At 39.4% G+C, this 144,179-nt stretch overlaps 2 protein-coding genes and 1 pseudogene across 2 annotated transcripts; 1 reads left to right on the top strand and 2 right to left on the bottom strand.

The window, feature by feature from the left end:
- Nucleotides 1–46,862: 46,862 nt before the first annotated feature.
- Nucleotides 46,863–116,325, bottom strand: Iqub (IQ motif and ubiquitin domain containing). The gene is made up of 13 exons (XM_036181808.1): nucleotides 116,260–116,325; nucleotides 111,517–111,914; nucleotides 105,519–105,653; nucleotides 102,676–102,837; nucleotides 102,419–102,591; nucleotides 101,597–101,752; nucleotides 87,289–87,499; nucleotides 73,160–73,335; nucleotides 62,437–62,607; nucleotides 57,211–57,387; nucleotides 53,769–54,017; nucleotides 53,053–53,238; nucleotides 46,863–48,892 (listed from the first exon to the last, which is right to left on the bottom strand). Exons 2-13 carry the CDS (start codon nucleotides 111,908–111,910, stop codon nucleotides 48,710–48,712), a joined length of 2,373 nt encoding a protein of 790 aa, XP_036037701.1. The 5' UTR covers nucleotides 111,911–111,914; nucleotides 116,260–116,325; the 3' UTR covers nucleotides 46,863–48,709.
- Nucleotides 89,231–89,876, top strand: LOC118579445 (annotated as a pseudogene).
- Nucleotides 116,326–120,792: 4,467 nt separating the features above from the next.
- On the bottom strand, nucleotides 120,793–130,656 carry Ndufa5 (NADH:ubiquinone oxidoreductase subunit A5). The gene is made up of 5 exons (XM_036182248.1): nucleotides 130,558–130,656; nucleotides 130,271–130,315; nucleotides 124,932–125,048; nucleotides 121,336–121,401; nucleotides 120,793–120,954 (listed from the first exon to the last, which is right to left on the bottom strand). The coding sequence occupies exons 1-5, from the start codon at nucleotides 130,576–130,578 to the stop codon at nucleotides 120,853–120,855; spliced, it is 351 nt and encodes a 116-aa protein (XP_036038141.1). The 5' UTR covers nucleotides 130,579–130,656; the 3' UTR covers nucleotides 120,793–120,852.
- Between the last annotated feature and the right edge of the window lie 13,523 nt (nucleotides 130,657–144,179).

Below are 144,179 nucleotides of genomic sequence, written 5' to 3'. Positions count from 1 at the left end.
AGAGAAAACCAGGAAGTCTCAAGATTGGAAGCTTTGATCAAAGCTCCAGGTAGACATGGTATGTCGGAAGTCAGCATCTTGTATAGTTAACAGTAATAACAAGCAATGGTAATAACAGGGTCTGGGAAAATGTATCTTGCAGAAGGCTCACATGAAGGAAAAGGACTTGCTCTTAGTGCACAGCCAGCACTTCTGAGAAGCGGTTACTAGTGACTGGTGGCTGGAGTCCACTTTTGTGTGAGGCCACAATCTCCCTAGTTGAAAATCAGCTTGGCTGTTCCTCCAGTACATGGCAGGATAAAAAGTAATTTCTCTATGAGGAGAAGGATTTCACTTTAGGCCACTAAAATCTAAATTCAGCCAAGTGAGAATTTATGAAGAGACTAGAGTTAGAGATTTTAACATTGCTCTGTGTGTGAGCAAGTGATTTGGGCCATGGAATTCTACAATGTGAAAAGAAAGGGAAAGAATCCAGACTCCACAGAAGGGCCCTTTAGTGAGAAAGTACAGGCTGAAAGAAAATCTGCCTACATGAGACAAAACCTCACAAGGAAAAAATAAATAAATAAAATAAAAAATGAAAAACAAAAATTTATTATGGTTCAAGAAAGTGGGATACTAGAAGTTTTAGAAATGTTTGAACCACAAACAGGCTCACATTGAGCCTGGAATTTACATGTGACTTGTTTACATGGTCATGAGGGTCTTCCATGAAAAAGAAATAAAGTGTTGGTGGAAAGGCTCAGCTGGGAAGGGTGCTCGCCACCAAGTCTGAAGATCTAAATTCAGTCCCCAGAACCCACATGCAAGAAAGGCAGAACCAACTATTGCAGTTTTTTTCCAAGACAGGGCTTCTCTGTGTAGCTTTGCGCCTTTCCTGGAACTCACTCTGTAGACCAGACTGGCCTCAAACACACAGAGATCCACCTGGCTCTTCCTCCTGAGTCCTGGGATTACAGGCGTGCGCCACCACTGCCCGGCTTGTTTCTGATTTTTATACATATGCCTTCTGTGTGTACAGTGTACATACACACATGCACGTGCATGCGCGCGCACGCGCACACACACACACACACACACACACACACACACACACACACACACACAATGTAAAAAATAAGAAAGGAAGAAACTTACAAAAATAGCAAGAAGGATAAGCAGACTGAATTCAAAACATGTTAAAAAAATATCTTCAAAGAACTCAATGGTATCTACAGATAAATAGATTGAGTTTTAGTAAGTATACAGCAACTGAAATACTAAGAAGAAAAAAATATTAAATCCATTATTCACACTATACCAGGATAAAGGGAAATAGGTCATATATCTAAGCATGAACAGCATTTCTAATGTACCTGTACTATATCTATAACATTGAATCCATTATTTACATTATACCATGGTAACATGCAAATGGTTAAGAATGAACAGCAATTCTAATGTACAATGTATATTTATTGTACAAATCTATATCTGTTTCCAGATTTCACTAACAACTGGTTTGATAAATAAATTAGTCAAGCAAATAAAATAAAACATTAAAGCTGATCAACTATCACATCTTTATAACAATTTGATTATATGATATATTTCATAAACCATTACCAATGAATAAATTTGAAGCATAGTAGTTGTACAAGTTTGCACTCCCACCAGCAACAGATAAGTGTTTCGCTTACTCCACATCCAGCTAGCATGAACTCGTGTTTTTTATCTTAGTCATTTTGACAGATGTAAGATGAAATCTCAAAGTAGTTTTGATTTGCATTTCCCTGATGACTAAGGATGTTGTACATTTTTTTAAGTGTTTCTCACTTTCTGAGAATTTAAGTTTCCTCTTTTGAAAATTGTCTGGTTAGATCTGTATCCTATTTTTAACTGGGTTATTTGTTTTCTTGATATGTAGTTTTTTGAGTTCTTAGTATATTTTGGCTAGTAGCCCTCTATTAGATGTGTAGTTAGTAAAATTCTTTTTTCTACTCTGTAGGCTTCATGAGGTCCAATTTATTAATTGTTGATCTTAGTCCCTGTGCTAATTGTGGCTAGTTCTGGCTTATAATCAACCACCTGGTAAGGATGGTGCTGACCACAGTGGGCAGGGCCCTGCTATGTGAACTAACATGACAATACCTTATAGATGTGTTGACAGGACAATTAACTCTCAGATGACTCCAGGTTGAGTCAAGTTCACAGTAAAAGCTAAAAAACATTATCATTGATACTTTACAGATTTTTGTACTGCTCAAAGTAAATTACATCTTCTTGTCTGTTATGTTTTGGGATAAACTGTGTACCATAGGTTGGTTTTGAACTTGAGAACTTTCTGCCTCAGCTTCCCTAGTTATAGGATTATAAAAATGTACTACTGCAACAGGCTATAAATCTTGAGTTTTAATAATCACTTCTCTATGGTTTAAACAAAGCCTCAAATTAATTCAAACATGGTAGAGACAGTTATTGGCCTGTGTTCTAAAGGAGCTTTCAGGGGATAAGAAATTCAAATGAAATCCTGCCATGATCTCAATCTTTGGAACTAGCCAAAAAATGTGAAAGAAATGAGACATCCTTTCGCACAGATCTACAATAGCTGAGTCTACACAGAATATAATCCTCAGAAAGATACAAAAAGCAGACATTGGTTTGCTTGTTGATATTTTGAATAATTTTCCACACAAACCTCAAAAAGATTCATGCTTAAATGTTCCAATGCTCATCCCATCATTACTCATAATACCCTCATCTTGCAAGCAAATTTTCCATTCTAATACAAGCCTCCCGCCTTCTCCCTACTTAAAACTGTAATTTGTGAGCATTAGAATTGCTAAACCTGGAAATTAGCAGTTATAGACAATTCCCACAGTAGGAGAAAAATCCCTCGGCATGTCTACAGACTTCTAGATGCTTTTGAAGTAAATCGTCTTTATTATGCCTTCCTGAATTTCATGAAGCCTATTGTCCTTGCTTCAAGCCTTTGCAGGTGAGAAGCCTCTGTGAAACTGTGTGTAATGGGCTCCTGAGAGGGAGTGAAGATGGATGCGTTTGCATACGGCACAGGTAATCACAGCTAACCAATTCAGTAGCAGATTTTTCCATTATTAGTGAAGAGAATTGTTGAAATTCATTAGAAACTCCTGAAACCGCAGGCATTTAAGACACCCTAGCTCCTCCTTCCTACACCTTTGCTGCTCTGTACATCCTCCCTATTTTAACAAATGCAGGCACCTGGCTTGAAGCTCATCTTTGGCTCTTCCTCACCACCTCTGTAGAGATTGACCTGAATTTCTTATCTAGAATTTTATTATCTTATTATCTTGTTCTGTGCCTCACATCTAGACCTCTTTTTAGCACTCTGCAAACCTCATTCTGATCTGGCAGCCCTTTTCATTTCTTCAAGTGTCTGTTAAGTTGGCTCTAGCTGAAGTTATAAGAAAAGTTACTGTATTAACTGTTCTTTTTCCCTTTTGCAAACTGCACAGTACTTATACACACAGAGACAGACAGAGAGAGACAGAGCACAGAGACAGACAAAGAGAAAAGCAAAGGAAATTGGACATACAAACTTGTTTCTTTTGACTTGAAAATTTTGGCAGAATTTTATAATTCTCCTCACCAACTACTCCTAAAGGGGTTTCCATTTGAGAAGGCATAGGAATAGACTTTTTAAATTTACATGAGATCCCTCAACTTCTGTTATGTATTTTTCCTGGTACAAATATACTACATATTTGGATTATTGATTATAAGAAGAAAGGAGAGATAAAAGGAGAAAAAGAAGGAAAATACCAAGTGGGAAGAATCAAGGATTAATATTTTTAAACTCCCTCTCAGCTGCACATCCAGTGTTAGCTTGGAAGTGTGCTAGCTTCACGAATTCCTGATTCGTCGTTTCGCAGTAATAAGGTGATAAGCGTGTGTGCATCACCAAGGAAATTGAACCACTTCTCTCCATACCGTGACTCCCACCTTTGATCACCCACCTGCTATTCATCTACAAATAATTCTGTCCACCAGAACTGTACTCCCTGAAGGCATGATGGCTCAGTCAGACTCCATGGCCACGAAGCTAGTTAAGTGGTCCCTCGTCTACTGATGTCCAACATCTACATGCAGGAGAGAAGGGAAACTCACACAACATTTCACTTCCATCCCCAGATACCAGATAGCTAGATTTTGGTGAAGATTTGTCAATCCAGAAACATGATCTACCCCATGTCTTGTCTGTCAGTATGAAATGGGAAAACTGTAAACTACTTACTAAGAAACTAACTCAGTTTGGGGGGGGGGGGCGGTGATAATGGATGTGTTATAAAGGATGATAAAGAAAAGATTCCCAGGGAACCGAGAATTGCCACCACTGCTAAGCAGAGCTAGGGGCCTAGACTCTTCACTGACTGAGAAGGAACTCTTCTCACTGGCCCACACTGGATAGACTGGTGTTCACTTGGCACCAAAGCAGCTGTGCGGGGAAACCGGGAAGCTTCCTGGCATGGGAACAAGACCTCCTCCACTTCATTCCATATGGGACATTTCACACTCGATCTGCTAATTCAAGAGGTACTTGCAAAACCAACTAATAAGTGACTGAACAAGGAAATGGAGGAGTAGAGGAAGGTGCCCAGGAGTATCAAAGACGCTGTTCAGTAAGGCTTTCCACAGACAAAGGGAGATTGCCAGAGGCCCAGATGGGATGGCGGTCCTGTTTAGGGGGCAATAGGAAGATGAACACGAAATCAGAAGCCCTTGGAGGAAGAGAGACAGTAATATTAGGATATCAGGCTCTGATGTTTGAAATTAAAGATGTTCCATCACTGAAGATGAAGGCAAAAGGAAAAGGTTGTGAATTTTGCCTAGAACTAGCCTTCTGGCAAATGACTGGCTTTTATGTTCAATAAGAAACACTTTTGGTATGCCCATGAGATTTGCAAGGAGGAAATTTGACATAGGATCAATCAAATTTGAGCCAAAAGGAAAAAAAAAATGGAGGCAGCCACTTTCTTCTAAATACCATGGCCAGAATAAATTATGCTAAAGATAAATATATCCCAGAACTCTGGCTGAATGACTGACTTGTGAAATCCCCTTTCCAATCACAGTCACCCACAGTAACTGCAGGGAAATCTCCTGGAGACATGTGTGGTGATCAGGGTGTCAGTTCCAAACAGGGGGTGGTAAAGGGGGGGAGGAGATAAAAATAGGAATGATGACATGGCAAGTAAAATTATCATCAGAAAGAGAAAAGAGCTGGGAATCTAAGTGTACATAACCAGCAGAGGCAGCAGCAGCTGTTCCTTGGCTGGGTGAGGAGATTGGAGAAGGCAGGCAAAGCCCTTTTCCCTTCCAAAGAACTTCCAGATGGCCACCTGCCGTTTTTCCACTATCCCTCCTACCCATCAGCCCATACTCTTCCACTCCCTCCCTACTGCATTCTTGACCTGGACTTGATTTCCTTGGCACCTTGCCAACAAAAGTGCAGATTCCACATAAACGTTAATATGGCACACAAATGCAACATCCTCCTTGAGAATGAACCCACCTGAGCAGCTGGCTTTCCTGAATGCTTACTTAACACGATCAGGATCTAGATGCCATCAATGTATTAAAATTTAGTGCACTTAACTGAGGCCATTAGATCAGGAAGCAGTATGCCTTCTGCTGCTACTGGAGCAAGGCATTGCCAGTTGGTTGGAGCATAACACAGGCAGCTTGTCTTTCCACAATCACAACAGTGGCATAAATTATTAATGTGGATAAGCACAGACAACGCCGAAATTAAAACAGCGTTAATGAATTCCACCTTGTTCTGCCTGGTCTTTATTGGCCTGTGCTCTAAAGCTTTTTGGGAAAGAAAGGCATGTAGGAGGGAAAGTATGTTAGAACATAATAATCTGAATAGTCTTCCTGGTTCAAGTCTAGTAAAAGTTCTCTTCAATTCTCTACCCATGGTGAGATAAATCAGACAAGTCAAGTTCTGTGGAGCAGTTGCCAGGTTTGACAGATAAAAAGTAGAACAAAAGACACGGTCAACAAGACAAAGCTACAGCCTACAGAATGGGAAAAGGTCTTCACCAACCCCACATCTGACAGAGGGCTAATATCCAGAATATATAAAGAACTCAAGAAATTAGACATCAAAATGCCCAACAGTCCAATTAAGAAATGGGCCATAGAACTAAACAGAGAATTCTCAACAGAGGAAGTTCAAATGGCTGAAAAAAATTTAAGGAATTGCTCAACATCCCTAATTATCTGGGAAAGGCAAATCAAAACAACTCTGAGATACCACCTTACACCTGTCAGAATGGCTAAGATCAAAAACACAGAAGACAGTTTATGCTGGAGAGGATGTGGAGCAAGGGGAACTGTCCTCCACTGCTGGTGGGAATGCAGGCTTATACATCCACTTTGGAAATCAATATGGCGCTTCCTTAGAAAATTGGGAATCCATCTCCCCCAAGACCCAGCTGTAGCACTCTTGGGCATACACCCAAGGAATGCTCAATCATACCACAAGGACATTTGCTCAGCTATGTTCATATCAGCATTGTTTGTAATAGCCAAGGCCTGAAAACAACCTAGATGCCCTTCAACTGAAGAATGGATAAAGAAAATATGGTACATATACACAATGGAGTACTACTCAGCAGAGAAAAACAATGACATCATAAGGTTTGCAGGCAAATGGATGGATCTAGAAAAAATCATCCATCCTGAGTGAGGTAACCCAGACTCAGAAGACAAACATGGTATGTACTCACTCATAGGAGAATACTAGATGTAAAACAAAGATGACTAGACTGCTATACAACTCCAGGGAGGCTACCTAGAAAACAGGACCCTAGGAAAGACACAGGGATCACCCAATGGCAGAGAAATTGATGAGATCTACATGAACAACCTGGACGGCAGTGGGAGTAATGAAGGGCAAGGTTTGAGGGAAAGAAAGCTTAGGGGAGCAGGAGATCCCAGCTGGATCAAGAACAGAAAGGGAGAACAAGGAGTAACAGACCACAATAAATGATGACCACATGAGAACAGGAATAGGCAGAGTGCTGGAGAGGTCCCCAGAAATCCACAATGATATATCCTCTGTAGACTACTGGCAATGGTGGAGAGAAAGCCTGATCTGACCTAGTCTGGTGATCAGATGGCCAAACACCCTAACAGTCGTGCTGTAACTCTCATCCAATAACTGATGGAAGTGGATGCAGAGATCCTCAGCCAGGCCCCAGGTGGAGCTCCAGGAGTCCAATTGTTGAGAAAGAGGAGGGACTGTAAGAGTGTGAATTGTTGAGACCAAGATTTTCCCAAGCACAGGGACAAATAGCCAAACTAATGGAAACACATGATTTATGAACCAAAGGCTGTGGAACCCCCACCTGGATCAGGCCCTCTGGATAAGTGAGACAATTGAATAGCTTGAACTGTTTAGGAGACACCCAAGCACTGGGATCTGGACCTGTCCTTAGTGCATGAGCTGGCTGTTTGGAACCTTGGGCTTACACAGGGACATATGCTCAGCCTGGAAGGAGGGGACTGGACCTGCCTGTACTGAATCCACCAGGTTTAAATGAATCCCCAGGGGAGGCTTGGCCCTGGAGGAGATGGGAATGGAGGGGAGAGGATTGGGGGAAGGTAGGGGTGGGGGCGGGAGGGGGGAGGACAGGGGAACCCATGGCTGATGTGTAAAATTAAAACACAAATATAATTTTTAAAAAAAAGAAAAAAAAAGAAAGAAAAAAAAAGTTGAAGAAGTAAATACTTGGGCAAGGAAAAAAAAGTACAACATATAAATACAAATATATAAACATGCACAAATACAACTGGGCATTGTGAGTGTGTGTGTGTGTGTGTATGTGTGTGTGTATGTGTGTGTGTGTGTGTGTGTGTGTGTGTGTGTGTGTGTGTGTATGTATACAACTCTGTCCTATGGACAATTACATTTAATGTCATTGTGAGGAACATAACTTCAAAGAAAAATAACATTGTAAGCTTAGTAAGTAACACAACCTTTTTAAAGCCTGTTTCTTTATAGAATCAGCTAGCAGTAGCATATACTCCATGTAATTGTTTTGGTAATTATATAATTCCTTTAATTTACTATGGAACATCATGGTGTTTCCCATATAGAAAATGTTACTATTATTTAAAAGATGGTTATGCACTGCTCAGGTGCAGGCCATACCAGTCAGGAAAAAAGTGGCCCTCCTGCATGTGGAATGGGCCTACTCCCTAGATTTAGTCCTGAAAGATCCAATCCATTACTTTACCTGCCCCCAGTACTGTCCCCTCCTGCTGCTGTACCTCTGGACCCAATTCAGGTGAACTTCTGCTGTCCAGGGGCATGCCACACCAATCAGAAGAACAGCTGCCCAGTTGTAGGCCACACCGTAGGAAAGAACTGGTCCAGGCCAAGCAATCCAGAAAAATAGATAGGCAAATTCAAACAGAAACTCCCTGCTGGACCAGAGACCACATCAGTGCCAAAACCACAGATAGGTAGCCCACCAGTGGCCCTTCTCCACTCACTCAGTACCCTCAATCCCCATTGCCCTCCTCATCCCTGTAACCAACTCCCAACTTGGCAGAGATGCAATGCTTCATGCAAGGCCAAGTTAGCTACCAGAACCCAACTTGGACAGAGACTTCCTACTAGACCAGAGTTCACTCTGGTCACCAGAAATGCAGGTCACAAAGACCAGAAAACCAAAGAGGAAACAGAAATCAAGGAACGAAACACACATCCAACAAAGACAAACTCAGAAATCAGCACCTAGATCTATAAGCAACCCAAACCCAGATGTCTAAATGCCAGTGTAAGAATTCAATCAACCACAGCCAGGGCAATATGATACCACCAGAGCCCAGCTATCCTAGTACATCAAGACCTGAATATTCCAACACAATTGAAGCACAAGAAAAGAACCTTAAAACCAACTTCATAGAGATGATAGAGCTCCTTAATGAGGAAATGAAAAATTCCCTTAAAGAAATCAAGGAAAAGACAAGCAAAAAATTGGAGGAAATCAATAATAAATCTCTTAAAAAATGCCAAGAAAGCCAAGGAGGTAGGCAGGTGAAGGAAACTGTTCAAGACCTGAAAATGGAAATAGAAGCAATAAAGAAAACAAAAGATGAGGGGGTTCTGGAAATGAAAAATCTAGATACTTGGACAGAAACTATGGACACAGGTATCACTAACAGTGTACAACAGATGGAAAGAAGACTCTCAGGCATTGAAGATACCACAGAAAAAATAGATCCATCAGGAAAAGAAAATGTTAAATCTAACAAATTCCTGACACAAAACATCCAGGAAACCTGGAACACTATGAAAAGACCAAACCTAAGAATAATAGGAATAGAAGGAGAATGCCAGCTCAAAAACCCAGAAAATATATTTAACAAAATCATAGAATAAAATTATCCTCACCCAAAATAAGACATCCCTATAAAGGTACAAGACTTGTATAGAACCCTTAGCTTGGACCATAAAAGAAAGTCCCCTTATCACAAATAATCAAAACACTAAACATACAGAACATAGAAAGAATATTAAAAGCTGCAAGGGAGAAAAGCCAAGTCATGTATAAAGGTATACCAACCTATTAGAATTACACCCAACTTCTAAATGTATACTCTAAAAAACAGAAGGATCGGACAGATTGCTGAAGACTCTAAGAGACCACAGGTGCCAGCCCAGACTACTATACCCACAAAACTTTCGATCACAATAAATGGAGAAAACAAAATATTACATGACAGTCAAATTTAAGCAATAACTATCCACAAATCCTTCCCTACAGAATGTACTAGAAGGAAAATTTAAACCCAAGGAATTTAACTACACCCTTAAAAAGACCAGAAATAGATAATCTCACACTAGCCAAACCCAAAGAAGGAAAACACACACAAATACACACACACACACACACACACACACACACACACACACTACCAGCACCAATAAAATAACAAAATTATAAAAATTAACAATCATTGGTCATTAACATCTCTCAATATTAATGGACTCAATACCCCAGTAAAAAGATACAGGCTAAGAAAATATATACTAAAACAGGATTCATCTTTCTGCTGATACAAGAAATACACCTCAACATCAAAAATAGATATTACCTCAGAGTAAAGGGTTGGAAAAAGGTTTTCCAAGCAAAAAAAACCAAGAAGCAAGATGGTATAGTTATTCTAATATCTACCAAACTAGACTTCAAACCAAAATTAATCAAAAGAGCTAGAGAAGGACATGTCATACTCATCAAAGAAAATATCCACCAAGATGACATTCCAATTCTTAACACTGACACCCCAAACACAAGGGCATCACATTTGTAAAAGAAACATTCCTAAAGCTTAAATCACATATCCATCCTCACAAATTAATTGTGAGGTTGTATTAAATATAAAAAAATAGATCTTGACACAAAAATTCCAGGATATCTGGGATACTATGAAAAGACCAAATCTAATTATTACATGAGAATTATTATGAGATTTAATAATACCCATACAGATAAAAACTAAACACAGAAATAATGGAGCTAACAGATGTTATGAATCAAATAGATTTAACAGATATCTATAGAACATTTCACCCAAATGAAGAATATACATTCTTCTAGGCACCTCATGGAACATTCTCGAAAGTTGACTATATACTCAGTCACAAAGTAAGTCTCTACAGATACAAGAAAATTGAAATAACCCTTGCATTTTATCAAATAATCACCGATTGAATTTCAACAAAAACAAAAACAACAGAAAACCTACAACTCATGGAAACTAAACAACTTTCTACTGAACAACCACTGGGTCAAGGAAGAAATAAATTACAGACTTCATATAAAAGCCCTGTATAAAAATAATTAGAGAATTCTCATACCAGTAACTTAACAGCATACCTGAAAGCTCTAGGAAAAAAAAGAGGAAGAAGAAGCACACACCCAAAAGGAGTAGATGGCAGGAAATAATTAAACTGAGGGGGCTGAAATCAATAAAATATAAAAATAAGAGACCATTGCAAAGAATTAAACAAATAATTTGTTCATTGAGAAAATCAACAGGAGAGACAAACCCTTACCCAAACTAACTAAAAGGCAGAGAGAGAATATCCAAATTAACCAAATCAGAAATGAATAGGGGAACATAACAACAGACACCAGGGAAATCCAAAAAATGATTAGGGCATAGTACAAAACCCAGTACTCCACAAAATTGGAAAAATCTAAAAGAAGTGGACAGTTTTCTCAACATATACCACTACCAAAGTTAATAAGTTCATATAACCAACTTTGAAAGAACTATAACCCCTAAGGAAATAGAAGCAGTCATTAAAAGTCTCTCAATCAAAAATGCACAGGTCCAGACGGTTTTAGGGAAGAATTCTACCAGAATTTTAAAGAAGAGCTAATGCCAATACTCCTCAAATTATTCCACAAAATAGAAACAGAAAGAACATTGCCAAATCATTCTATGAGGCCAGTCACACTGATACCTAAACCACACAAAGACTCAAACAACAACAAAAAAAGAGAATTACAGACCAATTTCCCTCATGAACATTGATGCAAAAATACTCAATAAAATACTCACAAACCAAATCCAAGAACAGGTCAAAATGATCATCCAGCATGATCAAGTAGGCTACATCCCAGAGATGCAGGTATGGTTCAACATATGAAAATATGTCAATGTAATCTACCATATAAACAATCTGAAAGGAAAAAAAAAAAAACACATGATAATCTCATTAGATGATGAAAAAGTCTTTGACAGAATCCAATATCCCTTTATGATAAAAGCCATGTAAAGATTAGGGATACAAGGAACATACCTAAGCATAATATAAAGGCAATTTACTGCAAGCCAAAAGCCAATATCAAATGGATAGAAACTCAATTTTGAATGGAGAGAAACTCAAAGCAATTCCACTAAAATTGGGAACAAGACAAGGCTGTCCATTCTCTCCATATCTATTCAATATAGTACTTGAAATTATAACTAGAGCAATAAGACATGTAAAGAGATCAAGAGGGATATAAATTAGAAAGGAAGAAGTCAAAGTATCTTTATTTGCAGATAATATGACAGTATACATAAGTGACCCCAAAACTTCTCCCAGAGAACTCCTTCAGCTGATAAACACCTTCAGTAAAGTGGCTAGATACAAGCTTAACTAAAATAAATCAGTAGCTCTCCTATATACAATTGACAAATAGGCTGAGAAAGAAATCAGGGAAACACCCATCACAATATCCACAAATAATATAAAGTATCTTGGGATAACTCTAACCAAGCAAATGAAAGACCTGTATGACAAAAACTTCAAATTTTTGAAGAAGGAAATTGAAGAAGATATCAGAAGACAGAAAGATCTCCCATGCTCATGAATGGGTTGGATTAACATAATAAAAATGACCATCTTACCAAAAGCAATCTGCAGATTCACCAGAATCCCTATCAAAATTCCAACACAATGCTTTACAGAGCATGAGAGAAGAGTATTCAACTTCATATAAAAAACAAAAAACCCAAGATAGCTAAAATAATCCTGAACAATGAAAGAACTTCTGGAGGTATCATCATTCCTGATCTCAAGATCTACTACAGAGCTATAGTATGGTACTGGCATAAAAACAGACAGATGGGTCAATGGAATTGAATCTAAGACCTAGAAAGAATTCTGTACACGTGTAGACCCATGATTTTTACAAAGAAGCCAAAATTATACAATGGAAAAAAAGAAAGCATCTTGAATGATATTGGTCTAACTGTATGTTAGACTGTATAAAAATGCCAATTAATCCATATCCATCACCCTGCACAAAACTCAAGTCCAAGTGGATCAAAGGTTTCAATGTAAAATCAGATACACTGAACCTGATAAAAGAGAAATTTGGGAATAGCCTCAAATGAATTGGCACAGGAGTCAACTTCCAGATCAGAACAGGCACTAAGATTGAAAATTAATAAATGGGACTTCATGACAGTGAAAATCTTCTGTAAGGCAAAGAACACAGTCAATAGGACAAAATGGCAGCTCACAGAATGGAAAAAGATTTTTACCAACTCCACATCTGAAAGGGGCCTGATATCCAAAATAAAAACTCAAGAAACTACACATCAACAAACCAAATAATCCAATTTAAAAGTGGGTTACAGATATAAACACAGAATTCTTATTAAAGGAATATCAAATGGCTGAGAAACACTTTAAAGAGATGTTTAATATCCTTTGCTATCAGGGAAATGCAAATCAAAGAGACTTTGAGATTCTATCTTACACCTGTTAGAATGGCTAAGATCAAAAACACAAGAGACAGTTCATGCTGGATAGGATATAAAGCAAGGGGAACACTCCTCCATTGCTGGTGGGAATGCAAATTTGTACAGCCATTTTGTAAATCAATATGGCAATTTCTCACATAATTGGGAATCAATCTACTTCAAGGCCCATCTATACCACTCCTGGACATATATCAAAGGATGCTCCATCCTACCACAAGGGCACTTGCTATGTTCATAGCAGCTTTATTTATAATAGCCAGAAACCGGAGACAACCTAGATGTCCCTGAACCAAAGAATGGGTAAAGAAATTGTGGTACATTTACACAATGGAGTATTATTCAGCTGTTAAAAAACAATGAAATCTTGAAGTTTACAGGCAAATGGATGGGACTAGAAAAAAATCATTCTGAGTGAGGTAACCCAGACCCAGAAAAACAAACATGGTATGTGTTCACTTATAAGTGGATATTAGCTATAAAGCAAAAAATAATCATGCTACAATCCACAGACCCAGAGAGACTAAGTAACAAGGAGGACTTGGGAGAACACAAGAATCTCTCTGGGAAGGGGAAATAGAGTTCTTGGGTGGAATGAGTGTGGGTATGGTTGGGAACAGGGGGAATCAAGTGTAGGGGGAATAATAGAGGAAAATACTGGGAGAAACATCTGGAATTGGGGAGCATTTGGGGGTGAGGTGAAAAGCTAGTGCAATGGAAACTCTATGTAATCTATGAGAGTAATCCTAACAAAGACTCCTAGTAATGGGGGCCATGGAGCCTGAACCAGTCACCTTTTGTAACCAAGGAAGGCTTCAAGTAGCGGGATTGGGACACCAACCCAGCCACAAAACCTTTGACTTACAGTTTGTCCTGCCTGCAGGTTGTTCTGGGACCAGAGCCTAGGGTAATAGTCATCAGAGAGACCAGAGAGACTTCATCCAGCAACTGATGAGAGCAAATGCAGAGTCCCACAGTCAAACATTAGGTGGAGCTATGGAGTCACAGGGAGAAGGGGAAGGAAGGATCTGAGGAACCAGAAGGTTCAGGGACACCAGAAGAACACAGCCCACAGAATCAACTGACTTGGGATTCATGGGTGATTTCAGAGATGGGAGACTGTAGGGGTCAGACCTAGATCCTCTGCCTATTTGTTATGGCTGAATAGCTTGGTGTTCTTGTGGGATTCCTAAGAGTGTGAGGGGGCACTGCCTCTGACTATTTTGCCTGTTTGTAAGACCTTTTTCCTCCTGGGTTGCCTTGTCTACCCTTGATGTGATGGCATGTACATAGTCTGATTGTAGCTTGTTATGCTGTATTGGTTGATGTCTCTGGGAGGCCTGCTCTTATCTGAGGGAAGGCAGAAGCTGGGTGAATCTGGGAGAGAGGGGAGGTTGCAGGGAGACATGGAGGGGGCCAGGGAGGAGCAGCAGTCAGGATGTAATATGTGAGAGAAGAATAAAGTAAAATAAAATCAAAGATGGCAATTTTTTAAATCAAAACTGAAGCTATTAAATTATTTGCAAATAAAATACAACCAAATTTCACTGGTTTTGCTTTGTTTTTTGTTGTTGTTGTTGTTTTTTAACTTTAAGAATGAGTTGCTGGTTGGGGATTTAACTCAGTGGTAGAGCGCTTGCCTAGCAAGCACAAGACCCTGGGTTCAATCCTCAGCTCAAAAAAAAAAAAGAATGAGTTGCACATATAAATATCACACAAATAACAAAAATATCTATACCTAAGAGGTATGCACTGGTTACCTAAGAGGGCACAGGTAAAGAAAATCAATAGTTGCCCTCCTTCCAGCACACTTCCCTCCCCTAGGGACTCTACCTCTTAGTGAGGACCCAGAGTCCCTATTCTTTCCTGTCACCTTTTCAGCTTTTCCTTCTAGCCTATCTCCATTGTTTTGTGACTCCTGACTACTAGCAGTGACCCCCAGTGGCTACACTCACTTGGTACTCAGGTCAGAGCACTACTCAACCTTCACCAGAGAAGCTCTTCTTTCAGTGATGGTATTTAACATAGAGATCACAACTGGACATGTCTGGAGTGAGAAACTTTGGTGCACTCACTCCTACATGGGATGTCTTTATCTTACTCCCACCTCAAGGCTCACAGTTCTATATGAAAGAAGAGGCAGAAAGGTTTTAAGAACTAGAGGTGATGAATAACTCTAAGTAAATAGCATTTCACACACACAACACATGACTGATACACATATGAACTCACAGAGACTGTGACAGCACACATAAGACCTTCACAGATTCAAACCAGAAAAAGTCCTATCACTGGGAAGGGAAGGTGCACATTAACTCTCACCCCTAATGTAAATGCTATTTTCAATTGATGCCTACTAAAAACGGGAAAATCAACGTTCTCCCATGGCATGCATGTCACTGAGTATATCAACCACACTCCAAGGCAGGCCTCATGCCCAGAAGTAGCTGACCAACACAAAATAGATTCCACATTTTGTTGCAGGTTTTTGTTGGAGAAGGCATTATCTGGTTTTGTTTTGCTTGGGTGTTTTATGTGCATACATGCATGTGTGTGTGTGTGTGTGTGTGTGTGTGTGTGTGTGTGTGTGTGTTGTTTGTTGGTTGATTTATTTTTGATTTTCATGTTTGTTTTGTTTTGGTCTTTGTTTTTGTTCAGAGATTGAGAATATGAAGTTGGGTGGGATGGGAGGTGGGAAGAATTTGGGAGGAGCTGGGGGAGAGAAAAGCATATGATCAAAATATATTTATGAAAAAGAATTTTAATTAAAAAGGCAAGTTGACAATGGAAAAGAATACAAATAAAAAATAACAAGGTCAAAGACAAGCATGTGGGATTTGTTTGGCATATGTGGCATTTTACAGGGGATTGTTTTCCAACATTTAAACCTGAAAGAATGTAAATAAACATATGCCATTTGGGCTACTCTGGACAAATTGGAAGTTTGCCCCACCACTACCAAGCTATCAATAGCAATTGCTGCCTGAGTTTCAAGCTGGTTCCACTCTTGCCTGATACCGAGGGTGAGTTTGTTCACGTTGATCAATGTTCATGCACTGTTGCTATTTTTATACTTCATCTGCCTGGTACAATAGTGCAATCCCCATGTGGTTTAGAATTGCACTTACCCTACAAAAAGTCTCCAACTGCAACTCAAGCCACATAAATAAAAATGCAAATGAATAAAGAAATCATGGAGTGGGAGAGGTAGAGACAAATCCTTTAAGCGAAGAGATTTCAAATGTTTATGCTCAAATACCACCTCAAGGAATGTTGAGAACTTTGTTCTGCTTAGCATTTTTATACGGAAATCTAATTATTTTTTTACCATATTATTAAGCAGTTGAGATGATATAAGTTCTCACGTGTCAGTCTAGCCCTCCTCTTGAGACTCCTTCACGTCTTGGTTAGTTGTCTATTAACATACAGTAAATTCTATCTTGGTAATAGAGCTGTATGAATTTTTACCCTGCCATCTACTGAATGCCACTGTTCCATCCCTCTGAGGCTGAACAGTCATCATCCCCCAAGTTCCTGTCTGATGTCATTTACCATTAATCCTTAATATGTGTTGTTCTGCAGAAGAGAAACACTTGGAAAGCAGTAAGTGCAGAAATGAGACTACAAAGCAAGAAAAATTGTATATCACGTATGGCAAACAGTATCAGTTATCAGCTAATAGACTCTGTCCCCTCTCCTATAGTAGAGAACTGCCAACTTTAGTGGGAGACTCCATCCTTTGGAATGAAGTTTGTTCTTTCCATGTTGCCTTAAATCTGGGCTTCTCCATATCACTAAGCTCTAGTCCAAGAGAGAAAGTAGAAATAATGTCTGACAACATAAACAGATCTTACTTATAAGGTTGCAGCTATACCTTCTTCCTCTCTCCCTCTATCACACTAGCTAAATCTTTGACATGATATGGCTGTTGCCTCTCTAGCTGCCATCCTGGCTCACTGGGGCAAGAATCACACTGTCCAGAACCCATGTTCCAAAGGATGTCTGTCTTAGTTAGGGTTTCTATTGCTATGAAGAGACACCATGACCACGACAACTCTTATAAAGGAAAACATTTAACTGTGGCTGGCTTCAGTGGTTTAGTCCACTATTGTCACGGTAGGAAGTGTGATGGCATGCAGGCAGATACGATACTAGAGGGGTAACTGAGTTCTACATCTGGATCCACAGGCAGCACATGGAGCAAAAAAGCCACCGTAGATCTAGCTTGAGCATCTGAGACCTCAAAGTCCACCCCCAGAAACATATTCCTTTCAACAACCCCACAACTACTCCAACAAGGCCACACCTCCAAATAATGCCACTCCCTGTGAGCCTATGGGGGACGTTTTCTTTCAAACCACCTCAGTGTCTTAGAGCCAATCTACCATTTTGATCATCTACTGTTTGTAAGCCTTTACATGAAAAAGGTGTATTCCTTATTGAAGACACTGTATTCCATTTTATTTAAGTTTTTGTTTAATTGTAGCTGAGTCTAACTATGACTGTTGTTCTAGTTGTGTTTCAAGTAATATTAATTTGAATAATATAATATCATCATTCAATGACAAGTTATTGAAAATTCCTTGGGTTCAGCCTAAGGAGAGAGGTATGATGACAAAGAACCTTAACTATATAAAGAAAGGGAGAAAAATAAGTTTTGGCTACATCACTTGGAGATAATCTTAACATTTCCCACACTTGCTAAGCTATTTCAGTGCCTGTATGTGCCAAGATTAACTCTGTATTATTATTGTCAGCCTACTTAGAAGACAACACACAATTAGAGTGAAACAATTATTTTCCAGATTGTAGCCATTGTTCAGAATTTCTTTGTTCAATTGTTTCCCCAAAAGGTCAAACGAGACTCTCCTGTAACTTTAAGCTTGGTAGCAAAAAAATAAAATAAAATTGGCTTCTAGCTTTGTTTTATCACACATGTCCTCCTTCCATGGAAATACAATTTTGGCTCCTGAGGGAATTAAAATTTATAAATTCATCTTCACAAATAAACTGAAATAAAAATAAGCAAATCTTCCATTATCCAAGTTTATTATAAGCGCTCTGTGATCCATATGTTGATTCTAAAGATATTTCTCAAAAGCCATACTGGTACATAAATTTACACTGCAGCATTTCTTTCTTCCTGCTTCAATTTTAAGATTCAAATGCAAAGAGACCATCCTTAAATTATCTCGCCTTGTGAGTGACATCCTCCATTAAGGCCTAAATCTACCTCCAGTCCACATAGATGCAGCGTCCACAGAATCGTCGCTGTGAATTCTAATAGCTGGAATGAAGAATAGGCAAATGGAGGTTTGAGAAATTACTTCTGCTGGAAAGAATTTGCCTCGTGTCATGTTAGATACTCTTTCTGAACAATCAGCCTCTGGGAAGGAGATTTACCATGGAGCCGACTCTGACTCGGTACTCCCAGAAGAACGGAGGCACAAGGCAGTCAATGTCCCACCAGCCTGTTTTGCCCTTTGAGATGTGGCACAGCCCTGTGGCATCTTTAAGGTTATAAAGCTGGACTGGGTGTGTCCTACCCAACGTCAAGAAAGTTCAAAATGAATCATGATTGCATCTATAGGAATGAGGGGAAATATCGCACCACACAAGAAAGGTAAGAGTGAATGAGGAGAGAGCTGTGCTATCAGGAGCAATGTGCAGACAAGAGAAAGGCCCTGGGAATGGCAGCTTGGATGGGATGAGGGCAGGGATGGACCCAGGTATGCTGCTCCTCCTGGATCAAAGTTCGAAGAGAGGAGAGGCAGAATGCACTGGAAGGTGTAGCTCTAGAAATGTCTAGAATGAGACATCGTGTGCTGGTAACACAATATGCCTTCTAGTCTCCTCTGTCTTTCTGCCTTCTGACTGAGGTCCTAACCCTCCTTGCCAGCCTCCCCATCTCCACTTCTGGGATCTATTTACTGGTCACTTGTCCCTGAGCCCTCTGACACACATGTTTAAATGCCCCTTGTAAATATAATTCTGAATGGTCTTATTAAATAAGAAACACAGAGCCAAATGCAGAGTTAAAAGCCCAAGAGGTCAGAACACTAGAAAATACCCTTAGCTTACCAGCAGCTGCCGTCCTTCCCCTGAGAAAAGAGACCTACTTCCTGTGTTTCTGTATTTTTTACTGATTTTCTGTTCTGCCTTCTCATTGGTTCTAAACCCAACCACATGACATCCTTGTCACTGCCCGTCTATACAGACCTCCTGGTCTCTATGGTTGGTATTGAGATTAAAGGCATGTGTCTTCATGCTGGTTGGTATTGAGATTAAAGGCATGTGTCTTCATGCTGGCTGTGTCCTTGAACACTGAGATTCTGCCCGTCAAGTGATTGGGCTTAAGGGCATGTGCTACCACTGCCAGACTTGTGTTAAATGGCTTGCTATTGGCTCTGACTCCCAGGCAACTTTATTTATTAACATACAAATAAAATCACATTTCAGCACAAATAAAATATCACCATAGCCCCTCATGTCTAGCCTTCAAAACCCACAAAAAGAAGGGGATCTACAAGCTTATGGGTCTCTTCTTGGTTCTTTTCTTAAATGGGCTTTGGAAAAGCTAGTCTATCATTATTTATTCATTTGTTAAATCCTAGATATTTCTGGTTTCCCCCTTTCCCTGACAATCTCCTCTAATGTCTCTACACTGGGATTGCAGTCTAAAAAAAAAAAAGAAAAACAGGGCATTTTCTTATTGTTGGCTTGTTGTTATCCCTTCCATATGTATATTATGGGTATTATTTTCTCTCTCAATAAATAAATTGATATCTGAATATTATCATGTTGTTTTTTCTGTCTGTCCATTTCTTTTTTTCATGCCTTACTGTATTTTGGACTTACAAGCTTAAATTTCTTCTTTACATAAGAGTAATTAAGGACCAGCAAAAACATGAGAAATGGCAATAGGAAATTTTCTACCCTGGAATGCGCAGCCCAGGGATGGGGGAGGGGCACACAGGGAGACTTTTTTTTCCCCAGTTCTTTTTTTTTAATTAAGAAATTTTTTTCATTCATTTTACACACCAATCAAAGATCCTCCTTCTTCCCTCCTCCTGCACCCCCAGCCTTCCCCAAAACCAACTCCCCTAACCCCCCACACACACAAGAAGGCAAGGCCTCCCATAGAGAAGCACATCCTGTAGAGAGAGGCAAGTCCAAGCCCTTCCCCCACCACAAAGCTGCATTAGGTATCCCATCATAGGTAGTGGGCTCCAAAAAGCCTGCTCATGTACCAGATGGATTCTGGTTCTATTGCCAGGGGACCCCACAAACAGATCAACCTAAACAATTGTCTCACCATGCAGAGGGCCTAGTCCAGTCCCATACAGGCTCCATAGTCATTGATCAAATGTTCATGAGTTACCAGTAGTTTGGTTGGGTCATCTCTGCAGGTTTCCCCATCATGATTCTGATGCACTTACTCATAGAATCCCTCTTCTCTCTCTTTGACTATACTCTTTGACTAGCCTGGTGTTTGGCTGTGGATCTCTACATCTGCTTCCACTAGTGATTGGAGAAAAGCTCTGCGATGACAGTTAGGGTATTTACCAATCTGGTCACTGGGGTAAGCCAGTTCAGCTCAGGCTCCCTCTCCACTATTTCTAGTAGTCCAAGCTGGGATCATCCTTAGGGATTCCTGGTAACTTCCCTATCACCGGGTTTCTCTCTATCCCCATGATATCTTCCTCTATCATGGTATCTCTTTCATTGCTCTTTCCTCCATCCCTGTTCCAGCTTGACCATCCCATTTCCCTATCCCCTACCTTCCATTGCCCACCCCTCATTCCCAGTTTACTCATGGAGATCTCATCTATTTCTCCTGCCCAGGGCAATCATGCATCCCTGTTTGGGCTTTCCTTGTTAGCTAGCTTCTCTGAAGTTATGGGTTATAGTCTGGTTATCCTTTGCTTTACATCTAGTATCCGCTTATGAATGGGTACATACCATGTTCATTATTCTGAGTCTGGGTTACCTCATTCAGGAAGATAATTTCTAGTTCCATCCATTTGTCTGCAAATTACATGATGTCATTGCTTTTTACTGCTGAGTAGTACTCCATTGTGCATATGTAACACATTTTCTTAATCTATTCTTCTGTTGAGGGACATCTAGGTTGTTTCCATGTTCTGGCTATTACAAATAATGCTGCTATGAACATAGTTGAGTACCCGTCCTTGTAGTATGATTGAGCATTTCATGGTTATATGCCCAAGAGTGGTATAGCTGGGTCTTGAGGAAGATTGATTCCCAATTTTCCTAGAAACCGCCATACTAATTTCCAAGGTAATTGTACAAGTTTGCACTCCTACCAACAGTGGAGGAGTGTTACCCTTGCTCCACATCCTCCCCAACATAAGCTGTCTGCATGCAGTGCTTTTGATCTTACCCATTCTGACAGGTGTAAGATGGTATCTCAGAGTTGTTTTGATTTGCATCTCCCTGATGACTAAGGATGTTGAGCAATTCCTTAAATGTCTTTCAACCATCTGAAATTCTTCCTTTGAGAATTTTCTGTTTAGCTCTATAGCTCATTTTTTTAAATGGATTGTTTGGTATTTTTATGTCTAGTTTCTTGAGTTCTTTATATATTTGGAGATCAGCGTCTGTCAGATGTTGGATTGGTGAAGATCTTTTTTCATTCTGTAGGTTGTCATTTTGTTTTATTTCCTGTGTCCTTTGCCTTACAGAAGCTTCTCAGTTTCAAGAGGTCCCATTTATTAATTGTTTCAGTGTCTGTGCTACTGGTGTTATATTTAGGAAGTGGTCTCCTGTGTCAATGAGTTCAAGAATAGTTTCTACTTTCTCTTCTATCAGGTTCAATGTAACTGGTTTTATATTGAGGTCTTTTATCCACTTGGACTTGAGTTTTGTCCATGGTGATAGATATGGATCTGTTTGCAATCTTCTACATGTTGACATCCAGTTATGCCAGCACCATTTGTTAAAAATGCTTTCTTTTTTCCATTGTAGTTTTGGCTTCTTTGTCAAAAATCAGGTTTTTATAGGTGTGTGGGTTAATATCAGGGTCTTCAATTTGATTCCATTGGTCCACATGTCAGTTTTTATGCCCATACCAAGCTGTTTTTATTACTATAGCTCTATAGTAGAGCTTGATGTCAGGGATAGTGTTGCCTCTAGAGGTTGTACAGGATTCTTTTAGCTATCCTGGGTCTTTTGTTTTTCCAAATGAAGTTGAATATTGTTCTTTCCAGGTCTGTGAAGAATTGTGCTGGTATTTTGATGGGGATTGCACTGAATCTGTAGATTGCTTTTGGTAAGATTGCCATTTTTACTATGTTAATCCTGCCTATCCATGGGCATGGGAAATCTTTCCATTTTTTAACATATGAAAATTTGTCAATGTAATATACCATATAAACAAATGAAAGAAAAAACCACATGATCATTTCATTAGATGCTTGAAAAGGCCTTTGACAAAATCCAACACCCCTTCATGATAAAGGTCCTGGAGAGATCAGGAATACAAGGAATACACCTAAACATAATAAAAGCAATTTACAGCAAGCTGATAGCCAGTATCAAATTAAATGAAGAAAAACTCAAAATGATTCCCCTAAAATCAAGAACAAGACAAGGCTCTCCACTCTCTCTCTCCATATTTATTCAATACAGTAGTTGAAGTTCTAGCCAGAGCAATAAGACAACAAAAGGAGATCAAGGGTATATAAATTGGAAAGGAAGAAATCAAACTTTCACTATTTGCAGATGATATGATAGTATACATGAGTGACCCCAAAAATTATGCCAGGGAACTCCTACAGCTGATAAACACCTTCAGTAATGTGGCAGGATACAAAATTAACTAAAAAAAAAAAAAGTAGCCCTCCTATATACAAATGATAAACAGGCTGAGAAAGAAATCAGAGATACATCACACTTCACAATAGCCACAAATAAGATAAAATACCTTGGGGTAACTCTAAACAAGTGAAAGACCTGTATGACAAGAACTTTAAGTCTCTGAAGAAATAAATTGAAGATATCAGAAAACAGGGAGACTTTGAGGAGACATAGGAAGCTGGTGGTTTAAAATGATTTCTCATACTCCTGAATTATTCTTGTATTTTTTTCTTACCAAAAAGTGAACCTATTGCTTTCGTTTTTAGTAACATTCCCTATTCTAAGATAACTTTAGCCATTAGGAATCACACAGTAGGGCATTTCTCCAAAATCCACATTATAAAAACAATGCATAGATAAATATTTTTTAGACTGCCTAAAGGTAAATTAGAAACATTGTTATCAGGGAAGCCCCTCTGAAGAGCAATAAAAGCAGTTTCATGTCACTGTAAATAACATTGTTTTCCTCTATCTCATGTGAACATGCACCAAGAATGATAAAAGTAGGTATTTTTCTAGCTTATTATGGTTGTCTAACATTATATATATTGTAGATTATTGCTTTTCTCTTCATAGCTTAATCCTAATACCCTTATGATGCTATCAGCAAGTAATTGTTCAGGGAAGCAGAAACGAACAGTATATGTATATACATATATAAACTTTTAGACATGATTACATTGATATTTTTTTCCTCCAGTCATGTTTGATTCCATCCTAGGTCTCTGGACCATCTCATCTCTGGGTCCTGGCCCTCCAGGCAGTATCAAGGGTAGGCACACTCTCATGGCATGGATCTGAGGCTGGATCAGTCATTGGTTAGCCATTCCCACAATTTCTTAGCCACCTTCACCCCAGCACATTCCAAAGGTTATGTGGCTGTAGGGTCCCAATCTCTACACTGTAAGCTCTTTGCCTGGTCAGAGGAGATGTTCCGTTCAGGCTATGTATCCCCTATTGTTAGGAGTGTAAGCTGGGGTCATCCTTGCAAATTTCTGGGAGTTTTCCTTGCACCAGGTTTCTGCCTCACCTCAAAATGCCCCCCTTTCCAATTATCTCTTTCAGTACTCTCCTCCTCCATCCCTCCCCCACCATCCCTAGTGTTCTCATCCTCACCTGCTCTCAGTCTACCTATGAAATCTCTTCTATTTCCCCTTCCCAGAGAGAACCTTGCATCCTTCTTTGAGCCTTCCTACTTGCCTAGCCTCTCTGGGTCTGTAGATTGTACCATGGTTATCCTTTACAGCTAATAGCCACTTATAAGTGAATACATATCATGTTTGTCTTTCTGGATTTGAGTTACCTTACTCAGGGTAATTTTTTTCTATTTCCATTTATTTGCCTGCAAATTTTATGATGTCATTATTAACAGCTGAATAACAATCCATTGTGTAAATGCAACGTATTTTCCTTATCCATCCTTCGGTTGAGGGACATCTGCTATACTCATAGATTGGTGCCTAGCCCAATTGTCATCAGAGAAACTTCATCCAGCAACTGATGGAAATAGCCATAGAGACCCATAGTAAAATATTAGGAGAAGCTCGGGAAATTTTGCTGAAGAGAGGGAGAAAAGATTGCAGAAGTCAGTAGAATCAAAAAAAAAAAAAAAAAAAAAATCACAAGAAAACACACAGAATCAACTAACTTGGACTTATAGGAGCTCAAGAGACTACTAACAACCAGGAAGCATGCATGGGACTGACCTAGGCACTCTGCATATGTGTGACAGTTGTGTGATTTGGTCTTTTTGTGGGACTCCTGACAGTGGTATCAGGTGCTATCTTTGACTCTTTTGCTGACTTTTGGGACCCTATTCCTCTTATTGGGTTACTTTGCCCAGCTATAATACAAGGGGAGTTGCTTAGTCTTACTGCAACTTGATATGCCATGCTTTGTTGATATCCATGGGAGGCCTGCCCTTTTCTGGACAGAATCAGAGAAGGACAGAATAGATGGGGGTGGGGGCGCTATTGGTGAAATTATTAAGGCCACTCCACGTAGTTAAAAGGGAGGTTTATTTTGTGGGGGTAACTTACAAATGAAGGGATAGGTTGCAGGGTCTGGGAAAGATATGGCGCAGTCTGGTGGTGGTCTCTGGAGAACTCTGCTTGGTCTACCTCAAGCGTCCAGGGTCCTGGAACCAAGAGAAGCTTCTCCTCTTGATCCTGGGTCTTCAGCGTCCTCCCTCAGCCCCGTCTTGTGGGTGTGACCATTACCGAAGCCTCAATGGGGGTTGGAACTTCCAGGCCATGGTGGACTGGCTACCCACTACAGGGGGCACAGAGAGGAGGTGGAGGACAGGAAGGAGGGGAAACTGTGGCCAGAATGTAAAATTAATAAATTTAAAAAATAAACTCATAAAAGTAATGCATTTTTCTTCCATTTTTCTCAGTCTTCATCTTCAGAAAGCTTGTTAGCCAGAATAGGGAGAAACCCCAAAGAGTGAAGGACAGAGATATATGTCCAACATTCTAATCACACCAAAAACCTTACAGGTGCAAATGTAACATGAAAATACAAACTTGATAAAATTAAAACACATTAATACTGTTAACTTTTTATTAGAAAAAATTTGTCTAGTAAAATATATATCAATATCATATATGTAATATTTATGTAACAAACTCATTATTCCAAATATAGTCATTCTTCTTTTATCTTACAAAGCATTTACTCTTTACCATGCTCTAGTAATAATACATAAAAATACTAGTAGCTGCTGAATGAACATTTTGGAGTGCATACTTTTTCGCTTTTGACTATGTAGAGAAGTTAATGATAACATCTTCTGAAGTTAATGCACTTTTTTCTGACTTTTCATACATAATTCTTTTTAATTATTCCCTGAAGCTGAACATCACCCTGATATATGCAAGTGCACTAATTTAGTTGAGAGAGAGCATGCCTTTTATCATGATCTTTGTGTTGTAAATAAATGATTATTTTAATTACTTATACAATGCATTATTGAAAGTTAGGTAATGAATAGTAACATATATTTATCAGTGTTATTTTTATAACAATAGTCTCCTCAAAACATGAATTATGACAGGTGACAGAAGTACTAATTTCCATTAGTTCCTGTATCATATAAATTGTATTTGCTATTTTAACATTATCTTATAAAATATAGCCCAAAATTTATCTTAGATGTTTTTATTACATTGCAAAAGTCTTATTAACAATTTTATGTAAAATGGTGAGCTACACTTTTCCGAAAGATATAAATTCCAATTTGGCTGATTAAGTTGAATATGAGGATTGGCTTTTAAAAACCATGTGATACAAATATACATTTTACAGCAACTAATTAAAAAAAAAGAGGCCATGAATTTGAATTAAGAAAGGACTATGTAGCAAGGTTTAGAGGGAGGAAAGGGTAGGGGAAGATTATATATTATAATCTTGAAAAATAAGAAATTAAAAATCATATTAGACAGTGGAATATGCAAAAATTTGTGTGAGTTAGGGTTCTCCAATGAGCAATGACAAGACTAGACATGTAGGAGATTGACTGGGGGAAAACTCCTATGGAGATGAATGAGAAAGGGTCGGGCGATGTCAGTGCAGCCAGTATACCATAACACACTCTAACACACGTGAAAGAACAGGAGAAAGACACTGAATAAGCAGTCTCCAACAGTGACTCAGCAGTGAGAAAGTCTGGGCTACAGTACTTACATATATTGCTTGGGGTCAGCATTACTAATCTTGCCATTGGTTGAGAGCAACTCAAGGGCAGGGCAGCCAAAGTGTAAACATTCCACTACCACCTCCTTGAGGTGTGTTCCATAAGTGTCTTAAACTAAGGTAAATCTATACTTTTAAATTTTGAAAAGAGTATTTTACAACATGCCTATATGAAATTTTACATATTACAACATGTACGTACAACATATTTACAATATGTCTATTGTTGGTGTCTTTGGATACTGTTTGAGCAGACACAGTTTTTTGAGAATTCGTGGCCATAGCTTCCCTGACAATTCTAGGGGACACAATCTCACAGTAGATTCCCTGTTCCTCTGGCTGTTAGAATCTTTCCACATCTTCTTCTGAGATGTTCCTTGAGCCTCACATGAAATAACTATGTTGTAGATCTAGCTCTCAGGACTGGGTACCATAAGATCACTGGTTCTCTGCATTTTAATTGGATGTGGTTTTCTGTAATGATCTCCATCTGTGGCAGAAACAAGTTTCCTTGATAAAGCACAGGAGCTACATTTCTAATTCCAAATGAGATAAACAAGAGAGAGGAAATGAATAAAGGTCACAAGGAAGTCCAAAGCCCCAGGGTTATTAGAAGGGTACTGGACAAGAAGCCAAAGAACAGGGCACTGACCACCCACACCAGTTAAACTATCCCCTCTTTGAATTGTTCTAAAAGAAATTGCTTTTCCTGTCTAAACAAAAAGGAAAGTTTTCATTTCCCTGGATCGTTGAAATCACTACCAGCCACAAAGTCACAAATTTGTGGAGTCCCTCAGATTCCCACCAGAAGACAAATACATGTCTTTCCATTGATGGTGTTTGATCCCACTGGACATGGCTTCAGATGTCAATCACCAGAACCCGTGATTTTGGTTAATGTAACCTTGATACAATCTTAAGACCTAACTCTACCAGAATACTACTCAATGTACCTTCCTAACTCATGACATGTTCATCTCTACTTTCCACAGTACTGTCCCATCCCTATGTCATCAGTCACTCAAGGTCACTGTCAAGGCTCTCCAGTGTACATACGTTTGCTTCCTCTTCTAAGTAAAACATTTGTTGGCCAGCTGGGACAATCTGTAAATTCCATTACTGATGAGACTAAGAACCTGGACAGACTTCCTCAGGCAAACTTCCTCTATTAGTCAGGGCTCTCTCTCTGTCTCTCTGTCCCTGTCTCTCTCTTTGTCTCTGTCTCTGTCTCTGTCTCCCTCTCTGTGTCTCTCTCTGTCTCTGTCTATCTCTCTCCATCTATCTCACTTTTGCTCTTGCTCTAGCTCTCTCTCCATACATAAAGGGCTTTATTAGAATGACTGTGGTCCAGTTAGTCCAACAATGCCTGGCTATGAACAGAAAGTCTAAGAATTCAGTAGTTGCTCAGTCCACAAGGCTGGATGTCTCAGCTGGTCTTCAGTGTACACTGGCATCCCAAAGAATTGGGTTCTAATGCCATTGACAGAATGGACTTGCTAACAAGGCAAGAGCAAGCAGGCGAAGAATAAAAGCTTCATTCTTCCATATCTTTATGTAGGTTCCAGCAGAAAGTGTGTCACTGATTTGAGGTGGGTTTTTCCCAGCTCAAATGATCTGGATTAAAGGCCTGTCTTCCTACCTCAAAGATTCAGATTAGAAATGGATCTTTCTACTTCAAATTAAGCAAAAATCCCTCATAGATGTGCCCTCCATATTGGGGTTTTAGTTAATTCCAGATGTAGATAAGCTGACAACCAAGAATATCCCTTACACTTCCCTACAACAAACCTAGGAAGGCAAACTTGTTCAATCTTACAAGTAATAATACTGTTGGTTCAATGTCCCACTTTGTTAACCCATTAAGATAGTGGCCCTGTTCCTATTCCCACTAACAGCTTCTTCATGCCTTTGTATCTCAAAACCCTTCCAGGCTTTACCCACCAGCCAGTTCCAAAGCCACTTCCATACCTCTATCTGTCATAATAGATTTCCCATTTTTGGTACCAGACTCTATATTAATCAAGGTTTTTCCAGAGAAATAAAACAAAAATATATCCCCCAACATAATTATATCTGTATGTTAGGAGAGAGACAGAGACAGAGAGACAGAGACAGACAGAGAGACAGAGAAAGAGAGAGAGACAGAGACAGAGAGAGAGAGAGAGAATGTCAAACAGGAGCAGTAGTTAAAACAAGTATTCCCAAATAAGAAATCTCCAAGTGTTCACACTCACATGTGGAAATGGCCCTTCTCAGGGTGGTGAGATGGGGCTGCATTTGCTTTCCTGAGGAATACTAGAAAATAGAAATCCAGACCTTTCACAGTTTGTGGCTTTGTCTCTGACTGGAATTGCCTTCCCAGGGATCTAACTCATCTTTCCAAAAGGTCTGAACTTCACCGAGGCGTGTTTAGCCTTTCCCACAATGCAATATAAGATCAAGCCAGAGAATAGGAGAGAACAAGGAGTGAGAAGGGAAATGACAGTGGTCTGGAACATATTGATATGATTTTAAAACATTTCTCATCTAGATTTATAGTTGATTAAACTTCTAAAATAAATCTACTCTGAGTTAACATTTTTATTTGAGTAGTTTTAAAATCTAATAAATTCAGTCAATGATACTCTTATAAATTATTTCAGAGGAAGTCATTTTATGCCAAAAATTAAATTATGCATTACACATGTAATTGCATATGAGGAAAACTCTGCCTCAAATTATCCTTCCCAGAAATATGCCTTTAATTCATATGTGAATCTGAGGATCATAATGTGTACAGAGCGAATCTGAGGACTCAGCTCAAGCAATTAAAAATGTTTAATTAATCATTTTTTATTTTTGAGTTACCATACCGTTCACCCTGGAATTTTCACATATTTATGTCACTACACGTTGTTCCTTTATCTTAGCTTCCTCTGCCATCACCTTTGCCCCCTCTTGCTGGTCTGCTTCTTCCTACCAGAGTTGCCACATCTGCCTTAGTCACATATAAGTCATATATATTCATAACCCCGTTCTCTTTCCTTTAAGATCTCCTCCTCCTCTCATTGATTCACACACACACATACACTTGTTTGAACACATACAAGCATACACACAATTATACACTCAGACATACAATCACATACACACATTTGTACACTCATTCACACATACATACTCACACACACTAAAGCATACACTCATATATAAACAAGCATATACACAGATATACACACTCATAGATAGACACTCACAAACATTTGCACACATGCATTCATACACATACACACACATGTACATACTCACATACACTCACATAAAGACACACATACACACATTCACACACATACACATATTCACACACACTAAAACATACACATACTCACATACACAAAATACACTCACACATACTCAAACACACATATACATACATACATACATACATGCACATTCTCACACACATTTGCACACTCACAAATAGACACACTTACAGACATTAACACACTCACATACACTCACACAAACACACTCATACATACACATGTTTACACACACATATACACAGAAATACATACACTCACATGTACACACACACACCAAGTCTGCTTTGTTTCACATAAATTAATGATCTCTGAGCAGCCTTCTTTTCCTTCCAGTTGACATGATTTCACATGTATTACTTGAAATATACACACTGCATTAATATTATTTAAACAAAGTGGTTTTATGATGTGTCAGATACTTAGAGCTACTTTCTCCATTTCTATCCTCAGGTACCTGCTGGAGAAAGCTGGCCAGCCTGACATTTTAGCTTACATAATGTTTTTTTCCCCTAAGAATCAACTCAAGACTAAAATACAAAGGATGATTAGAAAGACAAATAAAAGGGGCTGGGAAGGTGGCTCAGAGGGTAATAGCACTTGTTCTGCAATAATCAGTGCCTGGGTTCCAATCCCCAGCACCCACAAGAAAAAGCAACAACAACAACAAAAATCATCATAGCTAATGGTGACTGTAAAGCAGTATTACAGAGTGGAGGCAGTCAGATCCCAAGAGCTTGCCCAGGCAGCCAGCTTCAGGTTCAGTGAGGAGCTCTGTCTCAAGGCAATACTCGAGGCAGAAAAACATGGGCATATGCACCCATGTACTCATATACAGACACCCAATGAGAGCAAAGTACACATATGTACCCCACACACAAAAGGCAGATCTAAATGAGTCAAATGACGTAACGTAAAAGATGAAAACAAATTTCAGACATCAGATTTATTGGAGAGATTGCTAACATCTCTAGAATTTTCTTCATTAAAGATTACTGCAAAAAATGTATTGTTAATATAAAATGGATGAGATTTTCTTTAGCAGGCAGGAATTCTATATTCTTTATTTTAGGACAAATGAAAAGGGCTTTTTTCAATTTCATGAATCCACTTCTTGGTATTTGTGGTACATAATAGAGTAAACAGTTTCATTCAATAATCAGGCAGCCCTGATGGATGGATTCTGTTCAACTTAGACACAGCCACAAATGGAACTGGATATAATGTATATTCTGATCATATATATATATATATATATATATATATATATATATATATATATATATATATATACACACACACACACACATTGTTACAGAATATTTGTAAACTAGTAAAGTCTAAGAAAGTTTAAGATTATAGTTCTTTGTTTTGAAAGGAAATCAGTCTCCTGAAGTTTGAAAGAATTACTTGCTTTGCAAATTAGCAAAGAGATTAGTGAGTTGTTGTCTCCAAAAATTGCCCAGCTGCCTCTAATTAGGGAAAGATAAATGCAGGTTGGGAGGCCACTGGAGGCCACCAAACAGAAGCATTAGCAGGGAGCCAAGCTGAGGGGGAGGAGAAACCAACAATCCATTTGCAGATAAAGTTCTTGAGAAGCTGAGGAAGTTTTTGCTGAGGAAGTGCTGTAGAGAGTTCATAAAAACCACTTTCGTCTGTATAACTGTCTTAACTGTGGACGATGGGCAAGTCCTTGTAGCTAGTTCACCTGAAGCCTCACTTCTCTTTGAAACTTACTGTCTCTTTTCAGTAGTTTTTGTATATATTGAAAGGACAAGGGAGGACCCTCAGGTGAAGTAGGACACAGGTTCTTTGGGGGAAATTTCCAGGATGCCATGGTATGAGTCTGCAGTAGGCAACCACACACATCACTGAGTAGGTCACCAACCACTGGAAGGTGAACCCAACATTTCACTTGAGTCTATTATACACATGCTGTATATCAAACAATGATAATTATGCCCAGCAGGGATGGCTCATGCCTTTAATCCCAGCACTCAGGAGGCAGAGATGGCAGATCTCCAAGAGTTTGAGGCTAGCCTTGTCTACAGGGTGTGTTCCAGAGCAGTTGCACAGAGAAACCCTGTCTCAAAACAAATAAACAAACAAAAACAAAGAAACAAAACAATAAAATTATTCTGACAAGAATATAGTCATTCATTTAACATATATAATATATGGCATGTGTCCATATATATGCATATATACATATATATAATATTCTCTAACATTTTTATAATCTTGATGCTAAAGTATAACCAACCTCACATCATAGATAAGAAAGTATGGAAAGAATGCAATTTTTTGCATGAAACTGTCTACCTGGTTTTCTTTATCATATGGCTAATATATTACTAGACATCACAGTCAAGACATAATTGCTAGTCCATGTAACAGGAATCTTAAATGGTCTTACTAATGAAATCAAACCTAAGGCCAGTTATTGGGGTGAACGCTGGAAGATCAGAGACACAGAACAAGCCACAGCTACCTCACCTTGCTAGTTCCTCAGGTGATCTTGTTTCCTCAGACTGCAAGCTTCTGTGTCCTCATCCCAATGGCTCTCAGCTGAACTATGTTGCTCCAAAGCCTGAGTGCTTAACCAGCGAAAGCTTAACCTGGTGCTTGATTTTCACGCCTTATATATCTTTCTCTTTCTGATCCACTCCCTGGGATTAAAGACTTGCTTTCTGGGATTAAAGGCATGTGTCTCCATGCTGGCTATATCCTTGAACACACAGAAATCCGCCTAGCTCTGCCTCCCAAGTGCTGGCATTAAAGGCATGCACCACCACTGCCCAACTTCTGCTAAGGCTTGCTCTGACCCATTTTCTAGCCACCATTTCTGGCTCTGTTCTAGTGGCTGTCTGTTCTCTGACCCCAGATAAATTTATTAGGGTGCACAATATTGTGGGGAACACAATACCACCACAAGTCCATACTACATACATAAAATATACATGCTGTGTAGATGGTCTATCCTTGACAGACCCATAGGACTAGAATGAGCAAAGGCAGAGAAACAATAATCCCAGAATGCTGAATTCACCTTACTGTGCTGTGTATTTCTATGTTCAGTTTATATCTCTGAGAGACCTGCTCTTTTCTAAGGGGAACAGGATGAGTGGAACTGGGGAAAGGAGAAGTGGGGAGTGACAGGAGGAGAGGAGGGGATAAGGAAGGAGGGAGGGGAGACTGTGGTCGGGATATATTATGTGAGAGAAGAATAAATTTAAAAAATAAATAAATAAACAAAAATAACAACAACAAAAAGCAATCCCAGCATGCCTATGATAACAAGACTACTGTTGTTTGTTTGTTTTCGAGACAGGTTTCCTCTGTGTAACAGTCCTTGCTGTCCTGGAACTTGCTTTGTAAACCAGACTGGCCTTGAACTCACAGAGATCCACCTGCCTCTGCCTCCCAAGAGCTGGGATTAAAGACGTGCACCACCACCGCCAGACAAGACTATTAACCGCAGCTTCAAACCCCGAGTCTCCTCTTAATAGTTGGGATGTGTCTAAATCAATTCACAAGTCAAATATTGACATGGAATACCAAATTCCAACAAACTGTTTCATGTGGAGCCTGAAACGTAGGAACTGCTAAGTTGCACAAGACTTTACTGCAGCACTTGTCTGGTGTTTCCACACCCCTCATATTCTGATTCAAACCAAGTCAGTTAAGTTATCAATGACTAAACGTTTCTGAATTCAGCTTTGATACACTGTTGGTTTGTTTTGATACCATATAGATGTGTCAGCTCCCTGGAATTTTAGAACAATCAGTGTTGCTTATGTGCATGTTGGGGTTGTGTTTTAGTTCTGCTCTGTACATAGGAATGAGGAAATTCAAATTCAGCCTTTGCTTCATAAACATCCTAAAACAGCTATCTTCATCATTCCTTGGAAGACATTGATTCTGTCAATGTCATGAACTGGTCGTATCTGAAAGATTTGGCTCACAGTTGAGTATGTGTTTTCCTAGCTGGGTGGTGGTAGCACATACCTTTAATCCCAGCACTCTGGAGGCAGAGCCAGGCAGATCTCTGTGAGTTCGAGGCCAGCCTGGGCTACCAAGTGAGTTCCAGAAAAGGTGCAAAGCTACACAGAGAAACCCTGTCTGGAAAAACCAAAAAGAAGAAGAAGAAGAAGAAGAAGAAGAAGAAGAAGAAGAAGAAGAAGAAGAAGAAGAAATCTCACACTAGTGACTTAACAGTACAACTGAAAGCTCTAGAACAAGAAGCAAAATCACCTAAAAGAAACAGATGCCAGGAAATAATCAAATTGAGGGCTGAAATCAATAAAATAGAAACAAATAATCAATGAAACAAAGACTTGGTTCTTTGAGAAAATCAACAAGATAGATAAGCCCTTATCCAAATTAACCAAAAAGCAGATAGAGAGCATCCAAATTAACAAAATCAGAAATGAAAAAGGAGACATAACAACAGACAATGGGAAAATCCAGAGAATCATCAGGTCATAATTCAAAAACCTGTACTCCACAAAATTGGAAAATCTGAAAGAAATGAATAATTTTCTAGATAGATACCTCATACCAAAGTTAAATCAAGACCAGATAAACTATTTAAATAGACCAATTGTAGTTGGAGAGCTTCTCTCCAGCCCCCACCAAGCCCTGTTAGTCCAACAACCCACTTATAAAATAAACACACAGACATTCATATTATTTAAACTGCTTGGCCATTAGCTCAGGCCTACCATTGTCTAGCTCTTACTCTTATATTTAGTCCATTTCTATTAATCTATACTTTGCCACGTGGCTCGTGGCTTACCAGTACCTTATCTCTTTCTTGTCATGGCAGTGGCTGGCCGTATCTCTCTGCCCCAGCCTTCACTTTCCAGAATTCTCCTCCTCCTTGTCCTGCCTACCCTATCCTTACTGCCTGGCTACTGGCCAATCAGCACTTTATTAATTTTAACCAATCAGATCAACACATTTGACATACAGAACATCCCACAGCAGACCAATAATCCCTAAGGAAATAGAAACGGTCATTAAAAGCCTCCCAACCAATAAAAGCCCAGGACCAGATGGTTTCAGCACAGAATTCTACCAGATTTTCAAAGAAGAGCTAATACCAATAGTTTTCAAATTGTTCCACAGTAGAAACAGAAGGAACATTACCAAATTCTTTTTATGAGGCTATAGTTACCCTAATAACCAAACCACACAAAGGTGCAACAAAGAAAGAATTACAGACCAATCTCCCTCATGAACAATGATGCAAAAATACTCAATAAAATACTGGCAAACCGAATCCAGGAACACATCAAAAAAAAAAAAAAAAATTAGCCACCATGACCAGGTAGGCTTCATCCCAGGGATGCAAAGATGGCTCAACATATGAAAATCTGTCAATATAATACACCATATAAACAAACTGAAAGAGAAAGAAAAAAAACAACAACACATGATCATCTCATTGGATGCTGAAAAAGCCTTTAACAAAATCCAACACCCCTTCATGATAAAGGTTTTAGAGAGATAGGAATACAAGGATCATACCTAAACATAATAAAGGCAATTTGTAGCAAGCCAACAGCCAACATCAAAGTAAATGGAGAGAAACTCAAATCTATTCCACCAAAATCAGGAACAAGGCAAGGCTGTCCACTCTCTCCATACTTGCTCAATATAGTACTTCACGTTTTAGCTAGAGCAATAAGACAACAAAAGGAGATCAAGGGGATACAAATTGGAAAGGAAGAAGCCAAACTTTCATTATTTGCAGATGACATGATAGTATACATAAGTGACCCCAAAAATTCTACCTGGGAAATCCTACAGCTGATAAACTCCTTCAGTAAGGTGGCAGGATACAAGATTAACTCAAAAAAATCAGTAGCCCTCCTAAATACAAATGAAAAAGGGTCTGAGAAAGAAATCAGAGAAATATCATCCTTTACAATAACCACAAATAATAAAAAATACATTGGGGTAACTCTAACTAAACAAGTGAAAGACCTGTATGATAAGAACTTTAGGTCTCTGAAGAAAGAAATATAAGAAGATAATCAGAAAATGGAAAGATCTCCCATGCTCATGCATAGGTATAATCAACATAGTAAAATTGGCAATCTTACCAAAAGCAATCTACAGATTCAATGCAATTCCCATCAAAATACCAACACAATTCTTCACAGACTTGGAAAGAATACTTAACTTTATAGGGAAAAACAAAAAACCTAGGATAGCTAAAAGAATCCTGTATAATAAAGCAACCTCTGGAGGCATCATGATCCCTGACCTCAAGCTCTACTATAGAGCTATAGGAATAAAAACAGCTTGGTATAGGCATGAAAACCGACATGTGGACCAATGAAATCGAATTGAAGACCCTGACATAAATCCACACACCTATGAACATATGATTTTTGACAAAGAAGCCAAAAGTGTACCATGGAAAAAAAAGAAAGTATCTTCAAAAAATGGTGCTGGCATAACTGAATGCCAACATGTAGAAGATTGCAAATAGATCCAAATCTGTCACCATGAACAAAGCTCAAGTCCAAGTAGGTCAAAGATCTCAACATAAATCCAGTTACACTGACCTGATATAAGAGAAAGTAGGAAGTAGTCTGGAACAAATTGGCACAGGAGACCACTTCCTAAATATAACACCAGTAGCACAGACACTGAGAGAAACAATCAATCAATGGGACCTCCTGAAACTGAGAAGCTTTTGTAGAGCAAAGGACGTGGTCAATAAGACAAAGCGATAGCCTACAGAATGGGAAAAGGTCTTCACCAACCCAACATCTGACAGAGGGCTGATCTCCAAATATATAAAGAACTCAAAAAGCTAGACTTCAAAATACTGAACAATCTAATTAAAAAATGGGCTATAGAGCTAAACAGAGAATTCTCAACAGAAGAATCTCAAATGGCCGAAAGACATTTAAGAAATTGTTCAACATCCTTAGTCAACAGGGAAATGCAAATAAAAATGACTGAGATACCATCTTACACCTGTCAGATGGTTAAGATTAAAAAACAAAAAAACAAAAAACAAAAACAAAAAACAGGATGGAGAGATGGCTCAGAGGTTAAGAGCACTGACTGCTCTTTCAGAGATCCTGAGTTCAAGTCCCAAGCAACCACATGGTGGCTCACAACCATCTGTAATGAGATCTGGCGCCCTCTTCTGGCCTGCAGGCATACATGCAGACAGAACACTGTGTACATAATAAATAAATTAATTAAAAAAAAAACCCACTGCAGACAGCTTATGTTGAAGAGGATGTGGAGCAAGGGAAACACTTCTCCACTGTTGGTGGGAGTGCAAACTTGTACAGCCACTTTGAAAATTAGTGTGGCAATTTCTCAGAAAATTGGGAAACAATCTTCCTCACGACCCAGTATATCATTCTTGGGCGTATACCCAAGGAATGCTCAATCTTACCACAAGGACACATGCTCAACTATGTTCATATCAGCATTATTCATAACAGCTAGAACCTGGAAAAAAATCTCGATGCCCCTCAATTAAAGAATGAATAAAGAAAATTTGGCACTTATACACAATGGAGTACTACTTAGCAGTAAAAAACAATGACATCATGAGGTTTGCAGGCAAATGGATGGAACTAGAAATTATCATCTTGAGTGAGGTAACCCAGACTCAGAAGAACAAACATAGTATGTACTCACTCATAAGTGGATACTAAATGTGAGGGAAGGGATAGCCAGACTGCAACCCACAACTCCAGAGAGGCTAGCTAACAGGAAAAGACCCTAAGAAACACATAGATGACCCAGCAAAGGAGAAGTGAATGAGATCTACATGACCAGACTGGGTGTGGGGGGAATGACAGAGGGCAAGAAGTGGGGGATGAGAACATAGGGAAGTGGGAGGGTCAAGCTGGAACAGGGACAGAGTGGGAGGGCAGGGAGGAAGATACCATGATATATGAGGACACCATGGGAATAGGAAGAGGCAGGGTGCTGGGGAGGTCCTCAGGAATCCACAAGGTTGACTCCACCTTGGTCTACTGGCAGTGGTCCAGAGGGTACCTGGACTGGTCTACTCTGGTGACCAGCCTAGCAAATAACCTAGCTGTCATCATAGAGCCTTTGTCCAGTGACTGATGGAGGCAGATGCACAGATCCACAGCTAGGCACCAGGCTGAGCTCTGGGAATCCAATTGATGAGAGATACTGCAGGTGTGGGACGTCAAGATCATGATGGGAGAATGTGCAGACATCTCTAGTAGTAGACCAACCACACTAGTAGAAGCCCATAAACTGTGGACTGGTGGCTGTGGAGCCCCTATGGGACTGGAATAGGCCTTCTGAATATGAAAGATGGTTGTTTGGCTCGAACTGTTTGGGGGGCACCCAGGCAGGGGCATCAGAATCTGTCCCTGGTCTATGGGCAGGCTTCTGGGAATCTGGTGCCTGAGGTGTGACACCTTGCACAGCCTTGGTGCAGTGGGGAGGGGCTTGGACCTGCCTAGGCTCAGTGTGCTGGGCTCTGCTGACTCCCCATGGGAGATCTTGGTTGGGGAGATGTGGGGATGTGGGGTGGCTTGGGAAAGAGGGCTGGGGAGTGGGAGGAGGGAGGAGGAGGATCTGTGGATAGTGTGTAAAGTGAGTAGAAAATTTCTTAAAGAAAAATGAAAAATAGATAGATAGATAGATAGATAGATAGATAGATAAACAGCATAAACATAAAGAATTTAATTCTAAAAAAAAAAAAAAGTTCAAACTGTGAGCTAAAATAAATCCCTTTCCCTTATGTGGTGGTTTGAAAGAAAATGATTGTTTCCAAAGAGAATAGCATGATTGGGAGTTATGGCCTTGTTGGAGTAGACTTGATGTTGTTGGAGAAAGTATGCCACTGTGGAGGCAGGCTTTGAGATCTCATATATGCTCAAGCCATGCCCAGTGAGTCAGACCACTTCCTATTGTCTGCAAGTCAAAATGTGTTAACTCTCAGCTCCTGCTCCAACACCATGTTGCCATGATGATAATGAACTGAACCTCTGCACTGTAATTGAGCCACCCTAATTAATTGTTTTCCTTTATAAGAGTTGCCATGGTCATGATGTCTTTTCACAGCAATAGAAACCCTAACTAAGATACCTTATCTTTCTTTTGTCAGGGTGTTTTTATCACAACCAAGACATAGGTCTGTGTTCTGAAGAAGGCTAGAAAACAACATGAAGTAGAGAGCTTTGCCCATTGTGCACTATGTATTGAGCCATGGTTTCAGCCATACACAGCCTCCTGTAAGACAGAACTCCAGTTCTGGGGTGTTGACATCTAGGTTGTGCAAAATTGGCTCTCTAGTGGACTATTTTACTTCCTTTTGTCAAGACTCATATTTCTGAGATACGCAAGCAGAGTAAGATTAGTAATTCTGTGCAAGAAGCCTAGTGTCTCACTTTTGTCTCTGTAGGATGAGTTCTTTGTCAAAGGCAATGCAACAGGAGACACAATCATAACTAACAAGGCTTTCTGTAGGTTACCATGTGAACAGAGATACTGTAAGCTGATAAGATAAATCAGTGCATATTAAATATTTTATGAGTAAAAATTTTTATCCAAGCTATAATGGAAAAGATTTAATAAAATCAGCCACCAGATTACATGCTAGTTTCCATGGGAAACAGTATCATCATGTGGTTTATTACTGCCCTGTGTTGTGGGTAGAGGGTTACCCAACTGTGACTGGAGCAAAGTCAATCATTGTGAAGAAAAACTCAAATTCTCTGTTCATCCCATGAACAAGTTCCATCTATACTGGCAGACTGACTTTGCAAATGGGCCAAAGAACAAGTACTAGTGAACAACATTGCTTTATATCACAACACAGCTTCCTCTGCTTACGTGGCCTCTGAAATACGTTTACATAGGGCATGTCTAGCCCCTGTTCCTCAACTCCTTACCCGCAATTTTCTGGCTTTCTTTCCACAACTGCAGCCAGTTCATCCACTGTCAATCACTGTCACAGATCCCTATAGATATATACCAACAACCACTTTCCATTCCACAAAAATATAGGAACCAGATATAGAGACTGGCACTCTGTCTCATGAAAAGATTCTCCTAAAGTCTTTGTCTCTGTTTTCCATGGTCACCTCATGTGTAGATGAAGGTAATAGCCGGCAGATGTGCAGGCCCAACCCTAAACCAGACCTTCTCTGGACAGAGTATGCAAATCTTCTGCAAAGCAATTCATTTTCATATTTTCATTAAGGGGCTGTAGGAAGCCATAGCTACTATTTGAGAAACAAATGAAAACTGAGAAAAGAGCATAGTATGCAATGAGACTCTGAATTATTTGCTTTTTGCAATTTACCTATAACTTTCAGACCTAACAGAGCATCAATGAATCTATATCTATGCCATCTAAGGTATCATCTATCTGTTTATCTACAATATACACACCAATACACTTTTTCTAGATTATATGCAATGACACTATGCATAGCCAGTGTAATGATTAAATAATCTGACACAGCACACAGTCTCTTATGGGCATTGTGAGTAGTGCAGTCACTCAGTGAATCATGACTAGGTATTGAGTTTCTATCATGACCCAAAAGAAGACCAGAGAAATGAGAATGTTTGTGGGCAACAGAAAGCAGGGCTTCCACTTGTATCCTATTGTCCTTATTGGAATTTGTGAGAAACTCTGCTCACCATCTCCATCTTCTACAGATTATGGCCAAAACTATTTCATCTGCTCAGCCACGTGTCCCAAATGGTAAGAAAGCTTGTGTGGCTACGACACCTTTTCCTTGCTTGAATCCAGTCTTAGCTGAGTATGGCGGCATATGCCCAGCTAATATCTATAATGTCCTCTTTCCACAAACTGTTCCATATTTTCTTTGTCCCCAACCATCCACAACAGTCAGAATCCTCTGCCTGCTAGTGGAAATAAAAATCTTCATTTCTGAAAAATTGGATTCCCAGTGATCTTGTTTTATATTTGGTCACTGTAGTTTTCAATTTACCTTTGCTTTTGGGGGAGAAGTTTTTACTCTGCTTGCCATTCCTCACTGTGAAACATCTACATGATTTCTGCCTAAAACTCAGTTTTAATCACTCCAGCCTGTGAAGTAAGCTGTGAACTCTCATGATATTTATCTCCCACTTTCTAGCATCCAGACATCTTACTAAGACTTGAAGGGTACTTGTTGTTTCAGGATTAATAAAGCCAATATAGCATGTAATATAATGGACCAGCAGGACATTCTGTGGGATATGAAGTCAATCAAAATCCCTCTGGATTATCAGAAGAAACGGGGAAATTGAAAGAGACCTGAGATAATGTAATAAAAACTGGTTGGTATCTCTGCCTCATGGAGGCTAAATATTTGTGATACATTTTAAACACTGGAAACATTCATTATCAGCAGGTATATGTCAAGTAGTGGAGATATTGTTGGCTTGTTTTAATAAAGGTGCCCCATCTGTAAGTGTAACTGAAGTTAGCACCATAATCTGAATGGCCCTTGATACTCTAACTTCCCTTTGAAACCTGAGTAGGATTTATATCAACATAAGACATAGGTTGCTGCGAGTCTTTCTCTGTCCCACTAGCCAGCTTCCAAATAATGACATGGAGACTTATGATTGTGAAAGCTCGGCCTTAGCTTAAGCTGTCCCACTAGCTCCCATAAATTAAATTAACCCATTTAATCTACGTTCTGTCACATGGCTCATCACCTCATCTCTCTGTACAGCTCATGCTGCTTCTTCCACTCTGGCTGGCGACTCCACCTTCTTCCCAGAGTTCTCTCTGCCCAGAAGTCCCACCTAGACCAGCTGCCTAGCTATTGGCTGGTCAGCTTTTTATTACACCAATCACAGCAATACATTTTCATACAGTGTACAAATATTCCACAATGATAGGAAGAAGGAAATATGGTCAGAATCATCACCTATCCTGTCATTGATGGCATCAGTCATGCCATGGACATGGTGCTGTTTTGGCTCTTTCTACAGAAGCAGATGCAGGATGCAGGGGTACTCTCTAGGATTTCACTGGCATTTCCTATTTTAATAATAGGAATGTTCACCACAGGAGAGAGAAAATATATACAGGCATATTGCCAGTGACTGCAATTATTTCTGCTTTGTATTCTAGGAATGGGAAAATGAAAACAGGATGAGTCCACCACTTCATTAATGAAGTCATTAGGCCAGTCAATGCCTTCAACTATCTATTAAAGGCTGATACTCTGACCATAGGACCCTAATACTTCAAATCTAGGGATCAGAGTCATTTGAAAGCCAATTTCTAAAAATCCCCAGCAGTTCTGGGCATTTACATTTCCCAAGGGACTCCCACCTGGTAAAGAGCACAGCTTCTGCTGGAGACCTGGATGAGCATTCACAGTAAACATCCTTCAATGCCTCTACATCTGTCTGTGAAGAGGCTTCCACCCGAGAATGTTGTGAATGGTTGCAATTCCTCCACTCCAGTATCTTGAACACATTATTTGACCCTTCAGAACTAAAATATTTTCTGCTCAGATACATTAATAGAACTACAGCAGGTTGTAATTACATGTTTTAGCACTCAGACATCATGAATGTAACCTTATTTTGGATAAAGGGTCTTTATAAGCAAAAGGAAGTTGGATATCAAGATGGGCTATCAGGACTCAACAGTTAAGAACATATGCTGCTCCTGCAGAAGACTGGGGTTTGGTTCTCAGAACCCACATAGAGCTCACTACTGCCTGTAACTTCAGTTCAAGGGATCTGATGACTTTCCCTAGCCTCCTCAGACACCAGGTACGTAGTGCTATGCATGCATACATGCTTGGAAACATTTATTCATGTCAAATAGAAGTAATAAATCTTTAGATATGAAATCATTCTAGATTAGGTAGGTAGACCCAAAATCAAATGAGAAGTGTCACTCATTATAAGGCATAAACATGTGGAAAGAAGGGTGCACTTTGAACAGAGAAGAAGGCCATCAAGGAAATACAGCAAGTAAACAAAGAGATGTTGAAAGCCACCAGAGAGTGCCAAGAGGTAAAGTTTGATGTCCCACATTGGTTCCACAGGAGGCCTGAGGTTGAGAGAAGTGTGGAGGGCTCACTTAGATCCACAAATGCCTGAACTTGATTCCTAACAACTCAAAAGTAAAATAAGATTGCAGAGGGAATGCAATTCTGCAGATACCTTAAGACCTCTGGATTCTTATATTTTTGGTTGTGAAACTAGCGTTTAACAGCTGAGCTATCTCTCTAGCCCTGGATTCTTAAAATGAAAAAAAAAATGTTTCTGTTGTTTTAAGCTGCCAAATGTCAGTTTACTGTGATACCCCTAGGAAACTGATACAGCTACTCATTTAATTTGTGTGGTTCTGATTATCAGTCTTATAAGTAATCCATTGTCATTGTTACAAGTCTCAACAAAGCCAAATCACTCTGCCTCTGGGGCCTCGCTTTTCATTTTATTTTGATAATTAGATCTTAATGTAATTTTAGCTATATGATATTATATTGATAATTACAGGGTCAATGTAGTATAGCTAAGATCTAGAAATTATTTATCTTTCATCAATGAAGTTCTGCACTCATTGATTACCAGATTTAGTTTTCCACTCCCTCCTCCAGCATAGGACAACAGCAGTGCTGTACTTTGCTTGAATGTAGTTATTTTAGATACCTCATATGGTTGGAATTACATAATTTTTGTCTTTTATGAATTACTTTTTTCACTTAACAAAATGTCATCAAGGTTCATTAATATAGTTGAACATTGCAGAACATTTTTAAAGGCTGAGTAATTGTCCATTGAAATTATTCCCTAATTTTAACTACTGTAGATAGTGTTTCACTGAATTTGGAAGAACCAATATTTCTTTGAGATCCTAATGATCTAGAAATAGGATGACTGGATCAATCTTCTCTCAGTTTTGGAGAAAATGTCTCACTCTATAGTCTAGACTGCCCTGGAACTCACTGAGCAGCCCAGGCTGACCTCAAACTCATTGTAATCCATTCGGCCTCAGACTGATTGCTGGGATTGCAAATGTGAGCCACCATACCTGGCTACTTCCAATTTCTGAGGGCGTTTCATATTGTTTTTTGTAGAACCATTTTGCATTCTCATTACAAGAGTTCAAGACTCCAATTTCTATATAACTTTCATCAATACTGGCTTTGTATTTATTTGCTTTTTTTACTTTTATGCTTCAGGTTTCTCAAAGCTCCTAAGATTCTCTCTCTGATATTTGTTTAACCTCCCTGTATTCTAGCATAAAGCATCCCCCATCGAACTAGATTATCACATTCTCTTCCTATTATCACCTCAAAAATATAGGGACCAGCACTCCCAGAGATTTTCTATGATGCTAAAGATCTACTAACCAAACCCCTCTTCTTCCCTTCTCTCTTTCTTCCCTTCCCTTATTTTTTCTTCCTTCCTTCCTTTTTTTTTTTTTTTTTTTTTTACAAGGATTCATTATGAAGCCTACCTACACTGGAACTCGTTGTATAGCCCACATTGACATCAAGCTTGCCATCTCCCAGCCTCTGTACCTTGAGTGTAAATTGTCTTAAGAAACCATTTGAGGCAATATCTAAAGTTTGTATATTATGGTAATTTGAATGTAATTGGCCTGCACATGCTCACAGGGAGTGGCACTATGGGAGGGGTGGCTTTGTTGGAGTAGGTGTGGCCTTGATTGAGGAAATGTGTCACTGTTGGGGTGGGCTTTGAGGTCTCATATGCTCAAGCCACACTCAGCATCTCAGTTCACTTCCTGTTGCCTTTGGATCAAGATGTAGGACTCTCTCTCTGCTCCAACATCTTGTCTGACTGCATGCCGCCATACTCCCAGGTGCCTTTCTTCCCACCATGATGATAATGAATTAACCTCTAAAAACATAAGTCACTCCAATTAAATTTTGTCTTTTGTGAATTGCTGTGGTGGTCATGATGTCTCTTTACAACAATAGAAACCATAAGACACACATATAGAGCCATTCCAATCCACACATCATTGGTAGAGGCCATATTTAGTATAAGATTCAGATAAATACAACACATCAAATCCTGATTACGAGACAAGAACAGAGCTTGAGCTTTATTTATCTTTAACTTTATATTTTACAGTTATGAAATCCTTATAAAATGTACTCTTATGCATACTCTTCTCTTACTTAATTTTAAAAAAAAATGTCATGATTCTGCAACTCCTCCAGTGTACAGGCTAATTCATAACAGATCACACATTCATTTTCCTACCCAAGATCCTAATCTTAGTATCAGCTCTAATGTGTATTCATTTAATTAATGTACTGCTTTGTAAATTTTACAGTAACATTGCAGGTTTAAACTTTAGTCACATCTTTCCTATATAGACAGAAGATAGGAAATTTCTCTATAGCTGCCTTCTAAATGTTTGACAGGGCATTAATTTGGTCATTAAACACATCCAAGTTATCATTTTTTCTATGAATCTTGTCTAACATAGAAGATACTCATGCTATGCAAGTCTTTGTCATCAAAGCAACTAATATGGTTTAATTGAAATGCCTTTGTAACTAGTTGATGGACGTATGGGTAGTGACTGAATTGTGTGTGCTCTAACAATCAGTGCAGTGATCCATTGGTGAAATCACCATGTAATGGCACAATCAGCAGGAATCTAGGAAGTAGGGCCTGGCTGCAGAAAGTAGTTCTTTGTCTGTCTGTCTTTATGTCTCTCTGTCTGTCTCTCTCTGTCTCTGTCTCTCTCTCTCTTTCATACACACACACACACATACACACACACACACATACAAACATACACACATGCTAGACTGAGGTAAGCAGCAACATCAACAATACATTTCCTTCTCCATGATGTTCTGCTCTCTACAGGCCTATAGTAACAGTGCCAACCAAACATGTGATGATGACACTTCTGAAAACATGATTCCAAATACATATATCTCCTGATATGATGTGGTTTTCTGAAGTATTTTGTCACAATGATGGGATGCTAACTAACATAGTTACTAATTACTTCATCTCTTATATCTCTGTTTATTCCTCATCCACACTTCATACTGCACCAGCTGGTGATAGTCTGAACAATTGTTAATGTTACCCTATGCTGCATATTACCTTTGTCCTGTTCCTCCCTAGACAAGAAATCAAACACATGAACAATCTAAGCTTAAGGTTATATTTTTAGTTGAACTTCTTGAGACTACTCATAGGGGTCAATGATTGCTGTGGTCACGGCCCAGCAAGAATATTGGTACACAGTTGTGATTTGAATACAAATGTCCCTGATAGACTCATGTTTCCACATTTGGTTCCCAGCTGCTGGCTTTGTTTGAGAAAGTTTCAGGACCTTTAAGAGGAAGAACCTTGCTAGAGGTGGTATCACTGGGAGCACTTTGAAGTTGTATAGCCTAGCTTCACGGCCTATTCTTTTTCTCTGGTTTCTATGTGGGAGAGAAATGTGACCATCCAGCTTCTTGACTGCTAGGCTGGCTTCAGACTCCTGCTGCCAAGCTGTCCCCACTGTGATCAACTGAACCCCCCTAGAACTGGAAAACAAAATATCTCTTTCTTCCATAACTTGCTGGGAATCCAGTATTTTATTGCAGCAACAGAAAAGTAATTAATACACATGTTCAAACTGTTTGATTTGAGAAGCATTTAATAAAAGGACTGTCTAAAAAGACAGGACACTAAGAAAATTAACAGAAGCAAACATCCTAAAATTTCTTACAAAAATGAAAGCAGACTTTCAAGTGGAAGACGGAAAAGCAGGAAGGAAATTGAAGGAGAGTTGCACCATGCTGGAGGCAGATCCAATCAAAGCCATAATCTTAGAGAAACACAGCCACTTCCAACATACCAAGAAAGAAACAGAATGATCGGGGGAAATAAATATCACAACCTCCAGTTACCAGGCTTTGGATGCCTATTTCTTCTCTCTGTTTACTCCTTGTCTTCCATTCCTAGGAGCCAACATTCTAACCAACTACTTCCCCAGTGAGTCAAGAGGGCCCATAGAATCTTTCACCTGATCCTAACTGGCTATTTCTCTCTCACTGCCTTCTCAGTTCTTCTCAGAGATGACAAATTCTCTTGAACTATGTTGCAAAAAATCCAGTTATTCCCACTCCTGTGTAAACCTGCATGTGTTCATGATAAACTGTTCCCATTATATCAAATATCAGTCTAGTTCTATTCTAGTCTTAACTGGAAAGTTTTTGTTATGAAAGTTCTCAAGCTGTCTGGACTATTAATCAACAAGGAAACAGTACTATAGAATTTTCTTCTAAATGTTTGGTTCCTTAATGACAATTGACAAATGCCATGCTCTCACTATGTAAGGAAAATTGTAGATATGCTAGATATAGGTTGCTAAAATATCAAATGTTTATGTGGAACAAATATTTACAATGAATTTATTAATCTCTAAACTTGAAAGGACAACACAATTTACAAAAGATTAGAACAAAATACATGTTTTTATGATTCTGTGATGTAAGTGAAATATTACTATCTGATTCTTCTCCCACTTTCGGTCATTTTCTTCTCCAATGTTTTTCATTTAGTCCTCCATACCTGGTTAACCACTATCTACCCTGTCCTTTACTCTAAAGCCATGTGAACTTTGAGTCTCTGTTTCTTTCCTTTTGAGATTTTCCCCATTAGAGAAGGCAACTGGAACAAAGCAGAAGTGTGAAATTGAGGGCTTATTTTCTGATTCTTGGGATCATCTTAGGTTGGTTGATCCTCTCTACTTATCCCCTTTCCACTCTGTCCGGGTTCCCTGGCTTCTCCCTCTCCAAGTACACTGGGGACTGTGGGATAGATTCAGTATGTCTGGATCTGGCCCTGGACTCCAGCACTGTTCCTTCTGTTTCCCTGCATCATGTATGTCTTAGAACAGGTCCCTTGGCAAATAAACTCTTTTTGAATCATGCTATTTGGGGTGTGCCATCGCTGGATGTGTCGGCACTCATCACATCACATATTCCAGACAGATATAGAGCCAAGCTTATTGTTGAGTTTATTGAGAAGTAGGCTGGCAGTTGATTTGATCAAGTTCATACTTCTTACAAAATTTCAACATTGCCCCACAGGAAGTCTCCTCCATAAATAACATTTCCACTGTTTGCCTTATTTCATGGCATGTAATGCAGATTTTTTGTTTGTTACATTTTCTTTTCTTGGATTATGCAAATAATAGGTAAAAGTAGACAATAAAAGAAAAAAATTCCAAATACTTATACCAAAATACAGGTATGTATAAAGAATAATTACACTCATAAAATACATGTTAAATAAGCTATTTTCATTGAAACTTAAGGCAAGGTTTTGTTTGGCTATTGTATTTTGACTGTAAATACTAATCATCCAACAATGGTTCATGTATACAGATTTTTTTCTAGTCATATAGCTTAAAATACTGTGAATAAAACAAATACAAATGAAAATATAAAAGTGGTTCCCATATTACATGACCTCTGTATTACTCTCTTAGTAGACACAAAACGCCTATCATCAGATTGATATTCCTGAACCTCCTAAGGTCGAGTCCCATGGGCTTCTATAATTTTAGGTGGCTTTTCTGTGCAGTATTTACTTCTAATATCATCTACTTCCCCATCTTGAAGCATAAGTGAAGCAAGCATTGGAATCTGTGAAAAATAGTTTTTAGCCAGGATATGCTTGTGTTTGATCTTGTGAATGAAAAGACGTCCATACCCCTGCAAATAAAAGAAAATAAAATTCTATGGAAATCCATACATATATATTTTGCCTGATGAAACATGACTATGTCTTAGAAACTTGGCTTTATTATTTATTTAGTATCAGTTTATTCAACCTAGGATACAATTTTTTTCTCACTATGTCTCTTATCTTTCAGAGCTTAGTTCTTGTGGTGCTTTAATGTAAAATCTACCAGGGGACTAACTCTCTCTCTCTCTCTCTCTCTCTCTCTCTCTCTCTCTCTCTCTCTCCATATATGTGTGTGTGTGTGTGTGTGTGTGTGTGTGTGTGTGTGTGTGTATGTATATATCTCAAGTCCAAACTACTGTTATTAATTCTATACTCTTTCTCTCCTCCGATTGTATATATACTAGTTACCTGATATGAGGTAGAATGTACCCAGGTTTCTATGTTTTCTTTCAGTTGCATGTAACAAGTGACAAACTTACATATACTTACATATACATACATTTGAACAAAGCTTACAGAAAAGCATTTTACGGTGATGTCTCAGAAAGACTCACATATCAAGCAACTTTACACTTTCGCCACACCTGGGCAGCAGATACAACACTGATGAAGTTACCATCTTTCACTGTGAATCCATATGCATGAGGGGAAAAGCCAGAAGTTAGAGGAAGCGGAGGGAAATGCTGGAGGGCCTGAGTTTCTGAAAACATTGTGGACACACCATCCTAGCTGGGAACTGCCAACCCAGCCTCCTTGTTATACAAGAAAAACCCTGATTTGATTAAGTTATGACACATTTGCTCACTCTCTTATTATAGTTGAACCCAAATGCAACTGAAACAATGAAAAATTATGTTCATTTCATTTCTTTGTTGTTGTTTTTTTCTTCTAGCCACTTTACACAGTGTTTAGCATATCCAAAGTAAGTTCTGGCTAAATTAATAAATATCAGCTATTCTGTTCAATGTTCACAATCAGATGTCTGTTCACCCAATCACAATGCTACTTAGGTCTCCTTTAAATTTTAAGTTCTGAGAGTAAGACATTCTGCACTGTAGAAGCTTTTTCAGGGTAACCAGGAAAATCAAAGAAAGCCCTGAGAACACGGAAGTGTGCAGTAGAAACAGCCTGGTTCACAGTGCTTTCATAGACATGAGTATTACCCAAAGTAACCAAGGCCAGACACTAAGTGGAGATCGTTTAGTGGCCTATTCATTTCTGAAACTTCACTGGGGTGAGACAGCCTCATCCTTGCTATAGAGGAGAAAATGAGAGCACAAAAGCACTAACAAATGTGGCCATCCTACTTCATGAGGCCAGTGCAACTTCCACTCTTTCTGCTAACTCTACATCGTTAGCCAATCTTCTCAAATTTCATAATGCAAAGAGAGTAAGTCTTCATGTGCACAGCTTGACTGTGACCAAGACTGGAAAGAAACATAGCAAATGATTTTTAGTGAGTCATTGGCCCCCTGTGAGCCAGTCTGTGTGCTATGAGAGAGAGCCTAGTCCTCCTCACTCTGCCCTCTTAGAACAGAGTCCTTCTCCTCTGCCTTACTGCAAGGAATGGAGATAACTTTATACTTGGTGGTGGTGGTGGTGGTGGTGCTGGTGGTGCTGGTGGTGGTGGTGGTGGCTGGCGGCGGCGGCGGCAGTGCTGGCTATAGCACACAGGGTGGGGGTTGTTGTGGTGTTAGGTTGTTGTTGTGGTGGTGTTAGGTTGTTGTTGTTGTGGTGGTGGTGGTGGTGGTGGTGGTGGTGGTGGTGGTGGTTGCTGTTTTGAGGTTGTGTTTGCTTCTTTGCTCTGTTTCTTATCGCTTCGGGGAAAACAGGTGTCTATATCTTTAAGAGGATTCTGGGAATGCTTTGATTTGCTGCAAAAACTTGAACTGTTCAAAGTGGAATGGACAGTAAGGCTTGCAGGACGGCGCAAACTGGGGGCCTTAGAAAGAGACAAAGGCTTGGCATTAGAGAGAGCCTCTGCTCCACTTGCAGAATTGAGAACGACTGGTGTCCTGAGATTAGAAATGCTCCTGAATGGAACATTTAATTTGAGACTTTGGTGATTTGATTAGGTACACAAAGGAGTTGTGTGGATTAATTGAAGAAGAACTGGAATATCAGCTTTGGGAATGAATTTCAGTTTCATCGTGGGTCCTAGATGAAATGATATTGCTAGTATTGGCTGTGCTGCCAGCGATTAAATATTTATGAAGCAGCTTAGTTTACTAAATATAACATTTAGCACAGCTTCAATTTCTTTCTGTCCTTTCTTCCCATCCCTAGAGTGAATTTTTTCATAGCCTGGCTTTTTAGAACTCAAAAATTATTGGAAAAGGCTGAAATTGTAACGAGTTTCCTCTCCTTATATAATTCCCTGAACCTTCCATTAAAAAACAAACAAACAAAAACAAGCAGCAAGAGCATCTTGGGACAGCAGTGTTCAGAATGGCTGCATCTGATGTCACTGCTCTGTCCCCCTCCAGCTGCAACTTGTGTGTCGAGTTAAAGGTGCAGCCGTATAATAAACTGGGAGAGAATTGGGCCAGCTCCTGGATTTGCACTTGCTGAGTATAAATGGAACCCTCCGGGAATGCTCCAGGAGCCCCTCGAGTTGATTCATCAGAACACATTACGGATTTCATCCTGTAAAGCGCTGAAACTAAGTAGCAGCTAAGTTTTGCCATGCTCTTTCCACTCCGAGTTAGGTGGAAGCAAATGGGGGGGATGGAATCTCGTCAGCATGACTGCAGTAGATCACAAAGTTGTGAATGGAATTGATTTGACAGATGAGTACTTTTTTAGGCAGATTCCTGCTAATAAATCAAAGGACAAACTCTGGGATCCATAACATGTATATATTAATAACAGGCATTATTCATTATACAGATACTTCTTTGGGGCCTTTGTTTTTCACAACATGCAAAATAATAAATTTCATCATGACATCTTCAGACAAGAATATCACATACTTGGCTGATATTCACGCCTTCTCTGTTCTCCTCTTCTCTAGTAACTGCTGCCTTCTCCCCTCCGCTCAAATAATCCCTCTCCTACTTTTATGTGGTTTTTACTTTCAAATTTTAGATTTCATATGTAGAAGAAAACATGTGCTATTTGTCTTTTCACATCTGACTTACTTTAACACTATGTTCTGAATAAAACTAAAACACCCAACACAAATATATATATCCATTCATCAGCCAATTGGACCGATGTTAATTCCATGTCTTGTCTGTGGTGAATAGTACCATAGAAAAATTGTGTACAGGTCTCTCTGTGGCATTCAGACTGAGATTCAGAACTTATCACAGCTGCATTATATAGTAGTTGCTGTGGATATCGCTCTGTGTAAATAAAATGCTGTTTGGCCAGTGGCCAGGCAGGAAGTATAGGTGGGACAAGAGAGAAGAGAATTCTGGGAAGTGGAAGGCTGGGGGAGAGACACTGCCAGCCGCTGCCATGAGAAGCAACATGTAAAGACACCGGTAAGCTACAAGCCATGTGGCAAAGTATAGACTAACAGAAATGGGTTAATTTAAGATAGAAGAAGTAGATAACAAGAAGCCTGCCACGGCCATACAGTTTGTAAGCAATATAAGTTTCTGTGTGTTTTCTTGGTTGGTTCTGAGCATCTATGGGCCTGGCGGGTAAGAGAGATTTGTCCTGACTGTGGGCCAGACAGGAAAACTCGAGCTACAAGTAGTTCTATTTCTAGGATGTTGAGGATTTCCATACTGATTTCGATAGTGGATGCACCCAGTTGACATTCTACCAGCTGTGCCCCCTACACCCTGGCCAACAGTTATTCAACAAATACTTATCAAACTTCTGGTCTTCAAAAGATACTATTATAGGCACTAAAGGGATAGAAAGACGTAAGTCAAACAAAGTCCTTCACAGAACTCGCTGTGAAATGAATGTGCTTGAACTTGTTAGAAGAGAGTAAGATTATGTTAGATGCTTATATATTCAAATCTCTCATCTTTACCCCAATATACCTTAACTTTCTTTGAATTTTTGCACCTACAACACACACCATCCAAATGTTTTGATATTGTTACCCCATATATGGGGCTCTTGATTCACAGACACTCTTCAGACAGTCATTGGAATATTAGAGGGCATTCAAAATGCCTGCTATAACCAATTGGCTGAATTAAGATTTCAGAGTCCAGCATCTTACCTGCTCAATACTCTGTAGCTTGAGATGAGCTACCCCTTCATCCTTGGTGAGAAGAATGCAGTTCCAGGGAGACCATTCCACGTTCTTATCCCACCTGACCATGACCAGGTCATTGAGATCATCCCAGGCACTGAGGATGGACTGAGATGCCCAGATGTTCTCTGTCAAGTACTTAATATCTTGGAGCTACATGCCAAAATAAGTTTGAACAGTAATTTTGTTTTCTTCTAAATAAATGGTTTAAATATCATATTATTGGGAAAACAATTAAATCATGTTGAATGAATGTTTAAGGGGGAACATCATTCAAAAGACTTTCCTTTCTTGTGCCACAGCTCAGACTGTGTCATCTTTCAACATCACCCACATGAAATATGCTATCAGACACCTCATTCCCTGACTGAGTGCCAGTCTCCGGTAGCTCGCATACTCTACTGCCCTTGTTATCATCCCTTTTAAACATCTGCCTTCTTTTCCAGGATGTGATATCTGATTTACCAGTGAATTTTCAGAGCGTAGCACAGAACTTAAATACCAAGAGCACATCTGTGCATGAAACTCAGGAATGCAATAGCTGTCTGCTCTAGAAAATTCTAAGTAATGTTTCCCAGACAAAACCATGTTCAAATGTATTGAACTTCATGTCAAGACAGCCCCCGAGAAGACAACCTCTCTGCCTGGTACGTTTCATGATCAGCATCCTATACAGGTCATACCTGCATGAGGAAAGCAATCTGAGAGTCATCCCCATAACCAGCTTCTGAGTAGTAGAGCCTCTGAAGTAAACACTTGTACTTCAAAAACGACTCCCGTCTTTGAGTCTCATTTTCAAGGTTCACACAGTGCCGGCAGCGGTACACACGATGTGAGGTGGGTGACACAGAAAATTCCACAGAAGGCAAGTACAACTGGCAACTGTGGCAGAAATAAATCTTATCATAAAACTTCAGTGGGTCTTGAGGAACCTAAGTAGAAAAAAAAAAAAAAGATAATGAAAATCTAAGCCACATACTAAACAGAAACACTGAGGACTGCTTAGAATTAATTCTAAAATTGGTTACTTAAAAAGTCCTATTTTCCTTTTAACTGCCTATTAAGTATAAGACTTAAATTCCAAACAAGAATCATTTTCCTGACTAAAGTATTAAAAATCTGTATTACTCTCCCACCCATGGATAGATGATGGCAGAGTATTTAGAAAACCAAAGTACTGGTGGGCGGTGGTGGCGCACACCTTTAATCCCAGCACTTGCGAGGCTTGTCTATCACTAGGAACAAGGAATGGCTATCTGCACTCAGTGATCTCATTGGATATTATATTGAAAGTTGTTTCCTGCATGATGAGAAAGGGAAATAAATCGACTCAAGTGGAAGAGGCAGGGGGTAACGGCGATCTCCTTGCTGTTGACCTAAGAGCTTTGCAAAGGCTATCTGACTGTCTTTTTGTCTGCAATGTTTCAGGAAGAAATCTACTGCCATCCTTGTTTTTGTCCTGCTGAATACAAGGTGCTGTTTCTCCCTGGCCACTGGGGTGATTGGTGTCCTTTCCTCTATGTCTTGCACTTCATGCAGGGAATATATTACAAATTCTCAAAATGTGACACAGAAAATACATAATCCAATCAAAACAAGGGGGTGGTAAAAGGTAGATGCAGGATTTCACCAAATGCATGTGCATGATAAATGAGTATATGAAAAGATGTGTAAAATTATTAGTTATTAGGAAAATATACATTAAAATATGAGATACCACTACACATCTGGTTAGAATTTCCTAAATGAAAAACTACTAACACCAAGCACTGATGAGGATGCCAAGTAGCTATGAATATCTGTTGTTACTGTTTTTTTACTCAATACTTTTTTGCAGGCCCACCACCCAGCTCCCAAATAAATCCTACATGAAGGCTTATTCTTAATTATAAATGCTTGACCTTAGGTTGGCTTGTTTCTTGCCAGCTTTTCCTAAATTATTCCATCTATCTTTTGCCTCTGTACTTTTCCTTTTCTATTCCTATATAGCTTTGTTTCTTACTCCATGGCTTGCTGTGTAACTGGGTAGCTGGTCCCTGGTCCTCCTCCTTCTCTAGCTACTTCTTCCTCTCCTCCAAGACTTCTCCTTCTATTTACTCTCTCTGCCTGCCAGCCCCACCTTTCTCCTGCCTTGCTATTGGCCATTCAGCTCTTTATTAGACCATCAGGTGTTTTAGACAGGCACAGTAACACAGCTTCACGGTGTTAAACAACAACATAGACAAAATGCAACATAGACAAAAGTAACACATCTTAAAATAATATTCTACAACAAATCTCCCTTATAAGAAGTGCTTTCTGGTACTGATCATATAGGTAAAAAGTTTAATAATCTCTCTTAATGGCAAAAATGCATTTAACCATGTAGCTAAACACCACCACCACCTGGTATTTAACCCCAAACCAATCAATTTATGTCAGAATTATAATCGAGTATGTAAAGTGACTTTATTCATAAAATCCCTATGCTAATGAACTCAGACTTCCTATAACTGTGAAAGGATAAGAATAAAGCTCGTGCATCTCTTAACTATATATTAGGTTTTTGAACTGTAACAACAAATTACTGATACATTAATGGGTGAATCTCAAATGCAATGAGTGGAATGAAGTCCATATCAAAAGATTTTATGTGATTCATGATAGAATTATTCCATTTATATAAGACATTCTGGAATAAATAAAACTATCAAAATACAACACAGGTCAGCATTTACCAAAATTTGTTTAAGAGCTGATACCAGGGCAGCCTATGAAGAGTAAGTTTTATCTGGACTGTACTATTAGCTACATGACTTTATGTATTGCCGAAACTTACCTGAGTGAACTTTTATCAAGGAAAATTCAAAAGCAGTGATATTGCTGTGGAATAATCCTTTCTACACTGTGAAGATTTGTCACTGTGGTTGGTTTAATAAACAAGCTGACTAGCCAATAGCTGAGCAGGATAAAGTCAGGCAGGAAAGCCAAACTGAGAATGATGGGATGAGGAAGGGTAGAGTCAAGGGAGTCACCAGCTGAATGCAGAGGGAGCAGGAAATGAATGTGCCATGCTGATAAAGGTACTGCCACATGACAGGACGTGAAAAAGGAATATGGATTAACTTAAAATGTAAGTGCTAGTTAGTACTAAGCCTGAGCTATTGGCCAAGCACACAATTAATATAAGCTTTTGTGTGTTTATTTGGGAACAGACAGTCAGGACAGAAAACTCTGCCTCTGTTTACATGATATAGAATTATGTAATGGTACAGAGTATCAAAGTCTCTTACTATAGTGCTACAAATCAAAGTGCTATAAAAACAAAAGGAAGCTAGTTGGACAAATTAAAAACAAGCTGAAGTAATACAATGGGAAACTTTTCCTCCAGTTTTTTGAACAGCATAATCATTTTCTAATTAATTAAATAGCATATGAACAGTAAGCACGTTTTTGTTTTTCTAGATTTTTGTCTACATTTTGATAGTTCTAAAAAAAAAATCCTACAACTATGACTCATTAGTAAAACTTCCTAATTTCCTGAAGTATATTAAGTAGCTTTGTAAGGAAATAATGAGGTATACATATCTTTCATAAACATCAGGATACTAGAGTGGGAAGACATGATTTAACTGAGCTACAAGCTCCACTTGGAGTTCTTCAGGCTGTTTTCATGGATCCAGTCACTGATACTTACGTTTGCATGCTAAGTGCTTAAGGAAGACAGGCAAGACTCAAGGGGAGGATTTTAGTGGAAAGGCCAACTCTCACTGAGGCCTCATGAGAGAGAGGAGGAGCCCGAGTTTAGTTTTTGAAAATGAATAGGAGTTGGCTGGAGCGAACAGAACAATGCAGCTCTGCAGGTAGGAGCCAAAGTAAAAGGTGTGAGAGATCACAATATCTTCAACACCACATGACAACTGAAAATTCAATTCAGCTCTTAGAAAAGAATTCAAGGCTAAAAATTCATGTGCAGAAGAGGTTAATGGGAAAGTTTAGTCTATCAACGTTAATAAATCGAGAGGTCTCACCAAGTGAATGGGCTTTCTTAGGTTTGTAGTAAAGCACAGAAGCAAACTTTGAATATCTTTCAATTAACAATATTACATCTTGGGATTTTGAAAATAAGTACAGTAAGGAGAGTACCTTCAGGTGTCGTGCAACTTCAGGATTAAACAGGGGTGTTTTGATATAGTGAAAAAAGAGTGTTGTGATTCTTTTTCTGAGTCCTTCAAGATTGCGAGGGTTGACGCCTCTCATCATGAGGTCAACTTCTCTGTCAATCAATTCGAGGATCTCTTGAGTCAGTTTACATTCATGTTCCTACACAAAACACAGAAGTACTCAGTGCAATTATTTTTAAATCACTGTTTTTGAAATCAGCACCCCAAACAAACCAGAATCCATGTTCCAAAACATCTTAAAAGGTGACAGGACTAAAATTTGGTACAGCCAAGTGGAGACCAGATTAGCATTGAACAGTTGGCTTCATAATGTATAACTTATAACCCAGCAATTCTGTAAGTAGGTGCTTTAGAGAAATGTATCTAAAAAGTTATTGTTCACAGTACCCAATAGTTAGAAACAACTAAATATTCACAAGCAAATTGAATAGATAAATAAATCACAGTTTACCAATATAATGGACTTTTTGGAAATGAGTAAACAATATGATAGCTGTAAATCTTAATGCTTAAATCCTATGAAGTCAGCAAAGTGAGCCAGATACAAACTGTTACATGCAGTATAATTTCATTAAAGGTCAAAAGTAAAAATACTGAAACAAATTATTTATAGGCTTGTACAGAGGAAGCAAAATCATTAAGAAAAAACAAAGAAAAGATGCCCAACAAAGATATTGCCCATTGGTGATTACTTTAAGGACACAAAGGGATGTCTAAGAAGAGGAAAGAAATGGGCACAGAGGGGTTCAGAAGGGTGCAAAGTGGTGAAAAACACATAGGTTATCAATGTTGGAGTGCCATGATGACATGGCTAAACCATTTATATATTTTCCACATCCCCATTTTATCATCCAAGACTTTTTAGTAAAGTACTGCAACTGAGTAGTTTCAACGAGAAATTTTCAGGGAAGAGTTAAGGGCTTAGGACTCTAGTTATAAGCAGTGATACAGGGGTAAGTCTATTTCACTATCTCGGGGAAAGCAAGATGATACACAGTTTCTGTGGGGAAGACCAAGGATAAACAGAGTAATTATAAAATAATGCTTTTTCATACTTTTTCTAGATACTCAGTAAAATGAGTAAATTGAAAAGTTGAAAGCAGTGGTGTTTCACTCTAGAAGCATTTTAGAAGGGCCTTGGGGAAATCTGAACAGAATTTCATTAATATGACTTTTATGTCTCTGGATCTAATTTAGCTTCTCTGAAATGGTGTCTAGACCTTATTCTTACTCATATAGTCACATACTCATAATCAATCTGTCTCTCTTTGTTTCTCTCTGTGTCTGCCTGTCTGTCTGCCTCTCTCTCTCTCTCTCTCTCTCTCTCTCTCTCTCTCTCTCTCTCTCCCTTCCCTCCCTCTGTGTGTGTGTGTGTGTGTGTGTGTGTGTGTGTCTGTCTGTCTGTCTGTCTGTCTCTGAAACTCTAAGCGATTACAGTGTATACTCAGGTTTAAAATTTATTGGTCTTTATACATTTAGTAGACATTTAGTAGTATTTGAGTAGACAGATGTACATATACATAGAGTCAGAATTTGAGTTATGTTTACACCTTTATCTTTCTTCAAAATACTGTTAAATAAATTTCATCCAAATAGTTCAGTTTAAACAAATTCAGGCATATGCATCATCTTTGGAATTCATTCCTGGCCTCTTCAGTTGACTAGGAACTGGTCCTAATTAGCAGGTAGGAAGATTCCCTACAAGTGGTCTCTCTTTCTCTCTTTGCCAATCTGGTCGTTACATGACCCTCTAGAAACATCCTTATTTCTTGCCTCTCACCTTTGCTTCTCTTTTGCTATCTAAGGAAATTTCTGCCAAGGCTGTTTACAACACGAGCATCTTTGCAAAGGTAGCCCAGAGAAAAGGCAGCCCATGCCTCTGTTCTCCCAAAAGGCAGAAATACACAAAACCTGTGAGCCAATTACCTGCCTCCACAGTGTGTCTTAAGACCCTTGTGTGTTGGGGTTCTGATTTTTCTCAAACAAAGAGCTCTTTGTAGCTAAGGGATAAAGAACCTAAATGGGTATCTACAAGTAACAATTGTAAGATTCTCAGGCTTGTCATCAGCAGTTTGGTTAGATGGAGTTAAATACAGCCAGTATTTTTCCAGTTGCTATTTTTAGTGAAACACTGATTTTTATTGAGATGTCTATATGTACTTGCTTGAAACTGTGGGTCACATTGATGGCAAAACTGACTGTTCACACAGTTATTCAATCTATCACTTATGTCCAAACTTTAATTCATTCATATAGATGATCACTCACAAACAACTGATGGCACATTATGTCACAAAGGAAGAAGCTGCCAAGAACTTACCTTCAAGAACTCAAAACACAACTTAGAATCCACACATTATAGCTGAAATCCCTCATTTAGTTTCCCAGCAATTCCAATGATTCCAAGATTACTTTCAATCTGAGCTGTCAAATGCAAGAGTACTACTGGTTCTAGTGATACTGGAATGCCTCCCTTTAGGAATATGAAAAGCATATACCTTGTGGCAAAGGGAGTGCGCTTCGCAGGAACACCCCCCCACACACACACACACACATCTAGTTGTAGCATGTGGCAAATAGCAATTCTTCACTAATGCGCGCTCTCTCCTCTCCCTCCTCTCTCTTTCTCTCTCCCCTGTCCCTCTCTCTCTCCCCCCCCCCCCCCCACACCCATCTCTCTTCTCTCTCTCTCTCCTCTCTCTCTCTCTCTCTCTCTCTCTCTCTCTCTCTCTCTCTCTCCCCCCTCCCTCCCCCAAATCCCCCCTCTCTCTCCTTGGATTGCCCACTTCTGAAGAACAGCCATCTTGGCTGAAGATAACTACTATATTAACCCAAAATCCAGCCTTGCCCAAAGTCATGGTGTCAACAGTCATCTCAGGGACATTCTGAATCAAATAACTAATCAACTGGGGAGGGGGAAAAAGCCCCAGGATTTCCATGTGAATCAGGAGTAAACGGGAATAAAAAGCAAATGGATTTCTGGCCTAGGTCGTGCTCACAAGAGACACAGCAGGATCAGAGAGAGAGAGAGAGTCAGAGTTTATTAATCTGTTCTGTGATGATGTACTTGGAATGGAATATGCTGGAGTTAGTTGGCAGGCCTCCTTTGCTCGCATTACCTTGAGCTGTGAGGTTGTATAACCAGGAAGACAACGTGGAAGTCCCTCTGAAACTGCCCTGGGGTTGCGGGGCAGCATGGACAGGGATGGGGACAGTCTCACCTACTTCTTGAAGATAGTTTGGCTCCTGTGCCTTAAACTTCGGGGAATTCAAGTTTAGAGGTCCTAATTCCGAAGTGAAAAATGCTTCCAGTAGAGGATACACTACTCTTTGAGCTCTGACTAATCCTTCTCCTCATGTCAGGAGATCTGGAGAGAACAGTGCCCACATCCTGACTCTGATTTTCAAAAGACATGGAAGGTGTTATTACCCGCTGGGGATAAGGACTCATGTGTTTGGCACTCAGGTCTAGGCATCTCCTGGTAAACACTCACATGATTTTGAGAGAAGAGCTCAGCGCCCTGTAGTCTCCAGCTCTTAAACCCCGAGGACAGGAAGGTTGTGCTAATCCAGGGTGAGGAAACATTAAAATGAGTAGCTGAGGGGAAACAGGGGAGTCTGTTGTGGACTTGATGCCTATAAATACAAGAGGGTATGTACTTTTCTCATTAACCTCACTACTATAATTCTATTCCGGGGGAAAAAAGAAAGAAAGAAAGAAAAAGAAAAAAGGAAAAATCTATCCTAGTTGGAGGAACTGATCGCCGAGGAAGTAGATCCAAGACGCGGCTGCCAGTGTTCTGTAGGCGGACTGGAAGCTCTCACTCGCCCCCTCCTGGTGAGTCGTGGGAAGACAGCCCTCAACTCAGTCAATTGGTGAGTGCTACTTCCAGAGACATCCTTAGTTTGCCAGGGCAAACTCACACCTTTAATTCAGTTGAACAGTCCTGCCCCTTCCTTCCTCTGACACGGGGCAAGTCCTCACAGCAGCCCCAGCTTCAAAGTTCTGGTGAAGCTGACGCGATTACGCGGATTTGTAGTGTCCGAATGATCCCGGAGCTTTCCTCTTCTGAGCACCAACATTTTTCATATCTACTTTGTGTGTTCCAGCATGCCCAGGAAAACTTCTGAACTCAAACCCTTCTCGGAGTCTATTTCTGGAGGAAACCTGACCTATGACATCCACTATCTAATTTTCATTTAAAAGCAGAAAATTAATAATGTGTGAGGGGAGAAAGGCAAACATACTTACATTGATATGGCCTTTACAATCACAAAACACACACACACACACACACACACACACACACACACACACACACGCGGCATCTAGATGGCTCAGTGGATAAGAGCACTTGGAATGCAACCCTGATGGCCTGTCCTCCATCTATCCAACTCAGAGGAAGGAAGGAGAAAACCAGTCCTGAAAATTACCTAGTGACCTCTACGTGTGCACTGTGACACACATGCACACACACACACACACACACACACACACACACACACACACACAAATAATAGGTGGGCGGTGGTGGCGCACGCCTTTAATCTCAGCACTTGGGACGCAGAGCCAGGTGGATCTTTGCGAGTTCGAAGCCAGCCTGGTCTACAGAGAGAGCTCCAGGAAAGGCGCAAAGCTACACAGAGAAACCCTGTCTCGAAAAACCAAAAATAAATTAATTAATTAATAATAATAATAATAGATAAAATTTGTAATGACTATGAACAGCTTTTCATTGAAAACTGCCCCAAATGTAGACAACAATTGCTGTTTTTTAATTCCATTTTAAAATAATGGCTTACATGGCTTCTATTATTTTTAAAATCATATACTTACATGGTTATATAAAGATGAATTTGCATTTGACTATACTATATTTACATTTTACTATGTCATCATAAAACATGTATGTAATTTTTGCAAGGCTGCAAGTTAGACCCACAGCTTTGTGCATGATTTCCATCAACACAGACTTTGAGAGTTTTTAGTTAAGTATTAATTCATAAGCCATATTTATTGTCAAATTTACCAAAATAACTTAGTTGTTTATACAATTTCACAGATGCAAGCATTTAATAATCACTTTATAATTACTTAAAGAAACAGAACATGTTGACTCTAGTATCCAGCTGATCTTTTTATTGACAGTGACCTTGACTACAAACGCAAGAGAGACAGCAGACATACCTTCACAGTGTGCTTGAGCGTCAGGAGTATGTCCAGCCTTTCATCCTGAGAGAGGTCTCTCAACATGACACACTTGTAGATGCTTTGCAGCTCTCTGGCTCTTAGAGTGAACTGTGTGTCCATTTCAATGACTTTGCCATCAGGGTTTCTCCAGGTCTTTGGAGCTGAACACTTGAAAATAACATTATTGTTGCGATTATAGTTAGAGACTGAAGATAATAATTTTGCCCCATCCACTAGAAATCTGTCTTAAGTCCTAACTAAACGCATTACTAAAATTCAAGGAAGATAATTGAAGACTTTCTAGACCATGGAGAAGTAAAATTTTTTTCCATTTATTCATCTTTGATGAACTGTAGATTGAACTTAGTGCTTCTTAGATGCTAGGTAAGGACTCTGCCATTGAGGTCTAAACTCGCAGAGCTCTCGATTAAGACATTTTACTACGGGCTGAAGAGAGTGTGTACTGCTCTTACAGAGCCTGCTCTGTTCCTAGCACCCTTGTCAGGGAGAAGAAAAAGACAGATGAAGACATTGTTGGACTCCAGTGAACATATCATGTAGCCAGTCTAAGGATTCCTGGAAGGATGGCTCACTGGTTAGGCATGCTCATAGCTATTACACAGGTCCCAGTCATGTAAGTCCCTGCTCACACACGGTACACGTAGACTCGTGCATATAAACATACTGAAAAATTAAATCTTTTAAAGGCATTTAAAGATACCTCTGTAGCACAGGTGGCCGCACCTGTCAGTCTTATAAAGACAATTAAAGGGGAGGAGGGGAGAGTAGACATTTGTTCAGTCTGCAGAAGGGAAAACACATCTCCAAGATTGAGAGTTAGGGACTGGTTTATATTACTTGGCTTGGTGAATAGCTATATTTATATTAAGAATTATTCATTGACTCCATAGGGAGAACAGCATACATTTAGCATGTGCTTTATTATTATCTGCCTAGCTCTACATTGACTATGTATTCATGTGTCTTGGTTATATGCCTTGCCGATTAAAGACAAATTTCATTTCATAACAGCTATGGTTGTTAATCCTCAGTATTTGAAGACATGCAGATATCACAGAAAGGGGCTGTGTGAGTTATGTTTTAGTATCTTACATAAAATAAGTCTGTATAGCCGGGTGGTGGTGATAAATGCCTTTTAATCCCAGCACTCGGGAGGCAGAGACAGGCGGATCTCTGTGAGTTTGAAGCCAGCCTGGTCTACAGAGTGAGATCCAGGACAAGGACCAAAACTACACAGAGAAACTCTGTCTCAAAGGAAAAAAAAAGAAAGAAAGAAAGAAAGAAAGAAAGAAAGAAAGAAAGAAAGAAAGAAAGAAGAAAAAAAGTAAGTTTGTATCAAGTTCAAAGTTCTTCACAAAGCAGGTTTCCACAGTGAAACAGTTCTACAGTTGACCCTGTATATCTGTGTGTTCTGCCTCCTCAAATTCAACTAACCCAGGTCAAAAAATACTCCTAAGAGAATTGTTTCCAGCTGAACATGATGCCACATTTCTACATTCCCAGCACTAGGGAGGTGAAGGCCAGAGGAACAAGAGTTCAAGACCAGCTTCTTTCTACACAGTGAGCTGGACAAAAATTCTTTATATAGAACATATGTAGACTTTTTATTTCTTGCCATTACTCCCTAAACAAGTCAGCACAACAAAACATTAATAGTATTTACATTATATTAGGTGTTAAAAATCATCTGGAACTGGGGCTGTAGCTCAGTGGTAGAGTGCTTACCCAGTAAGCATACAGCCCCAGTTTCAGTCTCCAGGACTTAAAAAAAAAAAAAAATAGGAATGTGGAGATGACTTAAATTACACAGGGATGTACATATATTATAAGCAAATACAGTGTCCTTTCATACAGGACTGGAGCAACTGTGGATTTTGGTATCCACAGGCTCTGGGAACCAATCTTTTGCATACCCGAGGGACAACTGTCTTAACAGTACTATGATCACTACTACCCAAGTGTTGCCAAAATGTCTCACTTTCTATTGACAAATATGGCATAGAGCACCCCAGCCTAGGGTAGCTACTGAATTGAGGGGTGGGAGATCAGGTGCACTTGCCCTAACATTCAACTAAGGATTCTCAGGTGATGGATTGGTCTACTCTGGTGACCAGCCTAGCAAATAACCTAGCTGTTATCATAGAGCCTTTGTCTGGTGACTGATGGAAACAGATGTACAAATCCACGGCCAGGCACAAGGCTGAGCTCTGGGAATCCAATTGATGAGAGAGAGGAGAGATACTGCAGGCAAGGATGTCGAGATCATGATGGGAGGATGTCTAGAGCTGACCGGCCACACTAGTGGAAGCCCATGAACTGTGGACTGGTGGCTGTGGAGCCCCTATGTGACTGGACTAGGCCCTCTGCATACGGAAGACAGTTGTTTGGCTCTGAACTGCTTGGGGGACACCCAGGCAGGGGGATTGGTATCTGTCCCTGGTCTATGGGCAAGCTTCTGGAACCCGGTGCCTGTGGTGTGACACCTTGCACAGCCTTGGTGCAGTGGGAAGGGGCTTGGACCTGCCTAGGCTCAGTGTGCCGGGCTCTGCTGACTCCCCATGAGAGACTTCGATTTGGGGGATGTGGGGATGCAGGGTGGCTTGGGTAAAAGGGTGGGGGAGGGAGGAAGGAGGAGGGGGGAAATCTGTGGATAGTATATGGAGTGAGTAGAAAATTTCTTAATAGATAAAAATGAAAAAAAAAAAAAAAAAAGGATTTCCAGACAAAGAAGTCAGACGGCATGGGGTCTAAACTGTCTACTGAATGTACTACCAGGACGGCTTTTAAGGATGCCCCCCTGTGCTTAGCACTGATCTGTTTCCTCCTACCAAGAGTTTAAGAGCAGAGGATTCAGCTAGATATCCCTTGGGTATCATTTGCTATTTGTTTTCTCTTTTACTTTAGAGTAAAAAGCTGCTCTGTTTCTTAGCCTGATTATAGTCCTTCAGAAGCAAGCCTGTGTTGATCACAATTGCTGGCTTTTCAGATATTGGATATTTTGGTAGGCTAATTAGTCATTGCTTTGGGGTCTTTGTATCCTGGTTTATAACATAATTGCAACCATTTAAATCTTAGATGGGGCTTAATTTTCAGTTTAAGAGGAGTTCTCTATGTGTTGGAGCAAATCATTAGAAATTCATAGTGATACTAGACTGCACTTAGAACGACAGTGTACAGTGAAGTTTTTAGGTACAGCTTCAATTTACCTCCATTTTTTGCATGTTAGATTGAGAAATACAAAGTTATCCCTTACAATTATATTTGATATGTTTTCAAAATAACAGTATCCTTGTAGTTATAGCAAAATAAAAGTTGCTTAGAGCTAGTAACTGCTGTGGATATCACTCTGTATAAATAAAGTGCTGATTGGCCAGTAGCCAGGCAGGAAGGATAGGGTAGGTGGGACAAGGAAGAGGAGGAGGCTGGGAACAGGAAGGCTGGAGAGAGACACTGCCAGCCGCCGCCATGAGAAGCAACATGTAAAGACACTGGTAAGCCACAAGACATGTGGCAAAGTATAGACTAACAGAAATGGGTTAATTTAAGATAGAAGAAGTAGATAACAAGAAGCCTGCCACAGTCATACAGTTTGTAAGCAATATAAGTTTCTGTGTGTTTACTTGGTTGGGTCTGAGTGACTGTGGGACTGGTGGGCAAGAGAGATTTGTCCTGACCAGGCCAGGCAGGAAAACTCTAACTACAAGTAACCTCCAGTAGAAACTTCAGATTCTCAATTCAAGTATTGATCTGGGGATGGCAAGCCACAGCACTAGAACTGATTTATGTCACATCAGAAATAGAATACTAGGTAATGTTAGCTAGACAGCTGCTAAGCTAGAGCTGAGCTGGCTGAAGAGTTACAGAAGAAAAAAGGGTTAATAATAAGACACTTTAATTGTTATCACTTAGAAATAATGCAATTCTACAACTGAAAGAGCCTTACACTGAGTATTTTGCTCAAGTACAATGATTCTTTCAAGCTCATTTTGAAAGTTTTAAAGAATACTTACGCTAAATTTCATCTGTAATATCCTCAAGTCTAACTAATATCTTAATCTTCACATGCTAATTCCCTCAGCATGACTCTATAAAATATAATTTCTTTTCTACCATTACTAAGGACAATATCTTTTAATCTGCAGGCTGGTAATTTATTTCGTTTATCCTTCTAACAACATGTTTCTGAAATGTCTACTTTATCTAATTTATTGTATGTTGGCAGTTGTTACACTATTTAATTCTACTTGCAAGTGAATGTTGATCACAATATCTGGCTTTAAAGGCTCTGGTGAATGCAAGATACTACAACAAGGTCTTGGGCTTTTTCAAATGTAGATCCAAATGCTTCTCATCTTTTAACTCTGAAGTCAAGCCTTACATTTTCCAAGAAATGCTCTCTAGTACTGGATGCTGGAACCCATAGCACTGTTTACATTGGAAATCCTTTTGCAGTTATAAACACACACACATACACACACACACACACACACACACACACACACACGCACACACACACACACACACACACACGCACGCACGCACGCACGCATGCACGCACGCACACACGCACGCACGCACATGCACACATGTATATAATGTCTCTATTTTAGTAACTCATGGCAAAGGAAATTGGATCCCAATTGTTCAGTAAGCTTTTATGGTCTTAAATTTTATTTTCCTAAAAGGATATAACAAGTAAATTTCTCAGGTAATTCTGTATGTTTCACAGGGTCTATAGTGCCCATTCATTCATTCAACAAATACTTATGGTGTCTACACTAGTTAGTGCCCTGGACACTGAGTAATAAAGTGCTGTCCTGGTTTCAAAAGCTCTCAGATCTCATGGGATATAAAGGTAAGAAAATAACTAATTAAAGTAGAGAATGAGCATGGTTGATAGCTGCAGGTAAACAAGCAAGGATGCACTGTCTATAAAGCACTTGACTCCTAAGACGAAAGCCATACCTACAATGAAACCAAGAGAATAAACAGGAGTTAGCCAGATTAAAGAGAACTGAATGATATAATCAGAGAATCTGATGTATGAAGTCCCAGTTCCCAAGAGCTGGCACCAACAAGATCTTTATATGTACATATATATATATATAAAGATCTGTTCGGCAAAGCTGTTTTTATCTTTGGCTGTCCTTCTGCCAACACTGATAACTTTATCTTCAAGTACAAGCTTCTTTGATTTCGGGCCTTACGGTATTTTTTTTTTAACTCTGATGAGGGAAAATGTCAACTTTGCTTATTTCTCCTTCCTAGTTCCTTTTTTCTTTGAATGCTTTGGCTATAATAAGAGATGTACAACAATCATGTTCTTAAATTGCTTCAGAAATAGAAGCGTAATAAATTCCACTTAGCTGCCAACAAATGAGACAGCAGAGGCTGTGGAACAGAGCAACAGAAGAACAGCAGGACGGAAGGGGAGAGGACAAAAGCCTAGAGAGCAGCAGGCCTCCCTGCCAGGAGAAAAAAATGGCTGCTCTGGGAGAATAGCCCCTTTCTTCCTCCGGAATTAATTCTCAGGTCCCCAAGAGTACAAATTAAGCATAAAGTTAAGCCCCCCAAAGCCGCTGGGTAGTGATCAACCTTTCTTTTATATAGCAAAGGGGTTTTATTCATCCACAGTGACCCCCTTTTAAATGCACAGCTCAGAGAGAGGTAGATGCATTTTTCTGTCCCATTAGCTGTAGGCCACCTGAGCATTGAGAAAAAGCATTTACAAGGCACAGCTACAAAAAATGCAGTTTTTTAGGCCTGTGACTGTAAGAAATGATGTATGAATCAAGGAAATAAATGGCCTCAACTTTAGGGACCATCTCTTACAGAAATGCACATGATCTTTTCGCATAGCTTGGTAAAATGCACCCAAAACATTAAAACTGGAAACCAACTAGTGGTCTTCCATTTAGACATCACAACCTCAATTCCTTGACCTCAGTCAACCTGTCAGTTCTTAACGTCTGATAACCTGCAGAAGCCAGTGTTCAACGTGGTAAATTACAAATTAATTAATGCTTTTAAAAATCTTTAGAGTAGGGTCTGGAGAAATGGCTCAGCAGTGAAGATCATTGACTGCTCTTCCAGAGGACCTGGGTTCAATCCCCAGCACCTACATGGCAGCTCACTGTCTGTAATTGCAACTCCAGGAATTCAGACACCTTCATACAGACACACAGACAGGCAAAAACATTAATGTACATAAAATAAAATAACATTAAATTAAATTTAAAAAATCTTTAGAGTGATTTTTTTTTACTAAGAATGAGAACGGTAAGGATCTTTAGTTCAATTTCTTGATTATACCAATGAAATTATGTCAGTCATCCATTATTCAGAGAAATAGTATGTTCAGTATAAGCTAAAACAATAAAATATTGTTTCAATAGATCCCACAGTCATTGGTCTAAGTGAATTTCAACTGAAACTAAATATAAATGTTTATCCTCTGTAGTTATTTCTAAATGATAAGAAAGTACAATTTTGTTTGAAATATCCACTTTATAGAACTTTCGATGATAAATGTTGCACAGTCACTCTGCTTGCTGGCTATTTTTAATGTCTAAAATGACTGTGACCTTGACTGACTCCTGTGATAACTATAAACTGTTTTACCAGCAATCAAAAGTCCTGTAAGATACAGGTTGCTTGAGCATTTATGAAATGAATACTGACTCTTCCTTGATGTTAGAGACAATGGCAGGACGGTAGGCAGGAGGACATAGGGAATGGACAGACATGGAGAAGAAAAGACCTTGCATAGCTACTTCCTGCTAATGTCTGCATCATTTACCTTCTTTTCTAGATATTTGGTACAACTTCATATACAAAAACATACTTTAGGTGATCTTGGATTACAGTGGTGTCAAGGTCATCAGCTTGATTGGTTCTGGACACAAAGCCAATTATTACTCTGCTTTTCTCTGCCCTTACAACTTTTCACACACACACTCACACACACACACACACACACACACACACACACACACACACACACACCTTGATTTAATGCTGTATTTACATAATAATGAGGTTAAACAATCCGCTCACTGCCTTTCCACTGTCTACTTCAGTCTACTTCCCAGAACAACATTCAAAATCCAACTCCACCTCCTCAGCCATCCCACCATGTCCCTGTCACAGGGTAGAACTTCCTATATTTAGAGTCCTTTATATTTGAATTCTACTCTTTACAAAGTATTTAGAAATCAAAACCAAATCTTCCTCATAGAAATTCTTCTGAACAATAGTTCTCCAGTTGATCTTTATTTTGGACGAGATTCATATAAAAATCTTCTTAGCATGCTATGTTTACTTCATGAGAAAGGATGATGGTAATCAATTGACTCTACAATCAATTTCATATTGTGCTTTGACCCACTGATATTATCCACACATATAAATTCAAAAACTGCTTAAAGGCAATGCTAGATATAGGGCCCAAAGATATGGTAGCAAAGTATTTAATGCATAAGCAAGAAGATATATTGTATAAGGGTTTACAGTAGAATTTAGACTACCTTGCAGGAAATAGAAAGAAGCCAGAGTAACATAAAGGGAAAATCCTAAAGAAGACAAATTTCAAATAAGGATGCATGAGTGCTACCTGTCTTTCTTGTCCATTGGTACCCAGAAGCCTCCATCCCTTGCAAATATTCAGGCTGCACCAGGTCCATGCCATCACCTCTAATAAGGTTAAAAGGCATGAGAAATCACAATTCCTAGTCATAAAGCAGATTCAAGATAAAATTGTGCAAACAATAAATTTAGTCTGAAATATGATGGTGAAAAATATTGTCCTAGTCATTGTTCTATTGCTGTGACCAAGGCAACTCTTTAAAAAGCAAGCATTTAATTGTGGGCTTGTTTACAATTTCAGAGGATTAGTCCAACATTATCATGGTGGGCAGCATAGCAGCAGACATGGAAGGCATGATGTTGGAAAAGTAGCTGAGAGCTACATCCTGATCCTCAGGCAGAGAAGCAGAGAGACTGAGACTAGCATGGGCTTTTTGAAAGCTCAATTCCCACTCCCCTCTCCCATGACACGCTTTCTCCAACAAGGCCACATTTCCCAATCTTTCTAATTCTATCAAAGACTTCTATTCCCTGGTGACTAAGCCTTCAAATATATGAGTCTATGAGGTCTATTCTTATCCAAACCACCAAAAATACGGATATTAATGTCTCTGACAATTGTCTTTCCAGGAATGAAGATATTTGAGAATTTTAACAATGGTGGTGTCTACATGACTTGTTCTTTATTTGGAATATGAAATTCAGACCATTACTTTCTGCTCATAGTTTACTGCCTTCATCCACAAATATGTATTGATAATCTGAGGAATGTGTAAAGGTATGAGGGCATAGAGCTAAGAGGTATCTCTTACCATGAGAATATAATAATAAGCCAGTTGAGTGTGGTAGTACATACATTTCATCCTAGCACTCCACTTGGATCTCTGTGGCTCTGAGGTCAGCCTGGTCTACATAATGAGATGCAGGCCAGCCAAGGCTATGCAGTAAGACCCCGTCTCAAAAGAAAAAAACCTTGAAAGTCTATCATAACCTAGAAAGGGTTAAGACATTAGATACAATAAAAAACAACTATCATATATAAAGTTAGAGATGAGAATGAGTCTCATGAGAGCAACAAGCACAATCTAAAGGCAGAGGGGTATTAACCCTTCCTTCTCTGAATAAGGGGAGCATTCAGGCTTGTTTGAAAGAGAAAGTAACTGACAACTAAGAAAACTGGGAAAGGAAATCACACAGAGGCAAGTCAGATGCAAAAGCATCAGGAGTACACGGTCTTTCTGGAGATGTGCAAGCAACTGAGCATGGCTGGAGCCATTTAGATGTAGAGCCTGGGAGAACGCACACACACACACACACACACACACACACACACACACACACACACACACACACGATAAGGCAACAACAGGATAAGGGATGTGCAGACAAGAGGCAATTAAAATCATTGCTCCCACAAAGAAGTACAGAAGGACAGGCTCTAGGTGTTCCTGGTAAGGTCTTTCCAGTTGTCATTTGGATGATAGAACAGAGCACTGAGAATTTAGACTGGAGATAATGGCCCCGTGTGAAAACAAAATAATCCAGGTGAGAAGGATACCCACATGCACTTAAATGAGTAACCATTATAACATACAAGAGACAAGAAAGCAACCCCACCTCATAATGATTCCCTGGAGAGACAGGGAGGGAGAAGATAGGAGCTGCTATGACCTCCCACCCTCCTAGGACACAGTGGATTACAAAATACTCCAATCAGACTCAAACATCTGTAGGTCATGTCTTTGCCTGTGTGGTCCTTTGACACAGGCAACATCATCGAAATGCGGAACCGAGCCATTTCCCTCCAGTCAATGAAAGCAAGTTTGGAAATGAACACATAAATAATTAAAGGAAAATAAAGCAACAGCAAAAAGCAGGTTGGTAGGCAGGTAGAGAAATCAATAATAACATCCATGTTTCTATCTAGAGTAGTGGTTCTCAACCCTTTTTAATACAGTTGTCGTGTTGTGGTGACCCCCCAACCGTAAAATTATTTCCGTTGCCATTTTATAACTATAATTATGCTACTGTTGTGAATTGTAATGTAAATATCTGTATTTTCCAGTGGTTCAAGGTGACCCCTGTGAAAGGGTTGTCCGGCTCCCAACAGTTGTGACCTACAGCCTGAGAACTGCTGAGCAAGTGAGTAGATGAGATATGCACAGAGACAGATAGGTTAGATGGACTCTACAGAACAGGACTCATATGGAGGTAAGGGTGGCAAAAGGCAGCGAGGTGATGTGATTCAGGGTTAGGATACTCTTGGGATCCCCAAAGGGCAGAAGATGGTGGGAACTGGACAATTGGACACGTGGTTTAGAATTTCCTAAGGATCTTGTCTGGGACCAAAACTAAAATTAAAGCCAATGACAGTCTGAAGTCAGATAGAAGGGTGCACAAATGAGATGATAGGAGGGCATTTAAAGTAATAAAAACATGTGGTTTTTTTAAGGAAAAAATCTTCTCAAATAACAGGAACCACAGAAGTAGAATAACAACAAGCAAGTATCTTAGAAAACTGTATCCTTTTCCTCTTCTGGATGGATTAGCTTTTAATTGTCTGGAAAGATCAGGTTTATAAAAGGAAATTTGTTACTATGGAAACGGGCTTTCAATATCAAACAGGCAGTTTGACCACAAAAAGGTAATTACTTTAGCTTTCCCCTTAATTGCATGATTTTTAGTGGATATATATACACCCTGTTGGACAGAACTGTCCAGTCAACCATGGCTATGGTGAGCCAAAGCATAAACATAGGCCTCCAGTCAACTTTCCAAGCTGGTGACCACTGGATACCCCAGACCCAGACATTCTGGGGCTTTACTACTTTGTACACTATCAGCGTGTGAAACTCCCCAAATTCAAATAACCATCCCACCTTTTCTCCCATGAGCAAATCCCCTTAGTCAGGCACATGAGAATCTCATGTTCCCTGTTAGTCTATTCGAGGGTACAAGTTGAGTATTCAGCTCCATTAAAAGAGGATACAGGATTTAAAGAAATATCAAAATGTTAAAACTTTATGAAAGTTCTTATGGTATCGGTCTCTCCTTTGGACCATAATTCCACATTGTTAAACTCAGGACACACTCGTGTTTAAATAACTTCACTAACCTTATCCAGAAAACGTTGTATAGCTGCTTCCTGGTGCTCCATATTAGCGATGTATCTATGTCTCCCGATAGAAGAAATGATCTGTGTCTCTTTTTCCAAAAGCTCACACAGGGCAGCTTTCCTCTCGGCTTGACTCAAATATTCATCAATTTGTACAATTTCTTCTTGCCGCCAAACTAGAGGAAGAACATAAAAGGCTCATGAGTTGTCAAAATCCATGGCTTTTTTTAAAAAAACAGATTTTTTATTTTTTAATTATATTAATTTAACTAATTATATTAATATTTTTAATTTTTAATTACGGCTGTAGGGAGGTGTGCACATGAGTATAGATGCTCTTGGAGGGCAGAGGTGTCGGATCTCTCTGGAGCTGGAGCTACAGGTGATTGTGAGATTGTGAGCCCCTGTCTGTGATTGCTGGAAATCAAACTCAGGCCCCAGCTCTCCAACACTCAAGATAAAATAATTTTGTAAAACTCGGAATTCAAAAGCGCTAAGTGTTCTTAACAGTTTTGGGTCCTCCATAACTGATCCTCTTTCATTTACTCTTTCAGCTTCTACGAGTCTGAAGACTTTCTTTGATTTTCTCTGTTTTTTTTTCCCCTTTCTCTATCACTTCTTACTCCATCTTAGGGTCTGCTTCTCTAAGAACCCAAAATAGTAGTTTTATACACAGTAGTTTACATTAGTTATCACATTCATTGTATCACAAATTTTAGATTAACTGCATTATGCTAAAATAATCCTTAATGTATTTTAAATCACTGGTCACTATAAATAAAGATGATGTTGCATAAATGTATTCTAAGACCATATCATAAAGCTCCAAAGAGCAGTGATTTAGTAAGCCCATTCTAACTAAATATAGACCTATATCATCACATATGAATTTATATGTCATGTGTCAAACTTAAATCAAAGTTTCTAGACTCACATATGTTTTTAATAAAGGTTCTGTCCAAATCCTTATGCAAACAAAATTTGGGGAAGAAAATTCTTTTTCACTTCACATTTCAAAACTGTCAAGCTTATACTGACAGAAGCATAGGATAGGAAATGACCTTAGAAATTAAATTGCTCAATCCTTCATCTGATCACGTATCCTCCTTTCAGTTGCTTGGACAGGAATAATTTGCCTGACGCAGAACCAATTTCTTGAGCTACATGCCATCCCTTTGGGCAGCTGAAGGTAGTGTCTCATGTCTCTCTTACATTTTCCCTTCTCAAGACATAAACACTTCCATTTTAAAATTGTACAGTATATGACACAATTTCCTCTCACATCCAGGTCAACCTTTTCGTGTTTCCTAACACACCACTCAAAGTGTGCTATCAAATTCTGTCAAAATAGAAGCTTCCACACAACACACCACACACTCTCCTGATTGACGTGACAAAAATACAAAGGAGGGAGAAAACAGCAACGGAAATAAGAAAAGAATTTGATATGCCAATAGCATGCAGAACCACAGGAAACATAATGAAAATTTGGGTGGATAAATTTGTAGATGAATTTCCAAACAATCTTATTAAATGAGAAACACAGAGCCAAATACAGAGGAAATAGCCAAAGAGATCAGAGCAATAGCAAATAGCCATGACTAGCCTTATCTTACCACTACGCAGTAGCTTGCCCAGAGAGACCTCTTCCTGCCTAACCTGTGCTTTCATTGCCTTCCTGTTCTTCTCATTGGCTCTAAGCCCAGCCACATGACTTCTTCGTCACTACCTGTCTATACAGACCTCCAGGTCTCTATGGTTGGAACTGGGATTAAAGGCTCCTGTCACCATGCTTGGCTGTGTCCTTGAATACACAGAGACTCTGCCTGCCGTGTGATCAGATTAAGGGCGTGTGCTACCACCGCCTGACTTCTGTTTATGGTTCACTGACCTCTGATCTCCAGGCAAACTTTATTTATTAACATACAAATAAAATATCACATTTCAGCACAAACAAAGTATCACCACATAAATTAAAAATAAATCATCCCCAAAATATGCATACTTTTCCCCAAACTACTTCAGCGTCATCTCAGAAAGTGAGTCACATGGAAGAAGGTAAATCTCAATTTGCTTGATTGGGAGCTAGAAAAGGGTAGACTTTGAAGCCAGTTGATTACCATGCTTTGGGAAAGTCTCTGAAATGTCTAAAGAGAATGTCTAACATTTTAAATCACAGCTAAAAAACAGTGGTAACTGTGTTGGTTTGTAGAGAAAAGGAATTTTTGAAACAAAGTATAAAGAAAGGGGAAGAAAGCAATGGGTAATAAGCTATGTTTAAAATGTGAGATGATTATGCTTACATATTAGCGTGTAATTATATTACATATTAATAATTTACATAATAACATAATTTAAATAAAATAACTTAGAAGATTTCTAATGATTATTTTTACTTATGTGCATGTCTGTATGTCTTGTGTATATGCTGCAAGTGTCCATAGAGGCCAGAAGAGGGCGACAGATCCCCTACAGCTGGAGTTACAGACGGTTGTGGGTCAACAGCCTTAAGTGCTGAGAGCCAAACTCAAGTCCTCCGGGAAAGCAGCAAGCACCCTTCACCACTGAGCCATCTTTCCAACACCCAAAACAGATGGTTTCTGTACAATTAAAAGGGCCTGATATTCTCAAGAGGCATGTTTGAAACATTGTGACACCAAAATTGAAATGGTAAGTTGGCCAAGATGAGCAAAATAAAAGCAGAATCTGTATCATTCCTATAAGAAATGTGACAGAAGAACTCAAAACCCAGTGCCTGATGTGAAAGATCAGTTAATGACCTGACTGTGGTGAATGTTTACACCAGAAATCATGTGATCATGTTCCATTCATCCACATGTGAACACAGCTGCAGTAAGTGTATGCTACATTGCAGAAGGCAGGTCAAAGTACAAAGGGGTTTATTTATAAGCACCCCACACATAGGAACCTGCTGAATCTCCCGGCAAGCCAATGAAAGCAATAGCTGTCATCTCTTGTGAAAGGGAATTAAGGGAAAGAGTGCTGGGAACCCGCCCAAGGACATACAGCTAGGGAGTGGTGGTGTCAGGACCCAAGTTCAGACAGTCCAGCTATGTGGATACACTCTTCCATCAAAAGCAGAAACCATGTTATCCTTTCTTTGAACATGGGACTTACCAGTTGCCCATTACAGAGGCTTCAGTTATCCAGCGGTCATTTAAGTCTTTCCCTCTACATGGAAATAGTATTTAAGTACAGTGTCAGCATTGGTGGTCGAAGGAAGCTCCGAGAATCTATTCTGCTCACACAATCAAACCTATCTTTACTATGGACTTTAAAAAGCCTTCTATCTTGTATGGTTTATTAACCTGCCAATGACCTGTCACCAATGCTATAATGAAAAGGGGGCTCTATAAGATACTAGGATGTACAAAGTGAGACAGCCTTACTTTCTTCTTCAAGAAATTAACACATTTTCTAGCCTCTCTCTAATTAGATAAGTGGCAAGGAAAAAAATAAAAAATAAAACCAACAACAACAGAGTTTCTGCTTATCTTTCCATTTGCCATCATTCAGTGCCCAGCATTTTCCACCACTGGGTTTTAAGACTTTGTTTGAATAGATGCATCTTGACCTGAGAGTCTATGTCTTGTTCTATAGACATGATTCAAGCACATGTACTCCCCTACTGTGGTACTATGGGCATGGTTACTTTCTTACCAGGCTACAGGAATATTTCAAAATGTATTTCGTTTATATGAACTTACATAGTTAGAAAGTGTTTGCTTTCTATTAAAACTTCAGATTTACTTTTTTTTTTTTTTTTTTTTGGTTTTTCAAGCCAGGGGTTTCTCTGTAGCTTTTAGAGCCTGTCCTGGACTAGCTCTGTAGACCAGGCTGGCCTCGAACTCACAGAGATCCACCTGCCTCTGCCTCCCGGGATTACAGTGCTAGGATTACAGGTGTGCGCCACCCACTGCCCGGCCAGATTTACTTTAATAGTCACTAGGAATTATAAAATGAATATCTAAAGCCTGAGTGTGGGTTTGGGCCTTCCATTTATAGCCACTACCATTTATAATATTGTGTTTTGCAATTTTATCAGGTTGTTTCTTTGTCCTCTCATATTTTAAGTTGAAACCATCCAGATCAGGTCAAGGATTGCCAGCCCTGTTCTTTGATAGAACCCAAGCTGTCCTTTATCAGGAATGCATTATTCAGACACTGTCTAGCTTGATCTGTCTAAGCAAGAGGATTCTGAAATGCAAAAGCTAAATTATCTTCAGCAAAAATTATAAAATCTGAGAGCTGAATTATGTTATGGAAATCCAGAAAATCTATGATTGATGAGTTTGTTATTTAAAAGTAGCTTTACCAACCAGAATAAGAAATATGACAAACCCCATATACCAAAAGGCAGTTGATGAATAAAGGGAAATTGTTTGCTTGTAGAAATAATAACTGAGAATATTTATCTCACAGGATTACAAAGTTGCTCCCAAAAAGCAAATAAAAGCTGATTGATATTAGTGAGCTTATTTTATTTCCCAGCTTTATATCAGAAACATCTAGAGCCTAAAGTAAGTTTAGGCTATGAGGTTATTATCCATTTCAAAGAGAGGTGTATTATTCTCCTATATCAATAATTAAGACTTGTTGAAATCTGGAAATACACATGTATATTCAAACACACATGTAGGCTCAAGTTTCACATTTTCGTTAGCTTATTGCTATGACATTCAAAGAGAAAGTAACCTATAGAGCTAATTTTAAAAAACAACAACAACAATGAATCTTAAATTCAATTAAAAAAAAACCCTCTCCATTAGATGAAGATAGCAAATCTGTACTAAGGAATAAAATACATCAGTATATTGTCCCAACCACCAAAGAGGAGTGGAAAGTCATAGGGCAGAGACATCTGAACTATTCAAGGAGGTATGATGTATGGAAACCAGGAGAGAGTCCTCCCCTTTTGTGTCACATGTGTCTCTGGAGATGACAATGAAAACAGTCAGGAGCACTGAGATGTTGTGCTAGTTTTCTAGGGTTGCAGTGACAAAGCACATGCAGAGTTTGCTGCATTAAGCAACAAAATCTCATTTCCTGACAGTTCTGGAGGCCCCAAGTCTAAGATGAAAGCACTGTCTGGGTTGTTTGGTCCTGCGCCTCTCTTCTCATGGCCATTTTCCCCTGGTGCTCTCCCCAGTACTCCACCTATGCACAATCAAATGCTTTTATAGGGACACCAGTCCTTGCTGTGTTAAGGCATGCTCATATGCCTATTGATTTTTCTTTATTACCTCTTTAAAAATAACATATTACCAAATATGACCATACCTGAGGTATGAAGAATTCAAATGTCAACATAAGAATTTTGGGGGAATGCAATTTCAATCAATGAAGAAGCCAGTAACTACAAATAATTTTGAGGCAAAATATATCGGAAAAAAATGGTTAATTGGAGATAACAAAGTTAATTTGTCCCCTAAACTTATATTCTTAGACAAATTAGGGCTGCTATCTATATTCCATATTCACTCTGAAACATCTTATTTAAACTTGCTATCTCTAAGCAAGAAATCTCAGAAGCTACAGTAGTTTGTCTGCCATGGCAGTTTACATGTATCCATACTATAAAATTCTCATCATAAACTGGAAGGCCAAATGACCTGAAAAGGGACAACACACACCTAACAAGACTGTCAAAATGAGAAGCTAGAAGGAGAAAGGGATAAAAGTAGTAGAAAAAGGTCAGCAGCTTTAAACATGTAACAGTTAACAGGTGAACATCTAAACTCAATGGACATTTTAAAACAGAAAAATACAGAGCAAATAGTATATATATACTTGATTGTCTCAATAAGCACACTAAATGTAAATTATTATCTAATGAAAAGGCACAGGTCATCTGATTAGGTTTTAAGGATAACAAAAAATTACATGTCCACTGGATGGTGGTGGCGAATGCCTTTAATCTCAGCACTCAGGAGGCAGAGCCAGGTGGATATCTTAGTTCGAGGCCAGCCTGGTCTACAGAGTGAGATCCAGGACAGGCACCAAAACTACACAGAGAACCCCCATCTCGAAAAAAATGTATATATCCTGAATATGAAGACACAAAGAACAAAAAGTCACAGAATACTGAAAGGTGTATCAACAGCAGCAGTGATCTAAAGAAAGCTGGGGCTGGGCATTGAGATGTACACTTGAAATCTCAACAGAGGCAGGAGGATTGCAGGTTCTAGGCTAGCTTGGGTTACCAAGTAAGACTTTATCTAAATAGAAGAAAGCAGGAAGAAGAGAGAGTGAGGGATGAGGAGGGAGGGAGGAAGAAAGGGAAGCCAAGAGGGAGTGAGACAGGGGCGAAGGGAAAAGAATAGATCGGTATTGGTCCAAGTTTATCATAGTCAAGAATGTTACAAGAAATAAGGAAACTCATAATGACAAATGTTTCATTCCATCATTAGTATATGTATTAGGACATAATTCTTAATATTTATCCACCCAATAAGAGAGGATCCAGCTGAATCAAGCAGTACCTGATTGAATTGAAAAGAAAAACTGAAGAATCCACAATGATAGCTTGGGATCGCAGTGCCTCTCTCTTAACACTTGATAAACATGTAAGTGGAAAATTAGTAAATACACAGAGTTGCATAATACTCTTAACCACGTTGACATAACTGATATTTACCAACCATCACTTCTAGCTACAACAGAACAGAAACATTTCTCAGGTACAACAGAACATTTTCCAAAATGACCTGTTTTACTACTAAAACAAGCTGTGAAGAATTTAGGACTCAAGTCATGTAGAAGTATATTCCATAACAAAATTAGAAAGCAGTAACAAAGATCCATGAAAAATCTTTAAACAACATACTTCTAAATAATCTGTTAAATACAAATTATAAAGGTAATCAGAAAGTATTTTGAAAAGAAAGAAAATCAAACTCAACATATCATAAAGTTGGGGTACAGTTAATGTAGCAGTACTTGAATCCAGATCTCAGAACAATGATCTTTGCTTTCACCGTATGATGAGAAAAAGAGCAGTAAACTGAACTAACAGTAAGCAGAACTGAGGAAATGATAATAAAAGAAGCAACAGACATTAATAAAAACAAAAGAACTATACTGGGACCTGTCCCTGGAGCATCAGCCAGCTTTTTGGAGCTTAGTGCCTATGGTGGGACACTTTGCACAGCCTTGGTGCAGGGAGGAGGGGCTTGGACCTTCCTCAACTGAGTGTGCCAGGCTCTGCTAACTTCCCATGGGAGACCTTGCCTTGGAGGAGGGGGGGGGGGGCAACTGGGAGGAAGAGGAGGGAGGACAGCGGAATCTGTGGTTGATATGTGAAATGAATAGAAGATCTCTCTGGCGTGGAACAGAGAAAAACCAATATTTGAATCAGGTTGATTATAAATGTAATCTCTTTCTAAAAGATAAAAAGAAGATATGATATAGATATAATAGGATGAAAGGGTAGATTAACCTACTTTTAAAGAGCAACAACTTGTTTGAAATGTTTTACATTGGTATAGATTTTAGCTTATTGATACAAATTTAAAGTTAATTTTGTTATATTGCATGTATATTTCTACTCTTGTTTAAGGTATTATGTTTATGTAACTCATTTTGATTGTAATGGATAATTAAGAAATACAGATTCATAATTAGTCTTCTATGATAGTCAAACTTGTAGCATGGTAGTTAATTTTTCTAGGTATACATAGATATATTTCAGATAGACAGGTAATCTTCAAACACTTCAAATACCTACAGAATATGGCATTTAAAATATTTTTAAAAATTTAGACTTTCTAGACAATGAGAAATGTCTGCTCCTGGCAGCACCAATTTACTTCAGAGAGGAGGGTGGGCATCAAAGACACCCTGTATGGAGTTTATCTTCACCTTGGCAAAAATAGCCATTTGGGCAAGAAACTGTTCTTGCCTGGACTACTTGAAAAAAAATGTATTGACTGGACATGTAGGACCCATAGGAAGATGACCACTGAACTTTGCTTGACAAAATGGTCCTTCAGGTTCCTGCTTCGCAGAGGAAACTGCCAGACATTCTACAGGACACTGAGAAAAGTGACTGAGAGACTCTAGACCTGTGGGCTGAAGACAGATGCCCCAACTTTACAAAAGAACTTTGGGTGACTGTCCAGGCTGCCAGCTGTCTCTGTCTACTCTCTCAAGACTCCCAAAAGTTGCTTGTGTCTGTCTCCTATTTCTCAGGTAATATTATATCCTTCTGAGGTCTTTGATGTAGTTGAAGACTAGATAGTTGTAATATCCTTAGTTACGATAAGAGGTAAGTTAGATATAAAACCTTAGACTCACAAATATGGGATAGATAGGATATCTTCTTTAATTTTGCCAAATACAAATAGATTAGATATTATAAATAGACTAGATATTATAACTGTAATTCTTGCTTGATAATTGTTTTGTTATATGTAATTTTACTATGTGAAAGTTAAAACCTTCCTTTTTGAAAAAAAAGAAAAGGGGAAGTGCTGTGGATATCGCTCTGTATAAATAAAATGCTGATTGGCCAGTAGCCAGCAGGAAGTATGGGTGGGACAAGCAGAGAGGAGAATTCTGGGAAGTGGAAGGCTGAGGCAGAGAGACACTGTCAGCTGCTGCCATGAGCACCAACATGTAAGACACTTGTAAGCCACGAGCCATGTGGCAAGGTATAGATTTATAGAAATGGGTTAATTTCAGATATAAGAACTAGATAGCAAGAAGCCTGGGCCATCAGGCCAAACAGTTTAAGTAATATAAGTCTCTGTATGTTTGATTGGTTCTGAGCAGCTGTGGGACTGGTGGGTGAGAGAGATTTGTCCTGACCATGGGCCAGGCAGAACCAGAAAAACTCTGGCTACACAAACCTACTTTGAAAAAAATAAATTGAACCAAACAAAACACTCAGAGGACTAATAGTCCCTTGTTTCAAGATTTGTGAAACTTCAGTAATCAAGAATGTGTGGTGTTGGTATAAAGCTTAACAAATAATTCAATGGAACAGGATGAAGGTTCTAGATAGTTCTAGACAGAGCCACAAGTAGACAGTTAACTGATTCTGATAAAGATGAAAAAGCAATTCAATGGAGAAAAAGTTATTAAGTAAAATCAAAAATAGCTAAAAGTAAATATGTTAAAACAAATTTATTTCCACACATACAACAGGTAAACCAACTTTATAGGATTAGAAAATAAAATGTTCTCTTGTTATTCTTATTCATATCAAAAGTCCTAGCTAGTTCAACAGGAAAATTTTAAAGTCATACTTCATAATGGAAATAATTGTCTTTATTTCACAGTTAGCACAGTTCCTAACTGTCTATATAAAATCTAAGAAAGAATCCAAAGTTAACAAGGGAGCTTAGTGAGGTCTGACGATAGAAAATTGATGTATATAGGTCAATTGTGTTCCTATATACTAGAAATAAGCACTTGGGGTTTTATTTAAAATTTCCTTTTCTGGTGCTGGAAACTTAACCCAGGCAAGCACTCTACCACTAAACTGTATCCTTACTCCTGGAAATTATTTAAGTAATACCAAAACAATTGGGTAGAGAGAAAAATTAATAAAACATGTGAAGGATTTATATGTCAAAAGACAAAACACTGATAAAAGAATCAAAAAGATTGAAACAAATGGAAAGATATACATATGCCCATAGGCTCAATATTGTTAAAATACTGAAAGATATATAATGTCCGTAGGTTTAATATTATTAAGACGTCAGTTATCCCAATTTATCTAGTGATTAAACACAATTCCATTTAAACTCCCAGCAAAGGTTTTTGTTGTTGATACTATTGCTTCAAGACAGGGTTTCACTGTGTATCCCTCGCTGTCCTGAAACTCGCTCTGTAAACCAGACTGGCCTTGAACTCACAGAAACGTGCCTGCCTCTGCCTCCTGGGTGCTGGGTGCTGGGATTAAAGGCGTGTGAAACCATCACCTGGTCTAAGCATTTTGTGTATGGGTGTTTTGCCTGCTTCTATTTCTGCAGCACCTGTGTGCCTGGAGCCCTGGGAGAGCAGAAGAAGGTACAGTATTTAGGCAGTTGGAAACTGCCACGTGGGTGCTGGGAATCAAACCCAGGTCCTCTGCAAGAAAGGCCAATGCCCTTAACCACTCTCTAGCATCTAGCAAAAGTTTTTTTGAATGGAATAATGTTAATTGTAAAACCTGAATGTAAAGACAGGAGCCAGACAGACAGAAGAACAATGGGAAGACATGTATTACTCAGTTTCAAGACCAACTATAAAGACACAGAACCAACACATCGCAGTGCTAGTGGAAGAGAGACAGACAGAGACAGAGAGAGAGAAGAGTAATCAGCCATGAAATTAATCTATACATGTACAGTCACGTGACTGATTATTGCTGTGGCCTGAATGCGTGTGTGCCCCAAAATTCACATGTGACCTTTTATACTTAAAGCAATGATCTTAGCTTGTGTTTCCTGGAAATGACTAGGTCTTGGCAGTGAAATTCTCACTGATTAGATTAAGCCCTTACAAAACAGGCCTAAGCAAGCATTGTACCCTTGAATGTGCATTGTTTATAAGCTACACAACCTAAGTGCCTTGTTATAGGAGCCAAAGAATAAGGAATTGATAAAGATATGAGGACAATTCAGTGGAGATGAGGCTGTGTCTTCAACAAACAGAGACAGAACAATTGGATGCTCAAAACAGAAGCATTTAAAAATTAACTTCGACTTACATTTCATATCTCATATAATTTTCTTCAAATTGAATTATATATCTAAATGTAAAATATAAAACCGCAAAATTTCAGAAGAAAATAAGAAAAAAATCTATGTGAGCCTATGTTTGAAGAATTTTTAGATGTAACACTAAGTACATGACCTATATAAAAATAAATTGATAAATTGAACTTTATCAAAGGTGAAAACATTCACTACAGAAAACACCAAGGACGAGAAGGTAAGTTCTTACTTAAGAGAGTAGAGCCTCTCTTCTGGCCTGACAGGTGATTCATGCTTACCATCCTGGGCACTTGAGCTGACCTCCCATTCTCCAAATCTTCTGGCCCTGAGAGAGATGTCTAAACTCTGGGTAGCTGCTTATCAGGGTGCCAGCTGTTCACTTTGAGCCTCTTACTGACAAAATCCCAACATTTCTCCGGTTGACTGGCTAAACAAGACAATGGAGGACCTGCCTTGTTTATTCATTCTCTCCGGTGTAGACTCGGTTTGATAGACAACTGTGTGTTTCTGCTCAAAATATCCTGGGAGTGGTATACACCTCCATGTTGTCTTCCAGATCTCCAGCACCCTGGGTTGTAATCAGACACTGACATACCAGGACAAGGGTGACTACCAGTTCTCTATGTTCCTCATACTAAAGGAACTTATTTCCAAGACCACCAAGGACTCCTTGAAATACCTCTTACAATCGTCTTGGAAACTACTCCAAAGTGATGGCTCACTTTAAAAACAACAACAACTTTTACTAGCTACTTCATAACTTTCCTTCTTTTTTTATTTCTTTGATCTTACTGAGTGCCAAAGCAAGTTCTCAATTTACTTCTTCTTATAAAGCCTTTATGTGGGGGACAGAATGTCTTATACTGACTCTGATATCCTGATATCTAACCTCTTGGGTTCTCAGTCAAAACTGAATTGGGCTGATGGGGTTGTACATCTCCAGAAAGAGCAAAATGAAGATGGGAGTGCCTGAGATTAGATAGGATGATGAAGTAAGTAAAGCTTACACTTTCCTCAAAAGGAACAAACTGGCTTTCGCTCTGAAAGGCTGGCTATCGAGCCACTGACACTGAAAAACGCATACCCGCCGAACCGGGATCTGCACTCCCAAGGCTTACACCCTAGAGAAAGGCACGCTTCCGTTCTCCCTCAAAGAGACAGCCTGGGTACAAATCCACAGTAAAATGGATAAAATAACTGTGGTCCTTTTCTGCAGTAGCATAGTCTATAGACATGAGACCAAACAAGTTGAAATGTGTGTGATAACACAGACAGAACTCACAGTATAATACTGAAGTTTAAAAGACAGACATAAAAAATTCATTCTGAATAATTCTACTTACATAAAAATTGAAAATAAGAAAGACAAGCCCAATTACTCCTTAGAATACGGGTACTCAAACCAACATTCTTCAGTTAATGGAATTCAGGGAAATTCTGGTTAGTGAAAATGGACCCTATCACACTGCAATAAAAAGAACATCAAGTATCAGCTGGAGACAGTCTTGCCTGATGTATCTTGGGTGGTAATGTTTGTCTTCTTAAATAAGTATCATTCTGTTTTTATCACTAAGGAAAGAATGTCTTTAAAAAAAAAAAAAAACAACTTGGGCTTATGAAATGTACTTCAAGCCTCACCAGTGTCACTGTGAGCCACAAGAGGGCAGTAACTACAAGGCTCACTTGGGAAGAAGGAATGAAAATTTTGAATTAAATAGAAGTGGCATAAAACACTGATCTGTAAACAGATGAGTACCTCCCCCAAAATAAAGAATTTTTAAAGTATTGTAAATCTTTTAATTCATAATTTTAAGATGGAAAAACAAATATATTTCCTGTGTAAGAAATGTCTATTTGTTTTCATTTTTGCCATACAATTCCTGTACAGTCATATATAAAACACATATCCTACTTTAACACAGAAATACTGTTAAGATTAGTCACTACAGGGCAGGATCTCACATATTTATTTCCATAAATGTTATATTTTGTGGTTTTCACCTGATTGAGCTTTCTGAATAAGATGTAACAGAAACTATGGATCCTTTTCAGAGTTGAGGAAACTGAAGTTTACAAGAAGAGGGCAATTGGTACTACCTAATACTGTCAAGTAGAGAAGGCAGAATTTGATGTTTTCTGATGTTTTTCACAATTGCCCATCATCATGATGAAATTAACAGGGACACCATTGGCTACTTCATATATGACTTGAAATATTATTCTCATAGATTCCTGCTATAACAGAATGTTAGTTTTATGATTATAGGATTTTTTCAGGAAACATGGCTAACAGTGTTCTCTATTGAACCACCAATTTAAGAACTGATCTTTATATTACATGGAGTAACCACCAAAACAGATAACAATGCTTAATGTTATAAATGACTGGAGAAGTCAAAGACTCATTCTCTTAGCTTAAAGAACACTGTTCAGCTACAATAAAATTGGCGTTACTTTTAATTTTAAAAAATCTGTGTCCTCACAAGAACCCAATCTCTCCACTCTCAGATATGCAGTATAAGAAAAGGCTCCTGTCTTCGAACCATTATAGTCATCGGTTCCTGGGCTTCTTCCTTCCCTCCTTCATCAATTCATTTTAGTGGTTGTTGTTAGGCATATAAGCTAAGCACAGAAAAATAGGCATTGCCCAATTATAAATAAATCATTCCTTCATGGAGTTTGCACTCCATTGGTAAGAATAAATGATGAACACAAGGTGCCGATGACAGTGAAAAAATGTGGGGTGCAGTGAGGACCATCATATAACAATAGCAGTGTTACACAGCTGATTTTCACTCATCTGAATTCATGATTTCCATGAATATCAATAGCTGAAGAACATTGGTTTGAGTATCCATATTCTAAGGAGGGCTTGGAGTAATCAGACTTGTCTATTGGGTTTGTCTTCCTTGTTTGCAATTTTTATGTACATCATTACTTGAAATATCCATGAACTCTTTTCTCAGGGCAGTAGATACAACAGTCCCCTCCTTGAAGCTCCTTTATTTCCTATCTTCCATCATGCTGTCTGTCACAGAAGCCTTGGCGTAGGCAACACTGACCCTAACACTGGAAGTAATGTGTAACACACATCCTATAAAGGATATAAGGTAAAATTGTTGTTGTTGGGGGCTAAAGGGGAATTGCTAAAGAGCATAATCATACAGGATGTGATATTTAAGAATTTAACAGCTCACACTGAATTCACAAGCTGCTCAAAGCATCCCACAATCCAATGAGCAAGCATTTTAACTTATGTGGCTGAAGTATTGCTACAACAATATACTAAAATACGTGAGTGTGTTTCCTAACCTAGATTCCTGAGACAACCCCTACATCAATGGTGTCTCTCTGTTGTCCTCATCAAGCCTGTCTATCCTGCAAAGCTCTTGCATCACTTACGTTCTAGAGCATTGTAAAGGAGCTCAAAGTCTTCGCTTGTCTTAGGGTTGTGCCTCCGGTAATAGTCCATCTGCATCCACTCTTCTTTTTCTCTGATCTTCTTGAGCTCTTGCTCTTCTTCCCAATCCAGCCTCTTTCTCTTTTGTTCTCTTAAACTGTCTACATACCGCTTAGCATGCCATTGCCTGTAGCGAGTCTGTATCACTATCACCTGTGTTCAAATCAACAGGAAACCAAGTGTCACTGACGGGTTCATCAGAACATGAAGAAGGACAACAACAATTGTTTCCATTCAGATTCTACAACAAAACAATACTAGCCATCTGGCTTTAATTCTTTCTGAGACATTACTATGCACAACAATGTAAAAACTATAAATAATGTGCCATTATTTATATATGTGGCACTTTGGCTTTGAAATCTAGCAATACATTCCTATAAGAGGCCATTTGTATGTGCTTACCTCCTCCCCAATATGTCCATCCCAACCCTTCCTCAGGCCAATGCCATCCCAGCTTGTCCCTGGCCCTTCTGCTGCTTGGCCCCCACCCCCAATCCCAAGGGACTTCTACCACTGAGACACGGAACACACCTGTCAGAATTGGTGAATGACCCACCTACCAGTAGTACTACACCCCCACCTGGATTCTGCCTCCTGTGACCATTTCCCACACCCAGGCATTCCCAGATCATCCCCATCCCCAGGCTGGGCCCTCTCCACTATCCTAAAAGACTTTCCACAAGCAGACCCAGGCCACACAAACCAGAATGGCTATGTGACCTGACTAGCAGCAGAACTGTCCCCCTCCCTGGAATCTGTTCCCCAGGCCAATGCCATCCCAGCTCATCCCTGGTTCTGCAGCCGCTGCTGCCTCCAACCTTGGTGGACTCCTGTCACTGAGGTGCAGACCACACCAGCCATAACTGCTCTCACCAGTTGACAAGCAGCCCTTCCCCAGAACTCCAGCAGACTCCATATGCCCAGACACAGTCCACACCTAATAGAAGAACTGATGCCATAGGCCCACATAGAGTCCACCCCATTCAAAAGAACAGCCCCAGAAGCTCTACTTGGGGCCAGGCTGGATCTAGGGACTCAAGAAGACTTTGGCTTTACCAAAGACCAAACCAGATGAAGAGACCCAAGGCCCCCCAAACCCCAGCAGAGACACCCTACTGGACCTGAAGACTCATCATTCACCATAACACTTGGCCACTTAGTCCAGAAGACCAGAGAGGAAACAGAAACCAAGGAACAAAACACCCATCCAACAAAGACAAACACAGGAATCAGCACCTAGACTGATAAACACCCCAAATCCTAAACACCAGTTTAAGAACACAATCAGTAACAGAAAAGGCAATGTGTCACCACCAGAAACCAGGTATGCTATGACAGGAAGACCTGAACATTCCAATGCAGCTAAAGCACAAGAAAACAGCCTTAAATATAACTTTATGAAAATGATAGAGGTCCTTAAAGAGGAAATGGAAAAATCCTTTAAAGAAATGGAGCAAAAGACAATCAAAAATTTGGAAGAAATCAATAAATCTCTTAAAGAATGTCAAGAAAAAAAACAAACAGTTGACAGAAACAAACATTTTCAAGGCCTGCAAATGGAAATAGAATCAATTAAACACACACACACACACACACAGAGAGAGAGAGAGAGAGAGAGAGAGAGAGAGAGAGAGAGAGAGAGAGAGGGAATTCTGGAAATAGAACATCTAGGTAAGCAAACAGGAACTACAGATGCAAGCATCACCAACAGAATACAGGAGATGGAAGACAGAATCTGAGGCATTGAAAATAGGACAGAAGAAATAGATTCATCCATCTAAGAAAATGTTAAATCAAGGGCATGGAGCATGATGTCTGGTTTGGGGCAGGATTTGAAACCTCCACGCCTGCTCTCCAGCTCTAAACTGAGGAAGGGCAACCATGGTGCGCCCTAACAGAAATAAAAAACCAGTCAATTATTCACAGTTTGAGGACTCTGGCAGTGACTCAGATGATGATTTTATTTCTGCAACCATGTCTAGAAACAAAAAGCCCAAAACTGGGCCAAAGGAGTTAAAGCAGGGCAAACCAAAACCTAACTTGAAGAAGCTCCAAAAAGAAGACATCCTACTAGCGAAAGCCCCTAAAAAGGGATGGCTTTTAGATGACGAGGTTTTCCAGTTGCCCTGGCTTTATCTGTGAAGGAACTTCCAACCATCACCAACCAAGTGCAGAAGTCTCCAAAGAAAAGCACTGACGAACACAGCAATAGGAAACAGAGATAACAGAGAAGTCTCCTCCTGCCTCTAACTGCAGTGGAACCATTGATAATTCCGATTTGGACAAGATCATGGAGGAGGGGGACCCTGGCAGTGTCGAAGGGGAGAACCAAACAACATCTGAAGCCGAGGCTCAGCAGAGGAGGGAGCTCTCGGAAGATAATGATGGTAGCAGTGCTAAAGACACTGAACTGGATAGTGCATTTGGGTTACTTCAGGAGGCGTTTCTGAAATCTTTCACACTATTATGTTTCTTTAGGTTATTAGCTTGCTATTTATCCAGGTTATCCTGCTTTTGTACATATTAAAATGATTTTGTACATATTAAAATGATTTTGTAAATATTGAAATGATTTTGTAAATATTAAAATGATTTTGTAAATATTAAAATGATTACTGCAGCATGTGTTCCCTACATGAGGACAGATAGTTATGGTACAGCAGATATAATTTAATAATACTTTATGAACTTTTCATTGTCAAAACTTTAATAAAAGTGAAAATGTTTAAAAATGTGTTCTTTGACACCATGTATCCACCTGTCTGTCTACATTTTAGTAAAATGAGTCTTCTGTGGTCAACATAAGCAAGGGGAAGGAGTTTCTTCATCACTTTAGATTAAGCCAGAGCTTGGAAGACTGGCTGTCAACTTGTCACCCCTGTATTAGTCAATGCAGCTTTTCAGGAAGCTTAGATTCATTGTTGATACAGGTAATTATTTTTATGGTGAGAATATCAACTTGTTCCTGATCAAATTTTAATTAAAAAAATTAATGTCTACCATAAAAAAGAAAATGTTAAATCTAAAAAAGTTTCTAATGCAAAACATCCAGGAAATCTGGGATACTATGAAAAGACTAAACATGAGAAAAATAGGAACAGAAGAAGAAGAAAAATCCCAGCTCAAAGTCCCAGAAAATACATTCAACAAAATCATAGAAGAAAATTTTCCCAACTTGAAGAAAGACATACCTACAAAGTTACAAGAAACTTACAAAACACCAAAACGACTGGACCAGAAAAAAAAAGCTCCCTCTCAACATAATAATCAAAATACTAAACATACCAAAGAAAGAAAGAATATTAAAATCTGCAAAGGAAAAAGGCCAACTAACATATAAAGGCAGACCTATCAAAATTACACCTTACTTCTCAATGGAGACTCTAGAAGACAGAATTCTGGTCCTGGACAGACCTCTTGTAGACTCTAAGATACCATGGATGCCAGCCCAGACTACTATATCCAGCAAAACCTTCAATTAGATGTGGAAAACAAGGTATTTCATGACAATGTCAAATGTAATCAATATCTATCCACAAACCCAGCTCTATGGAAGGTACTAGAAGGAAAACTCCAACTCAAAGAAGTTAGCTGCATCCACAAAAACACAGACAATGGATAATCCCACACAAGAGGGAAACACACACACACACACACACACACACACACACCACCACCACCACCACCACCACTATCACCAACAACAACAACAACAACAACAACAACAAAGATAACAGGAATTAACAATCACCAGTCATTATTATCTCTCAATATTAATGAACTCAATTAGCCAATAAAAAGAAACAGGCTAACAGAACGGAAATAACAGGATCCATCCTTCTGCTGCATACAAGAAACACACCTCAACATCAAAGATAGACATTACCTCAGAGTAAAGGGTTGGAAAAAGACTTTCTAATCAAACATACCTAAGAAGCAAGAGCTAGTGTAGCTGTCCTAATATCTTACAAAATAGACTTCAAGCCAAAATTAAAAGAGATGAAGAACTTTTCATATTCATCAAAGGAAAAATCCACCAAGATGATGTCTCAATTCTGAACATGTAGGCCCCTAATACAAGGGTACCCACATTTGTAAAGGAAATATTAGTAAAGCTTAAATCACACATCAAACCCCACACACTAAGAGTGGGACACTTCAATACCCCACTCTCACCAATGGACAGGTCTGCCAGACAGAAACTTAACAGAGAAATAAGGGAGCTAACAGATGTTATGACTCAAATGGACCTAACAGACATCTATAGAACATTGTACCCAAACACAAAAGAATATACCTTCTTCTCAGCACCTCATGGAACCTTCTCCAAAACTGACCACATACTCAGTCACAAAGCAAATCTCAACAGATTAAGAAAAAAAGTGGAATAACACCGTGTCTTATCAGATCACCAAGGATTAAAGTTGTAGTTCAAGAACAATACAAACTACAGAAAGACTACAAACTCATGGAAACCATACAACTCTCAGCTGAATTACCACTGGTTCAAGAAAGAAATAAAGAAATTAAAGACTTCATAGAATTCAATGAAAATGAATGCACAATATACCCAAACTTATGGGATACAATGAAAGCAGTGCTAAGAGGAAAGTTCACAGCACTAAGTATCTTCATAAGGAATTTGGAGACATTTCATTAGTGACTTAACAGAACACCAAAAAGTTCTAGAACAAAAAGGAGCAGACACACCCAAGAGGAGCAGACAGCAGAAAATAATCAAACTGCAGGATAAAATGAATAAAATAGAAGCAAAGGATAACCATACAAAGAATTGGCTCTTTGAGAAAATCAACAAGATAGACAAACCCTAATCCAAACAAACTAACAGAGAGAATACCCAAATTAACAAAATCAGAAACTGAAAAGGGGGACATAACGACAGACACTAAGGAAATCCAGACAATCATTAGGTCATACTTCAAAACCTGTACTCAAAGAAATTGGAAAATCTAAAAGGAATGGACTAATTTCTTGATAGATACCACATAACGAAGTTAAACCAAGATCAGATAAACAATTAAAACAGACCTATATCCCCTAAGGAAACAGAAGCAGTCATTAAAAGTCTCACAACCAAAAATGGCACAGGGCCAGATGATTTCAGCTTAGAATTCTACTGTACTTACAAAGAAGAGCTAGTACCTCAAATTATTCCTCAAATTAGTCCAAAATACTCCTCAAATTATTCTACAAAATAGAAACAGAAAGGACATTGCGAAACTCATTTTATGAGGCCACAGTTACCCTGATACCCAAAGCACACAAAGATGCAACAAAGAAAGAGAATTACAAACTAATCTCCCTCATGAACACTGATGCAAAAATAGTCAATAAAATGCTTGCAAATCACTCCAAGAACACATCAAAAAGATCATCCACTATGATCAAGTTGGCTTCATCCCACAGATGCAGGGATGGTTCAACATATGAAAATTTTTCTATGTAATCCACCACATAAACAAACTGAAAGAAAAAAAAAAAACAAAAAACACATGATCATCTCATTAGATGTTGAAAAAGCCTTTGACAAAATCCAACATCTCTTCATGATAAAGGTCTTGGAGAGATCAGGGGTCCAAAGAACATAGTTAAATATAATAAAAGCAATAAACAGCAAGCCAACAGCCAACATCTAATTAAATAGGGAGATACCCAATCAATTCTACTAACATCAGGAACAAGACAAGGCTATCCACTCTCTCCATATCTATTCAATAAAGTTGTAGCTAGAGCAATAAAACAAAAGGAGATCAAAGAGATACGAATTGAAAAAGAAGCAAAGTATCGCTTTTTGCAAATGACTTGATAGTATACAAAAGCAACCCAAAAACTCTATCAAGAAACTCCTATAGCTGATAAACACCCTTACTCAAGTTGCTGGATACAAGATTAACTAAAAAAAAAAAGAAAAAAGAAAAAAAAAAGCAGTAGCCCTCTAATATACAAATGATAAAAGGGCTGAGAAAGAAATCAGAGAAACAACACCCTTCACAATAGCCACAAACAATATAAAATACCTGGGGGTAACTCTAACCAAGCAAGTAAAGGACCTGTACAACAAGAACTTCAAGTCCTTGAAGAAAGAAACTGAGGAAGATGTCAGAAGATAGAAAGATCTCCCATACACATGGATCAGTATGATTAACAGTAAAAATGGCCATTTTACCAAAAGTAATCTATAGATTCAATGCAATTCCTATCAAAATACCAACACAATTCTTTATAGATCTTGAAAAACAATACTAAACTTCATATGAAAAAACAAAAATCCAGGATAGCTAAAATAATCCTGTACAATAGAAGAACTGCCTGAGGTATCACCATCCCTGATTTCAAGACCTACTACAGAACAGCATGTAATGAAAACAGCATGATATTGGCATAAAAACAGACACACTGATAAACAAAATCAAATAAAAGATCCAAGCATAAATCCACACTCCTTTGGACACTTGATTTTGACCAAAAAAAAAAATCTATACAATGGGGAAAAAAGCATCTTCAACAAATGGTGCTGGCATAATTAGATTTAGGCATGTAGAAGAATACAAGTAGATCCATATCTATCACATTGCAAAAACCTCAAGTCCAAGTGGATCAAAGACCTCAACATAAATCCAGTTTCACTGAACCTGATAGAAGAGAAATCAGGTGATAACCTTGAATATATTGGTAAAGGAGACAACTTTCACCAATAGCATAGACACTAAGATTGAAAATTAATAAATGGGACCTCATGAAACTGAAACCCTTCTGTAAAGCCAAATAGGACAAAACAGCAGCCTATAGAATGGGAAAATGTCTTTACCAACCCAAAATATATAAAGAACACAAGAAACTAGACATAAAAAACCCCTCAAATAATCCAATTAAAAATGGAATACTGGCCTAAGCAGAATTCTCAACAGAAGAATATCAAATGGCAGAGAAACATTTAAGGAAATGTTCATCATCCTTTGCCATCTGGGAAATCAAATCAGAAAGACTCTGAGATTCCATCTTACACTTGTCAGAATAAGATCAAAACACAAGTGACAGCTCATGCTGGAGACAATGTGGAACAAGGGGACCACTCCTCCATTGCTAGTGAGAGTGCAAACTTATACAGCCATTTTGAAAAACAATATGACAGCTTCACATGAAATTGGTAATTGATCTACCTCAAGACCCAGGTATACCACTCTTGGGAATATTACTCAAAGAATGCCCAGTCATTCCATAAGGACAGTTGCTCAACTATGTTCATAGCAGCTTGGTTTGTAATAGCCAGAACCTGGAAACAAACTAGATGTCCCTCAACTGAGGAATGGATAAAGAAAATGTGGTACATTTGTACAATGGAGTACTACTCAGCAGTTAAAACAATGACATCAGGAAATTTGAAGGCAAATGTTTAAAACTAGAAAAAAATCATCCTGTGTGAGGTAATCCAGACCCAGAAAGATGAACATGGTATGTACTCACTCATAGGTAGATATTAGCTGTAAAGTAAAGGACAACCATGCACAGACCCAGAGAGGCTATGTAACAAGGAGGGCCCAAGGAGGGGACTATCAATCTCCTAAGGAAGGGGAAATAGAGGAGATCACGTAGTTGGATTCAGGGTGAGTGGGCATGGGAACTTGAGGGACCAGATTACAGGGTAGGTGGAGGGGAGAGTACTGAGAAAAATGACTGGAAAGTGGGGCTTTATTTTTGGAGTCGGGTAGAAGCCTGATGCAAGGGAAACTCCTACAAGTCTACAATGATGGCCGCAGCTAAGACTCTGTGCAGCAGTGGATGCATAGCCTGAACTGGCCGTCCCCTGTGATTACTGACTATCCCAGTTTGTCAGTGGAAAGCCTTCATCCAGTGACTGATGGAGGCAGATTCAGAGACACATTCAGCCAAACACTAGGTTGAGCTCAGGGAGTCCTGCTGAGGAGAGGGAGGAGAGATTGATGGAGCCTGGAGGATCAGGGACATCAGAGGAAAATCCACAGAAACGGCTAGCCTCACTCATGTGAACTCACAAAGTCTGAATCAACAACCAGAGAGCCTGCATGGGATTGCCCTCTTCACATATGTGACAGTTATGTAGCTTAGTCTATTTGTGGGACTCTCAGCAATGGGAGCAGGACTGTCCCTGGTGCTTTGGCTGGCTCTTGGCAACCTATTCCTCATGCTGGATTGCCTTGTCCAGCATGAATACAGGGGGAGGTACTTGGTCTTTTGGCAGCTTTATCTGCCATGCCTTGCTGGTGTGTGGGGGAGGCCTGCCCTTTTCTGAGCAAATGAGGAGAAGGGGTGGATTGGGGTGCAGAGGGCAGATGGAGGAGGGAGAGGGAAGAGAGGAAGAAGTGGAGGCTGCAGTCGTGATGCAAATAAATAAACTAATTAATAATAAAAAGAGCACAGACTCTGCTATCTCCTTGCTGTCTGGCTTTAAGTGACTAACCATTCTCTATACAATAGCAGTAGGCATAGAAAGTGCTTAGCTGAAGACTAGCGCAATAAACATTACAGCAGTTAAAAACCCTAACTGTCGCTAGCTTATAGAGTGGCTACAAGATTAAACACATATTCGTGACAAAATTGTATTTTCTAAACATGTGGCAAGGGAGTACAACACATGCTTATAATGAAAAACAAGATAGAGCCAGTGGTTTTCAACCTGTGGGTTGCAACCTCTTGGGTCATATATCAGATTTTTACATTATGATTCATAATAGTATCAAAATTACAGTTATGGAGGAGCAACGAAGTAATTTATGGTTGAGGGGTCACCACAACATGAGGAACTGCACTGAAAGGTCCCAGCATTAAGAAGGTTGAGAAGCACTGGGTTAGACCATTATTATATTTGGAAGCATGGAGGAAATTTTTTTCTCTCTGTAGACCTTCACCTGTGTAGACTTGCACTAGACATTCTACCCAATGGAGTCTCTGTGGCCTCCTTGGACATGAGAACAGGTGACTCCCCACAGTTACAAGACATTGTGAAATTAATTGTCCCCTGGGATAACTAACCTTGGAGCGCAAGGAAGGAAATAGTCTTTTATTCTGTTTTAATCCCTCTGGCCACATCAGAATTTCATACACCAAAGAATAACTCACCATTTTGGAAAAAAAAAAAAAAAACCAACCAAATAAAAGGCCCCTCATGGAACGACAAGAGCAGTGTACTTTTGTGGAGAGACTCACTTGTAAAAGCAGTCAACTGAGTAGTGCTCACACTAACAGCATTCGAGGTAACTGGAAATTTCCACCAGCATGCACTCCCAGGTGCCACCCCTGAGCTGGTGTGGAACACGGGTCCAGCACAGCAGCATACCCTTAGCTGGATTCTAAAGCTGGAGTTTCCGAACCTTTTCACTAACGTGAAACACAACAAAAAGAAGACTACTAGATTTGGTTAATCTTTAGAGTAAAAGGAAAGATGCCTTTATAAAACAGTCAACATTCCAATTGAATAGCTTGAACTGTTTGGGAGGCATCCAGGCTGCGGGACCCGGACCTGTCCTTAGTGCATGAGCTGGCTGTTTGGAACCTTGGGCTTACACAGGGACACATGCTCAGCCTGGGAGGAGGGGACTGGACCTGCCTGTACTGAATCCACCAAGTTTAAATGAATCCCCAGGGGTGTCTTGGCCCTGGAGGAGATGGGAATGGAGGGGAGGGGCTGGGGGGAAGGTGGGGGCAGGAGGGGGGAGGACAGGGGAACCCATGGTTGATGTGTAAAATTAAAACACAAATATAATAATAAAAGAATGAAAAAAATAGTCAAAATTCACAGAAAGTACATTTTGAAATTAAAACCAAGTAAATACATAGGATATATTTTTATTAAGGGGTGTTTTTGAACATGTTAAACTCATTAAGGCTTCAAAAGAAGCCTTTTTAAATAATATGAAAACTCCCCCGATCTTACATAAGACACCATGGCAACATTAATAGGCTGTATGTTTTGAAAATCTCCTGGACAGTCTTGGCCAACAACTCAAAAGGGGGCTTCTCATGTCTGTTATTGCGGGAGGGGGGGTTGTTCAGTGGTCTTTGGCTCTTAGAGGGAGCACCATCAGTCCAGATGAGAAAAAAATTGATTAAAACTATATGAACTATAGTTTTTCAAAGGTATGCACTATAGTTTTTTAAAGGCAAGTGGTTAATAAGATGATTCCTTGTGGCATTTTCAGACATTCATATTGTTATTTTAGCCATTTCCCTCTTCCTGTATTGCCTCCCCCCACCTTTCCTGGGGAGCCTCCTCTTTTCTCTCTTCTCCTATCAGACGGCATGTATTCCTCTTTAGCCTCCGTCAGTGTTTACCTCCCACGCCCTCCTAAAGAGTCCCCCCTTTCTCACTTCCCTGACCAGATCAACTGTACCCTGACATTCCCCACTCCACTGTTTCCATTCCCACTGTACTGGCAACAGTCCCATCTTACTCCCTTCACTTCTGTAGTTACTACAGACTATGTATGTACTCACACCTGAAGACTTGGAGCTAGGAGCCTCCAATGAGAGGGAACAGAGTGACCTAACTCTATATGACCCTTTCTAGTTGCTGTTGCCCTTGTTGCCACCCAGAGGTGGACAGTAAGTCCCTACAGCTGAAGACACTATACACTGCAGAAACAAGATCTAAAGACCTCTGCACTGGAACTGACCTGGATGCGCTCTCCCTGAGGCCGAGCTTTCATGGTACCAGAAGGTACCACACAGGCTTCCAAAGGAGGGAAGCAACCAACATCTGTACCCAGATATGATGCCTATGAATCACATCAATAACAAACATGGTATGATAACCCCAAGACTACAATAATGACACACATAAGTTGGTGGTAACCAATAGCCTTCTAATTGGACTTAAGACCTGCTTAACAAGAGGGAGACCATGCCTTGTTCTGGAAACCTAGCCCACTACTCGGTGCTACTGAAATTGTGGTTATTGGGAGGAGTATTTACAACCACTAAGTTACTAAACCAGCACAATCCCTAACAACAATCTATAAATATTTGTCCTTGTATAACAAGAGTTACTGGGGTCCAGCCCTCAATAACTCTTTCCCAGGTTCTGGGCAAGAATCTACAACTAGCTGGGAATTTAATCTTAGAAATATCAAAAGAATCTATGCACAGCAAGCTCTTTCAGGTCATTCATTTTATTGTTCTAAGTCAGTTCTTTCTCCCTAAATCTACAGCTTCTTACAGCTCTCATTCTTCACTTCTCTTTTGCCTGACTCCTCAGTATTTCTAACTGGTGACTCCTTGCAATCCTGAAAAAGTTTCAAAACTCTCAAGGTCATAGCACATTCCTAGAATAGACAATAAGGAGCAGAACCATTGCTGTAGTAATGCAAGGTTCCAAGGTCTTAGGATCAGAGGTAGGGGGCTCAGTGCCAGTGACACAAACTCTCAGACACCGATTTTATCAGCAGACTTAGCGAGCAAAGAATTGGCAGGCTTTTCTTTGGGTGTTTTGTGTTAGTAACTTTGGTAGACACCTGCAACTCTGCACAACTGTAAAGTTTTAAAGTTATGATCTATATACAAAGGCCTTTAGTCTATTTAGAACTTGCTCTGAGGTAAAAATGAGCTAAGTGTGTGGAGTTTGTGTTGGACTGAGGAGAGAAAGGAACAAAGCAGTCTTTAAGTGTCTACAGTCTCATGGGACATACTGGCTATGAAGTATATCCTAGTATATTTTCTATATATTAAAATTATATAGCTAAGTGAAAAGTCATCTTCCTGATCACCCACAGATATATGTGCTCATAAGACTGAGATGTAATCATGAGATTACACATATATAGTACATGAAGATGCACAGTAATGGGACTATATCATAGCTGTTATTGCACAAACAGTTTACAACAAGAAACAGCCAATTCATTCAACAGGCCATAACTCCAACATACCTTGAGTGATGGCTTAGTCCTCTACCAGAACCCTTGGTTCTGACAGGTTGACCTTTTGAACACTAGTGGTCACCTGCTGTATACTTCCATGGCCTTTTGCTATCAGCAGCTCTCAATACTTGTACCAACAGATACATGTAGTCTTCACCCCTCATCAAGGAAACTTCTCTTTGCAACAGAGACCACTACAGAAAATCACAACCCATCAAAATGCAGAGTTATTGAACCCAGTCCCACTGGCTACATCTACATCTACATCTACATCTACATCTACATCTACAAAACATCCCTTCACCTAAGGCTTAGGGAATCTTGTAGAAAATGGAACAGAAATCACAAGAGCCAGAGGATCAGGGAGCTTGATGTGAGAGTTTGTCTCTCCTATTAGTCTCAGAACTATACCCACAAAGTCTCACCAACATGACTGCCCAAATGTGAGCTGAACAAGGATGACACCAATGGACATTCAAAGAGGATGATATCAGATGCAAAAGGAACTCCATTTCCCCAAATTCTGGTGGTTAGACAAAAGCCAGCATTTCTCAGGAATTTGTGAAGCCAGATCCCCTGTGTTAAAAGGAGCCTTTCCCCTTATTATTGGCAAAAGGGACATATGGCTCTCTGTGGTGCCTATTAGCACACCAAAGCACACACTGGCCTCCAGGCTCCTCAGTGTCCCGAGTACCTATTACATATTTCAGAGTCCATGCTGGCACCCTGGCCTTCTGGGCTCTACTCACCGCCTCTCTTCCCTGAATGTCTCCAGCTCATGGGCTTCCCTCCCCACAGCTACCTATTCTTATAACACCACTATTTTGGCCACAAGCTCTTTTGGTCCTCTCTCTGTCTTCCTTTCTCACTTTCCCTGCTCTCTCTCCTCTGCTCCTGGCCAGGCCCAGTCTGCTGGACATGTTCAGACTACGACTGTCTCTCTCTGCTCTGAACTCTTCCAGATGTCTCTGTTGCTTTTCCCCTAATTCTACAATGAAAACATTTCCCATAACCATACCACAGAGTGGTCATGTAGTCAGTTTATACAGCTGGGGGAAAGTCCACGAGGCCCCAAGCCTACATAACTATCGGCAACTGAGGAAAGCTGGGAGCGGGAGAGGTGGTCATCCCCAGGAAAGAACACACCACTTGGTTGTGTGGTGCCAAATGGTCAGCCTTGAAAATATACATACAAGTAACATTATATGCAATATGCCTATGATATATGTGTGTGTGTATATATAGCAATAACAATTAGTGAAAAAAGCGGCCATGAATTTGAAGGAGAGTGAAGGGAGGTAGGAGAGGTATATGGGAAGGTTTGGAGGGATGAAAGGGAAGGAAGAAATGTAATTATATTGTAATCTCAAAAATAAAATAAATAAAAAAGAAACCAGGGCTAGCTAACAGCACTAAGGAAGTCAGCTACAGAGTAAAAAGAAACTATGCCCTTGTCCATGACACAGTTGATGCTGAACCATTTACATATAGCCTTGTTAGACCCTCACTATGCCAAGAGAACTTGACTCAAGTTTCTCAATGTTCTGTGTGATTCTATCTTTTCCCTCGGTTCATCTAAAAAGTGAAAAATTCATCAGGTTGACATAGCTGGGCACTGATACCGCCCTGATAGAGTTTCCATAGGGGCAAAGAGTCAGTAGGCTTGAATTGTTTTGTATTCCATGTTCATTTCTCAAGATCTTGGTCAGGTGAGGCTAGAAAAAGACCATGACTTCAGAACATATATTCTATATAATATACATATATATCAGGCTATAGGATATATGACCTAAAATATACATATATATATACATATATACATACATATGTGTGCGTGTGTTTTATTCACATCCAAATGATGATAGATGACAGATACTGTTGTAAGCTATCTATAAAAGATCAATTAGGTTGGACGTAAAATGGTGAAAAAAAAAAGGGGAAATCATCCAAACACTAAAATAATGGAGATATTCCATAAGTATCAGAGAAGTCAAACTGCCTTATCGAGTTTGACTTCAATTGGTCAGGGAAGTCCCCATTTGACTGTACTGGCATAAGGATTATCAGTAAGGGACAGAAGTGTTGAGAAGTCTAATAATGGCCAAGGGCTACACAGAAACACCTTAGGAGATTTCTTGGGGAACAAGGAGAATTAGCAACATTTTTAATTCTAGTTATTTATATGGAGGGATATTCAGGATGATTGTCTTTAGTAGCAATAGAATGCTATCCATGTTGCTCTTCCTCAAGCTGCCTTGGCTTAGGGAAATGCACAGAGAAGAATAGGCATATACATCTAATTTTCAGTGTTCGACCCCAGTGAATGCTGTCTTACCGCCTTCAATCTCCGTGCGTGGAACTCTGCTGCTGTGAAGTACCTCCCTGGCTTGAGCAGTTTATCAGTCATGTTTGATATATACACACCAATTTTAGTCATCTGAGTGGATGTTGTATTTGTAGTTTGTTGGACCTTTTTTCTCTGAAAAACTGTCTAAAATAAAAACATTAAAAATAAGCACTACTGGATAATTTCCATTGTGAAGACAATCTTATAAACATCTCCAAGTGGATAGTGTGTTTTTTACATGTTTACATTAATCTTGCCTTTGTTATATTACTTGTCATACAATTAATTATGTCTGGAGTGGATGAAGTCCTGAGTGAGTATGTATTATTGACATGAGCATAGCCATGTCAAGGACCCTGTGCTTCAGACCCATGGGAATGACAAATTCCTCCCCAGGGCAGACTCAGAGCAATAGCAAGGCCTTCCCTTGGTCAAAGTAATGATGCTGATAGTGTGTGTAAAAAACATCAACCACAGCTTCGTCCTCCCAGATGACTACAGCCCAACGCTGCTCCCCAAGAGACCCCTACAAGATTAGCTGACTCCTTATTTAGTTGTACGCAATAAATAAACCTCTGTCTTCTGCAGTAGATTTCATAAATGCACCAAGTTTCTGGGCAGCTGGTGAATCTCCATCTGAGCATATGACTCACCACTGGATCGCCATTTTTCTGTCATTTCTTCATTACCTGTCACCCCAGTAAAGTCAATCCCAAAGCCATTCCAGTTATGGAAAAATTAGAAAATTTTGAGTGAACAATTGCTGATTCTATAACATCACACACATAAATGGGACAATAAAAACATTACCTGGGTGTCCCTACAAAACCGATTGGGTTTTTCAGGAATCTTTCTAGGTATGGTTTGTGTTCCGGCATTGTGATATTCTACTCCTGTTGTTTTATGTCTAAATCCACCGAGAAATGGCTTGTGGAAGTCAGATTTTACTATCTCAACAGCTACCTCCTCGTAGCGATCGGTGCCTAAGGAGATGAAAACCAGGACTGAAGGAAAGTTCAACACAGGGGCACTCTGAAACACCATCTAAAAGATGGCAGAGGACTCACCCGTCTGTATGGTGACTGTTATGATCTGGGAGCCTTCACTCAGGCCTTCTACTCTCCTGATTGGATATTGATCGGGATGTGTGGAAAATATCTCCACTTGGACAATTTCTTGTGGTTTAACTCCGTATTGGATTAGACTCTCACTATTCCCAACAATTATTCCTGAGAAAATGAAAGTGTTAAGATGTTTTATGGCAAAGAAAGCGTTGTTTCTGTTCATCCTTACTTTACATTGAGAAAATTGTGTATATTTAAGTTGTACTAAATGATGCTTCAATCAACATGTGCCCAGGTTGCAAAATGTGACCATTTTAATCAAGTTAACAAATTCAATACCTCACACTTACTTTTTACAGTGAGAACACTCAAATTTCACTGTCTTAGTCATTTTTAAGTATGTAATACATGCTGTGCTAAGAATGGTCCAATTGTTAAGGTGTGTGCTGCACAAACATGGGGACTTGAATTCAGATCCCCAGAATACACATCTGTAAGTCCAGCAGTGGGGAGGAGGATTCTGGGTCTTGCTCCCTAGCTAGTCAAATCAGAAGGCTCCTGGCTGAGTGAATCTACATGTGACAGGGTGTACAGTAGCACTAAGAGCAGTAGCCCATGTCCTGATCCTTAGGACCTAAACTTACAGAGCAACAGTGACTGCAGATTTGATTGAGGACTTGAAATGGGGAGCTAATCCTCACTATCTAGCTGTGCCCTGCATCACATATGCCCTTGTTAGAGAAGGGAAAAGAAAGACTTAACTCGGGGCGGGGGGGGGGGGGGAGAGGCAATGTGACACAAGCAAAGTGAGATCTGTTGAAATAGGTGTCTTTAGGGATGGATGAAGGGCCAAAGAAGCACTGAACGCCAGACTTGCAACTCTAGGAGCAGGAATGGCAAGCCAGTGGATTTCCCTCTAGATACTCCAGATAGAGAGCAGCCCCACAGACACCTTAACTTGATCCCACGGAAAATGGCATAGGACCTCCACCCTCCAGAACTATAAAAGAAGTTTACTTTGTTCCTCTATGTTATATTTATCATTACAGCAGTCATAGAAAACTAACACACATTCCCTTGGCCCTCTTCATTCCTCTATTCTTTTCTAGAGTGGGCACAGACTCATCAAGCTTGAGCTACAGTTCTTATGCTGGAAGAAGGCACCTGTTTTGCAGGATGGTTGGTTAGCATAGACTCTCACATTTCTCTGTTTGGTGCTGACATGAACTTGCTACCCAGAGGTTGAACTGGCAACTATAAAAAGAATGACCAGTCATAAAACACCAACGACAGAGCTCCTTTATTATCACTATCCTTTACCTGATCTCTAAGACTCTATAGCCTCCAATTTTAAACTTCAAATTTGAGTTAATATCCTGTAGTTTAAACTTCCCTCTTTGATGTCATACATTTCAAACTCAGCCACTTATTAGCACATTGACTTTATAGGAGTTCCCTGAGTTTACTTTCCAAATAGTTAGTAACAATATATATCTCCCTCAAAGGGTTGTTGTGTAAATTAAATGATGAAATAAGCAGGATATTTTTGTAGACATATTAATGCATGCTGAGGACTCAACCATTGTGATTATCATTATCATTTTTGTTGATAATCACTCTATACTTCAGTTTGGTTGGCCCAATCAACCTTTAGTTGGTTATTTCAATACATCTTAACATTCATTCACTCTTGTATGATTTAAAGCTTTTATTGCATTTTAGCCACTTATTTATTGTGTGTGTGTGTGTTTGCATGCATGTATGTGTGTGCATGTCATGGCACAGGAGTGAAGTCAGAGGACAACTTGAAGGAGTCAGTTCTCTCCTTCCACCATTTGGTCCCAGGGCTAGAACTTAGGTTTTTAAGGCTTGGCATCAAGTACTTTGACCTGCTGTGCCATCATACTACCCTAGGCTTTTAAATTTTCATCTAGAATTAAATTCATTCTCTGGAAACTATTTGTAACATTTTTATAAGTCAATACAAAAAAAAAAAAAAACCACTTTAATGGAAACATTAGAATTTGTTCATATGTGCCCAGTTTAAACGTGGCAGCTATGCTAACCACAGTTACAAAGAATTTATCTAATTGCCACAGAGGCTGAATAACTTAAGCAGAGACTTTCAACAACATCCACATAATGTAAGTAAATTTTACATTGTGAAATTTACCTTAATGTATAGAAAATTCATAAACTATATTTGTTCTTTATTTCTTATCTCCTTCTTTTCTTCTTCTCCTCCTCCTCCTCCTCCTCCTCCTCCTCCTCTTCTTCTTCTTCTTCTTCTTCTTCTTCTTCTTCTTCTTCTTCTTCTTCTTCTTCTTCTTTTCCCTCCCCTCTTCCTCTCCCTCTCCTTCCTTCTCCTTCTCCTTCTTTTCTCCTTCTCCTTCTCCTTCTTCTTCTCGAATTTTTGTCCATTTCCCCTCCACTCACTCAAAATTTCATCAAGTTTCCCCACCCCTTTGGAACTTATCCCAAGAATTTTCATTTTTATTGACTGAAACATCCTATAGCCACCCAGGTTCCTTTCTCTGTAATATTCAAGTATGAGTGATGATTGCCATGAAAGCATTTCCACAGTGTGTGGTAACTACCCCCATGTAACGCTTCCCTGCTTGACTTGAGGACAGGAACAGTGCTTCATGATTCTGAGAAAGTTCAGTTATATCCAAAGAATCTAGACTAAAACATGTGTATATAGAAATGCTTTAAATGAACTAATGTATAACCACATTGTAATGCTGAAACAGTAAATACTAAGATACATGTAAAGTCAAAGATTTTGGTAATTTAAATGTTAAAACCAGAACAGTCTTGATAAATTTATTAGCCTTCAAACTTACCTGCATGTGTTATTTGCAGTACGTAATGTGGGATACGTAACAGGCGTGCAAAGTGCTCCTTGAGATATCTAAATGGAATATCAACTCTAACAGGCATTATGATTTCCTGGGCTACAGGAACAAGTACAAATTTTACTGTAAACAAAAAGAGAGAAGAATGATCATCATCAAATACAGGAAGGATCAACAGCCTATTCCTAGAGAAGAGGAAAGTAGGACATGGGTCTGTTCTGTGATATTTTGTGTTCTGACAAATAAGGCTTCCCTACAGATCAGAGGGCGGAGCTAGCCACTAGTTAACCATAGGGGCCAGGCAGTGGTGGCACACACCTTTAATCCCAGCACTTGGGAGGAAGAGCAGGAAGATTAGGAGTTAAAGGCCACCCTGGGCTGCAGAAGATTGAACCAGTCTAAAAGAGAAACAGAGCTGGGTGGTGGTGGTGCATGCCTTTAATCCCAGCACTAGGGAGATAGAGACAGGAATATAAGATGGATGGAGGAGATAGGATCTCACCCCTATTCATTCTGAGGATGCATAGAGGTACAAAGTCTAGTGGCTGTAGACTCCAGAGCTGCAAGCAAGGGCTCCCATCAGAGTCACCACCTGCCTGCCTACTAGGTTTTCCTTTATTTTTTCCCCAAGCCTCTGAGCGAGTTTGGGATTTTTCTGTTGCAGCCTCTCTGCAGCAAACTCCACAGGCACTTGGGCTCCAACACCACTGGAGTTAGCTGCTTTTGCACATTTCCCTGTGCAGACGGCTGGCTCTTTGACTTCTTCCCTCTCCCAGTGGGTTGTAGGCTTTCCCTGGACCCCCTCCTCAGGCTGCTGCCACACTAGGTAGTTGCCTTACACCTGCTCCAGTTTCTACAGCTGCTACTATACAGCAGCAGTCAGCCTCACACTTCACTGCCAGCGTCTGCAGATTTGGTGAGACAATCATAAATTCTTAAAGGGGGGAATTAGTTACAGAGAGAGAGAGTTAAAAAATGGGAAACACTATTATGATGGAGGGAGCTAGATCTCTGTATGCTTATACAACACATCGTTTAAAAATGGAACAATTAAATGAGGGGATAATCAATTTAACTGGGATTTACATAATGTGAATTATCATCTTGATAATCTTTATTGTGAGTTGGATAATTCCTGGTTTATCTCTAAAAAAGTTGGTTGATATGAGTGCCTTAGAAAAACTAATTAAAATGGATCATAGAGACATTCAGTCCCAGACAGAGGGATTTAAAGGAGAACCAATCTCACCATCACATTATAAAATTAGAGAGGAACAGCCCAAGGTTTTCAAACAAACAACATTAATTTATCCAGTCACCTTACAGAAACTGCCAAATGACAGATATTGAATCTCATAGCCATGATGATGCTTAGATATGAGAAGTAATTTTCAGAGGCTTGAAGCAAAATCAAAACCCCAAGTGTTTTAACTGTGGCAAACAAGGTCACCAAGGGATTGTAGACAGAACACTTCTAGAAACAATGCTTTATCTAGGAATAATCCAAACAACAGGCCCCTCTCTTCTGGATTGTGCAGAAGGTGTGGCAGAGGCAGAAATTGGACAAGTAAATGTAGATCAACAAGGGACAGACAAGATAGCCCTTTGCCATTGGAAAACACCTGTGGGGGAGGGTTCTCACAGGCCCCCATGTCAAATTTGGTTCAGTCTTTTCCTGTCACCATGAGGGAAACTCCTTCCCAGAACAATGGAAGGACTTAATGCCTATTGTAAAAAACCATACTGCTCTGGATGATAGAACAGCTTCAGAAAATGAAACAAGAATTTCAGGAGAAACCATAAATCAAAACTGATAAAGATTAGATTTAAACAAGAGAGTCCTCTTGATTAGAAGAGGTGATAGTTCATCAAACAGCGTGACCACTCAATGTAAACTAACTTATAAGACTATCAAATGCTTTTCATTTGATCAGACATAATTTGCCAGAAGGGAAACTCCTCAAAGTTAGGGTTGGGGGGTGTTTTTCTCTTTCCAGGAAAATAAAAACCACCATCTTGAAAAATCAATAAAGACCTTTAAACAAATAAACATTCAAAGAAGAAGGGAGAACTACTCAGAAAAAATTACCAGGAAAAAAAAATAATCTGACCAAATGCAATCTTCCCCTTGGGACTATGGTAATGCCGCTAAGCTGAAAAACACAACCCAAAGATCAGCTTTGGACTACAAACTGCTCAGAACAATTTCAGGGTGGCTGGCTAAGATGATCCAGCCTCACAGACTAGTCAGGACTCGAGACAAGCCGTACTCTTTCCCATCACACAGAGACTGGACAACAAATGACACAGCCAGCTTTCACAGGACTTGACAACTATCCCAGTTTTTTTCAGAGTCCCCTAAGGTTGCCATTGCCCCTAGACAGCAGCAAGCAATTTTAAGAACATGATGCCAACATTTCCAAAAGGTCGGGTGGTTGGTTTCTGGTTGTTTGGTGGGTTATGGAGATCTGTCATCATTTAGGGTGATTGGTTACAAGTTGTTATTGGTAATGGTCAGGAAAAAAAAACTGAACAAAGGAGATCAGATTCAGGGATCTTGTTCTAAAAAGAAAAAGGGGGATATAGAAATAGGATTTTTAAAAAGGTAGGTTATTGAATCTACTTTTAAAAAGCAACTGCTAGTTTTAAATATTTTACATTGGCTCAGATTTTTGTATATTGATACAAATTTGAGGCTATTTTTGTTATACTGCATATGTTATAGAAATGATAGGATGAAGAGGTATATTATTGAATCTACTTTAAAAAATGCAACTGCTATTTTTAAATATTTTTACACTGATATGGATTTTTGTGTATTAATATAAATTTAAGATTATTTTGGTTAGAACATACTGTACATGTATGTGTTTTTAGTCTTGTACCTATACTGCTCATCTAACAATGTAATATAAATTTCTAGTCCTTGAAAGTTATTATTTCAAGCTATTTAGGATAAAAAGAAATGCAGGTTAGTAGTTAGTCACCTATTACAACCAAACTTGTAGTCATGTTAGGTATGTTTTCAAGGTCAAAAAGAGATATGTTTTAGATAGACAGGTGGTCTTCAAACACTTCAGAAATCTATAGAATATAGCATTTAAGGTGTTTTAAGAATGTAAGTTTTTTGGTTTTTGTTTCTGTCTGCTCCCGGCAGCACCAATCTATTTCAGAGAAGATGATGGGCATCAAAGAAAAGTCCATATGGAGTTTACTTTCTTTGTGGCAAAAGTTAGCCATCAAGCAAGAAATTGCCTCTGCCTTGACTGCTGACAGTATGTTGTCCAAATTGGACAGGCAGAACGGAAAAGAAAGTGACTGCAGAACTTAGCCAAGACAAGGTAGGACAGTCCTTCAAAAATCCTGCTTCATAGAAAAGTCTGTCAGATATTCTAGGTTGAAGATGGATGCCCCAACATTGCAGAGGAACCTTGGGTCCAGGAAGCCAGCTGTTTCTGTCATTTCTTATTTTTGGAAGCTGTTTGCTCTATACTTCCTTGTTTACTCAGGTCTCTGATGGAGTTGAAGAATAGATAGTTATAGTTTTCCTTGTTACCAGACTCAGAAAAGAAACACACTAAAGAGGTATAAAGTTCATAATATTGAGAAACATAAAAAGATAGTTTTGGGTTGGTGATGCAAGTTTAAGAAAGAAAGTGAATTAGGTACAACACTTTGGACTCACCAAAATAGTTTAGATAATGGAGTATTGTCTCTGAATTTGTCAAAAGCTAATGGATTAGACATTATTAGTGTAATTATTGCCTTATATATTTGTATTTTGTTATTGTACTTATTGTATATAGTTTTTGTGTTAGTTAAAACCTTTGCTTTTTGTTTAGACAAAAAGGAGGAAATGTTGTATGATATTTTGTTTGTGTTCTGACAAAGTTTGCCTGGAGATCAGAGGGTGGAGCCAGCCACTAGTTAACCACAGAGGCCAGGCAGTGGTGGCACACATCTTTAATCCCAGCACTTGGGAGGTAGAAGCAGGAAGATCAGGAGTTCAAGGCCACCCTGGGCTGCAGAAGATTGAACCAATCTAGAAAAGAAACAAAGCTGGATGGTGGGAGTTCATAGCTTTAATCCCAGCACTTGGGATGTTTATGCCTTTAATCCTAGCATTTGGGAGGCTCACACTTTTGATCCCAGTACTTGGGATGCTCAAGCCTTTGATCCCAACACATGAGAGGCTCATGCCTTTACCCCAGTACTAGGGAGGTGGAATCAGAATCCCCCCCCCCATTAAGTCTCAGGATTTGTAGAGACAAGATCTCCCCCATTCAATCTGAAGATCCATAGAGGTAAGAAGTTTCTAGTGACTACTGCTCTGCTTCTCTGATCTTTGAACTTTCACCCTTGATATCTGACTCCAGGTTTTTATTGTTAAGACTAATTAGGATTGAGCTTCATGGGTTTTTTGTTTGTTTGTTTGTTTGTTTGTTTTTAATCACTATGCTTGTGGCATAAGTTACAGTCTCAGGAATTACTGAAATATCCAAAATGGCACTAAAAATTCACATGGAGTAACTAATTTGAGAGCTATTGGGTTCTGTCTGGCAAGTTTGGCTCACTTTATCTTCCCAGCCTGCTCCTTGTCATTCATGACTTATGCAGGCACAGTATACAGCATCATCTGAACTGCCACCTCTGTGTTCTAGAGCTACATTTCACCAAAGTCAGTTGCTGTGGTTGAGGTAGGATGGAAAGACAGAGAAAGTATAGGGACATGAAAAAGAAAAAGAGCCCCTGCCCTATCAGACTGCTTCTCAGTGGGTGAGAAGCAAGGATTCCGTACAATTGAAACTGCTTACAGCCTTTCTTCCACCCCAGCTCTAAGCCTTCAGTCCTCTAGGAATCTCACCAGAAAACACATACATAGAGAAAAGACACATACTGAATCAACCCCTTTATGCAATCCTACTGGCTCCTGGTTCTACTTTATCAGACTATAATTCCACCCAATGTATCTCTGAAGCCATCCTATAATGTCACTTAAAAAGAAAGAGAAAAGAAAATAAATGTTTCTTAGCAACCTTTTGAAGTATAACTTGAAAACCACAGAAATGGCATATATGGCCAATGGTAAGACAATTAATTAGGACTCTGCTCCAAGAGTCCATGCCCACATTCTCTGGTGTAGCTTACTCCATGAGAGCTTCTCTTTCTTCTAACCTCATGCTTAAAGCCTGTAGTGAAATATCTTTAATAAATTCTCTAACTCTGAACCATTTTTGGATTGTTCTGAAATTCCCTTCTGTGTTGAAGCTAGGAATCCTGGTTTGGCTTAAGTTGAATGAGGCCCTTAAAAGATCACAGGAGCTCTTTAGATGCTGAGGATGCCTGTGTGAGCTGTCTCTGTGCCCTCATTGCTGATGATGCTATTACTGTTGGTAAGTCGGATCCCATGTTCTTTTTGCTATGGGTGGAAATTCTCAAAATTCACTGGCAAAGGAGAATCAGAACAGTCAGTAGCGATGCAATCACTGCATTGCTGCCTGCTTCTCTGTTACCAGTACTGGCAGCACCTACATGGCATCCACATGTTCTACGTATATCATTAAAACTGACCTACAATGAAAGCCAGTATGTGTTTTCCTGAGCTGTATATATGGTCTGTACCAGCCAGACAAAGACAAAAACAAAATGTAAACACAGCATGATATGTGAGGGAATACCCAATGCAAATGAGGATCTGGGTTCCACTTCCATGCTGTATCTTGCTAGCTATGCACAATAATTAATGCCAAATCTCCAAGCCAAAAAATAAAATAAAATAAATTTACTCAGGTTTTTTTCAAGGTTCCTAGATACATCTAATTCCTATTCTATTTGAAACACACACAAACACACACACACACACACACACACACACACACACACACACACACTTTAAACTGAACTTTTAAACCTCACAATTGAATTTTAAATTAAAACTACCCTTTGACACAAACAAGTAAAATGTCTGCTCTCCTACAACTAATACCTGTTGCTGAAGCCTCGCTTATTGATTTCTGCAAAGTCTCCTTTGAAGCTTTTATTTTACTCAGCAACTTCATCTCGTCATCTTCTGGCCTCTGATAATCTGGAAGTGTCTGTTCTTCCTGAGAATATGCAGTATTTTCAGGGGACACAATCTCTTCCCTGGGTTTGGCTTCATAGGACTTTGCAGTTGAAATGGTGCGTTCACTCTGTCCCTCTGTTGTTTCCTCGCTCTCGGTGGTGAATTCCTCCATTTCAGATTCCTCCTCTACAGTGATATCTGACTCCTCTGCATCTTCTAAAGGACGAGGGATACTGATAATGTCAGCAGTAGCTTCGCTGTCTGCTGCAGACTCGGCTTTTTTCTCAGGATCAACATGCTCCTCTGTGTCAGACATTTTCCTAAATTAAGACAAACAGTTAAAGTTACTCCACTGATAAGAGTTTCCTCACTGGAATTGGACAGATGGGGGCTCTGTGGCTAGAGCACTTGCTGATCATGCAGAGGACCTGGGCTTGGTTCCCCAGCACCACAGAGTGTTCACAAGGGTCTGAAACTTCAGTTCCAGGGGATCTGATGCCTTCTTCTGACATCCATGAATACCATTCCACACATGATACACATACATATATGCAGACAAAGCTCTCAGACACCTGAAATACTGATCCTCTTTTTTAAAAGTTTATTTTCTTTCTAGTGACAAGCATCAGGTTAAAGCACAAATGGGGTTTTAATTTAAAAATTAGTGAAAATTAAAAATAACAGAGAACCTTAAAATAGAATTTGGAATATGATATTCTCTGAGAATATTCAGGAAAAAATCTTCTTTCATATTCAATGAAGTATACATCTTTAAGAAAGGACCTAGTTGTTTTTTGGTTGGAGCCTTTTTTTTTCCAGAATATAGAACTAACATGGTATTAACGATTCTGGCAATAGAAAGGATTAAATTTTTCAAACAACCGATCAGATAATGACCTGGGATAAAAAAAACACGCTCTGCATTAGCTCTACTCTCACAAGAAGCAGAGACCTCAGTGACCTCTGACCCCAAAATAGATATCTTATCAAATGTAGGACATGCTGCAAGGTAATTGGAGTCAAAGTTACAGTAACTAAGAGCTGGATTTATAATTCCAGGGGTTCTTCTGTTGCAAGGTTGGCCTTCCATGATTCAAGGAGGTGATGACTGACGTTTAAATGATGAAGCCTATTGGAAGGTCTTCAGGGTCTCCCTTCAGAAGGCATTGAGATAGTTATCCTAGGATCCTGAGATGAATGTTTTTGGAAAGAAAAGTGGTTTATTTAACTCACAGTCCTGAAGAGTGTAAGTCTAAGCAACATGGTGCCAAACTGGCAAGGGAAACTCTGGCTGTACCACCTCATGTCAGATAGAACTATGGTAGAAGGAACGGTCTTAGGACTGCCAAGACTGGGGAATGCCCCACTATAAGCTACTGGTCAACTCCAGTTGTTAAACAATAACTTCACAATCAGAGACTGTCCTGTATTTGCAAGTCAAAACATGACAATGAGTTAAAATGGAGTACAGTGAACATAGAGAAGGTTTTGATCTTCACTCAGCTAAGAGAAGCTGCTGATTAATATCTGTTCCTAACACTCCCCATATGTCTATTAACACATTCCAATTGCATACATGAATATGTATAAACACTCACTGCAACATGTTTTACTTGTAAATGACCAAGCATGCACATTACAGGATGAGCTGGAAAGTGCTGTGATGCTCCAAGCTACATAGGTACCAACGGCATCCCAGCTACAATTTGGAAGATTTTAAAATAATTTTTTTGTTGTTTTGTTTTGTTTTTGTTTTCAAGACAGAGTTTCTCTGTGTAGCTTTACGCCTTTCCTGGATCTCACTCTGTAGATCAGGCCGGCCTCGAACTCACAAAGATCCACCTGGCTCTGCCTCCCGAGTACTGGGATTAAAGGCATGTGCCACAACCACCCGGCTTAAAATTAATTTTTAATTCTCTAAATTTTACTATAATTTTATAATATTAGCTATGAAAGAGGATATAAAGATAACTGTCTTCTAATTCTAATTTTTGTCTAGACTATTTTGGGTTTGGTAGTGAATAAGTACATAAAATGTACTTGATATTTGAAGTATAAAATTGAATGTAAAGTTCCACATCTTTCATTTCAAATACCTATTCTAACTGTATGAAAGTGCATTGGGTTGTATAGACTTTGAGTCTGGTTAAATTTGGGTTTGTGATATTTTTATTTATTTGCAAGTTTTTAAGTTAATGTTATAAAATTATTATTAAGTTAACATAGTTTTTAAGAGACCACAATATCTTGAAAAGAAAAAAATAAAGCTACTAGAACAGAAAAGGATAAAATAAACAGTAAAAGAAACCTTTTGTTGTTAATGCTCTAGTTTTATTTCTTAGTGTCTTTTTTTTTTTTTCCAGAGCTGAGGACCGAACCCAGGGCCTTGTGCTTGCTAGGCAAGTGCTCTACCACTGAGCTAAATCCCCAGCCCCTTATTTCTTAGTGTCAATCAATAAAGTTATGCAAATTGTTCATGGATGAATTTATAATTGGAACCATATATCTTTAAATATATAAACTTTTCTGTATATTTTAAACATTGATGCAGTTTTACTTGTTTTAACTTAATATATCCTTAACATTCATTTATTTATTTATGTGTTTATGTATTTATTATTTTTGGGTTTTTTTTGGTAACCAGATTCCTCTGTGTAACAGCCCTGGCTGTCCTGGAACCCTCTTTGTAGATCAGGCTGGCCTTGAACTCACAGAGATCTGCCTGCCTCTGGCTCCTGAGGGCTGGGATTAAAGGCGTGCACCACCACCACCACCACTACCACCACCACCACCACCACCACCACCACCACCACCACCACTGCCCAGCTTATGCTTAACATTTTTAAATGTTTATTTCTACCTCATTTTTCTCAACAATTGTGTAGTAACTTCATTGCAGAGCTAAGAAAGCCACATTGTATTCTATTCTTGCTCTACTGAAGAACATTTCAACTGTGTTCAATTTCATACAAGTAAAAAGTAGGGCTGCAACAAATGTACATCATCTGTATTTACAAGTTTAAACACACTAAAAAAAGAAGTTCCTATAATCAGGTGAAAATGTCAAAATGCATGTAGATCTACATCAAATTCCATCAAGTGGTTTTCTTAAAATTGAACATGTGATATTGCTGCTCCTTGATATTTATTTTCATCTTTGTATTGGGACATTAAGGGTCTTCATTTAAATATCTCTTTGTTGCATGTTATAATTGTGTCAGCAATTATGATGTTTTATTGTCTTTTATTAGACTGAAGTTTTGGATTCTTTGGTAGGGAAATTTATTAATCTTTTTGCTTATGAGTTTCCAAGTTTCATGATGTGCTGGAAACACTGCCTCACATGTAGCATCACTACCTATGGGCATCCACACAAATGTATGAACAATAAGGCAGAGCAGGGAAAACCTACAGGAAGCTGTTCTAGAATACACAGTATTAACACAGAACAGTGTGCACTCATGTCAGCTACACAACACATACACTTTGAACACCTCTGGAAGATGCATGGTGGAGAGGAGGGAAATGGGTAGTGAAAGATGTTTGCTATTCAAGTTTTCATTGTTAGAGCATGTGATGATTTGAATAAGAATGGCCCCTATAGACTCATCAGGGAGTAGAACTCTTTGCTTGGATTAGAAGAATCTGAAGGTGTGGCCTCGTTAGAATTGTGTCTCTAGAGTGAGCTTTGAGGTTTCAAAAGCCCATGTTCCCCCACTCTCTCCCTGCTTGTGGATCAGGATGTAGCTCTCAGCTACTGCTCCAACACCTGCCTGTATGCCACCTTGCTCCCCACCATGTGATAATGAACTAACCTCTGAAACTATAAGCCAGCCCCCAATTAAATGCTTTCTTTTATAAGATGCCTTGCTCATGGTGTCTCTTCAAAGCAGTAGAACCGTGACTAAGACAGACTGTCTGTCACACTGTTTAGTGGAGGTGCAGGCCTCTCGACAAAGCATATCACTATGTAATGAAGGCTGGTCTTGACTCTCCAGTGCTAAGAGGCATGCATCTCCAAGAGTGAAGAATTTCCCTCATTTTTATATATTATCTATTCAAAAAGGCTTTAGTCTTATGGTTTAAAAATAAAACACAATAGCTATTAAGATTGAATATAAAAAAAAAACTCTGCCCCTTTCACTTCTAGTGTATGATTTCATTTCTTCCCATTTAAAGCCTGCTGCATCTGGAATACCAGTGAGGTAGAGAGCCTGTCTTGCCTTCTTCAAAATAGGCTTCCTGACGTTTTTATTAGGAGGTGAGGTGAGGAGTGGAGGGAAGCAGTGTGCCTTCTGAGGAAAGTCCAAAGGCCCTGAATTCCTTGTAGACTGGAAATGGTCTCCATAGAAGGCCAGATCCGGGCACTTTCCTCTCCTTCTCTAGCATTACCATGATCAGCACCAAGGAGGCAGAGTGAGGTACACCTCCCACCTTGACCCTGTGTTGATTGAAGATATCATAATCAAGGGTGGAAGAAAGTAGCTAAAGAAGGGGCAAAATGAGGTGTGATGCTTTGTAAGGTTTTTGTTCAGCATTATCTCCTGACCAGATACTCCCGGTGCCCAACCGAAACTGGCACCCCTGAAAGGTCCCTAAACCAGAGTCACCCCCACTTAGAACCCGCAGTCATCTATAGGAGGGACGCCAAATGTGTCCCCTTACCTGCTCAAGAAACACAGCTATTACCTACAGACCAAAAGGTTTCTCCAGTCCTCAGAAGCAGCTTCTTCCGGCTTAGATGTTCTGTTGCTGGCCGTATCCTAGCAACTGGCAGCTTCCTCTGCCAGGGCACCGCCCCCGCGCAGTTGCAAAGGAATCCGTCAGCAAGAGCAAATGGGGAAAAGACCAAAGTGAAGTTTGTTAGCTGCCAGGAACCTAGACCTTAAGATGATTTGAAGTTAACCTCTCTCCTCTGGGAGCTCTTACACTTTTGAAAAGGCAGTCTGTAACAGTCTAAACTCACAGATGACTTTTTCTTTAAAAATGCAAATATGAACACTGAGAGACAGAGATGATAAAAGAACACAAGATTACAACAGTGACTGTCTACTTACTTTTGTCCAATTTCGACCCTTGGTGTAGCTTCCTGGCAGCCAGAGAGAACAGGAAAAGTCGAACTCTTAAATACTCCTCTTTATAAGTCAGGAAAAGCAAAGCTTTTGTTGTTTGGTTTTCTATCATCAAATTCTTTAAAAGTTTTAAAAATCACAGTTTTGGAGATCAAACATGCTCCCTGCACAAATTTCAAGTGGTTATGTTATAACAGCAGCTAACGTTTAGTAAGTGTGTCATTAAGCACCAGATCTATCTTTCGAATAGTCGGGTGCAATGATTCTATTGAAGGACTGCTATTAGCACTAATGTACTACTGAGAAAGTACACAAAGATTTGATGAGAGAGCCAGGATTAAGCCCAGCCCAGATTTTAAACCCCTATGATGTGCTGCTGTGACCAACATCCTCTAATGTTTAAAGAGATTAATAAAACTAAACACTTTATGTTATAGAGTCCACTCCCTCATTCACTGTGTTCATCTGCACACCCTGTTGCTACAATTCCATCCATCTCTTCACTAACACTCACTTTCTCACGCCTTCAAAAGTTTATCATTCCTTGTCCTCCTGCAAGGGGCAGTAATGAAAGCACTTGGTGAGGAACAGAGGTCAGAAATGGGGCAAAAAGCAGGCAGCAGAAAGGTTCACGTCCTTACCACTCCCAAGTGCAGCCTGACCTTCACTACCTGTCCTGATAACGTATTGAGAATGTACTATGAACTTTATATGCTAACTTGTACAACAGGAATTCTTAGAGTGTACTTTTCTTAGATGGTCTATGTAGCTTGATTAGCTTACTAATATATCAAGAACACACACTCAATTTCTCTCTTACAAACACATAAAGGTGTATGGCCATATGTCAATGTCCCCTGAATGAAAATTGGTGATAAATACTACTAATTACAAAATGAAAACAGTGCCGTACCAATGCTTTTGATTTACTTTTCATCCTAAATCTGAGCAATCTTGCTTAGGTCTTGTTCAAAATGACTCATCTACCTTCAGTCATCTTGGCATTTATTTATAAACTTTCTTTTAATGTGCTCCTACTTTTACAAAGATGCCATCTAGTGGCCTTATGAAATCAAGCATTTCAAAGTAACTCCATATGGAAATGCATGTTGATAAAAATGGCTAAGTAGGAAAAAATATTAGAATAATTATTTACAACACTAAGGACCTGGAAATTGTTTTGGAAGTTATCTCTGGATTAAATTTGCATCATTTGTGAACTTGTGAAGGCTCATCACGACTTTCCTGAAATTTCTGAAGTACACTAGATATGTTTAAGTTTGAACATTTCACTGAATTTTGGAAGGTGAATGTGGGCACATGGTATTAAGGAATACATCTCCAATCCCAAATCAAATACACTGACACTTCTGTGACAAAGATGTTCGTTCATATTAAAATGTAATACAGACCAGAAACAGCCTTCTATTGATGACTTAGGTTTGTTTTATTTACAAACGAGCTATGGGAAAACTTTCTATTCCATTGATTTTTAAAACCTAAAAGATTTGTGGGCCTGTTGTACCCTGAAGAAAAGAACCCATGATCAGAGAGTAAAATGTGACATTCTATAACAAGGCAGTATGTTTATCTCTAAGAAACGTACACGTTCCACACACACACAAAAACCCTGAGAATCATGAAATCCAGTAACGTATCTTACAATTTAGTCATAAAAAACAGAAATTAATATATGATCACATTTAGATATGCCACCAGAATATTATATGCTACTGTGAAACTACAAAGACTGCTTTGAAAATTAACTAGCCGTGTGGCGAACACAATTGGTAAGTTCTACGCCACTTTCCAATCGTACTTTGTCTTTATTCGTGTGATTTGCTATGTTCTAATTCCTCACAGCCACGTTCATGGAGGAATGTTCTGGTAGCATCAGCTTAGTCTGTGTCCCTCCCTGGTAGAATTCTTAGGAGCACTTTTGTCGAGTCTCCTTGCACGTGTACTATGAATAAACAAGGACTTCGCACTAGGTACCTGGGAGAAAAACAGTCTGTAGAGTGCTCGATTTGTAAGACCTTAAATTTGACTTCCAGAACCCATGTTTACAAAACAAAAGAAGCCAGGGTTCATGGCACATGCTTGTAATTCCAATGCTGGGGAACCTTTCCAGGCTAGTGAGATAGTCTGTCCAAAAAAGCAGTAAAATAATAAAATTTTTAAAAGAATAAGGTGAACAGTACCTAGGGAACCACACACCCAAGTTGTCATATGGCTCCCAAGCACACATATGCGTGAACACAGAGACAGACTGCTAAGTCAGATCTTCACACTACTTCATTTCACTAACTAGTTTTAGTTGACTCCCTCCAAAGAGACTTGCAAATACATTATCAATCTGAATGTACAATTTAAGACCTCACTGAACAAGTTTGTATGGAAAATTGAAGTTACTGAAAATAAACAAAACCGTGTGATATTCAGCAATTGGGCAGTTACCACTATAGCCCACCACATGCTTCTATAGGGGCATAACTTGTATACCCAGAGACTCCAAGAAAAGGCGCTGATACCAGCTTTTACAGGACAATTGCCCCACAGATTTTGACTCTCATCGTTTTGAATAGACACTCAGACTCACTCTGCTGACTTTCTCTTAAGAAAGGGAGAAAGCAAAAGACAAGCTTTGTCTTCTAACCTGCAAATCTGAGAGAAAGGTGAGGGGAGAACGGGCTAAAGGGGACAATGAAAACTGCCTCTTGGTGGCATCACACTCAATAGATTGTGGCCTCCAGTAAGTGGCAGCCCCCAGAGCTTACTCTACTAGGGTACCATATGAGTCCCCAAATATACCAGTCATCCTTATCAAATCATTATACACCCATTCAATTATTCCAAGCTTAATACATCTTTGGTTATGTTAGGTAGAAGCCATTTTCACTCAAAAACAAAGACTGCCCAGTAACTGAAATATTCGGCATTAAGTCCAGATGTGCAAAGCAAGGGCAGAGGTTACCAAACTTGAAGGTCATTTTCTTTCTTTTTTTTTGAAGCTGAGGATCAAACCCAGGGCCTTGCGCTTGCTAGGCAAGCGCTCTACCACTGAGCTAAATCCCCAACTCTGAAGTTCATTTTCTTGTCTGCACAGCTAAATCTGAATAGCTCCTCTTTAGAAGCACCTGGAATATGGTTAAGAATTTAAATATGAGTTATCGGAAGGCTACTGAGAAAACTGAAACAAGCCATTGTAAAAACTATTCAAACTAGTCCAGAAGACATTCAGCAGTGGTAAAAGTCTAAGACAAACAGAACTATCTGTGAAATCAGGACACTTAATCTGGATGTTTGTAAAATAAGTGAGAAAAGAATTGAAGGCCATTAGAATGGCAGCAAGTGCAAAGGGTAGATTAAGACACAGAATCTTGCAGACAGCTACTGCTATTATAATTGTCTATGCCCAATATAAAGATCTTGGCACACAATTTCCAGTGACTGCTTCAGCTCAGGTACTTTGACAGACAAGTAATGGAAAGAGGATCTTGTTATGTTTGGAACATACCATGGCTGGGTGATTGTCGTATCCAAGTGTATTAGTAAGGAGCAACATAACTGAGCCTGCTAGGAGTATGAGTTCTAGAGACATGCTGCTTATGTTACCCTAAGGGTTATTATCCTGATGGCCTCAGTTCCTCCAGCACATCTTATTTTAAAAGGGTCACATCACTCAGGTGGCTTCTGGTTTTCTTACCAGCAGTAGAGATAAACTACAACATCCCACTCTGAAGAATGGAGTGATTTAGTTAAGTACTGAGAAGAGTGACTGGTATTCATGTCCAAGATTCAGAGACTATTACTATCACATTTACACATTAGCTACCTGCAATTCCTATGCAAACATCAATAAAGTCCCCTCCACTAAACAAAGCTATAGTAGCACTGTTGGTGAAATGTCAAAGATGCTCAAAAACGACAGAAATTCAGCAAGGAACAACAAAGGCACAGCAAAGCACACTCATTGAGTGACCTCAGAAAGGAGAAACAGAAAGCCAGTGTGAAAGGATTCCCAGGCCCCCGTTACCAAACAGTGTTGTCTCCTAAGTATGTCTCGATAGTAGGACACACACACACTACTTTTCTTAATTGTAAGACGTCAATAACACAGACACGGTTTAGCATAACAGAGCATTTAATTGCACATTTAATTCACATTAACCATCAGACACAGTGATCATATTGGCCACTTCCACTGGTTGGCAGGAGGCTCTTCCAACAGTGGCTCCCACGGCTTCCACTGGAGCATTTTCCTTGCCAGACTCAGCTCATTTTCAGCCTATTAATAAAAGGAAATTTGAAAATAGGATTATTTGATTGATTATTCAAGAGCTATTATCAGAATAATACCTGGAAGTTAACTACCAGAACTCAGATTTTCACAATCAGAATTCTATATCATGAGGTATTCTACCATCAAAGGTTGAGTATTACAAAATTCAAGCTTCAGAGCCACACAGTCACCACCAAGAAAGGTCACCTCTGACTTGTGAGAATGAAATCTGCAGGAGTTAGTGTTCACAAGCTCTTAGAGACATAAAGCCCATTCTTCATCGACAACAGTGGCTTTCAAACTTCACCCATGTTCTTACTTAGCCATCAGCTGCAAGTCAAGACCAGCAAGAGAGGCCCAAAAACTAAATGTCCAATGTTTCTTTACCTGAAGAATCACCTCTTCTACTTTGCCACCCTGAAGCAAGTTTTCTAATTTTTTAACATCTGGTTCCTACAGTTTCAAGGAGAAAGAAAAAAGAAAATTACACATAGAAGAATATCTGAACATTTTAACATCCTACATGTTAAAAAGCCATATATAAAAGCTCTTCCAACAAGCAGTTTTTCTCTCACCATGCTCTTATTTTTTTCAACCAAAATTTTGATTTTTTTGAAATCCATTTCGTTCTCTACTATTTGATTACTTCTGTCTTAATACTAAAAACTATTGCCGGGCGGTGGTGGCGCACGCCTTTAATCCCAGCACCCAGGATGCAGAGCCAGGCATCTGAGAGTTCGAGGCCAGCCTGGGCTACCAAGTGAGTTCCAGGAAAGGCGCAAAGCTACACGAGAAACCCTGTCTTGGAAAAACAAAAACAAAAACTATTAAATATTGACATACTTAGCAAAGGGAAGACATATGATACATTATTTAGTCTTTCTAAAATAGATTTTCACATATTTTATTTTTGTAAATATTTTCTATACCACCAGTAAAAGAATTAAACAATAAAATGCTATGAGAAAAAAACTCTTCTGGGTCTATACCAAACAATGCATAATAAATAAATTATATATTCAAAAATGTCATAAATACCATAAATTACAGCCCCACACTAGAAATGACCTAAATGACCCATCAATTATGGTACTGAGATATAACAGAATACTATATGGCAATGGTAAGGGACAAATTATGATCATATGTAGCAACCCAGATGATTCCCTCAAATATACTATTAAGTACGAAAAACCAGACATGAATGGGTGTATGAAAATCAATCCATTCCCACTGAGTTTAGAAACAGACAAAATGAATCTATTATGTTAAAAATCAAAATAGTAGCTATCAACTGGAGGGTAGTAACTTGGAGTAAATGATTTGGTGACATAGAAGGTCACTTTTTTGTATGATATTAATTAGACTGTGTTAATTCTGAAGATCCATCAAGCCCTACACTTATGATTTCTATATATCTTTCATGTACATTATTCTTTAAGAAAATTGCTAATATAGTGCCTAGACTATCTAAGGAAACTCTTTCCTAATAGACTAAACTGTTTAGTCACTATCCCGGTGGGTTTTGTCCCATAAATTGAAATGAAAAGAGCGTAAATGATAGCAACTTTGTACTTTTGATAGTATGGGAAGCAGAACCAGGCCCTCGCACATGTGAGGCAATGTTCAGCTCTGAGCTACATGCCCAGGAACACCTAGATTTTGGAGCATTCAAAGCAGTTAGACAAGGTAAGGGGCATTCAAGAGAGAAAATAAAGTGACCCCCAAAATACAGCTGCATGGACTCACCAGAACTGCCAGCAGCCTGAAGCTGCTGAAGTGTAAGACCTAACAGGAGATGACAGGGTGATTAAGTTAAACAAAAGCTAGACCTCAGCAGACCTTACAGACCAAGCCAAAATTAACCGCAACCACGATTCTACCTCTAACTCCATCAGTTAAAGCTGGGCGTCATACACACAGCTCATGAAGAACCTCATGAAGCTCAGCCTTTCAGAAACACAACACAGAAAACCACAGGATGATTTTTCAAGAGGAAAAGATGTTAGATTTACACACCGAGAATGCATTCTTTATAAGCAATGTGAGACACAAAGTAAGTAAGATGGGACTACAAATAAAGAATTGGTTTGGAGGCAGCTGAACTAGCAGAGCAAAGGTCCCTAAGCGAAGAGGTGATGGCAGCGAACTCTGACATTGACTGTGAAATGACATAAAGACATAGTAAGTGAAAAAAATACTGAGACACATTTTTTCTTGTAAGATGGGAAGCAACAAAGTACTTCAGACTACTGAAAGCAGTGACAAAATGGAAGAGGGGAACAGGAGAACAGACAGAACAAATGGACAGCGGTCACTGAGAGGGAAAGCTGGGGAAGACTCAATGGCTCGGTGGAACAGTTCACCTCTGAGAAGCAGGGGCATTTTCATACTGTGAGGGGAAAAAGACATCAGTTCATGTGCCTCAAACAAATCAAGCTACCATTAACCTCCTTCAAAGACTGAGTTTGTAAGTTACTTCCAGACTCGGCAAGCTAAGGATCAGTTAAAACTCACATGCTGTTTAACTACAAGAATGAGGTCTCATTGACTGGCATTCTGATAACCTAATAATACATATGCTGATATCACTTGGGCCGGATGAACAGTTTTTGAAGTCTACAAAGTCTGAAGTAGCCATGGGAGTGAGAACTCAACAACAGTTTGACGATTCTAGGAAAGTGGCAGTTCTCTCACGGCCTCCCGCCCAGCACGGTGATTTAAAGCTGTACAAGGCTCCATTTGGTTGGCCACTGTAACATAGACTGATTGAATTAAACATTAGAAATTTCCACTGAGCCTCGTGATATAGATGTGTGACTTCACCTATTCTGGGTACTGAGGCAGGAGGACCGCAAATTCTAGGCATGCCTGAGTCATATACAGAGTTAAGTTCAAGTCCATCCTTGGCAGTTTAGTGAAACCCTGTGTCAACACACAAAGTAAAAGGCAGAGCTTGGGATACATACGGTATGTTTGCCTTACTTGTGTGAGGACTTAGGTTCAATCACTAACCCCGTTAAGCACACAAAAACACAGACTTTTCTTGTAGTTGTAGAGAGCAGATGTCCAAAGTCAAGGTGACAATATAATTGGGTCTAGTGAGGGTTTGTTTTTCCCTTAAGTCATAGACAGCTGGCACCTTGCTATACGCTCTTACATCCTCCATTCGCTGGGCTCATGGGCAAGGGGTCCCACCTTTGTGAGTTTATTTAACTTCAATTATTTCCAGTGATGATTTATTTCTAAATAAAGCAATATTACATATTATATCTGTGACATACAGATTTCTGGGAACAAAGTATTCAGTTCCAATATTAACATTCTTCAGTGGAGCTTTTGAGAGGTAAGAAAAACAAGAGTGGCCTTCTTCCTGTACAGCAAAGCTGTTGAACCTAGGGCTCATGCATGCTAAGAGCTCTACCACTGAGCCATACTTCCAGCTTTTTATTTTCAAACAAAGTCTCATAAAGTTACCCAGGCTGGCTCTAAGCTTCCTCTGTAGCCCAAGGTGACATGAGTTTGTGATCTTCCTCCCTCAGCTTCCTTAGAAGCTGAGGATTACAGACCTGCATGATCAAGGCCAAGTACTTTCTAACATAATTATTTTGACAGCTTTCTGTAACCTCACCACGACACAATTCTCTTGTGTTTTTGTTCTTCTCTACTGTGACTGGAAATCAAGATGGATGCTTCTACAGTAAGAGGTAAAAGGTCACTGACAACTAGACAAGGAGGAGAGGTACAAGGAACACTGCAATGTCACCAGTGGATCCAGTCTTAGTCCTGTCCTCTAACAGTGCTTCACACATAGAAATCAGTCAAAATACGGGTGTGTGCTGAATGCAAAGGAGAAAAGATGGAAGACTAGCATCAAAGGAAGGAGAGTACACATTAAGAGCTAAATAAGCAACTGAAAATAATCCCTAAATGTCTTCTTAGATGTATAAACCCAACCCAAACAAACTGACTTAGCTACTTACCGCTTTGACCATATCCAGTTTCTCAATTGTGATCTGTTCTGTGTATTTTCTGTAGGCTACATGTTTAGGGAACTGCTTCATAATATCAAGAATCTTTGTATACAATATTGTTAGCCTCTGAAAAGACAAACCATACACATTTGAGTAAGCTAAAACCCACCGGATCACACAGAACATGTGTTAAGTGTCTCACAGGGAAACTAAAAGAGGAGTCACAATTATAAATTGTGCTTTACTAAAATTCATGTCTATGCTCAACCTCACTCTTTACAACTTAAGGAAAAGTGGAATACAAACATGGAAATTCTTCCTAGCTGTGATATATATAAAAATTGTGTGCACATATATCAAAAGTATAATAAGCTAAATTAAAACTAACTTGTAGCTAATGGCCGTCTTTGGAAACCAAATCTTTATTAAGGCAGATTTCCTCATCTTGAGGTAAATGGGTACTACAAATGGTACAGAGCACATCAGAGATGCCAGGACTATGGCAAGACCACCAAGGACAGCAGCAGACTGCGGATGGCAGAGCCTGAGGAGTGGGTCTAGTCCAAGCTCTCTGGCGCCCAGAAGATCCTAAGTACATTCCAGATGTCAGACCCTACACTATTTACACTGTTGGGTTTTAGTTTTGCTTTGATATGGTTCTAACTGTGCTCTGTTCTTTCTTCTTGAAATAAGGAAGTATGGAACTTGTTTGTGATCTTACAGGAACCTATAATTCGGAGACTTTGGATAACATGTGTATGCAGTATACATGCATATGTACGCATATTTGTGTGTGTAAGCATACAGGTGTTTATGGACATGTAGGTATACCCTGTGTGTGTGGAGAACTCAGTTGGATGTTGGGAATCTACTTTCATCTCTCTCCACTTTATAAATTGAGATAGGGTCTCCTGATAGAACCCAGGGCTCATAAACAGGACTGGATTAGCTGGAGCTTCCTCAGGGGATCCTTCCTCTGTCTTCTGAATGCTGCTGTACCCAGCATTGAAGTGGTTGCTAGGGATCTAAACTCAGCACACTGAATTTCTTAAAGAAATTTGAAAGGTTGTAATCTGATTTAAACTCTTAATTTTGGCATCTTTTTAATTCTTATTCTCTCAAATTTATTAATATAGTACATATATTCATTTTTATACAGTATTTTATTAAGTTTCAATCTGATTCAAATTTTGAGGTTGTTAAAAAAAATTAGGGTGGGGGCAATGATGAGATGGCTCGGTGTCTAAGAGCACTGGCTGTCCTTCTAGAGGACATGGGTTCTATTCCCAGCACCCACACAGCAGTTTACAACCATCTGTGACCCTAGGGGATGTGACACTCTCTTCACTGGTACCCAGCACACAAGTGTACACAGACATACATGCAACCAAAACACTCAGACACACAAGTATCAGACTAAAAACGAATTTTTTCATCTTTTGGGATAAAAAAGAATGCATCTAGTCTTACAGAAATTCAGATGAGAATAAGAATGACCAGCATAGGGCAATGCAAAGAAAAAAATGTCTATCTAATTTATTTATCCAAACTGGGAACTTCCTACGGTGAAAGGAGACTGACATCATTATGTCAAAATACAGATGTAAACCAGAGCAGTCCTCTCAAACAAGATCCATGCAGACCCTCCACCTGAGCATCTCCATAATCACAAGCAATCAACATTTCTTAACAATGGTTTTCTTTTCTCAGAAAGAATGGATTTTCCACCGGGTGGTGGTGATGCACGGCTTTAATCCCAACACTCAGGAGGCAGAGGCAGGTGGATCTTTGTGAGTTCAAGGCCAGCCTGGGCTACAAAGTGAGTACCAGGACAGGCGCAAAGCTACACAGAGAAACCCTGTCTCGAAAAACCAAAAAAAAAAAAAAAAAAAAAAAAAAAAGAATGGATTTTCCAGTGTTGCTTTGTAAAGTACCATGTGCTGTTTGGATATACAAACAGACTGGACATAGATCAAATGCTTTCTATATAGAAATAGAGACTGGTGAAAAAACAAGAGGAGAACAAGATAAATACCATAAAACACAAAATCCATGTAAGGCAGGCTGGGGTAAGATACAGAGCAGGGAGGTAGTACTAAACAACACTAAGCGCTGGCGACCTACATTCAGAGCTCCGCTGCCTACTTGCCTAGACAAGCTACTTCTATCTAGATGCCCTCATTCCTCATCATAAAATGTAGAGAACGTATAGGATGTAAGATCAGAACAGCACCAGCCACATAGTCTCTATCTCAATATTAGCATCCTAGAAAGGAAGAATCACTTTAGAGAAAGCAGAGGGGTTCATTTGAAAAAAAAAAAAAAAAAAAAGATGCATCTGAGCCACCTTTGAGGGAGAAAGGGAGTTGAAAACTCAAAGGTGTTGGAAGAAGCAATTTACATACGAAGGAACCCAGGACTACACGGCAAAAATCACCAAAACCACAAAGGAAGTAGATCTAACTCACAGCTGGGCCATGCAGTAAGGAGTTGCTCATCAAATACAGCTGTAGAGTATGTGAAATGCACCTCACTCAGACTGAGATATTGTGTCAAGAAGAACAGAGTGGGGGGCTAGAGAGATGGCTCAGAGGTGAAGAGCACTGGCTGCTCTTCCAGAGGTCCTGAGTTCAATTCCCAGCAACCACATGGTGGCTCACAACCATCTGTAATGAGAACTGGTGCCCTCTTCTGGCCTGCAGGCATAAAACTGTATATATAAATCTTTAAAAAAAAAAAAAAAAAAAAAGAAAGACTGGAAAAGAGGCTGCAGACCATTATTAATTTTCATATTGATTATATACTAAAATTATAGTATATCAGATGTTAGGTTAAATCATAAAAAATAATTTAAACAACAACAACAAAAAAAACCCTTCTTTTCCCATTGAAACAACGTCTTACTGTATAGCTTGGGCTGCCCTCAAACTGAAGACCCTCTTGTTTTAGTCTCCCAAGTGCTGGGATGACAATTATATACCACTTTCAGGTTTTTATATTAAAAAAAAGGTAATGTCTAGAAAACTTAAAATGACATTAAGATAGCTTACACATTTGGTGCTCACATTTATTTGGGCAGCATCTGACTAGAAAGGAGTATACGATGACATAAGATAGGAGGAAGACTTAGATTGCATGTAGTTCTACATACCAAGTTAAAGAACTGGGGCCTCTTTGTGTGCGGAACTAAAAAACATAAGAAAAAGGTGCGGTTAAATCAGGTTTTAGGAAAATTAACCTGGCGGTCATGAGTTAAAGAAAGAAACAAATCAAGGCCAGGAATAAAGCTGTTGCAATCATTTAAACAAGAACAAGGGCTTAGGCTGTACTGACAACTGAAGGAAGATGATGGAGGGCAAACGAGACTGTTAGAGAAAAAATTCAGCACAATTCATATTGGAATAAATATGAATGTAAAAGATTCTAATATCAACGACAACATCCGAATTCTGAGTTGGGGGCTCGTCAAGAGAAATACAATCCATACAGGAAGAGCATTAGAAACAGAAAACTGAGACTTCTGTTCCCACAATAAGTCTGAAGTTCAAATTCATAAAGAATGCAAGAGAGCCATTCACTATGCACTGACTACAGACTATGCACTAGTCAGAGTTCTAGCAGTGAACATACAATAAAATCTTATCTTTGTGAAGCCTGGGACAGACAAGATACATTAGCAGACTGTGGTCTGTGGAGAATCCCTAAAAGGGTCCTAAAATTGAGAAGGTTTCAAAGAAAGAAGTGGCATGACCCGACTCATTTTAGCACTTACAAATCAGCTGAAAAGAAAGTCGGGAACAGCAGTTACCAAAGTAACAAAATTATCTCAGGAGCGGGGAGAGGGACAGAAAAGTGGTCCTAGCCAAGGAGGTTGTGAGGTGCACACAAAACCTGGACATATTCTGAGGGTCGTCGGATCCAGAGGATTTACTGAAGTAGCAAGTGAGATGTGAGATAGTGAAAACAATCCAGTCATTTCAGATGGGGAATCTTAGCTGATACGTTAAGTTTGGGTTGCCTGCCTGACATATAAGTGAAGATGCTCACTAAGAGCATATTTGTGTGTATACATACATACATACATGACTTGATGAGAGGAGAAGTCAGGTCTTGATATAGAAATAGAAGAATTAACTGTTTATAGGTAATGTTTGAAATTTCCACTCAATGAGAGCAGAGCAAACCTAAAAACTGTCTAAGAACTGGGTCATGAATACCACAACAAAGCATAAAATGGGGAAATGAGGAACAACTGGAAAGGGCAAAGGATTAGGGAAAAAACAATACACAATAACAACAAACCCCTAAAAACAAAAAACAGGACACAGAGAAGCCCTGACACCCGGTAAACAAAGTACTTAGTGTAGACCATCAAAAATGTCAAACATGCTGCTCTTGGGTCAGGAGACTCAAAGGTGCTGGCCTGCAGCCTGATGACCTGAGTTAGACTCCCCGGACCTACACAGGGAAAGGAGGGAACCGACTTCAGAGGGCTGTTTTCTGACCTACACACACTGGCACATGCACAAATAAATAAATGTAATGAAACATTTTTAATGCTACTCCTGGTACAATTAAGAGAAATGTGAACTGACTAGATTTAGCATCACTGGTATCGTGGATAACCCGGAAAAGAACAGTTCTGCCCAGGTCTGGCCGAGGTATTTTCAAGAGGTAATGAGAAGGTGCAGGTAGTAAATATTTATAACTCGAGTTGTTTATGCACACAGGGAAGGAGAGAAATGATGTAATTGCTGAAGAGGGGGAAATTACAGGATATTCTGTTGAAGTTTGTTTGGTTTTGGTTTTTCCCAATGGATACTGAAGGAGGCAACTGTTAACAGTGGTGGGTGGGGTAGGCTGTGTGTGAACTCCAAAGCAGAAATGTTTAAGGCAGGGAAAGGATGGCAAAGGAAAATGCCACCATGGAGGGAGGGCGCTGAGAACAGCCCATACAACTGAAGCTACGAAAATGCCAAGAAAGGGTCAAGAAGAAAAGGCAATGTAAAAAAAATTGCCACACACACACACACACACACACACACACCCCATGCTTACCTCGCAAGACCAAGGTCACACACACACACACACACACACACACACACACCATGCTTACCTCGCAAGACCAAGGTCACACACACACACACACACACACACACCCATACTTACCTCGTGTGGACCTTACAAGACCAAGATCACAAACACACACACACACACACACACACACACACACACACACACACACACACACACACCATGCTTACCTCGTGTGGACCTTGCAAGACCAAGGTCACACACACACACACACACACACACACACACACACACACACACACACCCTTACTTACCTCGTGTGGAGTGTCGCACACAGCCAATCCCACCAGGCCAGTGGTCTGTACAGAAACAAAACACAACCGTGCTATTTACCGTAATCCCACGCGTTACCGCGCGCAGAAAAGCCAGCCCGCCCCGCCGATCGGCCGCCCCTCGGACGGAATCACGAACCCGCTCGTGCCCTCCCAGGCCAGCGGAACACTCCCCAGCCCCGTCGGCTTAGCGTCTCCACCCACGCGTGAGGGCGACGCGGCTGCCCACTGCCCGGTCCACGGCACCACGGTGACCTCCACTCGCTCACCTTCTTCAACAGACCCGCCATGACAGCACCCGCGGCCCGGAGCGCACGGCCCTCTGGGAACCCCTCCCAGGCCTGCTCAATCGAGCGTCGATGCCGCTGCTGCTGGGTCACCTAGGAAACGACTTGGTTCCCAAAGCGGGGTGAGTGTTAGTCCCGCCCACCTGGAAGGGATTTGCGCATGTGCAGCTCATGCACTAGGCTCGGCACGGTTTGGGTGCCTCAGAGACTGATGCCGCTGTTAGGGCTAAACGTTGAGGAAAACGCTACACTACGAAAAACCTCAAATGTAGTCACTGCAGGAGCTTTAGTTTTGCCTAGCCTATGATGGATGGTCTTAACTGCACTTCCTCAGCTTATTGAAATGAGGGTGGGATCCGGCCTGAGTGAGCATCGTGAAAAATGCTCTCCTCCGCATGTGTGAATACGTCCTCATAAGTGGAAACTATAAAGTGGAATTAACCATCTGATGCATCCTTTTGCTCTTGAGGAAACTGAATGGAAGGTTATGAAGTCATAGTCTTTGTTCCAGTGGGAGTTTATGAGGTCATAGTCTCTGTTCCCTCTGCCGCCAGATCATAAGAATGTCTGCAGTTGTTGAGCGTGTTCTAGAATGTAGAATCATGGCTTTATAAAGGATGCATGTGTTCTTTGTAACTTTGGATTCAGGCATCTGCTGTGCGGTATTTGCTAAAGACAGACCTGGCTGATCCTGGTTAAGGTACTACAAAAGTGATCGCTTCCATGTGGTACAATAAGTAGTTTTCTGAACCAACCCTTTGTAGAGGGGCACACTGTGAATGAAGGCTTGCTAATGGTATTCTAAGCTAGCGACAGTAGAATTCGCTATAAAGAGACACATCCATGGCATCTGTGATATCAGAAGGGGATCTAGAAATGTCTTAACAAACATTGTAAGTGGATAGAATGTTCTGGGTTCTTAAGTGGTAGAAGTGCACTGTATGGCCCAGAGGAGTAAATATTCCAATCCTGGGAAAAAAGGATGTTAGGAAAGTCTGTAAATGCTAGAGAGAGATTAGAGCCGGGAGAGCTAGAGCCAAACTTTTGACCCTGCATCTTACAGAATTTACTCTTTGGGCCCTCTAGCCTGTCCAAGGAGAGCTGGAGCCTCCAGCTCTGCTTATCGGTGATGGAAGCTTTTTATTTTTGTGAGAGGCTCGATCTTATCAAAATTAGGTGATCAAAGCGTCTCCTTGAAATCCAGGCCTCTAGCTCGCCAAAGGGAAATAGTAGGAAAACACCTGAAAGAGAGAGTCTTGGTTCCCAATAACAACGGTCGTTCCTGAAAATCTGCCCAGGGGCACAACTCCTTCCTTTGACATCTGTCTCTTATCATTCATAAGCAGATAGCAAAGGTGAAAATAATGCCTAACCAGAGAGCTTGTGTCTCCCTTGAAAAGCGAAAGTGGGGGAGGAGGCCCCATTTAAGTGAGTCATTAAAGTCGAATAACAGCCAAACCCCAGACATTTGGAGATCATCTACTTCGTATGCCATTTGTCCAGAAACAGGCTTGTTTCTAATTACTTATTCCATTCCCAGAGTTTTCAATACTATTATGGACAGTTCTAGAAACTGTGAAGATGGTGATATCTAATATTCCAACCTGGATTGAATTTAAGTTAAATATTGAGATTAAACTTATAAATAAAAAGATAAAATTAGACATAAGAATAAAGTTTAAATATGGCAAAAAAATTTCCTAAGTGTTAATACCTTATGTTTGACTAATCTCATCCAACATGAAAGGACAAATTAAGTAAAACAAGACTAGAGGGATACAGAATAACTAATGTAGAGAAGGGACTTCACAAATGAATTGAAATGAGATCACACACTACAAGGCTGAACTAATCATTCACTAAGCTATTGTACTGATTGCTTATTCTGTGACAGCCAAGGTGTAAGGACAGTAGAGAGTAGAGTATGGAGTGAGGAAGTTGGGTCTCAGTCACCAGCAAGCTTTGTTGTGATAGACGAAGATAAAAAAAAATCAAAATTAATAAGTAAATTCGTACACTGTGACCATCTTCAAAGGGATAAAGAATGCACAGCATGCACTTAGGAGGGCAGGAAAGCCTCTCTGAGAAGGTGGCATTTGTGTGGAGACATGAGGTGAGTAAGGAACTCTTGTCACACAGAACTAGCTAAAGGATGCTGCAGCCGGAGGGAACAGTCAGAGCAGAAGTACTGAGGATGGAAAGTCCTGTTGCCCCAGGCAGCTTCAAGGTCAACATCATTGAACGAAGGCACCTTCTGATGAATGCAAAACCTTCAGCTGTCAGGTTGCTCTAACTGGACCCCCCCACACACACACACCTTTCACTTAAGCAAACCCCACTTCTTTAGGAAAATTCCAGCAGAAAGAAGCAAACAACAAAAATCTCAAGTTTCCTAGTAGGACTGGTCAAAACATTTAAAGAGTGGTACAAGAGGGTAAAGTTATGAAAGCTTTTACAAAAGTACAGGGTGGAATTTTCATTAAAACAATCTGCATGGTTTCAAAGCCTGGGTAAATATTTTAATCATATCTTCCCCCACACATACACACACACCCCTTAAAATTTCATAGTCAACATGGCTTTGGGGCCTTAAGCCTTTCCTTGTTTGTAACATAAAATATTACCTAATACAGAATATATAACTCATAATGCAGTAAGAAACAGTCTTTGGAGTCTTTATGTCTAAACAACCCGCCCTTTCTGGGCTACCAGGTAATCCTGTAATGCAAAAATAGCTGAAGCGTCCCAAATGCTGCTTCCTTTTCCAGTTAACTCATGAGACATGCCGCTTTTTGGCCAGCAGGTGGTGGCAGAAGTTAATGACAAGCTTCCATCCCGGAGATGATGGAGGATTTTTTACTGTTTGGTTTTGGTTTGTTTGGGGTGTGTGTGTGTGTGTGTGTGTGTGTGTGTGTGTGTGTGTGTGTGTGCGTTCGTGTTCTTTTACATATTCTGGAAGATTTTTTTGAGTTGAAATATAATCAGTAAAGCATTTTAAAAAATCTGGGCTAAAATATCTCAGCATCATGTAGATAGTAGGAAAAAGAATCTATTCCAAAGTAACAGGAACTCAAACAGATCCACCTGCCATTCAGACAGTCATAGATAATAGCAGTAAATAACTTAATCCTCAGCCTTGTGGCCTTGTATGATATTTAAGTGTGTTACATCACATGCATTTTTAATAGAGGGTGTGTGAGACTGACTTAAGGGGCTGGAGCAATGAAGGAATAAAGGAGTCAGTATGTTGTTAGTGCCTAGAAGAAGACTGGGCTGATGAAAAATGTCTATGGTTATGATGAAATCCAGCTGAACAAGAGGTCGGACAGGAATACTCCACAGCTCAACACCAAAGAATGAGGTGGAGGGAGAAGGTGAAGTGGAATTTACATAATATCTTAAGAGCACAGCTGTAATGGGTGTCAGGCACTGCTGTAGAGACTCCAGGAAACTTTGGGAGAAAGCAAACTAAACACAACTGGTTGCCTGGGAAGTTACAAGAAAGGAAGTACAGCCTGATGAAAATGACTTCAGTGAGTGAATTGGACGATTAGAAATATGAAGAAAATAGTGACTGCTCTGATTGTTTCTGTTAAAGGAAAATGAGTTAGGATGAGATATGGTTAAATCCTTGCCAATCATACTTAAAGCTTACACTTGCCACCTCTTAGGTATAGAAGGGGTTTTCCTCTTTCATAATGTGTTATCCCTTCTGGTGTTTCTCAATCTGTCCTTTCACAGAAGGCTGCTGGGGCTGCTCTTATTACTGGACCCATATGAGCCCTCCTGGCTTGCCTGTTTCGGGTAGTCTTGTCCTCTCTAATGGGCTGTTTGAGATATAACCAGGGAAAGCCTATTGGAGACTGCCTTCCGATCTCCTCATTTAGTCCGGTGGGTATGTTTGCTCACCTCTCCCTCTCCCCCTAAGTTTGAAATTATTTTTAGCGAGGTTACATCTTACTGATTTAACAAAACGGAAGAATAACTGCCACTACTTTGTTTGGGCGGGGGTGGGTAAAGGGGAAGAGGATTGCAAATTTAACCATAGTATTTTGACTTAATTTCATTCGATAGTCACTTTTATAAATCTTCAATGATAACAAATGGAAGTGACATTTTGAAATTTCATGGAAAAGGAAAAACGTCTGTTTCCAGCGATTCTTTGTTCAGTATTCATTCTCTTCTTTTATGTAAAATCAGCTACCAGATCCCCCTCCGTTTTGTTTTGTTTTGTTTTTGTTTTTTTGTTTTTTTTTTTTTACTTGTCTGAGTACTTCTGGATACACTATTCTAGTTTCTCAACACCTTAAAATTGTTTCTGAGTAACTCACAAACCCAGATAATTTCTAAAACATTGCTTCTCCAGCCTTGGAGGGTGCCAACATCATCTAAAGGTTTATCAAATAGAGAATGTTGGACCTCAACCAACACCTGCCCCAAACTGCCCCCAAATCCTAGTTTCTGATGCTTAGTAGAGTTTTGAAGTCTAGAGTAAGAACTAAATATGAATTTCTAACAAATTCCCAGATGAATTTGGGGGGTGTGGGATGTGCCCCACACTCCAGGAGTTTCACTGTTCTACTCAGTGTACTCAGTTGTAGATCCCTGTGGCCAGTAGCATCATGCCTACCTGCCCGTGTCTGAGGACTTCCCACATGGTGTCTCGTCCTACCTACCAATTTCATTGCTCTTGTCTCTCCCACAGCCTGACAGTTCTACACTTCTCCCCCCAAGTCCTCTGTGCTTTGCATAAAGGATTTTATATCATATAACACATTTTTGAGAAAGTCACTCCTGACCCAGCAGCAAACAGTTCACAAAACATGAGCGTGGTTCCTGTCTCATTTTCCTTGATGCATTCTTATTTCTTTTTCTACTCTTCTCTCTCAGTCTTTAATTCTTCATTGGATTTGTATTGATCCTGTTAATTCCTAGGCCCTTGGCTTCTAAGACACAAACGAGAAAAAAATGTGGAGAGAGGTAAAAATCCAATGTGCATGTGTTAATCTTTTTCTTAGTCAATAAGGCTCATTTACATTTTGGTAGGATAGATATGGCTGCACTCCCGTTATTTAAAAAATATTTTCTCATGCATTCTGTTTTTATTTGCAGTTCATTAAGTATTTAGGAAGATTGATTTTTTTTAATTTAGTGGGTAACTCTAATATATAACTGCATTGATTTTCAGTTTTGTTGTATAGTACCTATTGGCACCCTGATAAGCAAAAAATATACTAAATCCTTTCTCCTGTGTCCTCTGCACCCCTTCTTCTATTGATTTTAATAAAGGCTTGTGTTTCTTAACATTTTCTTTCATGTAAATATGCTTGAACTTCCAGCCTTTGCTACATCATTCAGGATATTTCCTTTCACCTCCACTACTCTAGCTGAGACATCCGATACCACTTGACTTCTCCCTTGTCTCTAAAGTATATTAATAGATTCATTTCTAATTTCAGGGCATAGGACATCAGCATTCTCCTTAGTAATCCCAGGCTCTGTGTTTGTTTAATCATTTGTCATAGTGGAATGTTTCCAATGGTCTCCACTAATCCATTTCTCATACATATTTCTCTCTTTATGATTTGATTCAAGTCAGTCCCTAGCAATTTTCTAAGAAGGCCTTGTGGGCCTCTTCCTCTCATTGGGTGAAAAACAGACCCAAGTGTTGTAAGTCTGAGTACTTGGAAGCCGTAACTTTGGAGACATGTCACATGGAGCTGTGTTTCCTCTTATAAATGATTAGATTTTTAAATTTTTTCATATTTTCTTGTTTCTTCAAAATCCATCGGTTCATGTCTCCACACTGGTAGCTGCTGGGACTTTCCCCTGGCATTTGTAGCTTGTCTTTTGTTTACATTAAAATCTTTTACTCAGGAATATTTCCTTGATGTATGGCTCAATTCTTGCTTGCTATTTTCAAATCTTCCTTCCTTAGGGTCTTCATTTGTACCTTCTGAAGGCCTTTTTCAACAGTTAGACATGATATAAATATATAGGTATACGAAAATACAGTGTGCCAGCTTCTTAAATGTTTTCTTGACTTGCATTTTATTTTCCCTTAGCTCTTTCAAAGTTCAGTTGGGTATATCTTAGATAAATATTTCCTTCATTATGATTGTTATTAAAGTAGCACTCATCAAATCTCTGTATTGCTGTATACTTGCTTATAATGGTAACATGTTTGTTTCCAAATTTGTTGCCATTACCAATTTGCTCTTAGGAAAAATAAACTGAATACTCTCAGAAATGCCTGAATAGTTTTTCTGCTTTCCCCTTTACTTTATCTCTGCCTGACTCTAGTTTGATAACTTTGAAGATAATGTAGCCAGAATGAAAGGTAAAAATTAACCGAGAGTAAATTTGAAGTCTACCAGGTACTATGGGATTCACAAGTCTATATAAAGTCCTTTAACTTCTGGGAACTCAGTTAATTACGAAAAATCACACAAATCAATTATTCACTAGGTCCTTATTTAAAAACAAGTTGATAATGAATTTGGCTCAAGACTCCAATTTCTCTTTTCCTACATTATAAAAGTCCTATTTAGACACTGGTTGAAGTAAAACACATAAAGCACACGATAAAGTTGGAGGTTCCTCCTGCCAATTCAGCCCCTGGCCTTCAGTTAATTCATATTTGTCAAATGCCCACACTAGGAAAACCCAGTGACACTCTGCCAGTCTTCAATAAAACCTGATATAATGTAGGGGCATAAATAATTACTCTTGAAGACAAGTTAAACATGGTACAAAAATAAAGTAATAAGAAGTTGGGTTCTAGAAAGATTAGGAGAAGTTCATGGGAAAAGTGGAAGAAGGCTTATGCTGAGTCTTTATGGTGGTTTGTACAAGAATGACCCCCATAACTGATATGTCTGAATGTTTAGTCATAAAGGGATACATACTATTTGAGAAGGATTAGGAGGTGTGGCCTTGTTGGAGGAAGTGTGTCACTGGGGATTTCAAATACCCACACCAGGCCAAGTATGTCTTGCTCTGCCTCTCTGTCTATGGATCAGGATGTATCTCTTAGCTATTGCTCTAGTACCATGTGTGCTGCCATGCTCTGTGCCATGATAACAGACTAAACTTCTGAAACTATAAGCAAGCCCCCAGTTAAATGCTTTGTCCTATACTGGTTGCCTTGGTCATGATTTCTCTTCCCAGCAAAGAACAGTGACTAAGACAGTCTTAAAGGGGCAAAAAGATTTGTAGAGATAGGAATGGTGAAGTGGCAAGAACGGCCTATGACCCAAGTGACAGATGAGCAAGAACTGAGAGTGGGTGTCAGAAGCAGCAAGAGGTTCAGGTTGAGGCAGTGAGTTGCAGCATGAGGAGAACCCTTTCTTGTGGACTTGAGTGAGATGAGTCTCTTGACTTGCTCTGAAGATAAGAATTTCAGGGTGCCTTAGTTCCTTTTCTATTGCTGTGAAGAGACACCATGACTAAAGCAACTTAGAGAAGAAAGAATTTACTTGAGGCTTACAGTTTCAGAAGCAAGTCTATCTATGACCATCATGGCAGGGAACATGACAGCAGGCAGCATGGAGCTGGAGTAGTAGCTGGCATCTCATCCATAAGTATGAGGCAGAAAGAGAGAGAGCCCAAATGACATGGGTTTTTAAAACCTCAAAGTCTTCCCCAAGTGACACACCTCTTCCAATATGACCACACCTCTGAATCTCTCCCAAACAGTTTCATCAACTGAGACCAAATATTCAGATGTGTGAACCTATGAGGGCCATTCTCATTAAAAAAGGGCCACACAGGGTGAGTCAATGTGACACAAAGTTTCTCTGTTTGTTGAAGAAAGTGATAGTACATAATTTAGATTTAATCACTGTCCACCATTAAGCAAGAGGTAGACCTGTCTTAACACCTATAATCAAGAACCAGGCATGGTAGTGCACACCTTTGATCCCAGTTCTCAAGAGGAAGAGGCAGGCAGATCTCTGTGAGTTCGAGGCCAGCTTGGTCTACAGCCAGGACTGCTACACAGAGAAACTCTGTCTCCAAAAAAAAAAAAAAAAAAGAAAGAAAAAAAAAAAATAAGGTTTAAAAATTAGGTAAAGTTTAAAATTAGGTTAAGAATATGAACTGGCTTGTTTATTTCTCTTAAAGAATTTCGTCTTGTAAATGAAACTGTATGACAGCTTATGAGACACAATGTTCAGGTACAGGGATGAGAAAGGAGTTCTAACAAGGTTAAACTCGGAGAGTAGATTTGGGCTTTAGGCCTGATCATTTGCCATTTTAAGAGAATGTTCAAGATGTTTCTCAAGAGAGATAATTGTTTTTATATAGACTGTCTTCACAGCAGTTTTGAGTTTGTGAGATGTGTAGAAAATTATTGGCTTTCACCCAACAAGAAATGAAAACTGGATCCCTGAGGGTGAGGAGTCCTTCCCATGGGCCCCTTAAATTTACCCATCTTCCCTTCCTGCTCAGGATCTTGTACACCTGCCTGTTAAGAGGGGGAGATGTTTACCTAAGGCCACAGGTGAACCCCTAAGGCATGTTACATATATATCTGGGTTCTCTACCACAAGGCCTGATACATTCTCAGTTCTGCTGCTTGAGGGGCTTGTGTCACTGAGAGAAATAACCATCACAATCAAACTTGCTAGGCATGAGGACAGCTCTGAGTGGGCCTCTGCCCCCAGTCATTTGGGCAACCACTCATCCGGGTGGGAAGACACAGCATGTCTGGCTCTGCTGGGAGCAGAATGGCTGTGATCATGCCAAGTAAGTGTCTGTTCCCAAACACATTTGCACTTCTGAGAACATCTAGCATAATGCTTAACTCTGTCTGGGTTAAAATCCTAGCTGGTCCTCTTATTAGTTAAATGACTGTGCAAGAGTTTAATTAACCCTTTAATTTTTCCTTCCTCCCTGGTAAATGATCTCAGTATTAGACCATGTCACCTACCTTTCAGGAAGGCTGTGGTGATTAAACATTCATAGCTAATTAAACATTTATTTGTCCAGATCAGAAATTCTAAAACTGCTCTCTTGGTAGAAGCAACATAGGGGCTGGTAATGGAAGTGAATTTAATCTTTTTGCTCCTTCACCCAAGTGTCTTTGTACAGGGCTGCATACCTTCATAGAAGCCCTAAGCAAATGGTTTGTCATAATGCTTAGTTATAACAAAAATCACTAATACTACCCAACATTATTATTATTAAAGGACAAGCCACTCCAAAAGCAACAGTGCTGAAGTACTATAGGAGACCACATGGTTATGTCTGTTATGAAAAGACCAGTATTTATAATACATATCTCCATCCTGGAAGAGTTCGAAATAGATAATTGGGAAGCAAGCTGAACAGAAATCTATGCTCATGTGATGATTTCCTATTAGATAGTGTTGGCTATATTGTGGGCACAGCATCAGCTGTAGTGAACTATAGCAGACTTCAGTTCCCTTTAAAATCATTTTCTATTTCTGATAACTCAATAGCCACATGATATCTATGTCACCAAGGCTTCCATCAGCTCTTCGTTGTGGTGAATGTGTCATGTCTCTCAGAGAGAGTGAATGTTGCACAATATTCTTAAACTCAACCAGTGGAAGGTTATGGGTCTATAGCTCTATGTAGAAACTCTCTAACATCCCAACACTTGATAGCAAAATATCAATAATCCATTTGTGAAATAACACTTTCATTTTCCTATTGTGCTCATTGGTAATTAAGTAGAGGAGAGGTGGGATATAACCATTTAATAATACAATTACAAAAAATAAGATGAATTTCCAGATGCCTAGATTCAGGCTACAGAAAGGAATCCTGCCCAGCAAAAGTCCTAAGGGTATATTTTTGTATCTTCATCTGACTCTTGATGTTTGTGAGATTCACTACATGATAGACAAGTTTCTAAATGTCTTTTTTAAAAATTTGTGTTGGGAAGTGGACAAAGGTCAATATTGGGTACCTTCTTCTATAGATGGCTACCTTTTTTAAAATTATAAATGCTTGGCCAATAGCTCAGGCTTATTACTAACTAGCACTTACAACTTAACCCATTTCTACTAATATATGTGCTGCCCCAAAGCTTGTGGTTTTTACCTCTATCCCATTTTGTGTGTCTCACTAGTTCTCCATCTGGTTGGTGACTCCTCTGACTCCATCCTTCCTCATCCCATCATCTTCAGTTTAACTTTCCCACCTAAGTTTATCCTGTTCAGCTATTGGCTAGTCAGATTCTTTATTAAACCAAACACAGTGATAAGAGGATTATTCCACAGCAGCCCAGTGCCAGGAATGGGTTACCACCTTTGGAGTGTTGCCCGATGAGGTCACATAGACTATTAACCATTACAGTTTGTTATCAGTGATGTTGATTGCCTCTCATAACTTGACAATAAAAACCTATTGCTAAGACATACCATACTTGAGCCATAGACCACAAAGAAACCCAGCTGGTTTTATTTAGCTTCAGATCTTTAATAACTAGTTGATCACCTCGACGGAACATAATAGCCTTCATCACTGGATTGCCTATGTCTATATGTCCACATAGACACATAAGATGAAAGAGAAACACGTGTTTTCAAATGGCATATTTCAATGCCTAAATACAATGAAATGCTTATAAATAGCAAGAATTTTACACTTTCTCCCTTATTTATACTGTCTTGGTTAGGGTTACTATTGTTCTGATGAAACATCATGACCAAAGGTAACTTGAAAAGGGTTTATTTCACTCACAGTTCCATATAACACTTGGTCATCAAAAGCATTGAGGGTAGGCACTCACACAGGGCAAGGAACTGGAGGCCAGAGGTGATGCAGATGCCATGGAAGGGTGATGATTACTGGCTTGCTCCTCATGGCTTGCTCCTCATGGCTTGCTCAGCCTGATCTCTTATAGAAGCTTCATTTTTTTAAAAAGATTTATTTGGTACATACACACATACATACACTGTTCTGCCTCTATGTATCCCAGCAGGCCAGCAGAGGTCACCAGATCTCATTATAGATGGTTGTGAGTCACCATGTGGTTGCTGGGAATTGAATTCAGGACCTCTGGAAGAGCAGCCTCTTAACCTCTTGAGACATCTCTCCAGCCCTGCTGCCTTATTTTTTTAAGACAGTATTTCTCTCTGATCCTGAAGCTCATTGACTGACTAGCAAGATCCAAGAATCTGCCTGTGCCCACACCCTGCCTCCTCCCTCACAACACCAGGATTACAGATATATATCACCGTGCTAATTTTTGTATAGGTGCTGGAGCTCAGAGCTCAGGCCTCCATGCTTCAAGCACTGGACTGACTAAGCCATCTCTGCAACCCTTAGTGTTCTTTGATTTGAACTTGTACAAGTCAAATTATGAGAACTTGCTACCATCTTTGTGTCTCACAAACGGTAATTTGTCAAGACATGCTTAGTAGATAAATGGACACCTTGTATACATGGGGGGGTCACATCTTATTTAGGTGTCCAGAGGTGATGAGAGAGCTGTGAAAGAAGCCACAGAAAATCTTGCCTAAGAAATTATTAGCCTCTGATTCAAAAATATAATTCACAAAAGGGATAAGACAAGGTGAAGACAACAGAAATATTTTTAGCAAAATCCCAAACTGTAAAATAGAGGGTGCTTAGAAAATATCTCTCCAAACAACAACATTCTAGATCTTAAAATTAAAGAGAAATCAAAGCTCATCAAACTGCAATCCCAACAAAAGCCCAAGCCTTTCATGTGAAAGGGAGACTCCAGCCAAGGAAGACATGCCTGGGCACTTTGTTCTAATGACCTTAGACGCTGATGTTAGGAGGTGGAGACCCTTATTCTTCTCTGAGCACCCAGGTTTAGCCCTCCAGTACTCACTTTATGAGCTTTTCAGAGGGCATACTGGTGTTGTATGCTAATTTCTTGTTCAAAATTTTTAGTAGAATCTGTCCTCCTCCCCACCCCAATACATATTTATACACACACACACACACACACACACACCTCCAACTTTCTAGCATCCATAATGCTGAGACACTAGACACACACAGAAGTTAAGAAAATCAACCCTAGATCACTAGACCAGATAAGAGCTATGAAAAGCAACTGAGTCAAAATTAGCACACAAAGATTAGCTTCCAATATATCAAAGCCTATGATTTCAAGTAGGTTACAGAAAGACAATTTTACTCACAAAGTAATAAAGATTACAAAATACTAATGAATAAATATTTAAGGACTGTTCACTACTTCATTAAGAATCTTTGAAACTTTATCAACTCAAAATAAAAATTTAAATAAATTGAGATATCTAATTTTCCTGGGGAGAAGAGTCAATATTTTGCACAAGTCAATTTTTCCCAGATGAATCTATTCTTGGTGTACTTTCAGTTGCAATTTCATTTTTATTACTAGAAGTGATCCTGAAAATCATGTGTAAGAAATGTGACATAAAGAATTCTGAAATAAAAATAAAGGCTTGCTCTCCCCAAATGTCACATCATCCTGTACTGCTGCAATAATTAAAATACTGTGGTACAAGTAAAGGGAATAGACAAATGAATGTGTTAGCAATCCCTTAACAGTTCTTCAGGGGGATATAATTAACTGAACAAAGAAATCAAATAACCTTGTACTTGAGTTGTATACCCTCCTCTTACAAACTCACTGTGGCAGACTAGTAGTTACGAAAAACAAACTGTTTATTCTTGCTAACTGTTGAGGAAACAAATTCATTCACACAAGAGAGAAAATTCCTTCCCCCTTTACCCTAAAAAAACAATTTAGTAATCACTAGTATAAACTTATTACAGGTAGGAATTAATATATAACACAGCTAGATTAACATTTGTACTGTCTGGCCTGGGTTTCAACCTTATTATTGTTTTTTTTATTATTTTTAAAAGATTGCCAGCTTGATAACCTCACTGGGCTTCAGTGGATAGTTCTAACCCAGTGGTCACACTGACATCTCTGGTCAAACTAAATACATCACAAAACTAAATCCAAAGTCATGAAACTAGAAAAGGGGTAAGTAGTTGTGCCAGGGGCTAGAGGGATCTATAAGAGGGAGATAAAAGTGAGGATAGTGGTCAGAAAACCTTGGATACGTGTATGAAATTGTCAAATAACAGCATGGAGAATGGGAAATGGGCACAAAGTCCCTCCCCTAACCAGGAAGCTATTTATAAGTGATAGCTGAAGGGAGAGAGAAAATCCAGTGTCTTCAATGAGTTTATCAACGACACTTTAGGGTAGACCTCATGCTCAAAAGCAGTTGACCAATACAGAATGGACTCCATAGTATTTTGTAGTTGTTGTTGTGGTGATGGTGGCAATATGTGTGTGTGTGTGTGTGTGTGTGTGTGTGTGTGTGTGTGTGTGTGTGTTTTGGTTTGGTTTTTTTAAGAGAGGAAAAGCATATGTAGTTGTCTGGGTAGGGAAGTGAGGAGGATCTGGGAAGAGATGGAGAAGGAAAAAAGAACATGGTCAAAATACATTGTATGAGTATTTTTAAAATTAAATTTTAAAAAGAAAAAAATAGTTGTATTAAGGTCCCATTGACAAATGAAATTTGTGTCAACTTAAAGTATATAATGTGGTAATTTGATATACATAGATAAGTAAATTTATTACCAAAACCAAATTA

Source organism: Onychomys torridus, chromosome 3 (genome assembly GCF_903995425.1).
Source record: "Onychomys torridus chromosome 3, mOncTor1.1, whole genome shotgun sequence".
Classification (NCBI taxonomy): domain Eukaryota; kingdom Metazoa; phylum Chordata; class Mammalia; order Rodentia; family Cricetidae; genus Onychomys; species Onychomys torridus.
Note: the sequence above shows the minus strand (reverse complement) of the source record. Positions and strands in the feature narration are given on the sequence as shown.

Bases quoted from the DNA above. Each gene is read 5' to 3' on its own strand.
- Iqub (XM_036181808.1), bottom strand. From the start codon at position 111,910: ATGTCTGACACAGAGGAGCATGTTGATCCTGAGAAAAAAGCCGAGTCT. The intron at 105,654-111,516 runs GTATTAGTTGTA...TTTTGTTTACAG, and splicing joins AAGCGAGGCTTCAGCAACAG to TAAAATTTGTACTTGTTCCT. The intron at 54,018-57,210 runs GTACTCTCCTTA...TTTTCTACTTAG, and splicing joins AAGTTGCACGACACCTGAAG to GTTCCTCAAGACCCACTGAA.
- Ndufa5 (XM_036182248.1), bottom strand. From the start codon at position 130,578: ATGGCGGGTCTGTTGAAGAAG. The intron at 125,049-130,270 runs GTAAGTAAGGGT...TTGTCTTTTCAG, and splicing joins TGTGCGACACTCCACACGAG to AGGCTAACAATATTGTATAC. The intron at 121,402-124,931 runs GTAAGTAGCTAA...TTGAAACTGTAG, and splicing joins AACTGGATATGGTCAAAGCG to GAACCAGATGTTAAAAAATT.